We start from the raw sequence: 144,179 nt of genomic DNA, 5'->3' as shown, positions 1-144,179 counted from the left end.
TATTGCTGAAGGCATTCTAGGGTGATAAGATATTGAGGGTGGTCAGATACCAAGGGTACATATTTTTGCTAAGCTGACTTGGAAAGTTTCTTGCTCAAGCTGGATTCTATAAGGACAGAGGAAGAAGCCCAAGGTCAAACCTAGTCAAAAAGGACTCCAGGAGCCTCAGTAAAGTTTTGGTGAAAGGATAGAGCCTTTGTAAATGCTGTTGCCTCAGGAGAGTCTGTTTTTAACTTTTGGAAAATATCGGGGAGAATAAAGAAGCCAAGTGGTCGAGGAACTTTTTATTAACCATCTCAGTTGATTATTATAATATGTTTAGTTAGAGCACAGAACATGGTGGAGGTACTTCAGGGTGGTTTAGGTTGTTAAAGGAATAACAAATTAAGTCTGAGAAAGAGGGAGGACCCAGATGTTTTTATTTTCAGCACAGCTACTGACTGGCTTTGTGACCTTAGTGAAAGCCCTTCATCTCTCTAACCTCACCCTCCTCCTATTAAATGAGAGTTGAACTCATATAAACATAGAGTTCAAGGGTGATGAGGAGTGGGGTACGGGGGAATGAGAGTTGAAGTAAATTATCTCTACGGTCTCTTCCAACATTAACATTTTACACAACGTTTCTGATAGATCATTCCATTTAACCCATATTTGCAGAAGATAAAGCATAGGATGAGATGTAAAGGCAGAGTGTACCCCTAAGTCCCAACCCTGAGCTGTAGGGGATCCTGCTTTCCCCAGTCAGAAGAATTCATCACTAACTCTTTCCCTGTGACATAATTCTGCAGATTCTGCAGGACTCCAGATGGGGTTCCCACCGCCCATTCTGCTGAATATTACCCAGGAATAAAAACGTATAAAGTAGACTTTAAAAAACTTAAAAGACTAATACAAGTGTAACGATGACTATTCACTGCAAGAAAGAAAAAAAAATGAAATAGTATAGGAGATCCCACCATCATTCCTTTTAATGCTCTCAGCCAGCCTCAATTCCCATGAGACTCACTGTTTGAACACTTTCAGGCCCCAAATGTGAGTCTAGTGTTCAACCTGATCCCTAATGCATGAGCCAACAACTTCACTTGGTGCTGGCAGTGTGTTAGTATCTGGAAGAAAAACTGGCTGCTGTGGACCTAAGGAGAGACTCAACAGGGCTATCCAGCATGCTACTTTCAGGGGAATTTTCAATATTAATTTTCCTGATAGTTGAATTTCATTATCTGCACTGAAATTAGAACCTAAACTCTGGTTAAAATGAGGCTCTACTATTAGCCAGGCGTGGTGGCATATGTCTGTAGTCCCAGCTACTCAAGAGGCTGAGGCAGGAGAATTGCTTGAACCCGAGAGGCAGAGGTTGCAGTGAGCTGAGATCTTGCCACTGCACTCCAGCCTGGGCAATAGAGCGAGACTCCAGCTCAAAAAAAAAAAAGAGGCTGTACTATATGTCCTTTATTGCTCCTGCTGCCATCTTCAATAGCAGTTTGATTCCAGTTATTTTTTGCCACTGTAAAAGTTGTCAGAATCAAAATAGAGTGATTTGTGTTAAAAAACCTGAGAAATGGAGCCAGGGAAGCCATGACAGGAGGGCTCTCACATACAAATGCCAGATGACAAGAACTCTCATAAAATAACTCTGAAAAAAGCACAACCTTGCAAAAGGGCCATTGCAACCTTACACACAAAAAACTACTTCTATGAGGACATTTGCCCAGCAATTGTCTGTCCCACCTCATTGTTGTTATTGATCCTTGTAGCCAAGGATAATTATCTCAAGACAATTCTGTAATCCTCATTTTTCTTCTAAAAACTATCTGTTCTTCTAAATATGCTCAACTGCGTAGGCTGGCTCATGTGATATGCTCTAGAAAACAAATGATACAGCCACCAGCAGGGGAAGGGCCCCAGGTGTGCTGGCCCTTGGAAGCTGAACATAAGTTTCTGCCCATTATAAAGTCCATTGTTCCCTCTCCTTAAGGAAATCTCCCCTTCCTTGTTCCCATAGAGAACAATGTCTTCTCTCTCTCTCTCTTTTCCTCCTCAATCTACACAGCCTAAGCAGAAGGTTTTCATTCAGTTGCCTCATCTATTCATTCAACAAACATTTGTGGAGCACTTACTACGTGCTGAGTGCAGCCCCAGCTTCCAGGAATACAGCAGGGGTCCACAGAGACAAATGCAGTGATTTTAAAGCTCACATTCAGTCCCGTGCCTCAGTTGCCATGGCCTGGGCACCTTCCAGTGGAAATGATTCTGTTCCCTCACTACCTCAATGGTGGATAATGCTGTTGAAAGAGAATTTCTTTAAGAAAAAATATGACTCTCATATAGATAAAAAATAAACACGTTAATACTTTATTGAACTCATTGATAAGGAATCTGGTGAGGTGTTTCAACTAGTTTAAAGAAGTTCTAAAAAATCACAAATTATATGGAGTAAAGAAATGTTGAAATGAATGTGCCAATGGGGGAAACAGAGCAAGCTTGCTCCCTATATTAGTCTGTTTCCACACTGCTATAAAAATACTACCTGAGACTAGGCAACTTATAAAGAAAAGAGATTTAATTGACTCACTGTTCCACATGGCTGGGGAGGCCTCAGGAAATTTACATTCACATGGAAGGCAAAGGAGGAGCAAGTACCTTCATCACAAGGTGGCAGGAGAGAGAAAGACCAAGGAAGTGCCACACTTTAAAATCATCAGCTCTCTTGAGAACTCACTCACTATCACGAGAACAGCATGGGGGAAACCTCCCCCGTGATCCAATCACCTCCCATCAGGTCCCTCCCTTGACATGTGGGGATTACAAGTTGAGATGAGATTTGGGTGGGGACAGAGAGCCAAACCATATCACTCCACAATAAGACAAGGAATTCAACTGAACCTCTGCCATACAAAGCAGATTTTGCATGTCTTTAGATAAAAATTATTTCATATTGCTGCTATTTGTTCATAATTTATAAAACTGAAAAATAGCTTTCATGGAATCAGATAACCTGGAAGGCTGTCCTGCACAGTTCAGATAAGGCAAAGTTTTCCACTGAAGTACGAAATTTTCCCTACAATGCCAACTTCAAGATTCCCATGTACCTATCTCTCCAAAGCTGCGGGAAGCTATTAGAGGATTTCACAAACTCAGCAGTACAGACATTTTGAGCAAAATAGTCCTTTTTTTAATTAAAAAGATTTTTTTTTTTTGAGACAAGGTCTCACTGTGTTGCCCAGACTGGCCTCAAACTCCTGAGTGGAAGGGATCCTCCTGCCTCAGCTGGTATTTTACAGTAAACAAATGAAAGCTGATTTACGATGTTATTCTAGTTAAAGTCTATCCCAGACTACATCAATTCCTTGGAAATATCTGTATTTCTTTGAAGATGATAGATTTAGGTAACGAACAAGCAAAAACTGTTTGCAGTGAATGAATGTACAAATTCCAAGCCAGGGTTCTAGGAATAGTCCTCTCTTTCACTATATTCCATTAATCACGTTCTACCTACACGATCTACCTCCTTTATAACCCTCAGACCCAGCCCTTGTATTTATGTCCAACTCCAGCTGCTCAGTGCAGGCATTTATCAATTCGTTTTTCTTTTTTCTTTTCTTTTCCTTTTTCTTTTTTTTTGAGGTGAAGTCTCACTCTGTTGCCCAGGCTGGAGTGCAGTGGCACAATCTCGGCTCACTGCAACCTCTGCCTCCTGGGTTCAAGCGATTCTCCTGCCCCAGCTTCCCAAGTAGCTGGGATTACAGACACGCACCACCCCCACGCCTGGCTAATTTTTGTATTTTTAGTAGAGACAGGGTTTCACCATGTTGGCCAGGCTGGTCTTGAACTCATGACCTCAAGGGATCCACCCACCTCGGCCTCCCAAAGTGCTGGGATTACAGGCGTGAGCCACTACACCCAGCCATCAATTCTAGATTGTTACAACAGCTTCATAATTTTTCTCCTTTCCTCCAATTTCAATGCCCTTCTTCAGCCATCAGAGTGATTTTTTTTAAAAAATCTGATCATGTTTTCCTTGTTTAAATCTTACAATGCATCTCACTGTTTTAAGGTTAAAGTCCAAGCTTCTTAACAAGGCATGCAGGGGCTTTTCCATGAGCTGACCTCTTTTTCACTTAGCATCATCCTCCTCCACCAGCTCCCTTTTACCACCTCAACTCCAATTATAGCCAGCCACTCAAAGTTTTTGTAGTGTACCATGTTTTATTATGTCTTCATGCCTTTGCAAGAACCAGTGCCTCCACACAGAATGTCCTCACTATAACCCCTCATGCTCCCAGTCTTCATCTTCATCTGGCTAAGCCATCTTCTAAGACAGACAAATATTTGTGTATGTATGTATGCAATTGCTGCGCCAGGGTACGAGGTGGAAAAAGAAATAATTGCTATGCCTAGTTTTGCCCACTAGAGGGCAAGCTCCTTGCGTGCAGAGCCTGCATCTATTATTTTTAGGTCTGTATCCTCAGGGCTTTACACTGGCACCAGTATGAGGTTACTGGATGGATGAATGCATGGATGGATAGATGATGAATAGATAAAATCATCATGTCAAAAATCCCAGTACAGCGTGGTGGCTCACGCCTGTAATCCCAGCACTTTGGGAGGCTAAGGCAGGCGGATCGCTTGAGACCGTAAGCTCAAGACCAGCCTGGCCAACATGGTGAAACCCCGTCTCCACTAAAAATTTTTAATATTAATACAAAAATTACCCAGCTGTGGTGGTACATACCTGTAATCCCAGCTGCTCAAGAGGCTGGGGCATGAGAATCGCTTGAACACAGGAGGCAAAGGTTGCAATGAGCTGAGATCATGCCAGTGCACTCCAGCCTGGGCAACACAGTGAGACTCCATGTCAAAAAATAATAATAAATAAATAAAATAAAATCCAAGTACAACCCAGAAATTGTATAATTGCTTACAGCTTATTAAGATACGATTTAATTGTTGTATAGTATAATGGTATAAAAGTGCATGGTATAATAGATAATGGAAAATAAAGAATTGAGTTAGAAGAACCAATTTTTAGTCGTCTCTTGGTCACAAACTGGTAGAGGTTGCCTACATTTCTTGGCTCATGGCTCTTTCTCTGCATCACTCCAGCATCTTGGTTCCATGGTCACATCTTCTACTCACTCTGATCTCCTGGTTCCCTCTCACAAGGGTCCTTATGATGACACCCAGCCCACATGGATAATCCAGGATCACTTCCCCATCTCAAGAACCTTAAAGTTAATCACACCAGCAAAGGCCCCTTTGCCATATAAGGTAACATTCTCGGGTTCCAGATATTAGGATGTAGACATTATCCAGCTTGCCATTGATAAGTATAGGCAAAACTAAACAAAACAAAAGGTTGGGTGAGGTAGCTCATGCCTATAATTCCAGTGCTTTGGGAAGCTGAGGTGGGCGGATCACTTGAGGTCAGGAGGTCAAGATTAAGGCTGCAGTGAGCAGTGACTGCGCCACTGCACTCCAGCCTGGGCGACAGGGCGAAACTCTGTCGCAAAAGTAAATAAATAAATACAAATTTAAAAAAACCACTTAAACTTCACACTTTATACAAAAATTAACTCAAAATGGATCACAGATTTATTTATTTATGAGACAGGGCCTTGCTCTGTTGCCCAGGCTGGGGTGCAGTGGTGTAATCTTGGCTCATGGCAACCTCGACCTCCTGGGCTCAGGGGATCCTACCACCTCAGCCTTCCAGGTAGCTGGGACTACAGGCGCATAGTACAGGCACTAATTTTTGTATTTTTTGTCGAGAGGGGGTTTTGCCATGTTGCCCAGGGTGGTCTCTAACTCTTGAATTTAAGCGATCCACCCACCTCGGCTTCCTGAAGTGCTGAGATTACGGATGTAAGCCACAGCTCCCAGCCCCAGTTCTGTATCTTGATCACAGTGATGGTTATGTGGATTTACCCGTGTGATAAAATAGCATAGAATTATACATATATCCTGTGCCAATATCAATGTCAGGTTTTGGTATTACACTCTAGTTATATAAGATGTAACCATTTTTGCAACTTCCTGTGAATGTATAATTATCTCAACATAACAGGTTTAAAACATACAGGTATATTGCATGTAAACTATATTGCAATAAAATTATTTCTTATAAAGTGATCTGTTAAATATGTGACAAAATGCAGTATAACAGCCTGAGATCATACTTTGGGGCCAGAAAGAACTGAGGTCGAATCAACTGTGCCCTTTATTTTCTTGTTTAATCTCGGAGAAACACCTTAAGCTCTCTGAATATCCATGTTGGCATCTGTAAAATTTATATAATATTATCCATGTTACAAGGTTGTGGGAGAAATCTATGTAGACGTCTAGTTCACATGAATATTTTGCAGATTTTAGTTCTCTTTTCCCTTTCCCTCACCCCATTGTGAGATTTCTCATGTACAATAATTCACGAACAATTTTAAAATATTATTTGTGAAGTTTATTTATTTTAGTGGTTAAAAATACAGTCAAAACCTAAGGCGCCTCCAGCTCTTATAATTCTATGCCCAATTAATTCACCCAGCACAGGACTTGTGCTTTACCAGGGAGCAATGTTATGAGTTACCATCAGGTGGCAGACCATCCTCCCTATTGACCGATCAATTTGGTCAACAGAGGTAATGGTAACCACCTATACTTAGATTATGAAGTCTTTCTGTTTCCTGCTGTGAGGAATTTCTGGAACAGCCCAGTTTCTTCAGATTTTCTGGCCCTGAAGCTTTAAAAGTGATCTGATAATATACTCAGCTAAACTCGGCTCAACAGTTTATCAAATCTTTATCAAGCTCAGACAACAGGTGCTGTACAAAGGATTTGGAGTCAAAACCATACTAAATGTTCAGTATGTGTGGCACATTTGCTTTTAGGGTGTGCGTGTGTGTGTGTGTGTGTGTGTGTGTGTGTGTGTGTGTGTGTCTTGCAAGGTATTCTTCTAACAAATCCTCCTATGTAATGTCATCCAAGGTATTGCAAAAAGTATTTGTTTTTCTTTGGTATCCAACTTCTATGACTTAGAGAAAGCTAAAGAGAATTAAATTGAATGGTCAAAGGTGATTCAATTGGATTTTTCACTGTTGAACTTCCTCAAGAGATCTCAGATCATAGGGTAACCAACTTGTCCTAGTTTTCCTGAGACTTTCCCAGTTTTTTATTTGAAAACCCCATATCCTATAAAACCCTGGGAATCTGGGGCAGTTGGTCACTCTACCGAAAGATAGCCTCTCTTTTTCTCCCAGTCCAAGGAGTATCAGAATGAGAAATGGGAGTGGATTTCAGAATGATCTTGTCCTGTCCTTTCACTAAGCCCGTCTTGTCATGGGGCCTGCCAATCAGGACACCATGTCTAACCATCAGGCAGACCTAACGCTGTCCTTTGAACCTTGGGACAGCATCCAGAGCAAATATGAGTCAGTAAAGCCTGGAAAACTCTGGTGATAAGGTGGAGAATACATTGGGGTGGGGGGGCTTTAGTCTGGGTGATCAGAAGGCTACTCTGAGGAAGTGACATTTGAGCTGAGCCCTGATAGAAGGGAAGGAGACAGATATCCAAAGTTCTGTAGGGGAAGGCATTGCAAACAGAAGAAGTAGCAAGTGCCAAGGCCATGGAATGGGAAGAAATGTAAGATGTGGTGGAACCAAAAAAATGCTCAGTGTGGCTAGAGCAGAGCGAGAAGGAGAAGAAGGGTAGAAGGTGAATTTGTCAGGGCAGGCAGCAACTGGTCCATGGAAGGTCTCGTGGGTCTTGGTAAGGAGTTTGGATTTTGTTCTTAGTAAAGAGAAGCCACTGGAGATCTTAAGAGGGGGAAGGACGTGATCAAGCTTATGTTGTAAAAAGATCCCATAGGGCTAAGGTGGGGACAGGTAAACCATTCAAGAGGCACCCACTGTTGGAATCAAACTCATGGTATCAGACTGGTGAGAACCCCTGTGCCATCATCTGAGAGGACATGCTGCTGTAGGGGAGAGAAGGTAACAGCTTTTCCTCACCCATCACAAGGTTCATGACTGATCCTCCCATGACAAAAGACAGATTAACAAGAGAAAAGCATGCAAGTGTATTTCATGTAAGTTTTGTATGAGAGCCTTCAGAAATGAAGATGCAAAGAAATGAAGACAACTGTATTTTTATGAACAGCCATGCAGAAGTATGATTAGAGGACCAAAGTGTATAAGCTGATAGTCACAAACTGAGGGAAAACTTAGCGAGCTTGGTTTGTTCAGATTCTTCTTGGCTCTCCTGTGTAACATTCCTTTTCTCCGAGTGTAGGATGGGCACCTCTCACATGGGGATGTTAGGACCTGCTTCAGGAGAAGCTCAGCTTAGTTTCCTGATCTGCTTCAGAGGATAAGAGGTGAGGGGAAAGTAAGAGTGGCCTTCCTGCTTTTGCTGTTTTCTCAAATGCCAAGGTGCCACATTTTGTAGTAGCGTGTCCTGAACCTCATAAGTGTCAACAAGGAAAGAGGGCTGCCACTAAGAACAGCTACCCAACCAGAATCTCACCCCAGTTTCCCACACCCTGCTTTAGAGCCAAGAAGCAGCTCAGTCACCCAGCATTAGGCCTCACCAAGAGCAAGGATGACTCCCCAGAGACAGCCACGAACCTCCTTGGACACTACTGTCTATATGTCTTTACCCTGAAAGCATGCAGAAAAGGGAGAGATGAGAGAGTGAGGAGATGTGGTCAAAAAATGAGAGAAACTGTAAAAGCATGAGCACTCTTTAGTGCTCTTCATCCTGAAATGGCCTGCAATACACACTCACTGCCTCATCCCACTAGTTTTCCTCTTCCATCCATCTGACACTGGAGCTGAGTAGAAGACTATTGGAAGTGTCTTGCAGGATCTCAGAATTCATCTACTATCATTCTTGAAATGAATAGGAATGTGAATGTGAGATCAGCCAGCCTCCCCTAGCAGCAGCATGGGCACAACCTGACATGCCAGGCTATTGGGGTGTCAAGTTTTAAAGAAGAGTAAAAATGGTGACACTGCCTGCCCCAGGTAGGGGGCATTAGTGAGAATTCTGGTGGCAAAGGCAAAATCTCTGAGAGAGAGAGGTAGATAGATAGATAAATAGAGAGAGATCTTCAGCAGGTCCTCAGTAGATCATACCACCTGCTCTTCTGGGTACCCCATTTTACCCTTGGATTGGACATAGGCATTGGTTCAGGAATGAAACTTGTGGATGAGAGGAAAGAGGAGATGAACTGGTCAGCTCATATTAATAAAAACACTCAACTATACACATTGTTGGTCTTCAATACTCCACCCCTCCAAGGCCAAGAAGTTTGTGAACCACACAGCTCTGCTTTCTGCTATGAAAAATGCTGAGTTAAGCTAGGTTAAGAGCTGCCACCAAATAAATGATTAGAATGAGTTACGGCGATTGAGAAAAAGTGATTCACCTGCGCCAAGAGGCTCTCCTGGGTGATGTCTGGTAGGAGTGCTGGGAGTGTGGGAATTCAGGGACAGTGAGGCCGAGGAGGGAATGAGCCCTCAGCATGGGGTCCAGCGAGTGTTAAGGTACATAGCCTGAACCTTAACAATGGATTTGCTGCAGAGGCTGGGCCAAGGTTCCAAGGTAAGCAAGACTCATGGCCAACTGCATCTGTGGCTAGTATGTTTGATCTGGCAGGGACCAGGGTGGGAACAGACACAGGCATCCCATGAGCATGACTCATACCTCTGCTATTGACAGCACCTGAGAATGAGGGCCCCTGAGAGGAGCAGCAGCTGGGGAGGACAGGAGAGCTGCCACCCAACCGCCTTTGGAGAACCTAGATCTGGACTGGACTAATCACAAGGTATTGTTGGACAGTCATTCTTTCCTCCATCCTCACTGGGGTAAGGTTATCTTACCTGTGATACTTAGGTCTATGAAGATAAAACTTCTGGCCAGGCACCATGGCTCATGCCTGTAATACCAGCACTTTGGGAGGCCGAGGTGGGCGGATCACTTGAGGCCAGGAGTTTGAGACCAGTCTGGCCAAAGTAGTGAACCCTGTCTCTACTAAAAATACAAAAATTAGCAGGGCATGGTGGCACACACCTGTAATCCCAGCTACTTGAGTAGCTGAGGCATGAGAATCATTTGAACCTGGGAAGTGGAGGTTATAAAGTTTGTATAAAAGATAGTGGATAAATTATTGAAACTTCCTTTTGATTTACAGGCCACTGTCACTTCCAACATGGTCCCAATTGATAACATGATATTTCTACCATTAAATTTTATCACCAATATATTTATATGTCTCCCTTCCCACTCTCTTGTGAGCTTTTTGAGGGCAAAAGGATGGTGTCAAACATCTCTGGAACCTAGCACTCTGCTTGGAACATAATAAATACCAAATGATTGTTGTATAAGTCAATGACTGGATCCTAGCCCAGGACTTTCTGTTTTTTTAACTTTATGCTGCTACCATGGACTGCTTGCAAGTGAGAATTTATTTTCTTCTCTCATAATCCTGAGTCAGAGACTCGATGGAGCCTTCTTAATAAAAACAAAACCCAGGTCCTCCAAAGTGGACACTAGACCAAGGATCTCCATGTGAGGTGGGGGCATGTGGGCCATGAGGTTGCACCTTTGCTCAGACCCTTTGGTCTGGTTCCTCTGCTTGCCCAGCTGTGAACAAGCTGTCCTTCCTACACCTTATAGCACAGCTGAAACGTGCAAACCTAACTTCAAGAAGGACTGGACAATCATACCCAATACTTTGTTATGAGGACGCTTTATTCATTTACGTAAAAAAAAAAAACTTACCAATATCTATTTGTTAGTAATTGGTTTGTTGTTGTTGTCGTTGTTTCACTCTGTCACCCAGGCTGGAGTGCACTGGCGTGATCTCGGCTCACTGCAACCTCCACCTCCTGGGTTCAAGCGATTCTCCTGCCTCAGCCTCCTGAGTAGCTGGGATTACAGGTATGCACCACCATGCTCAGCTAATTTTTGTATTTTTGGTAGACATGGGGTTTCACCATATTGGTCAGGCTGGTCTCAGACTCCTGACGTCAAGTTATCCACCCACCTTGGCCTTCCAAAGTGCTGGGATTACAGGTGTGAGCCACTGCACCCGGCCTAGTAATTGTTCTTCTAGTATTTGTTGACTAATAAAACTCATAATGAAAAGTTAATAAATTCCCCAATGATTTAAAACATATTTGCATTTTATTAATCATGCTATTTCTATATTCATTAGATAGATTGTCATATGTATGTGTGAGATATATTGTTTATTTGGCCCAAAAGCTTGGTGATCCTGTGGGCTTTCCAAAGCCTTGTTCCTCTCCAAACCTCATATCCTGATAACTCTGTGGTCCCTTGAATCCCAACCTGAGGGACCACAGAGTTATAAAAAAGAAGGTAGCTTGCCTAAAAGATAAGGTTTGACTCCAAACTCAGGAGACACCATTTACATGAGATTCCAGGAAAATAAAACCACTCAGGAAGCTTCCCTTCTTCACTTCTCAACTCTTCCTTCCTCAGTATCAGACCTGGGTCTCCCCACCCTTCCAGAAAGGTGTTCTTTCAGGATCCCCCAAAGACATATTTAATAACTTCAGTAGTTCTTAGGGGTTGGATGCCAGCCCCAAGGTCTTAGTAAAAGACTTATTTTGTCTAATATAAAGCAAAACTAAGAAAAATAAAAGATGAGGACTTTCTCATATAGAGAGAGTTCCACACTCTTTAAAAAACTCTAGCCACAGTGGCTCACACCTGTAATCCCAGCACTTTGGGAGGCCAAGCCAGGCAGATCATCTGAGGTCAGGAGTTCGAGAACAGCCTGATCAACATAGAGAAATCCCATCTCTACTAAAAATACAAAATTAGCTGAACATGGTGGTGCATGCCTGTAATCCTAGCTACTCAGGAGGCTGAGGCAGGAGAATCACTTGAACCCGGCAGGTGGTTTGCTGTGAGCTGAGATCATGCCATTGCACTCCAACCTGGGCAACAAGAGCGAAACTCCATCTCAAAACAAACAAACAAACAACCCCTAGCTATTATCATGCATGTCCATAAGAATTCCTCTACTTTTCTCCTTGTAAGCTGCTTCTATTTTGACCTCAGTTTTACCTTTATTCCAGATGTTACTTTTGACTTATTCAATGTTACTGGTTTGCTATCTCTTATTATGACACCTGGTGTGTTGGTCAAGAAGCTTCAGAAAACAGAATCCACTCTAACTAGCTGTATTAGTCCTGTATTAACTAGCTGTATAAATGAATATTTGAGACTGGGTAATTTATAAAGAAAAGAAGTTTATTTGGCTCACGGTGCTGCAGGCCATACGAGCATGGTGCCAGCATCTACTCAGCTTCTGCTGAGGCCTCAGGAAGCTTACAATCATGGTGGAAAACAAAAGGGGAGCCAGCACATCACGTGGCAAAAGGGAGCAAGAGAGTAGGGAGGTGCCAGGCTCTTTTAAACAACCAGCTCTCATGTGAACTAATAGAATGAGAACTCACTTATCACCGAAGGGATGAGGGATCCATCCACATGACCCAAACAACTCCCACTAGGCCCACCTCCAACACTGGGAGATTACATTTCAACATGAGATTTGGAGGAAACACACATCCAAACCATATCACTAGCTTATGCAGAAAGTATTTAATTCAGGGTATTTAAAAGCTTACAGCATTGTTGGAAGGTTTAAAACATAGAGTCTAGATGGAGTATTCAGAAACAACTCCCAAATTTGAATTAATCAAATAGGTGGCCACGGGCTCTGCTCCATTGGGAAGCTGTCACACAGCCCTCTTCCAATTCCAGCCAGTGCTAGCACTTCTAATTTTGCCGCCTTTCCCACTTAACTCAGTTCTGAATTCAAATGTCACATACGTGCTTAGGATTAGTGGAATGAGAATGAGATTCAGAGCCCTACATGCAAGGGGAAATGTTTTTAGGCTTCTTGCCTCTACAATACAGGCAAGCACACAGGAAGAGGCCAAAACAGAAGTGGGGGAGCCAAAGCACAGAATCTCCTGCATGTAGACACCCTTCATCTTGATTTTACCCCCGATGGGAGGTCTTGGAATCCTACCCAGATTTTCTGGGACTTTGCTAATCCAGTGTGATCTGTGGACCGATAAGTTAAGCACCTCCTGGGAGCTTTTAGAAATGCAGACTCCCAGGCCCCATCCCTACTTCATTAGAATCTGCATTTTAGCAAGATCTTCAGGTGATTTTTATGATATTAAAGCTTGAGAAGTAACAGTTTAGTTCTCAAACTTGACTTCACATTGGAATCACTGGGGAAAGTTTAAAAACTACCAATGCCTGTTTCCCATTTTCAGAGCATCTAATTGTATTGGTCTGGGGTAGTCTGAGCATCAGCTTTTTAAAATATGATATGCTCAAAGTTAAAGAACTACTAGCCTAAGAAAACAGAAACCCTTGCTTTGGGCTTTGCACACTCACCGCGGTGCTGAGTGTTCACCATGCTTGCACTTCACTGTCTCATGGAGTTGGAATGCCAGGACCCTGTCAGCCTGCTAAAGGTCTCAAGCAATCACAGAGTTATGTTACTCTTCGCAGAATTTTCTATTTAGTTTAAGAGACTATGGAAATCAGAAAGGTGCTGAAAACTGAAATTTCCAAATTACCATGAAAAATAAATTCCAAGACGAAGGAGTTGCAAACAGGACTACACCCTTTTCTTAAAGCCTCCTCCTTGGATATTTAACACAACACCTAGCACATTACATATGTCCATTTAAATGCCACAAAAGACTGGGCACAGTGGCTCACGCCTATAATCCCAGCACTGTGGGAGGTCGAGACAGGAGGATCACTTGAGGCCAAGAGTTTGAGACCAGCCTGGCCGATATGGTGAAACCTCGTATTTCACTAAAAATACAAAAATTAGTTGGGTGTGGTGGCAGGCACCTGTAGTCCCACCTACTTGGGAAGCTGAGGTAGGAGAATCATTTGAACCCTGGAGGTGGAGGTTGCAGTGAGCTGGGATCGTGCCACTGCACTCCAGCCTGGGTGACAGAGCAAGATTCCATCTCAAAAAAATAAAATAGAATAAATGGCACAGAAGTGATTTTGGATACTGACAATGTACTATGTTTCTTAATTGGTACAAATGCTTCCACACTGGTCAGATTCATAAGAGTATTTACTGTACAATTACAAGTTGGATTAGAACAAACTTTCATTGTGATGAGACTATTGGGCTCCATGTCATGGGGCACAGTAAATGTGTGGTCCATTGCATTCTACAGCAGTTCAACTCTTGATTTAGTTCCAAGACAGACCCATATTATAACAAAAATTTTTAACAAAATGACATCCAAGAAACATTCATTGAATTGAACATGTGGTGTTATGTGTTTTACAGGATCTTCATCTATACAATGTCTTTTCTAGTGTAGATGCTCAGAAATATTTGCTGGCTTTGGATATGACTGGTTTTTCGTTCAAAGCTGGTAAGATTGCATCTACAAAGACTGAAAGGTGCAGCTACATAGGTGATGAATATTATCCATTTCCCAAAGTGTACATACATGTCCCCTCTGCCTCTCTGGCATTTACATCACCGTGGCCTCCCACAGTTCATAATGACGTCATTTTTGATCAGACAATAGAATTAAGTGGCTCACTGCTCTAATCTTCTTTATACAGTGTTTAATAGGCATAATTAGAAAGGTTAACATTTCACAATGGGCTAAGATGCCTGAGCTAGTTTATCCTGTAAAGTGAACAAGTAGTATCAAAATTAGTTTGGGTGTCGGTCACCAAGCACCGTTTAGTGACAGGGGCCTGGAAAGGTTAGGATTTCAGAATGGGAAGAGGAGAAAGAAATAAAATTTGGAGACTATTTGGTAAATCAAATTATGAGATACCAAATGACAGTCTTTATGAACCTGAGGTTGAGAGCCTAAAGGTAGGTCTAACCAAATCACTATGGCTGAAAATATTCTCTGCCCCTATATGGACCCAGAGTTTGATACAAGTTTCCCCTCGCCTTTTGTCCCACCTGCCTTTCCCAGCATACATTGACACCCCCAAGTCTTCCATGAGTCCTTTCATTCACTCTTTAGAGTCTGGAGTGATTAGACGGTGTGGTTGCCTCTGTACTATTGACTGGCAGCCAGTAACTTATTCTCCAGTTCCATGTTGGCTTCCTATTGAGATTTTAAGAATTGAAACTTGTATTGTGTCAAGCATGAAGAAACACTTTGGAAAAAAGGACTTTACACACAAAACTACAAAATGTCATGACAACTAAGGTTGGTTTAATGGGTTCAAGAGAAGGGATCTGTCTACTTTACATATCACCTTGGCTGTGCCTGAGTTAAGTGTTTAGTTAGGGCCTTAACTCCATGGAAGTCAGATGACAGAGAAGGGCAAGCAGCCTGAGAAGAAAGTCACTCCAAGTGACCCAGAGCCTGGCAGATTCGGTCCAACTCTATAGTACATCTGAGGAGGTATGAGGGTTAATTTTATATGTCCACTCAGCTAGGCCACTGTACCCAGCTTTTTGTCAAGCACCAGTCTATGTGTTACTGTGAAGGTACATATATTTTAGATGAGATTAACATTAGAGGTTGAGTAAATGAGATTACCCTCCATTACGGGGTGGGCCTCATCCAATCCGTTGAAGGCCTTAAGGGAAAACACTGAGGCCCCCCTAGGAAGATGGAATTCTGCCTCCACACTGCCTTTGAACTTGACACTGCAACATCAACCCTTCCTTAAATTTCCAGCCTGCCCTCCAGATTTCAGTCTTACCAGCCCCAACAATTATGTGTGACAATCCCTTAAAACCTATCCCTATCTCTGACACACACACCCTCCCCCACCTGCATACACACATACATGCACATTCTGTTCCGTTTCTCTGGAGAACCCTAATTCCAGAGGAGATCCTCCTCCAGGTCCATATCTCCTCCATCACTCACATATGGCATGCTAATGTGTTGCTGTGCTTCAAAAGTTTCATTTCAGAGAGAAGATTCTCTCTTCTACTCTCCCATCCTCAAAGAGTCTTAGTTGGGATTTATGTCTATCCTCCTTGCTGAGCTGGTTATAGCTCCACAGCTCATTCAAGTTCATGATGTGTGTGGCCTTTTGACTTAAACAATTCTGGCCAGGTGTGGTGGCTCATGCCTGTAATCCCAGCCCTTTGGGAGGCCGAGCGGTGGATCACCTGAGGTCAGGAGTTCAAGACCAGCCTGACCAATATGATGAAACCCCATCTCTACTAAAAATACAAAAATTAGCCAGGCATGGTGGCATGCGCCTGTAATCCCAGCTACTCAGGAGGCTGAGACAGGAGAATCACTTGAACCCAGGATGTGGAAGTCGCAGTGAGCCAAGATCATGCCATTGCACTCCAGCTTGGGCAATAAGAGCAAAACTCCACCTCAAAAAAAAAAAAAAAAAAATTCTGAGGAATGTGAGAGGCCAGAACTGTGTATAGAAACTGCCCTTCTTTCTGCCCTCTTTTTGGAACAAAGAATTTTTCCTATCAAATGGCAGTTCTCCCTACCCCCAACCCCAAAGAGAGAGGTAGCAAGGGAAGAAGGTGGAGGAGGCTCCACTTCACAGCCTCTCTCTGACCTCACTTTTCCAGCTTCTGCCAGTTCTCCCGGAATAAACTGGTAAATAAAGTCATCTGATCCTCTGAACCCCACCCATGAGCAGCAGGCCACAGCCGCAGCTGCCTTAGGCATTTCAGAAAAACACATCAGAGTCACTACTGGCCTCTCTCAAGGGTCAGGTGACTGTCACGCTACTGAAAACACAATTTCCAAGCCAATCAAGAAGAGCTTATTATAAGCACATGTTTCCTGCTTTCGGGATTCAGGAGCTGCAAGGAAGCTGCTTTCAAAGTGAAAGAAGGATTTCAGGAAGCTGCAGACGGCTGGGAAAGGATAGAATAGAAACATCTTACCTCAAGTACAGCAGCAAGAGAGGAAGCCCTTGTTCCTGTAGATAGATGCGAGGGGCAAACTTAGCAAGCCGACCACCATCCACTGCAGCTGGGCCCTTTATTGATCATCTCACTCAGAATGTGGTTGGTAGAGGAAGGCATTAAAGCGTGGGATAGTACTGGCCTTTACTGAACTCCTTTTTTTCCTGGAAATCCTTTAGCTCAGCACTAGGAGAAGAGTGGAGGCCCCATATTCTCAATTGCAGAACAAGTCCAGGAAAAACTCTTCATTCCAGTCATTCATTTATCATTTGTCATTTATATTGTCAAATATTTAAGGAGTACCTACCATATGCCAGATGGTGCATAACGACTGAGGACACAGCAGCAACTCAGAGAGCCTGGAACTCCCAAATCATCAAGTCTCTTACTTTCCTGAATGGAATGTGGGCCATACCCTGGCAGGGTGCAGCCCTGACTTACTGGGCTTTAGAATTGGCAATATTAACCAGTCACCATGCTGCCAACAAAGAATGGATATGCAGGTCTTAGGAATGCAAATAGTTGGAAATGTAGAGCCATGTGACCTTTGTGTCAGAAAGGACGGTCAAGATTATCTCTCAACTCCTCCATTTTCTGATTCCCAGTCCCATATTCCTTCTATTATACTCATGAACATAACGTGTCTGGCTCATGAGCAATAACATATCCACTTTGAATGATTTTTCTAGCTCTATATCAGCACTGATTTAAACTATTTTTACCAACTGCATTACTTTTTGAGTTCACTAAATGGAAATTCTGTAACTGTAGACTAGTGAAGAGGGGTTAAACATTCCTATAAACATTCAAAGCTAAGGATTAAACACATGTTCTCGATAACATTAGTGCTCTGGCCTTATTAAAATAAATGTAGATGTCATAGGAAGAGAAGAGATAGGGAGGAAACGGATAAAGAAGTTGAGCTTTCTAAAAAAGCCAAGATCTTGCCACAGTGACTCAGGATGATTGCAAATAAAGCAAGATTGGAATTTTAAAATGCTGTCTCCTTGCCTTCGTATAACCACTCTGCCAAAGATTTTCGATCTTTCTGAAAACTGATGACTAATAATAACAGCCATCCATTCTCCAGATCTCGGCAACCAAGCTTTGGAATGCAAAAACAAGAAATTATGCAAAGTGCCCAAAGTGGCATCAAAATAACAATGAAAGGCACATTATATTTTCTATTTTTACATTTTGGCTCTTAAGAGAATAAAGGACCTTAGGAAAATATAAGTATATTATATTTCATATAATATATATAAAATAAATAAAAATATAATAAAATATAAAATATTATATTTTCCTGTATATATTATAAAAATGTACAGGAGGCACCCAGAAAAGTCATCTTGAAGTTGCTATCTAGCTAGAATTTATTTTATTGTGTATTTAAAGATATCCAAGAAGAATATTCTGTGGCTTTCTGGATAAATTACTCCAATATTTAGTAACTTCCTTAATGCTCACTTAATGTTTCTCTAATATATCTGGTTTTATGATCAGAAGTGGTACTATGCTATATTTTCACAATTCAGCACCACAATGCAGTAATTATCAATAGGCAACATGAGCCTCTCAAATAGTGAGTTGGTGATGCAGGTGAATTGGGAAGGACAAAAAAACAAAACAAAGCAAAAAACACAGTCCTCTGTAACTAGGCCAAGGGATGGAATCTTCTTTGGCAGGAGCAGGTAGCAGAGCTCTTGCTTTGAGGTATTGTGAGTTACTGCACATCCTCCTGTCCAGAAACCTTTCATGTTGTTCTGTTTTATTAGTTTCAAGAATATTTTTTAATGTCTGAGGAGTTTTATCTCTGTTGAACAGAAAAGGCCGGCCCGTCAAATGTCCTCTATTTCTCTAACATAGCCTTTGCTTCTCAGGCTTCACCAAGCAAAAAAGTCAAGGGCCCAGGTTACCCTCCAAGGCCCACCTAGTCTTTCTGGAACTCCGGCTGCATAGCTGCCCATGCTAAGGCCCCGCCCCAGAGTTCTTCCTCTTCTCAGTAGTAGACATCTGTTGTTTCTGTCTGCCTAGCATCCACCTCCCTGTTTAGCTGATAACGGAACCCCAATTTCCCTTAGGAACACTCCCCTCCCCACCCACTCTGTGTAGTCATGAGGGGACTATTGACCAAGGGCCCTGCCCTCCCCTAGCTAGAAATAGACTCACAATCCAAGCTAGGTCAACAGTCCATCTCTCCAGGAAAGAAAATTGAGGTGATTCACTCTTGAGAGATTTATCTTCCTGTATTCCAAAGCTGTTGTGGTTCCTGTACTTTTGGAGGCTTGGTTGTTTAGCTTTTTCTTTAATTTTGTGAGCTATCCCATATCCTTCCATCAACAATATATCTTTAAAAATTTTCTTTAAAATGGTTAGAGTTGGTTTCTGTGGCTTGCCACAGAAGAGTCTGGACTGACATATTCCTCAAAGCCTTAGGGACAATTATCCTAAGATAGAACAAAGTACGACCAGCCACAGAATCAGAACACCATGGAAAGACAGCCTTGTTGTCCCCTGGCTGGGCAATTCACCTCCTCCAGTTTCTCAAAGGCCTGGAGCCCCTGGCAGGATAGTGCTGCTGACTCACATTCACATTCAGTCCACTCCAGACCAATGCTTCTGGAGAGCTCTGACTCCCTCGGGTCTCTTGTGACAACAACAATCTCTCTCTACGCCACAGCTTGTCCCAGCTCATTTTGCCTCAAGTAGGATGCCATCTAGGAATCACCATATTTTCTACCTGGTCAGGAATGGCTGACACTGTAGGCCTTTTAGATTAATGTTTATTTTAGCAATTTGGGCCAAGCCTCCAGGAGCTCAGCTGAAAATCAGTTCCAACTGGAGTCGCACATGAAATGAGAGTAAGGTTCTAAAGACAGAACTAAGCAAACCCACATAGGACTGAAGGACTGAAACCACCCTATGCAATGGAATGCTCTATGACAGTGAAAAAAATGAGGAGGCTTTCTGTGAGCTGGAACTGAAAGATTTCCAAGATACATTATCTTTTTAAAATTTTTTATTGTGGAAAATTCCAAACATGTACAAAAGAACACAAAATAGCACAATGAAGCCCCATAGACACACCTCCCAGCTTCAACCGCCATTAACTCATGGCCAATCTTTTTCCATCTATACCCTTACCCACATCCAACCCTTCTCTTCAGATTATTTTGAAGCAAATCTCTAACATCATATATATGTAATATATATGATGCGTTTTGATATATATAATGCAAATATATATATATATATATATTTTTTTTTTTTTTTTTGAGAGAGAGAAGGTCTCATTCTGTTGCCCAGGCTGGAGGGCAGTGGTGCAGTTATGACTCACTGCAGCCTTGGCCGCCTGGACTCGACTGATCCTCCCAACTCAGCCTCCCGAGTAGCTGGGACCACAGGCGCAAGCCACCATGCTTGGCTAATTTTTGTATTTTTTGTAGAGACAGGGTTTTGCCATGTTGCCAAGGCTGTTCTCAAATTCCTGATCTCAAGCAATATGCCCAATTTGGCCTCCCAAAGTACTGGGATTACAGGCATGAGCCACAACACCTGCCCCTCAGCCATATTATTTTACCCACAACAATTTCAATATACATATCTCTTAAACACAATCATAATACTATTATCACAATTGAAAATTAATTACAATTCCTTGGTATCATTAATATTGAGTTCAAATTTCCATGATTTCATTTGTTTGACTCAAATTCCAACTAAGGTGCTGTGTCCAGGGTCCCCAACATCACCCCTAGGTTCAGGTGGTCATTAAAAGCACTCACAGGACCTATACTCATGACTATGATTTATTATAAGGAAAGGGTACAAAACAAAATCAGCAAAGAGAAAAGGTGCATGGGGCAAAGCCCAGAGTAAACCAGACTTAAGCTTCCAATAGTCCTCTCCCAGAGGAGTCACAGTGGATTCACTTAATTCCTTTAGCATCAAATCATGACAAGCATGTGAAGTGTTGTCTACCAGGGAAGCTCATTAGTGATTCAGTGTCCAGAAGGAAAGCAGGTATTCACCATAAACCATATTTGCACAACGGTTTAGGCACAATGAGCCCCTCTTTTCAAGTAGGGGTTGGTAGGAAACTTCATGAACTCCAAGTTTCCATATGCCAGCCAACGGCTAATCTTACAAGGGGACCTTTCTAAGAATAGCAGTCTCAGGCCTGCTGTGTCAAATTTTTTCTTCACAGGTACATACACTGCAACAGGTTAGTATCTCTTAAATCTCTTTTAATCTATGGGATTCTTCTCCATTGCTTTTTTCCTCCTTGTAATTATTTGTTTCTCATAGTCTGGATTTTGTTTACGCATTTTTGTAGAGTCATTTAAAATATTCCTCTGTTCTCTATCTTTCCCGTGAACTGGTAGTTGTATCTACAGATGTAATCCAACGTGGGTTCTCTGTTTTTCCTTTTTGGGGGGTAGTAAGATGACTTCATAAGTGGTGTTGTGTACTTCAAGAGGTCTACTGCATCAGGCTGCCTCTCTGTTGTGATGCCAGTGGCTCAGCCCTTTGTCCATTAATTCATGAGGGTCCAGAGCAGTGATATTCTGTCATTCCTTCTTCATTAGCTGGAGTATTTCTATAAAGAGAAACTCACCGCATCATACTTGATGACTCAGTACTATAGTTTGTATAGAAATGCTTGATTCACCCTCTTATTTTCCGGTTTTGAAACTAATGATGTCCTCTAGACCCCTCCAAAGATGACATATTTTTGAATATCATTACGAAATTAAGGACTTAAACATATTTGATGGGTGCCAGACACAGTGGCTCACGCCTGTAATCCCAGCACTTTGGGAGGCCCATGCCAGCAGATCTCTTGAGCTCAGGAGTTCAAGACCAACCTGGGCAACATGGTGAAACCTCATCTCTACAAAAAGTACAAAAATTAGCCAAGCATGGTGGCATGTGCCTATAGTCCTATCTACTCAGGAGGCTGAGGCACGAGTATCGCTTGAACTGAACCCAGGAAGTGGAGGCTGCAGTGAACCAAGATCACCCCATTGCACTCCAGCCTGGGCAACAGAGTGAGACTGTCTCAAAACAAACAAACAAAAAATTAAAAACTAAACATAATTGATGGTTTTCAATCTGTCAATGTCCATGTTATGCTATTGCTGCCCATGATGAGCCTCTACAGTTTGAAACCTGAAACCGTTACATATGATTCTACTGGTCTTTGAGAGCTTTCTTCCTTTCATAGGAGACAAGTTATTCCCCAATCATCTTGTGTATTTCCTGTCCAAATCTGGAATGAGCAGTTTCTCCAAGAATTCTGGTTCCTTTAAGTGAAAACTGATATTTAATGTTTACAATCTGGGTGCTAAGATGCCTAGATATTCTTACATTTAAAAAAAAAGGTGCAAAATAGAACATGGTATGTTAATATTTGTGCAAAAAGGCGGAAAAAATAAAAAATATTTTCATTAGCTGGACTTGTATAAAGAAGTTCTGGGGGCTGGGCGTGGTGGCTCATGCCTGTAATCCAAGCACTTTGGGAGGCCAAGGCAGGCGGATGACTTAAGGTCACGAGTTCAAGACCAGCTGGGCCAACATGGTGACATCCTGTCTTTACTAAAAATACAAAAATTAGCTGGTTGTGGGGGCGCACACTTGTAATCCCAGCTACTCGAGGAGCTGAGACAGGAGAATCGCTGGAACCTGGGAGGCGGAGGTTGCAGTGAGCCAATATCATGCCACTGCATTCCAGCCTGGACAACAGAGTGAGATGCTATCTCCCCACCACCCCCCAAAAAAGAAGTTCTGGGAGATGTCACAAGACCCTAATAAAAGTAGTATCTGTATGGAGGTAGGAGGAAGGAGTAATAAATGGATTTAAAAATCACCTTTGAAAAATCCCTCAAATACCACAAAAACAGTATAGAGATATATAAGCTCTTAATAAGTCAAACATGGTCAGTGTTGAAACAGATTGCTTTTTCCTCGGATGAACACCAGATGAAGTTATAGGCTTAAGTTTGGGGGTCATTTTGAGTGACAAATATGTATCTTTAAACACTAGAATCACACTCAGCACAGTATGAAGTCACACTAGGAACAGTGAGTTAGAAACCAAGACCAGCTGCAGAGATTCCCAACTCTAGCTGCATATCGGAATTACCTGGGAAGCTTTTACAATCCTGGTGCTCAGGCCATAACTCTAACTAACTGATTATATCAGAATTTCTGGCAGTGGGTTCTAGGCATCTGCATTTTTTTTTTAAAGCCCACCTTGTCATCCCAGTGCGGTCAAGGCTGAATCCCACCACACTAAAGGTAAAATTGATGTTAATTCTTCCTTCTCAAGCTCATCAGGGGCAATCCTGAGTGAAATGTTGAGTAGAATAACCTGTACATTAATAAAGATATCGAAACCTGCATTATTTACATACTTATTTCTTTTTTAAAAAAATCTATTTTATTTACTTACTTTTTTTTTTTTTTTTTTTGAGATGGAGTCTTGCTCTGTCACCCAGACTGGAGTGCAGTGGCACGATCTCAGCTCACTGCAACCTCTGCCTCCCGGGTTCAAATGATTCTCCTGCCTCACCCTCCCGAGTAGCTGGGATCACAGGTGTGTGCCACCACTCCCAGCTAATTTTTTTGTTTTGTTTTGTTTTGTTTTGTTTTGTTTTGTTTTGTTTGAGATGGAGTCTCACTCTGTCGCCCAGGCTGGAGTGTAGTGGGGCAATCTCGGCTCACTGCAAGCTCCGCCTCCCGGGTTCATGCCATTCTCCTGCCTCAGCCTCCTGATTAGCTGGGACTACAGGCGCCCATCACTATGCCTGGCTATCCGGCTTTTTTTTTTTTTTTTTTTTTGTATTTTTAGTAGAGATGGGGTTTCACCATGTTAGCCAGGATGGTCTTGATCTCCTAACCTTGTGATCCGCCCGCCTCGGCCTCCCAAAGTGCAGGGATTACAGGCATGAGCCACTATGTCTGGCCTATTTACTTACTTTTTGAGACAGAGTCTCACTCTGTCATTCAGGCTGGAGTGCAGTAGTGCAATCTCAGCTCATTGCCACCTCCACTTCCTGGGCTCAAGTGCTCCTCCCACCTCAGCCTCCTGAGCAGCTGGAACTACAGGTGCACACCACTATGCCCAGCTAATTTTTTGTATTATTCGTAGAGATGGAGTTTTGCCATTTTGCCCAGGCTGGTCTTGAACTCCTGGACTCAAGTGATCCACCCGCCTAAGCCTCCCAAGGTGCTGGGACTACAGGCATGAGCCACTTGCCCATTAAACGGTTATTTCTCTTAGATCTCATTTCTCCACCCTTCCCACTTTTGCTTTTCCCCTCCTCCACCCTTCCTCTCTGCCAAATATATCTAGTTGAATTGTTTTAAGTTCAGCACTTGTGTGATGCTCTGTCCTCCGTCTATCCATCTGTCTTCTGAAGTATTCATGCCTTCATAGCCTTCCTGCCTCCTAGTCTTGAGGTCTAGTTCCAGTCCTGATCCCTGCCAACCCTCTTTACATTTCATTTCAGAGAAATATACCTCTCACCTAAGCAGACCTGCCTTGATCTACAGCATTCCTGAGATGACTGTGCCAATCAAGTCCTTTTGGAGCCCTGGTTTTCTCATATTCGTGGTATTGGGTATCCAGGGCTTATTAAGGCATGTAAGTTAACTGAAGAGAAGAAGCTTTCTTTGTGTTCTCTGAGAATAGGTCTTACGGGCTTAGTTGTTGACCAAGTTGGGTGTCAAAGTCAGAAAACTTAAAGGAGATGAGAAGATCAAAGCTCCTGCCCAAGGCCCCCTTTGGGCCCTTAGGGACCCAATTTTGAAGGACATAGCACCTGCCCTAAGGAAATCACAGCCTAAGAAGAAGGCAGGTATTTAAGCAGGTGAATAAAATACCTTATGGTAAGTGCTCTGCTAGTGGTGAGCATGCCTTTGACAGAAACTAAGAGAAGAGAACAAAGCTACCATGGAAAGGTGGGGAGAGAGTCAAGGAAGACTTCTCATAGGAGGTGCCAGAAATACTGTGTTTTTTTTAAATTTATTTATTTGATATGGAGTCTCGCTCTGTCACCCAGGCTGGAGTGCAATAGCGTGATCTTGGCTCACTGCAACATCTGCCTCCTGGGTACAAGCGATTCTTGTGCCTCAGCCTCCCAAGTAGCTGGGGCTACAGGCATGTGCCACCACGCCTGGCTAATTTTTGTATTTTTAGTACAGATGGGGTTTCACCATGTTAGTTAGGCTGGTCTCGAACCCCTAACCTCAAATGATCCTCCCACCTTGGCCTCCCAAAGTGCTGGGATTACAAGCATGAGCTATCTTGCCCAGCCCATTTTTAACTTCAGAATACACAGGTAATGTATATTCATTGTAGAAAATCAGAGTGAATTAAAAAGAGACACTGAAGATGAACATAAACACATTTTTTAAATGTTCTAAAGGCTAGGCATGGTGGCTCACATCTGTAATCCCAGCACTTTGGGAAGTGGAGGCAGGAGGATGGCTTGAGCCCAGGGATCTGAGACCAACCTGGGCAACACAGTAAGACCCCATCTCTATTTTTTTAAATGTTCTGACTTGTGCCAAGTTGGAGGGAGTTATGAGACTAAACATGTAATCGCTCCCTTGTACACGATCCTCTTCTGGAACATCACGCTTGGTAATGAGTGCCTAAAGATGCCGCCAGAGCAGTGTGCTATATTAATAATTCCTCAAACTTGGAAGAGACCAAGATGTACTTTAGTAGGTGAATAGATAAACTATGGTATATCTGAATAATGGAATATTACCCAGCATTAAGAGGAAATGAGCCAGGCACAGTGGATCACACCTGTAATCCTAGCACTTTAGGAGGCCAAAGCAGGCACATCGTTTGAGCCCAGGGTTTGAGACCACCCTGAGCAACAAGGCAAAACCCCATCTCTAATAAAAATACAAAAAATTAACAAGGAATGATGGCACATGTCTGAAGTCCCAGCTACTCAGGAGGCTGAGGTGGGAGAATCACCTGAGCCCAGGAAGTTGAGGCTTCATTGGGCAATGATTGCACCACTGTGCTCTAGCCTGGGCAACAGGAGTGAGATCCTGTCACGGAAAAAAAAAAAAAAGAAAGGAAATTAGCTATCAAGCCATGAAGAGACATGGAGCAAACTTTAATGTATACTATTAAGTGAAAGAACCCAGTCTGAAAAGGCCACATAGTATCTAATTCCAACTGTAGGGCATGCTGGGAAAGACAAAGCCATGGAGACACTAAAAAGATCAGTGGATCCCAGGGATTAGGGGAAAGGGAGGGATGAATAGGAGAGTGAAACTATTCTGTATGATAGATACTATAATGGTGGATACATGTCATTATACATTTGTCCAGACCCATAAAATGTATACCAAGGGTGAACTCATGTAAACTATGGGCTTTGGATAATAATGATGTGTCAATGTGGGTTCAACAATTGTAACAAATATACCACTCTGGTGTGGGATGTTGATAGTGGAGGTGCTGGAGAAAAGAAGTATGTGGAAAATCTTTGCACTTTCAACTCTGTTTTACTATAAACCTAAAACTGCTCTAAAAATAAAGTCTATTTAAAAAATTTTAAAGAGTCATTTAGAACATCAACTTTGGGCCAGGTGCAGTGGCTCACACGTGTATTCCCAGCACTTTGGGAGGCCGAGGTGGGAAAATCAGCTTGAGTCCAGGAGTTGAAGACCAGCCTGGGCAACATAGCAAGACCTCGTCTCTACTAAAGATAAAAAAAAATTAGCTAAGCATGGTGGTGCACACCTGTAGTCCCAGCTACTCAAGAGGCCGAGGCGGGAGGATGGCTTGAGCCCAGGAATTCAACGCTACAGAAAACTATGATTGGGCCACTGCACTGCAGCCTAGGAGACAGAGTGAGACTCTGTTACCTAAAAAGAAAAAAAAAAAAACACACAAAACTTTGACAGATATTATTATGATTGTATCAGTTTTTTTTCTTTTCCTTTCTTTTTTTTCTTTTTCTTTTTTTTTTTTTTTTGGAGACAGGGTCTCCCTCTGTCGCCCAGGCTGGAGTGCAGTGGTGTGGTCTCAGCTCACTGCAACCTCCACCTCCCGGATTCAAGCCATTCTCCTGCCTCACCCTCCCGAGTAGCTGGGATTACAGGCGTGTGCCACCATGCTCGGGTAAATTTTGTATTTTTGGTAAAGATGGAGTTTCACTATGTTGGCCAGGCTGGTCTTGAACTCCTGACCTCAGGTGATCCATCCACCTCAGGCTCCCAAAGTGCTGGGATTACAGGCATGAGCCACCATGTCTGGCTTGCATCAGCTTTCTTTTTACTATTGTTTACATGTACATCTTTTTGCAAAAACACCTTACAATTAAGATATGTCTTGTCTTTTATCCAGTCTGACAAGTTTTGACTTTTAAGAGGAGTACTTACTCCATATATGTTTAATGTAATTACTGATATATTAGGGTTTTAAATCTACATATGGCTGGGTGCATTGGCTCACATCTGTGATCCCAAAACTTTGGGAGGCCATGGCAGGTGGATTGCTTGAGCCCAGGAGTTCGAGAACAGCCTGGGCAACATGGTGAAACCACGTCTCTAGTAAAAATACAAAAATTAGCTGGGCATGTTGATGCATGCCTGTAGTTACAGCTACTTGGGGTGGGGGAGTGCTGAGGCAGGAGGATCACCTGAGCATTGGGAGGTTGAGGCTACAGTGAACTATGATCATGCCACTGCACTCCAGCCTGGGTGACACAGTGAGACCCTATCTCAAACAACAACAGCAGCAAAACTACAGCTAACTATTCTTTTTGTCTTATCCCACCTGCTCTTTTGTCCTTTTTTTCTCCTTTCTTGCCTGCTTTGATAAAATTACATTTTTTTTATTATTCCATTGTTCCACTATACTAACTTGGTAGTTATACAATCTTTATAATTTTTTTCTTTAATTTTATTTATTAAAAATATAGAGACAGGGGTCTCACTATGTGGTTCAGGCTGGTCTTCAACTTGGGGACTCAAGTGATCCTCCCACCTCCACCTCCCAAAGTGCTGGGATTACAGGAGTGAGCCACCGTATCCAGTCAATATTTATAATTCTTTAAGTGATTACCCTAGAATTACAACATGCATTCCTATTCCTGACTGTTTACAGTATAATATAAATTAGTACTTTACTTTGCCAGACAACACAAAGATCTTCGCTACTTTAACTACTGCCACCTTTTGTGTTGTAATTATACATATAATTCTTTTTTCTTTTTTTTTTTTTGAGACACAGTCTCACTCTGTCCCCCCCAGGCTGAAGTGCAATGGCGAGATCTCAGCTCACTGCAACCTCCACTTCCCAAGTTGAAGCTATCCTCTCATCTCAGTCTCCCAAAGTAGCTAGGACTACAACCACACGCCAGCATGCCCAACTAATTTTCGTATTTTTAGTAGAGATGGGGTTTTGCCATGTTGGCCAAACTGATCTCGATCTCCAGTGATTGAGTGAACCACTCACTTTGGTGTCCCAAAGCGCTGGGATTACAGGCATGTAGTTATATATTTTAAGATTACATATGTTCAATATTATGCATATTTAGAATTCCCAAAGACATTAGTACTCTACAAAACAATAAGTTTTCCTTATATTTACTTCTAATTTTTTTTTAATTTAACATTTATTTTAGGTTCAGGGGTATATGTGCAGGTTTGTTCTATAGCTAAACCTGTGTTTAGGAATCACCACACTGTCTTCCACATGGTTGAACTAATTTACACTCCCACCAACAGTATATAAGCGTTCCTTTTCTCCCAAACCTCACCAGCATCTGTTATTTTTTGATTTTTTTAGTAGTAGCCAAGCTGACTGGTGTGAGATAGTATCTCATTGTGGCTTTGATTTGCATTTCTCTAATGATCAGTGATGTTGAGCTTTTTTTCATATGCTTGTTGGCCACATGTATGTCCTTTCTAAAAAAGTGTCTGTTCATGTCCTTTGCCCACTTTTTAATGGGGTTGTTTGTATTTTTCTTATAAATTTGCTTAAGTTCCTTGTAGATTCTGATGAACAACTTTAGCAAAGTCTCAGAATACAAAATCAATGTACGAAAATCACTAACATTTTGACCTTTGTCAGATGCATAGTTTGCAAAAGTTTTCTCCCATTCTATAGGTTGTCTGTTTACTCTGTTGATAGTTTCCTTTGCTGTGCAGAAGCTCTTTAGTTTAATTAGATCCAATTTGTCGATTTCTGCTTTTGTTGCAATTGCTGTTGGTGTCTTCCTCATGAAATCTTTGCCTGTTCCTATGTACGGAATGGGTTTTCTATTTATTTCTGGATTCTCTATTCTGTTCCATTTGTCTCTGTGTCTGTTTTTGTACCAGTACCATGCTGTTTTGGTTATTGTAGTATATAGCTCGAAGTCACGTATTGCGATGCCTCCAGCTTTGTTCCTTTTGCTTAGGATTGCTTTGGTTATTTGGGCTATTTTTGGGTTCAATATGAATTTTTAAATAGTTTTTTTCTAGTTCTGCGAAAAATGTCACTGGTAGTTTGATAGGAACAGCATTGAATCTATATATTGTTTTGGGCAGTATGGCCATTTTAACAATATTGGTTCTTCCTATCCATGAGCATGGAATGTTTTTCCAATTGTTTGTGTCATCTCTGATTTCTTTGAGCAAGGTTTTGTAGCTCTCCTTGTAGAGATCTTTCACCTTCCCGGTTAGCTGTATTCTTGTGTATTTCATTTTTTTGGTGGGAATTGTGAATGGGATTGCATTCCTGATTTGACTCTTGGCTCGACTGTTGTTGGTGTACAGAAATGTTAGTGATTTTTGTACATTGATTTTGTATTCTGAGACTTTGCTAAAGTTGTTCATCAGCTTAAGAATGTTTTGGGCCGGGCGCAGTGGCTCATGCTTGTAATCCCAGCGCTTTCGGAGGCCAAGGCAGGTGGATCACGAGGTCAGGAGATCGAGACCATCCTGGCTAACATGGTAAAACACCATCTCTACTAAAAATACAAAAAATTATCTGGGTGTGTTGGTGGGCGCCTGTAGCCCCAGCTACTCGGGAGGCTGGGGCAGGAGAATGGCGTGAACCTGGGAGGCGGAGCTTGCAGTGAGCCGAGATTGTGCCACTGCACTCCAGCCTGGGCAACAGAGTGAGACTCCATCTATAAAAAAAAAAAAAAGGTTTTGAGTTTAGACTATATGGTTTTCTAGATGTAGAGTCATGTCATCTGCAAACAGGGATAGTTTGACTTCCTCTTTTCCTATTTGGATGCCCTTTATTTCTTTCTCTTGCCTGATTGTCCTGGCCAGAACTTCCAATACTATGTTGAATAGGAGTGGTGGGAGAGGGCATCCTTGTCTTGTGCCAGTTTTCAAGGGGAATGCTTCCAGCTTTTGCCCATTCAGTATCATGTTGTCTGTGGGTTTGTCATAGATGGCTCTTATTATTTTGAGGTACGTTCCCTCAATACCTAGTTTATTGAGATTTTTTAATATGAAGGATGATTGAATTTTATCAAAAGGCTTTACAGCATCTATTGAGATAATCATGTGGTTTTTGTCTTTAGTTCTGTTTATGTGATAAATCACATTTACTTATTTGCATATGTTGAACTAACCTTGCATCCCAGGAATAAAGCCTACTTGATCATGGTGAATAAGCTTTTTGATGTGCTGCTGGATTCAGTTTGCCAGTATTTTGTTGAGAATTTTTGCATTGATGTTCACCAAGCATATTGACCTGAAGTTTTCTTTTTTTGTTGTGTCTCTGCCAGGTTTTGGTATGAGGATGATCTAAGCCTCATAGAATGAGTTAGGGAGGAGTTCCTCCTCCTCAATTTCTTGGAATAGTTTAAGCAGGGATGGTACCAGCTCCTTTTGTACATCTGGTAGAATTCAGCTGTGAATCTATCTTGTCCTTGGCTTTTCTGTTGTTGTTGTTGTTGTTAGGCTGTTTATTTCTGACTCAGTTTCAGAGCTTGTTATTGGTCTGTTTGGGGATTCAATTTCTTCCTGGTTCAGTCTTGGGAGGGTGTATGTTCATAGGAATTTATCCTTTCTTCTTGTTTTTCTATTTTATGTGCATACAGGTGTTCATAATACTCTCTGATGGTTGTTTGTATTTCTGTGGGGTCAGTGGTAATATCCCCCATGTCGTTTCTGATTCTGTTTATTTGAATCTTCTGTCTTTTCTTCTGCATTAGTCTTGCTAGTGGTCTATCTATGTTATAAATCTTTTCAAAAAACCAGCTCCTGGATTCACTGATCTTTTGAATTTTTTTTTTTTTTTGGTCTCAATTTCCTTTAGTTCAGCTACGGTTTTATTTCCTGTCTTCTGCTAGCTTTGGAATTTGTTTGCTCTTGATTCTCTAGTTCTTTTAGTTGTGATGTGAGGTTGTTGACTTGAGAGCTTTCTAACTTTTTGATGTGGACATTTAATGCTATAAATTTTCCTTTTAACCCTGACTTAGCTGTGTCCCAGAGATTCTGGTATGTTGTATTTTAGTTCTCATTAGTTTCAAAGAACTTCTGAGTTTTGCCTTAATTCCATTACTTGCCCAAATGTCATTCAGGAGCAGGGTATTCAATTTCCATGTAATTGTATAGTTTTGAGTAAATTTCTTAATCTTGATTTCTAATTTGATTGCACTATGGTCTGAGAGATTGTTATGATTTCAATTATTTTGCATTTGCTGAGGAGTGTTTTACTCCTGATTGTGTGATCAATTTTAGAAGATGTGCCATGTGCAAAGAGAAAGATGTATATTCTCTTATTTCTCAGTGAAGAGTCCTGTAGATATTTATCAGGTTCATTTGATCCCATGCGTAGTTCATGTCCTGAATATCTTTGTTAATTTTCTGCCTTGATCTAATATTGTCAGTGGGGTGTTAAAGTGTCTTTGAAGATCTCTAAGAACTTGCTTTATGAGTCTGGGTGCTCCTGTGTTGGGTGCATATATATTTAAGATAGTTAGATCTTCTTGTTGAATTGAACCCTTTACCATTATATAATGCCCTTCTTTGTCTTTTTCAGTCTTTGTTGGTTTAAAATCTGTTTTGTCTGAAACTAGGATTGCAACCTCTGCTTTTTTCTGTTTTCCATTTGCTTGGTAAATTTTTCTCCATCCCTTTATTTTAAGCCTATGTGTGTTATTGCATGTGAGACGGGTCTCTTGAAGACAGCATCTCAAAGGGTCTTGTTTCTTACTTTTTTTTTTTTTTTTTGAGACAGAGTCTCTCTCTGTCACCCAGGCTAGAGTGCAGTGACATGATCTTGGCTCACTGCCAGCTCCAACTCCTGGGTTCATGCCATTCTCCTGCCTTAGCCTCCCAAGTAGCTGGGACTACAGACACCCGCCACCATGCCCGTCTAATTTTTTGTATTTTTAGTAGAGACGGGGTTTCACCATGTTAGCCAGGATTGTCTCGATCTCCTGACCTCATGATCTGCCTGCCTCAGCCTCCCAAAGTTTTGTGGGGTTTTTTTTGATACAGAGTCTCACTCTGTGGCCCAAGCTGGAGTGCAGTGGCACAATCTCAGCTCACTGCAACCTCTACCTCCTGGGTTCAAGCCATTCTCCTGCCTCAGCCTCCTGAGTAGCTGGGACTATAGGTGCATGCCACTACACCTAGCCAACTTTTGTATTTTTAGTAGAGACAGGTTTCACCATGTTGGCCAGGCTGGTCTCAAACTCCTGACCTCAAGTGATCTGCCTGCCTCAGCCTCCCAAATTGCTGGGATTACAGGTGTCAGCCACCGTGCCCCGCCAGGTTTGGTTCTTTATCCACCTTGCCACTCTGTGTCTTTTTTTATTATTCTGAGACAGAGTCTTGCTTTGCCACCCAGGCTGGAGTACAGTGGCGTGATCGTGGTTCACTGTGACCTCCACGTCCTGGCTTCAAGCAATTCTCATGCCTCAGCCTCCCAAGTAGCTGGGATTACAGGTGTGCACCAGCACACCCAGCTAATTTTTGTAATTTTAGTAGACACGGGGTTTCACCATGTTGGCCCCGCTGGTCTCACACTCCTGGCCTTAAGCGATCTGCCTGCCTTGGCCTCCCAAAGTTCTGGGATTATAGGGTGAGCCACTGCACCTGACCTCTGTGTCTTTTAATTGGGGCATTTAGCACATTTACATTGAAAGTTAGTATGGATATGTGTGAACTTGATCCTGTCATCATGATGTAAGTGGGTTATTTTGCAGACTTCTTTATGTGGTTGCTTTATAGTGTCACTGGTCTGTGTACTTCAGTGTGTTTTTGTAGTGGTCAGTAATGGTCTTTCCTTTCCACATGTAGTGCTTTCTTCAGGCAAGTCTCGTAGTAACAAATTCTGTCAGCATTTGCTTGTCTGAAAAGGATTTTATTTCTCCTTCACTTATGAAGCGTAGTTGGGCCAGATATGAAATTCTGAGTTGGAATTTCTTTTCTTCAAGAATGTAATATTGGCCTCCAATCTCTTCTGGCTTGTAGGGTTTTTGCTGAGAGGATCACTGTTAGTCTGATAGGATTCCCTTTGTAGGTGACCTGACCTTTCTCTCTAGCTGCCTTTAAAATTTTTTCTTTCATTTTGACCTTAGAGAATCTGATGATCAAGTGTCTTGGGGATGATCTTCTTATGAAGTGTCTTACTGGGGTTCTCTGGATTTTTTAAATTGGAATGCTGGCCTCTCTAGCAAGGTTGGGGAAGTTCTCATGGATGACATTCTGAAATATGTTTTCCAAGTTGGTTCCATTCTCCCCATCTCTTTCAGGTACACCAATGAGTCACAGATTTAGTCTATTTACATAATCCCATATTTTTTTGGAGGTTTTGTTCATTTCTTTTTATTCTTTTTTCTCCATTCTTATCTGACTGTCATATTTCAGAAAGCCAGTCATCAAACTCTGAGATGCTTTCCTCCACTTGGTCTGTTCTTGCTATGAATACTTGTGATTGCCTTATTAAATTCTCGTAGTGTGTTTTTAATTTGTATTAGGTCGATTATGTTCTTTTCTATACTGGCTCTTTTCTCTGTCAGCTCCTGCATTGTTTTATGATGATTTTTAGCTTCCTTGTATCGGGTTTCAACATACTCCTGTAGCTCAATGACCTTCATTCCTATCCATATTCTGACATTTCAGCCATCTCAGCCTGGTTCAGAACCCTTGCTGAAGAGACAATGTAATTGTTTGGAGGAAAGAAAGCACTCTGGCTTTTTGAGTTGTCAGGGTTTTTGCACTGGTTCTTCCTCTTCTTTGTGGGCTTACCTATCTTCAATCTTTGAGTCTGCTGACCTTTAAATTTTTTTTCTTCTATCCTACTTGATGACCTTGAGGGTTTGATTGTTGTATAAGGTAGATTCAGCTGACTAGCTTCGTTTTTGTTTTTGTTTTTGTTTTGACAGAGTCTTGCTGTGTCAGCCAGGCTGGAGTGCAGTGGTGTGATCGTGGCTCACTGCAACCTCTAGCTCCTGGGTTCGAGCAGTTCTCCTGCCTCAGCATCCCAAGTAGCTGGGATTACAAGCGCGCCCCGCCAGCACGCCCAGCTAACTGGTTTTTTTTTTTTGTTTTTTTTTTTTTTGTATTTTTTAGTAGAGACAGGTTTCACCATGTGGGCCAGGCTGGTTTCGAATTCCTCTCCTCAAGTGATCCGCCCGCCTCGGCCTCCCAAAGTGTTGGGATTACAGGCGTGAGCCACCGCACTCGGCCTGGCTTCATTTTCAGAAGATTTTAGAGGGTCAACGCTCAGCTCCCAGCTCCTGGACTGTGTGCTCTAACTCTGGGGGACTTGTATTGGGCCCTGGCTTTGTTCTCTGACTCCTTGGGGTTAAGAATTCACTGTGCTAAGGGGCCATGGTGGGCCCCGGATCACTGGTCACTACACTGCAATAGGTGGTGTCAGCCAAAGTGTTTCGTAGTGGGGTGACAGTGAGATTTGACCTCATAGTGGCAGCTGTGTCAGAGTGCTAGCAGGTGCCAGGTTGCCTGCCCCTCTGCGGGTGTTCACCACAGTCGCAGATGCAATGCAGCTGGGGCAGGAGGGCAGGGTAGGGGGATGGTAGTGCTGGTGACTCTGTGGGCAGTCACACTGGAGGTGGTGTTCGCTGGGGGTGGGACGCTGGTGGGCACAGGTCTGGGTGCCTTCTCTATGCTCCACAATTAGGAGTGGTTGCTCAGGGCTGGGGAGGACCCGCTGTTCTCTATGCAATGCTAGTGTAAGGGTGGTGCACTGACAGAGGTGGGGCTGGCTGGCTTTGTGCCCACCAAGGCTCCCTCTGCAATGATGGTTGGTGACGGCAGGGGCGGGGGGTGAGAGACTGCACTCCCCCATGCTGGTGGGGCAAGGGAAGCAAAATCTGCCCGTGCAGTCATGCACTAGCAAAGCTATGTTGGGAGACTTGGTGGGCCCACCGGAAGCTACAGCATTGGGAGGGAGCGTGTGGGCTGGTGTGTGGCCATATGGTTGTATGCTTTCCACTGGTCAAGCATGGTCCACAAGTGCAGAAGGTATGATACCCCCCAGGGCACCCTAGACTGCCCTGCAAGCAGGTGTGAACAGGCTGGGGCCCCGGGAGAGGCCAGCATACCAAGGAGTGCTCAGGTCGGACTGGCTCCATCTGATTGGCAAGACCACCTTGCAGAGTTCAGTTTCTACAGCTCCCTTAGAACTAACGTCTCCTATGGGAGCAAGGAGAGCCTAGGGGGATGGCCGTCCCTAGCTGTGCTCCACTACAGACGCTCCCACATCAAACCCTCTGGGCTCCACATCAGCTGGTGTGCTGCCTCTGCCGCTTCTCTAAGCAGCTCTCCCTGCCAACTCAAGTGTCAGTGGTGGTCAAGGTGTCTTCTCTTGCCAGGGTTCCAGAGGCTCATGGCAAGAACAGGTTCCTCCTTGCCAGTTCAACTCACTCATTTCCCCAGAGCCACTGGGCGCCAGGAACAAGTCCCGGTGTGCAATAGCCCTATCCAGGGTTCCCAGCTTCCTCCCACTTCAGCCCAGCTTCTGTGTCTTCCCTCCGTCCACTCTCAGTGCCTTCCCTCTGAAGATCTGTTAGGAGCATGCCAGTTGTCTCAATCCCTTGGTGGGAGCTGTTCTACCTGGCTGTGTCTAGTGGACCATCTTCCCTCCCCCACTTTACTCCTAAATTGACTCTTTCCCACAATAATCTTCAGTTCTCCTCCCCTTTATTTTCAAATTTCCATCTTGGGCCATTTTCCCTCCATTTAAAAAGCTCCCTTTAGTATTTTACTGTTAAGTCGATTGGAAACAAGTTCCTTTGGTTTATTTTTTAATGTCTTTTTCTTGCTTTCATTTTTGAAAGACATTTTCACTGAGTATAGTATTATAAGTTGTCAGTTTATTTTTTTCTGCACTTTACAATGTCACTCCTTTGTCTAGTAGAAAGACATCTGTCAATCCTTCTATTGCTCCTTTGAAGGCAATGTGTATTTTTTCCCCGGAGCTTCTTTTAAGAATGTCTCTTTGATCTTTGTTTGTCAGCAGTTTCGCTAGATGGATCAACATATGGTTTTGTTTTGTATTTAAATTGCCTGGTGTTCAAAGAAATTTTTGAATCTGTGGTTTTTTTAAACCAATTTTTGTAAATTGTTAGTATTTCTTTAAATACTTCTTCTGCCATCTCTCTTTCTTGAAGACTCCAATTACACACATGTAAACCTTTTCACAATGTTCCCTGTATCTTTTAGGTTTTTTCCCTACATTTTCCATTATATTTTTTCTTTGTGATTCAGTTGGAATATTTTTTTCCTGAGACGTTTTCCAGTTCACTAATTCTCTCAGCAGTTGTTAAACCCATGTACTAAATTCTTAATTTTAATTAATTAATTTTTTCTTTTAATTAAATAATAGCTTTTGGGAACTAAATCCACATACCATGAAATCTTTTACAGTGTATAATTCAGTAGTTTTTTAGTATAGTCCTAGAGTCATACAACCATCACCACTATCTAATTTCAGAACATTTTCATCATCCCAAAAAGAAACTCCAGGCACATTAGCAGTCATCCCCTATTCTCTCCTCTCCCAGACCCTGGCAACCAGTAAACACTACTTTCTGTCTGTATGGATTTGCCTATTCTGGACATTTCATATAAATGGAGTCATACAATAGGTAGCCTTTTATGACTGGCTTCTTTCTCTTGGCATTTGTTACCAAGGCTCAATCATGTTGCAGCATGTGTTGGTACTTCATTCCTTTTCATGGCAGAACAGTATTCCCATGTATAGATATATCATATTTTGCTATCCGTTTATAAGTTGATGGACATTTTGGTTGTTTCTACTTTTTGGCTATTATGAATAATGTTGCTATGAACATTGCTGTACAAGTTTTTGTGTAGATATATGTTTTCAATTCTCGTGGGTATGTACCAAGGAGTGGAATTTCTGGGTCATATAGTAACTATGTTTAACATTTTGATAAACTGCCAAACTGTTTTTCAATGTTTCAGCACAATTTTGCACCCCCAGCAAGGTACAAGGGTTTAAATTTTCCACATCCTGTCCAAACTTTGTTACTGCCTTTTTTATTTTAGGCATATTGGTGGGCGTGAAGTGGTGTTTCATTGTGGTTTTGGTTTGCATTTCCCCAATGACTAATGATGTTGAGCATTTTTATGTGCTTATGAATCATTTGTATGTCAATTAATTTATCTTTAAGTTCTAAAAGTTTCTAATAGATTCTAATAGATTCCAGGTCTTTGATGAAATTCTCCATTTTATCATCTTTTTTAAGGATGATTATCCTTTTTTAAGGATGATTACAAAATAACCACAATTATTTTATAGCCTGTGTCTGATAACACCAATATCTCAATCTTCTGTAAGTCTAATCTGTTTCTGTTTTTTACTTTTATTTTCTGTCACTTAGTTCTATTTATTGACATGACCTAGAGATTTTTACTCAGATGCTAGACATTGTATATGAAAACTTATAGAAGCTCTGTGTGATGTTTTCCTTCTTCAAAGACAATTTAAATTTTCTTCTGGCAGACAAGAGTGGGGGCAGATCACCCTAATCCAATTAGGTAACGTGGTACTTTGAGGCTGGGTTTTAGGTTTTTTGAGGCTAGTTTATTTCTGCTTTGCCCTTACTCCTATCTGCAGTCTGTCAGAAGTCTCAGCTGAAAGTGTGGAGGTATTTTTCAGAGCTTCAACTCTTTGCTAGGACTGACCTCCAATTTTTGACTCCTCAGCACAATGAGACTTTCACTTTTTAGCTTCTTACCTGTCTCTCACTACGTAGTTTTTGTTTGTTTTTTGTTTTTTAATCTCTCTTATTTGAATGACTTAGGAACCAGCAACTGCCTTAATGTGGGGGGGAAAAAAACGATCAGTCTCACTTTTCAGCCATTCTCTTTTCTATGGGATCTTAAACCTTTTAATGCTGATTTTCTTGCTAACCCTGAACTCCACATTTTGTCTCTGTGGCCTTATAAGATTCCTAAAAGCTCTCTAAGCTGCACCTTCCTGCATGGCCCTAGACCCTGCACTTTTTGCCTATAATTCATTAAATGTCTCAAGAGAGAAAATGGTAGGGAGTATTACCCTGATCTAATTGCTTTTTGTTTCTTTCTCATTCTTAGCCCCTCAGGTCTTGGATGCTGTGGTTGCTTTCTGATACCTTCAAATATTTTTTTTTAATCTAACTTAACAGTCAATCTCAGTGAGATATGTGGTCTAAAACCAGCGACCATGTCAGTACTGGTAGCTGATGCCCAACAGATGATAATTTAATGAAACTACAGCACTACTCTGAAAACGAATACAATAGTGACAGCTAAGACAGGTTGTTTTCAATCTGGCCCATTGACAAAACTACATTCTATGTGAGGACTAAATTCTCCCATGACTTTTCTTTATTTGAACCACTGTGTAACACTTGCTTTTAGAGGATACCAGTCATTTGGCATTTATTTGGTAGCAATGAATCATTTACATACAAATATGCATCTTACTTTTTCTCAGTTGCCTGTAACAATTAAGATAGCATTACTTGGTGCTGGTTTGATAGACACAAATGCAAGTGTTGGCCCTGAAATGCCAAAAGGGTTTAGCCAGACTATCCTATAATTACATTATATTAAAAAAAAATCCAAATAAAAACATAAGAAATTTGAAACTTATTCTACATTTGTTGACCATTAGGAATATGCTGATGTCCACCATGTGAAATAATTTTATCTATTGTTAGTGATACAAAGTGATACTCCACATTTGTGCTTACTATTGCCACCTGGTTGTTTAGATTGTTCTGATTATAAAATTGTGTAAACATTCTCTACAGAGAAAAGAGGCAGAACATTATAGAAAATGGAAATGAAGTGACTAAAGACAGCCCTTGGTGTAAGTGCCCACTGAGAACACTGGAAGAAACTGACTTCAGGGTCCACCTGGTACAAATGGCCACTGAGAGTCCCTGGTGTAAGTAACTAAGGCAGTGCCTGGTCCAAGATGCCACCTAAAACACTGTGAGACTTATAGAGGAGAAGCAGATTGTTTCAGAGCACACAGCAAGTTACTTGGCAGTTCCAGGGTCAGTGCCATGCTCTACATTGCCTCTATTTCTTCCTGAATTCGAAGAATTACAAACAACTGGAAAAATAAAATTACTCCCTCTCTTCCCCCTAGACAGAAAATGAAAGTAATGAAGACTTTGGGTAAGAATTTTACAGCGGCATTCTCAAAGCTTTGCAAGGGGCTTTGTGCATATAAGAGAATTTGCTATTTAGAGGTCCAGAGATCTGGCTCCTGGAGTTTGGTTATGAAGAAGGAAGAGGCAAGTTTGAAGAAAAGGCACTGATATTTCTCAGTACAATGTGAAGTCCTGAAATCATTATGAAATAGAATTCTTTGCAATTTATAAAGCAGTTAGGAACTCTTATTTGCACTTAAGAGTTCACATGTACACATGCTCAGGTATGTAAGTGTGCACAGGCACATGTGTTAGCATTTGTTTCTGCATTTATGCATACATGCTTGCAAATCCCCCTTTTGGAGCACTCACCAAAAGGAACAGAATGGATCATCCATATTGGCCCAGGACTGGACCAGATTATATAAATTCAAGGGTTTATAATTATCAATTACTGTCCTTGTGAAGCACCAAGGCATTTCTCTAGACTTAGTTATTCAGACAGGAAAGAAATACTCATGACGGGTATGGCTGACTGAATGTATGGTCACAATGCTTCTCTCCCCTGTGGCAGCATACACATCCACACCCTAGCTGTGACCTCATGGTATGTGGAGTGTGCTTTCCAATCCTTGCACTTTGAACTTTGCCATGTGACATACTTTGGCTACAGTTCGTAGACATAGGAAGGCAGAGACTTGAAATACGTATGTGTGGCAGGCCTTGCCCTCTTGTATTTCTATTATTGCCATGAGAAGAACATGCCCCAGGTAGACCATTCTTCCAAGGAGGATGAGAGGCCAGTGGAGTAGACCTGGGTCCAGCTTAGTTTGGAGCCAAGTCCCAAATGACATGCAGACTTATGAAGATGAATACATTACTATTGTTAAACAAATAGTATTACAAACTATTGTTAAAGTTTTAGGGTAGCTTATTATAAAGAATTATTGTGACAATAGCTGACAAATACAATGGGGGAGGCAGTGAGTCCTGGGCTGAGACCAATTTCTGTGGGTAAGAAGGTGAAAAGAAGTGAAAGTAAATGTATCCAAGACAGAAGAATAGAGGACAGAAAGCCGGGTTAGGAACAGAAGTATGCATGCCATGGGACCCCCGAGGGCAGCATTACCCACAGTCAAGTTGAAAACATCTGAGATGAGTTTGCTATGGCCAGGAAGAATTTTCTAGTACATCATAAAGGAGAAATTAAAGGCCTCTGAATTGGCGGGAGATTGCTGGGAGTGATAATGGACTCTCAAGTAGCACTTCAATGTAAAGAATCGCTGATATAAACTATGCACATGTAAATAAATTATAGGCATATAGAAAAATTATGAATTTCACAAAATCCACAATTTATCAAACATATTAAGTCCAAAGTGCCATGTTCCTCCAATTTTAGTATACGTAAGAGTCTCCTAGGGTGTTTGTTAAAACTGCAGATTCCTGGACCCCATTCCCTGAACTTTTGATTAAGTCAGTTCAGGGCCACACTTTAAGAAACATTGATAAGCTGCTTCCTTGCTACAGTTACAACCCCTTGTCTTTCATGTAGGAATTTGGGTATTTCAGGCCCATTTTACACAGGATCCAGCTATAATCGTCCTTTTAAATGTTGAAATAGCCACCAGAAGACCAGGCTTGTTGCTATGTGCTCTGCATTTTTTAAGCAGAACCTCCTGAATTCCTCTTTCCATCCTTGTTATTCAAACAACTTCTAGTGCTTAAAGTGCACCCCAAAACTCCTTATTGATATGTCATATGTCACATCAAAGCAAGCTACATTTAATTTTTTGTGTTTGTCTTGTCACTTCACTGGTTAAAATCTTTGAAATTTCAGTTTTTAAACAAATAAAATCTGTTTTCACATCCTTCTGCATTTTTTGGGGCAAAGTGGAGGAGAAAAAGTCTGTATTGCTTTTTGTTTAAGTCAGGTCTATTAATATATGATTTACATACAGTAAAATACACCCTTCTTAGGTATGCAGTTCTATGAGTTTGACAAACTTATATACTGACATCATCACCACCACCAATAAGATTTAGGATCCCACCACCAATAAGATTTAGGATCTTTCCATCACCCTAAGAAAGGTTCTTTGTGTCCTTCGTTAGTCAGTCTCATCTCCTTTGTCACTATGGTTTTATCTTTTGCAGATGTCATATACATGGAATCATAAAGTATATAATCTTCTGTATCTGGCTTCTTTTACTTGGTTCAACACTTTTGAAATGCACCCTTGTTATTCACATCATCAGTAGGTTGTCCCTTTTTACTGCTGAGTAGTATTCCAGCATATGAATGCACCATAATTTGTTTACCCATTAACTAGTGGATAGACATTATGACATTTCCAGTTTGGGGAAATTATGTAAAAAAGCTTCTATAAACATTTGCCTACAGGCCTTTTTACAAATATACATTTTTATCTCTTAGGTAAAAACTTAGGAGTGGGATTGTTGAGTCATATGGTGTATTAGTCCATTTTCACACTCCTGCAAAGGTACTACCTGAGGGCAGGGCACAGTGCCTCACATCTGTAATCCCAGCACTTTGGGAGGCCAAGGCGGGTGCATCACTTGAGGTCAGGAGTTCAAGACTAGCCTGGCCAACATGGCGAAACCCCATCTCTACTACAAATACAAAAATTAGCTGGGTATGGTGGCACACATCTATAATCCCAGCTACTTGGGAGGCTGAGGCAAGAGAATCACTTGAACCTGGGAGGTGGAGGTTGCAGTTAGCCGAGATCATGCCACTGCACTCCAGCCTGGGAGATAAAGTGAGACTCTGTCTCAAAAAAATAAAAATAAAAAAATACTACCTGAGATAGGTAATTGATAAAGGAAAGAGATTTAATTGACTCACAGTCCCACATTGCTGGGGAGGCCTTGGGAGACTTACAATCATGATGGAAGTGAAATGAGAAGCAAACACCTTCTTCACAAGGTGGCAGGAGAGAGAAAGCACAAGGAAGTGCCACACATTAAAATCATCAGCTCTTGTGAGAACTCACTATCACAAGAACAGCATGGCGGGGATCACCTCCATGATTTAATCACCTCCCAACAGGTCCTTCCCTCAATATGTGGGGATTACAATTTGAGATGAGATTTGGGTGGGGACACAGAGCCAAACCATGTCATATGGTAAGTGTACGTTTAACTGTAATAGAAATTGCCAAGCTGTTTCCAAGATAGTTGTACCATTTTACCTTCAGATCAGCAATGTATGAGGAATTGTTCATATATTCTTGCCAGCACTTGATATTGTATTTTTAAAAATAGCTATTCTAATATATATGGAGTAGTATCTCATTATGTGCAATCAGTTATATCTGTTCCTGAACCTAGCATGAACAACTGTGAAGCAATTGTGGAGCAATTGTTCATGCTAGGTTCAGGAACAGATATAACTGATTACTCTTAACAGTACTTGTGGTAGAGTCTCCTAGGGTGTTTGTTAAAACTGCAGATTCAGGCCGGGCGCGGTGGCTCACACCTGTAATCCCAGCACTCTGGGAGGCTGAGGTGGGTGGATCACCTAAGGTTGGGAGTTCGAGACCAGCCTGACTAACATGGAGAAACCCTGTCTCTACTAAAAATACAAAATTAGCTGGGTATGGTGGTGCCTTCCTGTAATCCCAGCTACTCAGGAGGCTGAGGCAGGGGAATAGCTTGAACCCAGGAGGTGGAAGTTGCAGTGAGCCAAGATTGCACCATTGCACTCCAGCCTGGGAAACAAGAGCAGAACTCCATCTCAAAAAAAAAAAAAGGAAAATCTGCAGATTCCTGGACCCCATCCCTTGAACTTCTGATGAAGTCAGTCCAGGGGCACACTTTAAGAAACATTGAATTGATAAGTTAATTCCTTGCTACAGTTATGTTTTAGTTCCATGCCCTTTGTCACATGACTTTGCAGTGTCTTTCACTAGAGGCAGGGCATGTTGTCCTGCCTCTTTGATGTTAGGCGTAGTCATATGCCTTCTTTACTCCATCCTGCTCCAATGAGTGCTCCAGTTCTGATACTAGTTTTAAGAGGCCATGTAAGTTTCCACTCATCTTAATTGTGTTTCTTCCATTGCCATAAGAAAATCGTGCTCTAGCTAGATCAGGCAACTCCAGGTGAAGGGTGTCAGAGTATACATTTTTGCTGTTTTAAGCCACTGAATTTTGGGATGGTTGCTTACACAGCATTGTTATGCCAATAGCTAACTGGTACAACACAACAAATTTCACTGTGTGGCAAACTCTTCAAGAGTGCCTACCCATAAACATTGCTGTCTTTATAAACACTTTTAATAGACATTTTACAAAAGATGATATATAACGTCCAACAAGCACATTAAAAGATGTTCAAAATCATTAGTTGTCAGGGATATGCAAACCAAAGCTACAATGAAATGCCATCACATACCTACTAGAATAGCTAGAATTAAAAAGACAATTACCAAATGTTGGTGAGGATATAGAACAACTTGAACTCTCGTGCACCACTGGTGGGGATATAAAATGGTACATCACTTTGTGAAAATGCTTGGCAGATTCTTATAAAGTTAAACATCTATCTACTATATGAGCTAGTTATTCCACATCTAGGTATTTACCCAAGAGAAATAAAAACCTGCATCTACAAAAAGACCTCTACTTACATAAATGTTCTCATAGTAGCTTTATGTGTTATGGCCAAAAATTGAAAATATACCAAATGTACTCCAACAAGTGAATGGATAAAGAAACGTGGAACATATAAAGCAGAATACTACTCAGCAGTAAAAAGGAACTAAGTATTGCTACATTCAGCAACGTGAATAAATTTAAAAACATTATATGAAGTGAAAAAAGTGAGACACAAAAGTACATACTGTATGACTGCATTTATTAAAGATGCTAGAATATGCAGACTAATCCATTGTGATGGAAAACAGATCAGTGGTTACCTAGTGGCCTCGGGTAGGAGGGATTGACCACAAAGGGACACAAGGAATCTCTTGGTGTGATGGGAATGTTCTGTATCTTGACTGTAGTATATACATCTGTCAAAACTCATCCAAATGCATATTTCCAATAGGTTCAGTTTATTGTACATGTATTATACTTCAAGAAAACTGATTACACATTCTTCCTTTCATCCTCACTAGCAGAATCCTCATTTTTTTTAGCAGCAGCATGGTCTGGCCTGGGAAATGTCAGTGAAAATTCCTTGGTGGTGCTTCCTGGAGAGCTCTTTGATAGGGGCAAATTCAGGTGGTTACATGCCTTTTGTCATTCCTCTTTGTCCTACCTATAATAAAGAAATGATACTGGAGTTGCCATCCCAAAACAGTGAGACGACAGGCAAAAGGAACAAAGTCACCCATGAAGCATGGAGAAATAGAAGGAGCATAAGTTTAAATAAAACATCACTGTAGAGCTGTGGTGTCAGTAAGAAAAATAAACCCACTTCTTGCTTCACCCACTATATGGCAAGCTTTTTGTTATTCACAATCAAATATCATTTCAACAGATGCAGTCTCTCTCTGTTAAGGGATTGAACTTACTGTTTCTAAATCTCAGACCTATTTTGCTGATTTTCTGAGCCACACTCCGTTGTAGAATCTTGGTTGTTTTGGGCAACCCTGGCTCAGGGTACCTGAGCACCAGCTTCTTTTCCTGGCCCAGCCTCACTGGCCAGCTCTCATGCCTGGTCCCCACTTTCTTACATTTCCCTGAGGCACCTAGGTTCCAGAGTTCCCACAAAGTCACTGTGAAGCTCCATGCTGTCCTAAAGCAGGTAGACTCTCTTTTCTCTCCTTAATTTATTTTCCCAGTCAGCACACTTCGACTCAGGCTTTTTTTTCCAAAATGGAAAATTTGTGTTTTGTTCCCAAGTATAAAGCTTGACTCTCCTTACTGGCATTTTCCACCACTGTGCTCTTCTGCCTGTTCCTTTTCCATCATAGCACTTATCTTAGTTTTAATAATATATGTGTGATTGTTAATGTCTGTCTCCCTAACTAGATAGGGAGTTAACTTTCAGAAGGGCGGGAACCACATCTATTTTGTTCGTATCTTTATTCTCATTATTTGCAGGTGGTCATGTGGAATCCCTGAATGTTAAATGAATAAATGAATAAATAAAACTTCCACAGTATTTACAGGTGGCAAGTAGACTCCTAATTCATTAGCTCAGATTAATAGCCTTGTTCATGCCATGATCATTTTTTGAAAAAATTACAAAACCATGAAGACCAGGCCCACTAAAATATATACACTAATTTCAAACAGGTAGTTAACAATCATTTTTCATCTTATGTTAATTTTCTGACACCTTCCTCATACCAACTAGTATAATCCCTTTTAGGTGGGAGACTTTATCTCCTATTTTGTTGAGTAGATAATGGTCAATTCGTTTGAGTTCGCTCATCTTTTTTCTCTACTTTTCAAAATAACTTACTCTCTAGGAGTAACTCCTACGCTCTACTTTCAACATGGAAGGCAGAGCTGCCCCTTTTCCTCCAGATACTCTGGAATCTTGCTCTTGTAATCAACCCCTCTGTCTACAGCAACTGCAGTCTCTTCCTTTCCAGTTGTCTCTTTCCTTCTGTCCTCAGGTATTGATTGATTCATTCATTCATTCATTCAACATTTATTAAATGCTTGCTAAACACTTTGCACTGTTTCATGTCCTTGAATACATCAATGAGCAAATCTTCACAGAATTTACATGCAAGTGGAGGGAAACAGAGCAGACAATAAACAAAACAAATATGTAAATTACAGTATTTACATATTTGTAATGTATGTATCGGCTAAGCAGAAATAAAGCAGGAGAGAAGTAAAGGAAGGAAGGTGGTGGAGGTTTTAATTTTAAATAAGGTAGTGAGGAGGGACTTCACTGGGATTAGCAAAGCCTCAAAGTGAGGGAACACATCTTGTGAGTACCTGGGTATTATGTGCTAAATTGTGTACCTCCAAAATTTATATGTTGAAGTCCCAACCTTTAGTGCTTCAGAATATAACTATACTGTATTTGGAGATAAGATCTTTAAAGCAGTGATTAAGTTAAAATGAGGCTGTTAAAGGTAGCCCCATACTCCAATCTGACTGGTGTTAGAAGAATAGGAAGAGACACCAGAGGGAAGAGGAAGTAAGAGGGCTACCATAGGCAAGCCAAGGAGAGAGGAGAGAGGCCTCAGAATCCGACTTGATCTTGGACTTCTAGCCTCCAGAACTTCGAGAAAATAAACTAGTTTTGTTCAGGCCACCTGGTCTGTGGTATTTGTTAGGGCAACTCTAGCAAACTCATATACCTGGGAAGTTTCCTAGGCAGGCAAAACAACAAAAGAAAACCCCCAAGGCAGGACTTGATTGGCCAATGGAGTGAGCAAAGACATTATGAAATGAGATCAGAAAAGCCGTAGGAACCAGATGTTGTAGCACCCTGTAGTCTATTGTAAGGACTTGGCTTTTATCCTGAGTGAACTGGGGGACCCTTTGAGGGTTATGACCAGCACTATGGAGAAGCAAGAAGACCGGTGAAAGGTGTTCTAAACAGGAAAAACTTGAGTTGCTTGATCAAATACAGCTGATAAAACAAAGATTATCCTTTGAATACAGCACTGGTGGCCTCAGCGAGAGCAGTTTTAGTGGTGTGAATGCCTGACTGTAATGTACTTGGGAATGGGAGAAGAGGAATTGAAGATAAGGAATTTTGAATCTACTTAAGTTTTGCCATACAGAGGAGCAAAGACATGTGGTAGGAGCTGGAAGGGGAAGAGGGGTTTCTTGTTTGTTTTGGGCTGGGGAGAGATTAGAGCATGTTTTTAGCAGATGAAGGCTAATCTAGGTATACCTATATTGCCAACACCTTAACAAATCTTCACCGGTTTTGGACCAGGTGCGGTGGCTAATGCCCGTAAATCGCAGCACTTTGGGAGGCTGAGGCGGGAGGATGGCTTGAGGCCAGGAGTTTGAGACCAACCTGGGCAACAAAGAAGCCCCATCTTTACAAAACAAAATTAAAAATTGGCCTGGAATGGTGGCACGCATCTGTAGTCCCAGCTACTCCGGAAGCTGAGGCAGGAAGATCGCTTGAACGCAGGAATTCAAGGTTACAGTGAACTATGGTCAAGCCACTGCACTCCAGCCTGGGCAAAAGAGCAAGACCCTCTCTCTAAAAAAAAATTTTTTTAAATGTTCACTGGTTTTGATGCGGGTAATAGCCTCCCGGCCAGTCTCCTCATCGTTGATGCTGTCACTGCTGAAGATGCATTTTCTTGTCACTTCATTCATCTGCTCAAAAATCTTCAGGAAGTCTTGACTTGCAGTATTAAAAGTTCAAATGCCTTGGCTGAACATTCCGGTCTTCTCCACTGTGCCCTTTTGCAATTTCATCACTGTCTTTGGTGAGGTACAAAGCGTGCCAGGTCAGAGTCAGAAGTCATGATTCTGTGACCAACCAGCTACGTGATCTTAGGCAAACTATGTCAGTGCACCGGGCCGGGGCTCCTTCCCGTTCCTAAGGAGGCAGGAGGCGTGTCGGGCAGACTGGATTGTCGCAGGTCACTGCCATCTCTAACAAGCGGACTTCTGAACACCGTGGTGGCCACAAGTAGGACCATCTCCTGCATCCTCCTTACCCTTCTACTTCTAGGGACCACACGACTTCTGTGGCCACTTCTTCCTGCTTCGCTTTTGCCTTCCTAAGTAGACTAGGCTTTAGAAGAGCTACAATGCCAGCTCCTTTATGGTGGACCTCCTCCAGGTCACAAGGGACTTGCCTCCCACTCTTCACTTGGGACCGTCCTCTTCACAGTCAGAATCCGCCACGTAGTAAGTGCCGCTTCCAACCAATCAAGAGGCACTTAGCGCAGACCTTTGAGGGACATCCACTTCCACCAATGATCTTCAAGTCTTCTCCAGCGCCTCGCTTTGTGGGGCGAGGCCAACCACCGCGATGGCCAATCTGTTGTAGGAAAGGTATTCCGGGAACTGATGAGCGCACCAATCAGGTAAAAAGACTTCGGGGAGGGGCATTTCTCATTGGTAATTGCATCCGGAAGAGGGACGGGCCTCGAACGACGAAATTACGATTTGATTGGTAGGTGCGATGTTGACAACCAGGGAAAGTCCACCTTCCCCAACAAGGCCAGCCTGGGAACATGGAGTGGCAGCGGCCGCAGCCAATGAGAGACCAGACGCGCGGAAAGTTTGCTCAATGGGCGACGTCCGAGATAGGCTGTCACTCAGGTGGCAGCGGCTGAGGCCGGGCTGAGACGTGGCCAGGGGAACACGGCTGGCTGTCCAGGCCGTCGGGGCGGCGGTAGGGTCCCTAGCACGTCCTTGTCCTGTTAGGAGCTCCGAGCGGCGGGAGAGGCAGGCGTCAGTGGCTGCGCCTCCATGCCTGCGCGCGGGGCGGGCCGCTGATGGAGCGCGCCATCAGCCCGGGGCTGCTGGTACGGGCGCTGCTGCTGCTGCTGCTGCTGCTGCTGCTGAGGCTCTCGACAAGGACGGTGGCCGCGGGGCGCGCCCGTGGCCTCCCAGCGCCGACGGCGGAGGCGGCGTTCGGCCTCGGGGCGGCCGCTGCTCCCACCTCAGCGACGCGAGTACCGGCGGCGGGCGCCGTGGCTGCGGCCGAAGTGACTGTGGAGGACGCTGAGGCGCTGCCGGCAGCCGCGGGCGAGCAGGAGCCGCGGGGTCCGGAACCAGACGATGAGGCAGAGTTGCGACCGCGCGGCAGGTGAGGGGCTGCCGACCCGGGGGGAGGCAAATTGTTTACGCGCGCGAGCCGCGAAGGATGCGGTGTCTGGGGGCGGAGATCCGGGACCCGGGCGGGCGTCTTCCCTCGGCTGCGGAGGGCAGCTGGCGACCTGGGGACGAGCGCGGGGCCATGACGCCCTCCCATCCCCCGGCCAGCGACCTGCCTGGGCTCGGTTCCCGAGCGCCTGGTCTTGGCCGACGGGTCAGAGCAGCATCCTCGCAGGTGCGGGAGAATGCAATTCCAGGGTTGCATTTCCCCTCTTTCATTGTTTTCGGGCATTGATTCTCTTCCAAGGAACCTTTCCTTCTTTTTCCTTACGCACATCACCTCCTGTCTGTGCTGGCGTGACAGCTGTTTTGAGAAAGGACTTTAGCAAAAGACGTCTGTATTTTCCTTCAAACACAACTCTGTAGTGCCCCCGGACAAGGATTGAGATCAGTGTCTAATTGAGATCTGCGGAACACCTGCATCCGAATCGCCTGGGGATGCTGGTGAAATCTACAGTTTTCTAGGCCCCACCCCAGTTTTACTGAATCAGACATTCACTGGATAAGAGCCTGGCATCTGCGTGTTTAACAAGCACTCCGGATAATTCTTGCACGCTAAAGTTTAAGAGCTATAGTCAGATTCTTGAATATCGGTTCTTGAACCTAAGAGCCATGGTTAGGTTCTTGAATAAGGAGTTTACTGTATAAACATTTAATATAGGGTTTTCTTTGAGTTTCTTAGCATTCAAAAAATGTTACTTCAAGGTGATTGTTTTAAAGCACTTTTCAAAGTCTAGACACAATGTAAGGCAAGTTAACAGTACATTTTGGGGACAGCCAATCTTATCACACCCGTGGAGAAAGTGATGTCCCATTTTATAAATGGAGTGTTAAAGGGAGCATTAAGTAAATTAAACCAGGGAAGGCTGGGCTCTGGATTGGAACATATTTTAGATTTATAGTCATTACTAGATCGTAACAAGTTAGATTTAATTTTAAATTAATATTAGAGCTTTGATCTATATATCTGGAGACTACTATAAATAGGATAAGTACTAAAATTCTCTAGGCACCATTTGAATATATAAACACTTGTAAAAATATACATATAACAAAGTTTTCTTAGGTTTGCTAATGAGTCAATTTTCCTGGAAGAGTGTTTTTGTTTATCGTAAAGAAATTTCTGAAGCTCCTGCTCAAAATGAATTACATGAAGTAGAGTTGAGACGTTTTGTTTTTCTTAGAATTCAAATCCACTTCAACAGGTAATTACTGGTTAACAAGAGCCCAAGGATGCCGTGGGTGACAGAGGTTAGGCAGGTAGTTCCTGCCTTCCAGGAGAGTGTGCAGTCTAACAGTACAGATGAAATGAGAAGACCTATAACAACGTTACAGACCAAAAACAGTGCCAGTGTCACTGATGTCCGAAGGTTTTTGTGGTGTTCTACTAGGTGAGGTATGGGAGTGAGGGTAGGTAACAAGATAAGAGAAGGTTGTGGCAGAATGGGTTGGTTCCTGAAAAATGGGTAAAATTGTAATGGACAGTCACTGGACTTGAGGAAACAGCAAGAGGCACAGAGGCTGGAGATTATGTTTGGAAAACATTTTGTCTCTGTATATGTATATTTGTGTGTGTGTGTACCTAAGAGATATAGACATGCACATATGTATGCTAGGCAGGGAGAAGTAGATGAGGATAGAAAAAATAGGTTAGAGCCGACTGTGTATATGTATATAGCCTGATGCTAATAGCATCATCCTCACTTGGGAGTATGTTAAAACTCCGGAGTCGGGCACCACCCCACACTCCCTGAATGAGAGTATCTGCATTTTAACAAGATCACTGTGTGATTCACATGCACGTTAAAGTTTGAGAAATGTTGGGTAGAGTATCCTGAGTGCCAGGCTTGATCAAAATTACACCTAAGGAATGTTTCTCTAGCAATGGTGTGTACTGAAAACTTGAGTTAAGAATACCAAAAGGAGAGTGTTACAGCAGTTCAGATGAGAGGTTTAGTGTAAAGTGGTATAGGACAGAGGGGACAGAGTTGAGATATTTGATGCAAAATCTAGGTTCCTGGCAGGTGAATTCATTCTTCCTTTCTTGGTACCCTTGTCCAGAGATTGAGACTGCGTGGCCAGAAGCTGAGAAAAGAGGTTTAGGGGAGCAGGGAAGAAAAGGTAAGGGGTTTGGTGTTGGACATGTGACTCGGAGGTGCAGGCAGGACATCCAGAGGGAGACATTAGGTAGGTGGGTGGAAATGAGTGACTAGAGCCAGTGAGAGGGCAGCGTAAATATGAAGAGTTGAAGCTGTGGGAAAGGGAAAGCTCATGAGAAAACCTCAGGAAATGCCTTTTATTTTAGGGAGGAAGATGAGCCAGCAAAGGAGACAGAAATACAGCTGGCTAGGTTGAAGGTATAGGAGGAGGACTGGGAAGAAAGAGATTTGGTGATGAGCACACTTAAAGAATTTAAATGAAGCAGCAGAGACAATCTCAAATTGCAAGAGGTTAAAGATTCAAGCCTTTCTGCCCCACTCCCTCCTTTCCTCACTGATGAGGTAATTTTTAGGAGAAGGAACCTCCGAACTTATTTATATACTGAAAAGAGGGAGCCTGTGTAGACAGAATGAAAATGAAAGGGGCTGGGCGCATTGGCTCAGCCTGTTATCCCAGCACTTTGGGAGGCCAAGGCAGGTGGATCACCTGAGGTCAGGAGTTTGAGACCGGCTTGGCCAACGTGGTGAAACCCCATCTCTACTAAAAATACAAAAAATTAGCCAGGCATGGTGGCGGGTGCCTGTAATCCCAGCTACTTGGGAGGCTGAGGCAGGAGAATCGCTTGAATCTGGGAAGCGGAGGTGCAGTGAGCTGAGATCATGACACTGCACTCCAGCCTGGGCAACAAGAGCAAAACTCCATCTCAAAAAAAAAAAAAAAAGGAAAAAGAAAAAGGAAAATGAACAGATGAGGAGGTGAAGGTAGTTAGAGAAGATCCACTTAGCAAACAGGGGGATCATTTCTTTCGCATAAATTGCAGTGAAAACAGGAATTTTGGCTTGAAGAGCATACATGATCACCAAACAGAATTGGCTAGGAAGAGGTAGGGCCCAGTTTTGGGGTCTGCCTTGTAGTGTGGACTTAAGATAGTGTGGAATGTTTGAGAAATCTTGAATAAGTTGATAGTCAACAGGAGATAAATACACAGTTTATAAAAGTTTTTTTCTAAATGCTCTTAAGAAAAGATAAGGCCGGGCGCGGTGGCTCACGCTTGTAATCCCAGCACTTTGGGAGGCCGAGGCGGACGGATCACGAGGTCAGGAGATCGAGACCACGGTGAAACCCCGTCTCTACTAAAAATACAAAAAAAATTAGCCGGGCGTGGTGGCGGGCGCCTGTAGTCCCAGCTACTCGGAGAGGCTGAGGCAGGAGAATGGCGTGAACCCGGGAGGCGGAGCTTGCAGTGAGCCGAGATTGCGCCACTGCACTCCAGCCTGGGTGACAGAGCGAGACTATGTCTCAAAAAAAAAAAAAAAAGGATAAAAACCCAGAGAATATTCAGTAGTTCAGTAATAATAGACCAGTAATTCTGTTTGTTTCAAGGAGTATTAGGGGAACAGATTTGAATTAACCAAGCATTTATTATGAACAGCTGTGAAGAACTGCAGTACTGGCAAAACTTTTAAAAAGAGGGAGGTGCGGAATTATCTTTATTTTTGCATGTTGTCTTTTGATACTCAAGAAGCAATCCGATATTCACCAGTTCATTGATTTTTTTTCTCTTGATGGAATTTTCAAGTTTCATTATAAGTGCTTACTCTGCATATCAAGCATGTGAATGAGTGAATAAGCTATTTACCTTCTTTAAAAGTTAGCTAAAATAAACTTGTTTTTCTGGTACCAATCTCGTTGTCCATGTTCTTTTGTGAAACATTGCATTAGTTGATATTTAAGTGGGATGGTCACTGCAGAAAGTTGGGAAGAAAGTCTCATCACCTCACTGTTAGATTTTATGTATGTTTACATAATTTTGTGAGTTACCAGTCTTCTGACTTCAACACAAATAGCAAATTGCAAAGTGTTACTTAGAGTTCTTGGGATGGGTTGGGAAGTCATTCTGACAGTCTCAGAAGTTCTAAAGAACTAGTTTTATCTTAACTGTCACTAATTTGGAAAGTACATGTTCCTTTTTCCTCTGGCTCTAATTCCTCTCTAACAAAAGTATTTCTAAATTTGACATTAGTCTCTGGTGCTTCTTCAATTTGTGCATCTGTAAACTGATTTTTTTTTTTATTAAATGAGATAACATGAAAATATTTGCAAATATAAGATGGTATAATTTTTCTTTTTTTTCTCTGTCCTTTTACAAAGTGATCTGATGTGAAACAAAGGTACAGAAATCTGGTCTTCCTCAGACTTTCAGATTTATAATCTTTTTTTATTTGTTTTTTTAACTACTAGGACCCTTGAATAGTAGCATATTAGAATACCATGTTGAAAGGAAGCTCAGTCATATAGTCCTATTCCTATTCACTCACCCAACTCCAGACTTTTAAAGTTAACTAACAGTCACCTTTAAAGAAGAATTTACACAGAACTTTCAAAGCAAGTAATAAGCCAAGATAAATATACTATAGGCAAGTAATGAACTATCCTTTGTGTCTACAGTTGTCTTTAGCTTAATTGATGCCAAGACTGTGCTTAGACTATGTGGACAGGGATGGGAGATTGCTTTTTATCTGATCTCAGTTCCCTGCGCTCATAGGCATCTTCCAGATTGCAGAGAGGACCTGTCTTTATTAGTTGCTGTGAGCTGTAGCTTCAGCGTGTCTCTTTACTCCCTAAACATTGCCTGATAACTCCATTTGCTTTTCTCCTTTTTTGTAAGAGGGGAACTTCTTACACATTTTTATTACAAATTGTTTTAAAATACAAAGGAGAAAACTTGTAAGTTGCAGAGCTAAATGTGAGGGGAGGAGATAAATTTGTGTGTGTGTTTAATTCCATTCTATTTGTAAATGACCATTTTGATTAAAAATGTTTCATTGGGCCAGGCGTGGTGGCTCACGCCTGTAATCACAGCACTTTGGGAGGCCGAGGCAGGCAGATCACCTGAGGTCAGGAGTTCGAGACCAGCCTGGCCAACATGGTGAAACCCTGTCTCTACTAAAAATACAAAAATTAGCCAGGCATGGTGGCACATGCCTGTAGTCCCAGCTACTCAGGAGGCTGAGGCAGCAGAGTCAATTGAACCCGGGATGCAGAGTTTGCTGTGAGCCGAGATCATGCCACCACACTCCAGCCTGGGTGACAGAGTGAGACTCTGCCTCAAAAAAAAAAAAAAATTATAGAATAAAGTAGAAAAGGTACTTTCAAAAATGTTTTAATGTAACAGGAAAAGGATATCTTATGCTTATGTTAAAGCTGTACCACTGAAAACTTAGATTGTATGTCTTTAAGGTCTAGCTGATATGCCAAAGTTATAAAGTATAGTTGGTAATTTTTGATATATTTGTTATGATTTGGGGCATGGCTAGTCTTGTCATATGTTTAAGTAAAGGAGGTTTGACTTGAAGATTTACTTAGTAGGTGAGGACCAGGAAGTATAGTCCAATCAGCACTAGTTTGTTTCTAAACAAGAACATATGCCTCCTTTAGTGAGAGCACAAGTTTGGGCAAAGGATTCTCGGCTACACCAAAAAAACAGGTTCAACCAAATCACATTTATAGTTTGTGAAGTACCGCCCTCCCCCCAACCCCCAGAAAGGATATTTGAAATTTTAAAATAAGCAGTTGTTAATGTAGAAACTATTTAATCCATACAATATTCTCCTATCACCTGCTTGTCTTCTTTCACATCGGAAACTTCCACAGGAAATAAAGTTCCTTTAAAATGATTTTATGAAGAAATTTAGCATACACTTATCAGAATTTGATAAACTTAACTGTAAATAGGCAGGTGTTCTGGGTAACTTAAGTCAGCACAGTTTTTCTTTTTTTATTGTGTATTCATTGTGGCATAAAGTCATTTCTCCTGGATTGAGGACATAATCAGAGCAATTACAGGATGAACGATATCTATGAGATTTCTGAGAGGAATAAAAAGCTGCACATTGTAGTAATATAGTAGTTGCCACTTATGCAAACTTACAGTTAACAGAATAACGAGTTAAAAACCTGAATTTCTGCTCCTGTTCAAAATTTTGTATTTGGTACATAACCTTAGAGAAATCACATCTTTTCCCATCTTCTCAGCCTTTTTGGTGGTGATTGTTTTATGTAGATAATATGTTTGTCCTACCAAGGTTTATTCATTCAGCAAACATTTATTTAGTTTTACTGGGGCCCAGGTACTGTTAGGCCCTGAGAGTAGATAAATGTCTTTTCCGTAGGAAGCTCCAAGCCTGACAGATCATTGTGTTAAAGAATTAACTATCCTCGAATAGATAATAAGTGACATAAAAGTAGTGTAAGAGTGAAAAGAATGGAAGTGGCAAGTTATTGAGTCCCGGAATGAGAAAAATATCAAGGACAGTGTAGGCAACAGAATAGTGTGAGCAAGGGCACAGAGCAGGGAGTTTGTACAGTGAGCACAGAGCAGTGGTTCCTAAGCCAGGGCTCCAGGACACTTACAGATCTGCAAAGATAAAAACAGGGGTCCATGAGACTGCCAGTATTTTAAAATAACCTAATGGAAATTAAATATTTAATAGAAGGTACATTAAAAAGTCAAGTTCCTTTGCCTTGAACTAGAATTACATAAAACCTTATATAGTAATTACAGTTATTTCAAGAAATGTTGAATATCTTGATTGGTTCTTAAGTATTTCCTCTAAAGATGGGAGAATTTATTATACAGTGTTCATTTGGCAGGTGGAATAATTTAAGATATGGGGAAAAATATAGACAAGAGAACTTTTGAAAAGTTCACCCCATGGAAAGGGGGGAGCGTGGAGCTGGGAAGGAGAGGGGAGAGGGGGTTGGGCTGGTAGAAGAGGCAGAAAAATGAGATTAGGAAAGTACACTGAAACCAAATTGTGAAAGGCTTTATGTGCCACACCAAGCAGTGTGACCTTTTTTCTTCAGTGGGCACAGGGAACCTTGGAAGTTTATCAGATCTCTATTACAGAAACAAAACTGTGGGAAGAAGAGAGGGGAAAGAAACCTGAGGCAGGAAAATGTGTTAGCATTTTAAGGTGTTCTGATGAGAAATGAGAATCTTTTAGGGCAAGAGCTGTGGTAATGAAGAAGGAAAAGATTTTTTTTTTTTTTTGAGACAGAGTCTCGCTCTGTCGTGCAGGCTGGAGTGCAGTGGTGCAATCTCAGCTTACTGCAACCTCCGCCTCCCAGGTTTCAAGCAATTCTCCTGTCTCAGCCTCCCAAGTAGCTGGGATTACAGGTTCATGCCACCACACCCGGCTTACTTTTGTATTTTTAGTAGAGATAGGGTTTCACCATGTTGGCCGGGCTGGTCTTGAACTCCTGATCTCAGGTGATCCACCCGCCTTGGCCTCCCAAAGTGCTGGGATTACAGGCGTGAGTCACTGCGCCCGGCCGGAAAAGATTTAAGAGAAGCTTCAGAAATAGAATTAAGAGTACATGGCTGTTGTTTAAATGTAGAGGGTGAGGGAGCACAAAGAGTTGATGTCTGATTTAAATGTTAGGTAATAGGATGGATGGCTACGCTTTTAAGTGGCAGGAATAGATTGTGGGAAAGAAGTTTCCTGAGCCTATTATGGTGATAACAAGTAGATCCTGCTGAAGATGCAGAACTAGGATAGGGTAGAAATGGTGAACTATAAATCCTGTACAGGTTTGGGGGCTGTCATACTACAGATGGAGGTGAAGCTGTAGACATTGACCATCTAGGTAGAACATGTAGTACAAACAGGAAAATGCCTGCTCTATAGATAGAAAACTATAAGGATGATAGGTGAGGCCGGGCACAGTGGCTCATGCCTATAATCCCAGCACTTTGGGAGGCTGAAGCGGGCAGATCACCTGAGGTCAGGAGCTCGAGACCAGCCTGGCCAACGTGGTGAACCCCCACCTCTACTAAAAATACAAAAATTAGCTGGGCATGGTGGAGGGCGCCTGTAATCCCAGCTACTTGGGAGGCTGAGGCAGGAGAATCGCTTGAACCTGGGAGGCGGAGGTTGCCATTGAGCAGAGATCGAACCATTGGGCGACAGAGCAAGACTCCGTCCCCCCCCAAAAAAAAAAGATGAGGACCCAGGAGGGACTGGTCCTGTAGAAACCAGGAAAGAAGAATGTCCAGAATGAGGAGCTGGCCACAACGGTGGCTTTTGTGAGGACAGGCCTGATGAGGGGAGTGAATCTGGCAGTTAGGAAACCATTGAAAATCTTTCTTGAGAGTGGCTTCCAAGGATTGGATCACGGGTGAGAGATCAGGGCTTGCTGAGGAATCATCCAAATAAATGCCTTTGTAAGCTACAGCAAAATGTAAGTGAGAGATAGAAGTCTCCAAAGTGTTTACTGACAGAGATGTTCAATATGCCTTCTTCCTTCACGTCATAAATTTAATTTTTCTCTGTGGAAATGGCTAAGGTAAAACAGTGTTTGCATAACTGGTCTTATGAGACTCACCTGGGGTGCTTGTTAGGCTACATTCTCCCAGTCTCCCTCTTAGGATGAGACGTGGGAACCTTTAATGATTTTTAACAAGCACTCCAGATTATTTTTATGATCAGGTACACTTGGGTTGCACTGAGATAGGTGAAATAACCATATTTTGCCTATGAAAAAATAACTCGAATGAAGCCATGAGGAGAATCAGAGCAGAGCCATGGGGATGTACACCCAGGTCTGACTTAGGCTTTGATTCTTTCCACTGGAAAAGCTGTCTCTGCAGTTCCTTCAATTCTTGAATAAGAGTTTTTCATCTTGATCTTGGAACCCTCAAAATAGGGCAAGTGGGTCTTGGGGAGATAAATAACCTTATATTCTTCCTATTTTGGGAGGTGTTCATTTTTCACTTTTTATCTTTGTTTATGTTTCCTCTTCTTTCTGGAGACAGCATTTCACTCTAACACTTAGGCTGGACTGCAGTGGTGCAATCACAGTTCACTGCAGTCTCGACCTCCTGGGCACAAGCTATCCTCCCACCTCAGTCTCTGAGTAGCTGGGACTACAGGCGTCCGCCACCATACCCGGCTAATTTTTAAAGTATTTTTGTACATTTGGAGTCTCAGTGTGTTGCACAGGCTGGTCTAAAACTCCTGGCCCTCCAAGCAGTTCTCCTGTGTCAGTCTCCCTGAGTGTTGGGTTTACAAAGGAAAGCCACTGCACCTGGCTGTGTTTGTTCTAAATGCCGTATCTTTTTTTAAGTTCAACTTTTATTTCAGATACAGGAAGTACATGTGCTGATTTGTTACATAGTATATTACACCCAGGTAGTGAGCATAGTACCCAATGGTAGTTTTTCTTTTTCTTTTTCTTTTTCTTTCTTTTCTTTTTTTTTTTTTTTGAGATGGAGTCTCGCTGTGTTGCCAGGCTGGAGTGCAGTGGCATGATCTTGGCTCACTGCAACCTCTACCTCCTGGGTTCAAGCGATTCCCCTGCCTTAGCCTCCTGAGTAGGTGGGACTACAGGCATGTACCACCATGCCTGGCTAATTTTTTTTTGTATTTTAGTAGAGATGGGGGTTTCACCATGTTGGCCAGGATGGTCTCGATCTCCTGACCTCGTGATCTGCCCGCCTTGGCCTTCTAAAGTGCTAGGATTACAGGCATGAGCCACCGCACCTGGCCCCAATGGTAGTTTTTCAACTCACCCCCTGCCAGTAGTCTGCAATGTCTATTGCTCCCATGTTTATGTCCATGTATGCTCGATATTTAGCTTCCACTTATAAGTGAGAACATGCAGTATTTGATTTTCTGTTCCTGTGTTAATTCGCTTAGGATTGTGGCTTCCAGCTCCCTCCATGTTGCTGTAAAGGACATGATTTCATCTTTTTATGGCTGCATAGTATTCTATAGTATATATGTACCACATTTTCTTTATCCAGTTTACTGCTGATGGGCACTAGACTGATTCCATGTCTTTGCTCTTGTGAATAGTGCACTAAATGCTGTATCTCATTGCTATCCTCTGGTCATCTCTGCATTCAGCCTGAGGACTATGTTTTTCAGCAGTATCTGTCTACTTGATGTTTTTCTTGATCTACATTATGCCAATGAGCACCTCTCTTTTAGACTGTGATTAGGTATAGTAGCAAATCTTTATTGCTCTGTTGGTGCTTCTTAATTCCAACCACAGCATAAGGGGTGCCTCCATTCCAGAGACATGCTTGTGGGGAGGAGCCCACAATGAATACTACAGCTGGCTTGTAATGCAAAAGAGTCTTGGTCAACTTGCGGCTTTACTTTGAATTTATATACATTGTGCATCAAGTGATACAGAAGAGATAAAGTTGCATCTTGTATTCCTGACCAGGAATATAACTATACATGCTTACAATGTGCATGGTCTTTAAAGCTGATAAATACACCTAATGAATTCCTAGAACAACTGTACAAGTCATCCTTTAAACAACTATTTAGGCCGGGCATGGTGGCTCACACCTGTAATCCCAGCACTTTGGGAGGCTGTGGTGGGTGGATCACCTCAGGTCAGGAGTTCGAGACCAGCCTGGCCAACATGGTGAAACCCCATCTCTACTAAAAATATAAAAATTAGCCGGGCATGGTGGCGGGCACCTATAATCCCAGCTACTTGGGAGGCTGAGGCTGGAGACTTGCTTACACCCAGGAGGCGGAGGTTGCAGTGAGCCGAGATTGCGCCATTGCACTCCAGCCTGGGCGACAAGAGCTCAACTCTGTCTCAAAAAATAAATAAATAAATAAAAACAAATAAATAATTTATGGAAAGGCTGCTCTGTAGCTGGAGGTGTATGTTCCAGGCAGAAGGAACAGTAGATGCAAAGGCCCTAGGCAAAAATTTTGCATGATGTATTTGAAGAGTTGGGCGGGGGGGGGGTCTGTCTATGGATATGCGAACTCTGAAAAGCCTGTTACACAATCTAAATCAGGTAGGTGGTTAGATATGTATGTCTGCAGTTCAGGGGAGAGGCCTGAAACCAGATATAAATTTGGGAGTTGCCAGGATATAGATGGTATTTACAGCTATGAGACTGGATGAGATCACCAAAAAAATTACATGTAGGTAGAGACTATTTTAAGAGATAGGAAAGATAAGAAGGAACCAGAAAATGAAACTGAGAGAGAATAGCATAGAACTGAGTCCAAAAAAAAAAGAGCATGGTGTCCTGGAAGCCATATAGAGTGTGTTTCATGGAGGGCAAAAATGGCTGGTCAGGTGCTGCTGGGTGGTCAAGTGAAGCAAGACCTGACCATGGAATTTATCAGTGTGAAGGTCATTCTTGACTCTGACAAGAACCATTTTAGTGAGGTGATAGGGGTGAGAACTTGATTAGAAATGGTTCAACATAGAAGGAGAGGAAGAGATTTGGAGACAGTATATAACAACTCTTTCAAGGAGTTTTGTTGCAGAGGGGCAAGAAATAGATTGGATGCTCGAGGAGGAGAAGGATTCATTTTGTTTGATCTGGTTTGGTTTTTAAGTTGGGGAAAATAGTAGCAGGTTTGAATGCTGCTCTAACAAAATACTGAAAACTGGATGGTTTATAGACAACAGACATTTATTTCTCATAGTTCTAGAGGCTGGGAAGTTTCGGTATCTGGAACTGAAACTGGGAACTTTCAATGTCTTCAGATACTGGAAGATTCAGTATCTGGTGAAGACTGATTCTTCACAGAAGCACTCCCACATGGTGGAAGGGGTGAGGGCATCTCTGGGGCTGCTTTTATAAAGGCATTAATATCATAAGTGAGGACCCCACCTTCATGAACTAATCACCTCCCAAAGCCCCACCTCCTGGTATGATCACCTTGGGGATTAGGTTTCAACTTATGAATTTTTTGGGGGGACACAAAAGTTCAGTTTATAGCAAATGCTGATGGGAATATTCTAGTAGAGAGGGAATGACTGATGGCGTGGGAGTGACAGGAGACATTTGCAGGAGCAAGACCTCACGAATGTGTACGGGGGAGCTCTATTGCTTAAGTGGAGGTGTTGGCGGTAGGTGGGAGTGTGGACAGTTCACTTACACTAACAGGAGGGAAGGTGGAACTCACGGTCCAGGTACTGTTGAATAGATAGAGGTGGCAGGGAAACAAGCTGATTTCTCCTGTTTTTCCCTATGAAATAGGAAGCACAGTCACCAAGATGTGTGAGCTTGAAAGAGCTGGCATCAGAAGTTTGAGGAGTGGGGAGACATGAATGGTTAACATGGTTCAGCGGCATAATGGATAGACTAGGGAAGGGTGTTATGATTGTTGAGCATTGTTAGTAGCCTTTTTGAGGTTGGTGGTCATTAATTAAAGTGAGGATGGTCAACATGGTATGTTTATCTTCAGATACATTCAACTGCACAGATGTAGGAGTGAGAAAGGGGAGAAGATTGACTTTAACCAGTTCTTCCAGAGTGTGACATGTGAGAAGCAGGGTAGGGAGTTGAGGTGTGTGCAAAGTAGTGCTTAAGATGAAGGACTGTGGGATTTTAACTGGTTAAGAAAGAAGTGAGGGCATGGTGGTAGTGAAGGTCGTAGTATCAGTGGCTTGTAGGTTCTCATAGGGTCAGAAGTTTCTTGGAGTCAGGGAAGTAGAGGAAGTGAGCTGAAAAGAGAGGGGGTGGTGATTAGGGGGTTGCAGTGATTTGTAATAACAAGGTCTAGAGTCTGACCACAGGAGCAGCTGAAGCAAGGTAGACAGATATTGAAAACCCAAAGAATTGAGGCAGAAGTATGTTAAATATGTTAGGTAATGACAGTAAACCAGCAGCTGAAATCCTCCAGGATGGGGCTAGTTACCTAAGGGTCAATTAGATGTCTGCTAGGAGGGGTAAGGGACAAAACAGTCTGATCCTGAGGATTTTCAGAGAGGAGAGGAAAAAAGTGGTCTGGAAATGGCAATGAGATATATGGAGTCCACTTGCCCCATTCCGAGCAAGGGTTATGGGAGAAAAAAATTCTCTGTGCTTCTGTAGGGAAGCGATGTCCTCAGGGAAAGCCCGGTTTCTATGAGAGCAAGAAGATAAGTGAACGATCAGGGAAGACAGTGTTTCAGGGGAAAGGCTTTCAGGAGGTATGTTGGTAGAAGAGGACATACCAGGGGACATTGTGTTCCTTATGGGAATTAGAGTGTGGAATGAAGGGTGACCTATGGGTCAGGGGCTTTTCATAAGTTACATAAACAGATAAAGGGCATATTGAAATTGTCTTGGTCCAAAGACAGTGGTGGCAAGAGTGGTAGAAGGCCCCCTCTTCCTTTCTACGAATAGAGGCCTGGACATGGGCTGGTTTTCTTTTGAGTATGTGGGATAAGTGCCCAATATCTTAGATATCTGTTTAATTTTAAAAATATTTTAAATATTTACAGGTCATTAGTAATTATCAGCACTTTAGATGGGAGAATTGCTGCCTTGGATCCTGAAAATCATGGTAAAAAGCAGTGGGATTTGGATGTGGGATCTGGTTCCTTGGTGTCATCCAGCCTTAGCAAGCCAGAGGTAAGAATTTTCTGTTAACTGTTGACTGGAAAACTTAATTCTAATGAGTAGTTGCTAATATTAAGAAGTTTGGGGCCCTATTGCCCAGGTTTGAGGTTTGTCTGCCTCTTACAGGTTGTGTCCCTTTAGGGCAATTACTTAACTTTTCTATTCCTCAGTTCCCCTCTTGTGAAATGAGATGGATAATAACATCTTCTTAGGATTACTTGGGGCATTAAGTGAGTTAATCCTGTAAGTGAGCAGCTGAGGATACTATCTGCCATATCAGCAAAGCACATTATCTGAGCTATAAATGATTGTTTATTATCATCACAAGGTCTCTAGGAATAATAAGATAAATGTAAATAAAAACTTTATTGAATTTTACTAGTTAGAAATCTGTGCTGCAAAATCCCATAAATTATTGTTCCCTAATTATAAGCAGAATTCATCTGAAATTTTTTTGTAATGTAATTGCAGGCAAATTTGATTATTTGCAGAAAAAGTGTACTTAATAATTTGGAGCTCTAGAGTAGTAGAGGGGAAAGAGCATAGATTCAAAGAGACCTCGCTTCCAAAATTACTCTGGCACATGACTTCAAGTCCCTCAGAGCTTTAATTGTTCTCATCAATAAAGTGGGGACACAGCCTGCCCTCATGGGGTACAGATGGGGGAGATTAAATAAGAGAAGCTGATTTTCCTTACCTTTAGCTTCAATTCTGATGGATTAAGTCTCTCTCCTTTTCTGGAGCTTTAGTCTGTTGTTTAAATTATTTAAAAATAAGTCCACCTTTTGAGTGGTGACTACTAACATTGAAGCAGTCACCTCTGTTTTCCAGAATGCCTGTGGCCTTCTTTTATATTGAGTTGTTCCTGTAGGACACTCCCTAGGGTAATCTTTTTTCTCTTTTGTCATCAGTCTTTTCCTTTAAAAAGCTCCCTAGCTGATATTAAGTATGGAAAAGACAAAATCGTACATGAGGGGTTTGAGAATGACCTGAATATTGGTGACCAAACTTTCCAGTGGGAAACTGTTACCAGTGACCCATCTATAACAACAGACTTTCCTGTGCTTTCCAGTAAACCCAGCCCGAATCTTTTCTGGTGCACCCGAACTGATACTTAAGGAAACAGCACTGCCAAATTTCCACATTTGCTGTGTGCTAAACCCTGAGTAGACTTTATAAGTGGCTACTATTTCTCAGTATACTGAAAATATATTTTGAGAATAGAGAACTTCTATTGTATTATGAATTATTAATGCAAATAGCAATTTGATTGTAAATTACATTAGGTTTATAATTGAGTATGGTATTCAAGTGAACTACTACTTAAGATAAACTTGTTTATTTTTCTTCTGCTGGGATTATGCTTGGGTACGCATGTATGCATGTTTTACTTTATTTTTAAACTAGACATAAGAGATGATCAGCAAAATGAGAAGATTGTAAGTTGCTTACATCTGAGGTAATATCACAGTGTGTCGTAGTGGTTCAAAGCATGTGTCTGTTTGCAAACTGAAATATACGTAGGTACAAAAAGATAAGTTGCATGGTATGGCAAAGTAGAATGCAAATAGTTGTAATAACCTGAGTGCTAGTAAGTGTGTTTGAATTATAAGCAGCTAGTTGTATTTGAAGGTTTTCTTACAGATAGCAGTTATATTAGCTGTTTTTAAAACTACAGTTCAACATTCTTACTGTCTTTAGTTCGCACCATTTTCTGTGGTTTATTAGGTCTCCCTTGTTTTCAGTGTCCTCTCTCACACCCATCCACCCCCAATCCTAGATCTTTTGGATAAAATGCTTTGAAATGTTGAATCATAGGCCGGGCGTGGTGACTCATGCCTGTAATCCCAGCACTTTGGGAGGCCGAGGCAGGCGGATCACAAGGTCAGGAGTTTGAGACCAGCCTGGCCAACACAGTAAAACCCTGTCTAAATACAAAAAATTAGCAAGGTGTGGTGGCAGGCCCCTGTAATCCTAGCTACTCGGGAGGCTGAGGCAGGAGAATCACTTGAACCTGGGAGGTGGAGGTTGCAGCGAGCCAAGATTGTGCCACTGCGCACCAGCCCAGGCAACAGTGCAAGACTCCCATCTCAAACAACAATAACAACAACAAAAGAAATGTTGAATCGAAAGCCTATTCAGAAAGCTCACTGGTCGCTTTTCATGCAGGAAAAAAATCCTGATACCTCTTTGCATTATCTAGATTTTAATTTTCTACTTCATAGAAAAAAAAAAAAGAAAATCTGAAGGCATTGAAACAGCTGTGATAACATGATAGATTAACTAGATTTTACATCTGCCCCAAATTCTTGGGACCATTTCTTGAGAGTGGATGTTTAATATGTAGAGATACTGATGATATAATGTTGTTCCCAGCATCGTAACATATACTCGATGCTCCTTACACAGTGTAGTCCTCATAGTAACCCTTCTGAGGTCGATATGTTGGTCCCATTTTGTAAAGAGGAAATTGCAGCTCAAATAAATTTGCTTGAGGTTGCTGACCGGCTATATATATGATGAGGTTAGAACTGAGCCCAAGATTGCCTGACTGTACTCCATTCTGCCTGCTCTGAAGCCCTTTTACCACCTTGTATATACCTCCCTTTCTTTAAAAACTCAGGCTGTTTATAGACTACAGTGGTTCTCAGACTGTTTGGTCTCAGGACCTGTTTATACTCTAAAAAATTATTGAGGGCTCTAAAGAGCTTTTTTTCAGGCTGGAGTGCAATGGTGTGATCATATCTCTGCAGCCTTGAATCCTGGGCTCAAGCAATCCTCCTGCCTCAGCCTCCTGAGTAGCTGGGACTACAGACATGCACCACCATGCCCAGCTAATTTTTTTTTTGTGGAGACAGAGTCTCGATATTGCCTAGGCTGGTCTCGAACCCCTGGGCTCAAGTGATCTTCCCACCTTGGCCTCTCAAAGTGCTGGGATTACAGGCATAAGCCACCACAACCAGCCAAAACAAATGTTTAAAAAACATGTATTTTATTAAAGAAATAACAATAAACGCACTTCACAATAACACAACATTTTTATGAATAATAACTATATTCTTTAATACAAAAAATTTAATGAGAAAAGTGGCATTTTACATTTTTGCAAGTCGCTTAAACTTCTGGTTTAATAGAAGACAGTTGTATCCACGTCTGCCTTAAATATATTGCATTGTTGTTTTGATTTAACTACATAAAGAAGAAAATCCAGCCACATACAAATGTAGTTGGAAAAGGGAGGAATATTCTAGTAGCCTTTTCAAATAATTGAGGCCATTCTTTTTTAATACTCTGCCAAAACAAGTGGAAGTTTTTTAAAGGTTAGCTGCAGTGTGGAATCAGAAACCATATCAATGAACTGAACACTAACATCCATTGGTCTATCTTGCCTTTTACTCATGCATGATTTTATAACTTAGAAAATATTGACTGAGTTACATAGATCTTTTAAATGTTGGCATATTTCCTTATAGAATATTTAAAAAAAAACAAATTTGTTGCTGTTACCACTGATCTCATCAGAAAAGTCTGTAAGTACTGGGAAGCTGTGAAGCGCAAATTGGCAGCTGCAAGCTTTTTTGTTTTGGTTTGGTTTTTGTCTTTTAGAGACAGGGTCTCGCTCTGTTGCCCAGGCTGGAGTGCAGTGGCGTGATCATAGCTCACAGTAGCCTCCAACTCCTGGGCTCAACCAGTCCTTCCACCTCAGCCTCCTAAGTAGCTAAGACTATAGGCGCTTGCCACCAAGCTCAGCTACTTTTTTTTTTTTTTTTTTTTTTTGTAGAGAGAGAGTTTTCTTATTTTGCCCAGGCTGATCTCGAACTGCTAGGCTCAAGCTATCTTCCTGCCTCAGCCTCCCAAAGTGCTGGAATTACAGGCATGAGCCACTATGCCTGGCCCGAGTTTTCCAGTATTCTAGAATTTGCTTAAAAACGTAAATTTTATCACAAATACTGTCAGATGTGTTCTTTGAAGTAAAAAGTTCACTTTGTTCATTTTTTTTAGAAAATGTCTACCAAATACCCAGTTGACTTTTGAGTAAAATTGGAGCTCAATGAACAAAGCTGCTAGTTCAGCTCACAACTCAGTTCCAGAAGTGCTTTTCCTCAAGACATGCTTTAGCATGTGGAGAAAGGCTTGTTACATACTTCCTAATTAGTCATGCAGAATAATAAAAAGATGTGTTACTCAGGGTCAAGATTTAATGAAATCAGTCATTTTTATTGCTTCATCAAGAACATTTGTAAGTGCAACTGTCTCTGTTTTTTTTCCTTTAGTTCAGGTGCATGACAGTGAAGAATACCATTGTATTCTTAGTTTGGTTCCTGAATTGTGCCAAGGCACCGGCAGTTTTATAGCAACCCAGTGAAAAGGCAAATCACACCTTGTTTGAAAACTGTGTGCTATTTGGCACCCCTGAAAGAGTCCACAAACCATACTTTGAAAATTACTTAACTGGTATATGATAGAAATATATTTGTGAAATTATGAACATATTAGCAAGGAGAGAAGACTGTATTGTGAGTGTGAGTCATCTGTTATTCAGCAAGGTGTGTGCTGCTCAGCATCTAGAAGTTATGTTCAAAAGTTGAACATTTGTCCAGTTCAGATTTAGAAAAAAAAAAAGTTGGACAAAACACCACAAAAGGATCATCAAGACCGGGCGCAGTGGCTCACACCTGTAATCCCAGCACTTTGGGAAGCCAAGGCAGGTGGATAGCTTGAGGTCAAGAGTTCTAGACCAGCCTGGGCAACATGGCGAAACCCCATCTCTACAAAAAATACAAAAAAAAAAAAAAAATACAAAAAAAAAAAAAATACAAAAATTAGCCGGGTGTGGTGACATGCACCTGTAGTTCCAGCTACTCGGGAGGCTGAGGTGGGAGGATCACTTGGGCCTGGGAGACAGAGGTTGCGGTGAGTCAGATCACACCACTGCACTCCAGCCTGGGTGACAGAGTGAGACCCTGTCACAAAAAAAAAAAAAAAAAAAGAAATCAAAAACTGCCATTTGAAATGCTATGAACTGGATGTATAGAGTAATACTACCTTCAGAATGCATCTGGTGCAGTGTTTTCTTAAGGTCCTTAACCTTCATAATAGTTAACTTTGTGAGAAGTAGTTAACTTCCTCTCTCAGAAACCCAGTGTGTTTGGTTGTAAAGGCTGGTGTAGGGAAGAGGGCCAGTTGTAGCAGGCAGAAAGAGCTGGCATGGATATATAACAGGTGTCACCTCCCAGGTAACAATAAATAGGTTCATGGCTTCCTGTGGGGACTCCTGCATTAGAATGTCAAGCTTTCATCAAGAATGGTATGAAAGTTGGGCACAGTGGCACATGCCTCCTGAGTAGTCCCAGCTACTCAGGAGGCTGGGCCCAGCTGAGCCCAGGAGTTTGAGGCCAGCCTGGGCCACATAGCACAACCCTGTCTTATGACGAGGAAACAGATTAAACTCAGAAGACCAGAGAAGATGTATTCTCTGCAAGTATCAGAGTTAATTATTAATCTGAGAAGCTGAAAGATAAAGGATTTGATAGACTGTATAATAATTTTTAAGTTATTGATAAAGGAATTGATTATGGATCACATGTACTTTTGCTGGACTAATAAAGCCATACAGGAACTTTTTAGACTGTGTGGTATTGTGGAGGAGGGACTAGGATTCAGGAGCTTCAGTTTTAGTCTTAATTCTTCCATTAACTTACTGTGTGAACTGGCTAAATTATTTAATCAGTAGAGCTTTAATTTCCTTCTCTGTAAAGTTATAGAATTGTACTACATTTCTAAAGATAATCTAACTTCATGCATCAGGTACAGTCACATACATGAAACACCCAAATAAATTATCTGGAGAAATTTTTGAACTTTCCCTTTTACTACATTTAAGGATTCTTCTGAAAATAAAGAACAAATTCACTAGGAATTACCATTAGGTACATACTTGCCTCCTGGCTTGCTCTGATGTTCTTAACTTTTTCTGATCCAAAAGGCTTATAAAATAGTGTATTTTGTTGCTTTAGTGGGGTTTTTATTATGTCAATGGAAAAAATAAGCTCCTGGAAGATAAGGGAAATTGACAGTTCCACTAAGAACCGATGTTTTAAATTATATTTAGAATGAATTGTATGAATTGTGTACCTTGGGACACAAATCTCATTTGCCACTATCTCCTGAAAAGAGTGTGGATACATAACCAAGCTAAAACCGTTAAGGTGCATGTTTGTGTGTCTTAGAATAAATAATGCACCTAAAGTTCACTCTATTAGCTTTAACAGATGTGCTTAGGTTCTAAGTGTAATGTTTTTGTCAGTTAATAGTAGCTAAGAGTTTTGTTTTTAATTTTCAGAAGGACCACCTGATGCGAAATCTGATTTGCTTTCCTCTAGTAATTTATATTCAGATTCAACCTTGAAAAAAGCACTAGGGAAATTTGTCTGTGATTCCTCACTGATTGTCTTAAAATTTTGTTTTGTAACACATGAGCATCATTTTTTCTTTAGGATCTCTGGGCTACATTTGGATCACTTCACCAAATCTAAGTAGATTGAACTATCTACTTCTTTATGTCTTGGAACTCAAATATGAAGACCTTCCTTATTGTTATTCAGAATGCATATTGTAATTGTATATATATAACTAATTTGTACTTAGATGAATACCTTTATCTTTATTTAGAGACACTGTATTTGTTTTCTGTTTTGGTTTTCTGTTAAATATGCCCCTTTTTTCCTCTTAAGAAGAACAAACAACTCTATCGTCTAAACTTAGATAAGGTTTGGGGTTTTGCTTTATTTTAGGCATGTTTCTCCCCAAGGGACACCGCCTTTCTGTTTCAGACAGGTGCAGAAACAGACAGCTCTGATGCTGGTGCTCTTCAGCCCCCTCCCCCTCCCCATATCAGACTGCATGCATTCCACTAATATAAGGGCTTTGAAAAGTGGGACTGCCTTTGAAAAGGGTACAGCTTTACTGGTTAGTGATTTGTTTAGAAAGAGTCTATTAGTAGACCCTTTTAAGTATTTATTAAAAGAGGATCTGTAATCTCTTTTAAAGCTTCTCTTACTTTTACTGAAAGCTGTCCAAGTTGTTTTGCAGTTTTTCATTTGCACACAAACTAGCACATTTTGAGACTGTGTCATCTAAGATGGCATTTTATTTTGAAGCATAGCTGTCAATCATGTAGCAAACCAATATTTAAATAATTGCCTGGGTTAATTGCCTTTCTTTTAATTATAGAAATGAAACAGTGCTTTAATTTAATTTTGTTATATTAATCCCTTAGCATGACCGAAAGCAGTGCTGTGAACTAAGCTAATTTATCCCAGCATTGCATGTCACCAAAGGAGAAAGTGATTTGGTGCTGTTTTATTTTTAATTTTTTTTTAGGAAATTGACTCTTCATGTATATTGTTTATGTCATGAATATATATTAATCTAGGTGAAGGCAGAGATAGTTATTAAAATCAGTGTTCTTTTATCATGACTGTGAGAAGTATGCTTAAAAAGCTAGTCTGGTAGTTTTCCTTGAGGCATTTTGTTTTGTAGGTTGATTAAATTAGTGAAAAAAAGAATTAAACAATTGTTATCAACTTGATATTTCTCTGCTCTTCAGTACTAATTTACATTTTTTAAGATAAATACCAAATCATTGCAGAGGTTTTTCTCAACATTTAAGCATATAGCATATCACTTGGGATGCATTCTGACTAATACCCGGACCTGCTGAACAATCTCATTACCCCTCCCGTTAGGGCATCATCATCTAATGGTGATGCCCCTTCCCTTGTCTTTCAGGTATGATTCCTGGAGACCCTTTATTTTTATCAAACAGTCTCCCTTTTACTTTCCCCAATGTTTCCAGGGAAGTAAAAATATATATTTCCATAATACAACAATGTTGAAGCATCTTTTTTTTTTTTTAAAGTCACAAATAGTCAATTCTGACATCTAGTAGTGTAGTCAGTTGCTCATTTTGGTTAATTAAGATTTACTGTGTATGTTCCATTCAAGTGTATCATTTTTGAAGAATTAAAATATACAAACATATACTTGTTAATTTTTATTTAGCATCGATTGTCTTTATTGATTAATAAAGCACCTTCAATCCATTAGAGTTTTTATGTTACAATCAAAGAATTTTAGGCCTGATAGAGCTTTCTGATAAATCAAAAACTGCAGCAGTTTGATATATTTAATTCTACATTGAATTAATCTTTATTTGGTTTTGAGGCCTTGTTTTTAAACAGATGTGAATCCATGTTTGGGAAAGAAATAACTGACCTTGCATAATTAAGCTTTCTGTCTGCTCCCCCCTTTAATTTACTTCTGGAGCAGGTATTCTCTAGAATTCAAAAAGGTTTTGTTATTTTTGAAATTTTGTATTCATGAATAATAGTTCTCTCCTGAAGTTTCCAACAGAGAATAAAATAAAGCTCACAATGAATTATAGGTAGTCACATGAGCTAGACTGAGTTTATATTTTTGCTTTTAACTTTTTTCTTTCATAAATATACATGTATATATACACATAAACACATACAAATTACCTCAGAAGTTCAAAGTAAGCAGCCGTGGATCATAAACTGTTGTTTGAGTAGCACTTTATAGTTTGTAAAGTGATATCTATTCTTAGTCATTTACATAGCCCTGTGAAGTAAATATTCTTATTAACCCTAATTTTTTGGGTGATAAAATTGAGGATCAAAAAGGTTCAGAGATTTGTCTGATACAGTAAAGGTGAGACTCAACCCGAGATCTTTGTACTTAGGTCTTTCCCTCTTTCCAACATTTAATGCTTTTTAAAATACCTTAATGCTTACCAATTTATTTGTATTTTCTCTACTAATAATTCTTCATGTGCTTTATGGAGATTAACTACTCAAAGACATCTTGCGTAGAGCATACTTAGCATGTAGCTCAGCACATTTTGAGCACCTAAATTGCTTCTAGGACAACCCTAGTGGGATAGTCGCAGGCACCAAAACTTAACACATCCAAAACTGAATTCAGCATTGCGGGATTGCAGGAGGGAGGCGTGCAGAATTGTGCACTGCCCAGGACAGATGTGATTCCTGCCTTTCTAGAACTTTCTAGAACTTATAAGGTACTGTGTGGAGCCAGCTAGGGAGGCAAATATGAAATAATTATAGTACAAATAATGCAGTTGAGTGTGGTAACTGGCACAAGGCAGGATAGAGCACAAAGACTCTAACAAGCATAAGTGCTTACCTAGCCTGATGGTCAAAGAAGGCCTCTCTTGTATGATCAGGAGTTACTGAGGCAAGAGATGGATAGAGAGCAGGGGGAGGTTTGTGCTGGGAGAGGAAATAGCCTATCTCAAGGCCTTAAGGCGAGAGTTACCATGGCATGTTCAGGGAACTGAGAGAAGTTGAGGATGGCAACAGGAATGAGGGTTGGGAGACAGTAGCCGAAATGAGCCCATTGAGGTAGGCCAGGACCAGGTTATGCAGGGTCTAGTAAGCTATATTAGACATTTCAGATTTTATCCTGAGCCATGAGAAACCATTGAAGGTTTAAGTGGAAGAGATCACTCTGACTATAGAAAATGGACTGGAACAACAGCAGAAATTGGGAGACCGTTTCTAGTCTCCCACACTAGTTAAGAGACTGCATGGTAGTCATCCAGATGGGGATGATAGACTGGATGGAGACAGTGGAAATGAGTGAAGTAAAGTGATGGATTCAAAAGACGTTTAATGAGGAAGATAAACTTACAAGACCAAAGGAGGATTTAGTAGTAAATTAAGAACAGGTATAGAAAGGAAGAACATGCATTGTTTAGATATGAGTTCGGAGAGACCATGAGAGCTCTCCAAGCAGAGATGCTAAAGAAGGCATTTGACTTTATGGGTCTTGTGCTGACAGAGGAAAAGTCTGGGCTAAAGTTAAAATTAGAATTGCTTGTGTCATGGGAACTGAGAAGATCAATCACCTTGAAAGAAAGCAGGGTGAGAAGACCTATGACCAAAGCTTTAAAATCCAACATTTTAAAATTGAGAGAGACTGACAAGTCAGAGAAAATTGAGAGAAAAAGTGTTTCAATGATAGATTTGTTTTAGTATTTTAGGGATTATCCTGCTTTCCTTCAGATTTTTGCATCTGCTACTTGGTGTGAAGACTTTATGAATATGTATAAATATAAATACTTCCACAATTAGAGATAACTGACTTATAATGCAAATGCCTCTTCAAACAACTCCTTGATCCGTTAGTCTTATTGAAAGTTTTGGAGCAAAACAGAACATCAGAAAACCCTTTCCACTGTCAACTGGGGAACTTGGAAAGCAGTGGGAAAAAGCAGGAAGCCTGTGGATGCCCAAAGTGATAAAAGCATTAGTCAGTGGTTGGAGACCAAAAAGGCATCCCTTTTAAGTTAGTTGTGGAGAGCGATTTTGAGAATCAAGTGAAATAAGGAAACGTGAGACATTTTGTAAAACAGCGAAGTGTTTGTTTTTATCTGAGGTCACATAGTAAATGAGTAGTAGAGTCAGCGACCCAGGGGATGGGGCTGGATGAGATGCAGTCAGTTTGTCTAGTTGGTATGGATACATCTTGATTTTGTATCTTGGATGTGTGCTGTTGCCCCATCACCTTGGTTAGCAAAACAACTAGTATGGCTAGGAAAGTAATTGTTCTAGGCAAAGGAGACTTCCAGATAATAAAAAAGTCAACAATTTAGCATTTTTAATGGCATATTTTTCTTTTTCTTTTCTTTTTTTTTTTTAAGTTCCAGGATATAGCAGAATGTGCAGGTTTGTTACATAGGTATACATGTGTCATGGTGGTTTGCTGTACCTATCAACCCATCATCTAGGTTTTAAACCCGACATGCATTAGGTGTTTGTTCTAATGTTCTTCTTCCTCTTGTTCCCCACCCCCGACAGGCCCCAGTATGTGTTGTTCCCCTCCCTGTGTCCATGTGATCTCATTGTTCAACTCCCACTTACAAGTGAGAACATTAATGGTGTATTCATGTATTTCACATCTTCCCAATCTTAATGAGTTGTATCTTTTTATTTATTCCTTGGGATCATCTTTGTAAGCATGTTATTGTATTATCCTAGAAATGCTCCCTGGGGTTCTTAGGTGGGGCAGGGATGTGTGCCCCTTTAATAAATATTCTAGGATAATTGGTGTTTTACACTCTCTTTCTTCATGGCCTATGTTCATTCTTCCTTATCGCTACACTCCATGAGTCTGCATCTTGCCACACTCTTTTTCTTACCCCCTCTTCTCCTTTTTAAACCTTGTTGCTTTTTAGCTTATACACAGAACTTGGCTTTTGTTAACTATCAGGGCCAGTGTGTTCCTTTTCCCTCTTTCCTCGTTAGGGAACACACTGGTTTCACCAAGTCTCCTGAACCCTTTTCAATTTTCAATTTTATAGTGGGTGAGTTACTTCTGGATACAATTTTTGGGATTTGAGAGTGTTTAATGCCTGAGTCACTAATCAAGAAAATGCTAGTGTGTGCAAGTCTGGCTTCCAAAACCGAATGAGGAAAAGTTCTTTATAGAAAAATCCTAACTAGGCCGGGAGTAGTGGCTCACGCCTGTAATCCCAGCACTTTGAGAGGCTGAGGCAGGCAGATCATGAGGTCAGGAGATTGAGACCACCCTGGCTAACATGGTGAAACCCCGTCTCTACTAAAAATACAAAAAATTAGCCGGGCATGGTGGTGGGCGCCTGTAGTCCCACCTACTCGGGAGGCTGAGGCAGGAGAATCACTTGAACCCGGGAGGCGGAGGTTGCGGTGAGTGGAGATCGTGCCACTACACTCCAGCTTGGGCGACAGAGCAAGACTCCATCTCAAAAAAAGAAAAGCAAAAAAAAAAAAAAAAAATCTTAACTAATAAATGCAGAAAGAATGATAAAATTAGAAATTGCTATTCTAGTTCTTTTATTGAAATAGTAGGCCATCAAGCAATTTTAAAATGGTAAAAAGTTGATGGGACACTTTAAATGGAGGGATCAAGCTGACTCCCCCAAACTCAAGTGATTGATAGTAACATCATTAAAAGTGGGGCATGCAAACACTACATGCCTCTTAATATGGTATAGCATAGGGGCCAGCAAACTTTTCCTGTAAAGGGCCAGATGGTACTTATCTTAGGCCTTGAGGACCATGTGGCCTTTAGTTGCAGCTAGAAAACAGTCATAGACAGATACATAAATGAATGAATGTGTGGCTGTGTTCCAATAAAACTTTACTTACAAAACAGGCATTAGGCTGGATTTGGCTCATGGGCTGTAGTTTGTAGACCCCTAATGTAATAGGAAGTGCATAGCACCAGATACGAAGGCTTCTTGTCAAAACAATTGAACCTGCATCAGATCAAAGCTCCAAGTCTAATCATACTTTTTAGGAAATATAGGAAATAAGGGAACAATTTAAATGACATGTAGAATCCTGACTGTGGGACATTCTATAGGACAGATAATCTGGTTTCTCAAGTAAATCAGTGCATAACAAAGGGGTTGAAAGAAGCTCCTTTGTGGAGGGAAAAGAATCAGATGTAATATGTAGACTTGGAATTCCTCATCATAAAGTAGATCTTTGAGATAATAGGGGAAATTTTAAAATTTGATGGTTTTACTCCAGTAAACAAGTATATAGTAGGTGAGTGGAGATAGATGAAACAGTTGGCAAAATGTTGATAATTGTTGAAACTGGATGATAGATACATGGGGATTTATTAATCTCTTTACATTCTATATGCTTGAAATTTTTTATAACAAGTGAAAATAAAGTTGAATGTACCCCAAAAAGTGTGTGAGTCAGTCGGGGAGAGGGGTTGGCTGCATAGAAAAATAGGGAAGAATCAAATGGGAAACATTTTTTCTTATAGTTAGAGGAATTTTTGTTTTTTATTGTTGGTAGTGCTCATTTTAGTAGTAGTACTTCCTTTATTTTCTCATGAAATTCCTTCCTCCACTTTAAAATTAAAGTTCTTATTTTCACATTTTAATTTCAGATAGAAGTCCCTGATTGCAAGTGCCACTGGTATTCATTGTAGCACTTAGATTTTGTTAAGAAACAGAAACGGAATTACTTTACTAAACTGCTTTATGATTACACAGATAGACTCTGGGAGTTTGCTAGCACCTTTTATTTTAAATTATGAACAGGGAAAAAAAATAAAGAAAATAAATACAAAAATTTAGACTTTTTAAAATGACTTAAGGGAGAAGCAAGTCACACAATGAATTTGAGATGCAGAGCAGCGAATCAGAACAAATAGCTGCTTACATGAACAAATCAGTGGGATGTAAAAATGCATCACCGTAACCTACATTTTTTTCTACCAAGAGATTTGCAGCTGACTATCGGGTGACTCATTCCTATGCTTAGGGGGTGAGGTAATGCTATTGTGAAGGGTGATGTCATCTCTGTACCTGAACTGCATGCATATATTGCTTCTGTGGCTCTCAAGGAAAAGCTCCATCTGCTTTCACATATGCAGCCTGAAAGACTTGACAAGATTGGCACAAAGGTCAGCAGCCATGTGTATGACTCATAAGCAACCAATTAGTGAAGAGCAGCTATTTAAAAGTGAACTTTTAAAATCATAATCCAGAAATATGACATGATGATTCATTATTGAATCATAATGCCTTGTTGTTGTTTTGTGTTTTGCACTTATTGAGTTAATGCTGTTGAGCATTTAACCTTTAAAATAAGGTAGTTTTCTCAGTATGGTCAATCATATCAAATCTTGGTTCTTTAAACTATATTTTTAATTGAAGATAAGGTTGGTTGGTCAGTCTGTTGGTTGATTGGTTAGTTTTACTTCTGGAGGTGCAGAGACCATCCTTAGTGCAAAAATGGATTTTATTTCATATTAGTTTGGCACTTGATTTTTGCACTTAGGAGACATTGTATTCCCTAAGGACCTGCTACTGCTTTAGAGGAAAAGAGGTTTTTAATGGAAGAGGAAATAAGTCAAAATAAATGCTATCTGTTTACTGCAGACACACTTACTCCTCTTCCTCTTTTAGTCATGCACACCTGCTTTCTCTGTTTGTACTTTAACCTAATACTACTGTTGAGATGACCAATTAAAATATCTATTTTTAACTTTATTATTTGAATCTAGTGTTCTGGTAAATAAAATATAGAATATTTAACATAATATGGAGGTAGATAATGGTAATTACTTGATTTTCTATCTGATATGTAACTCAAAATAGAAGATCATATTGGCTAAATACTACTTATTGTTATTGTAGGGTATGTGCGTACTCTGACCTAAATTTGTTCTAATGGCAACTTCAAGTTGGACATTCTACAAAAGATAAAGGTTTTAATTTTTGAGAATAAAATTTGTTATCTATTATCAGGAAATAGAAGGAAACAAAGAATAAAATAGTTATGCCAAGACTCTAAGGTAATATTAGGTGAGGTATATACGAATGTCACTTGAGAACTTACTGAAAATCAAATGTTTTTTCAGTAAGGAGCAATAGGAATCTTTAAATGTCTAGAATTATGGTAAACCTTCATTTAATAGTATGGTCTTGAGTTTGATTATAGAGCTCCTGCAAGACTCTTGAGTACCTTTCTTTTGTTTGTAAACTCTTGTTTGGAAATAATTTCAAACTACAGACTGTTGTACAATAAACGTGGTACCAAAAAAGAAAAAGAAAAAAACTTACATGCTCAGATTTTACCTACCCCAACCTGGTTGCCTGCTTTATATGCTTGCCTGTGTCCTCTTGCCCACTCTCACTCTTCTTCCCCATTCCCTCGTACACACTTGTTTTTCTTGAAATATTTGAGGATAAGTTAAATATGCATCATGGCCCTTTACTCTTAAATACATCAGTGTATATTTCCTAATAGAGATATTCTGTTATGTAATTACAAAAGTTATAAGCATTATCAATTTATATTAATACAGTGCCTTACCATCCATATTCAAGTTTTGTCAATTGACGTAATAATATCCTTTATAGCATCCTCTACCCCTAGTACAGCATCTAGTCTAGGGTCAGATATTGCATTTATTTGTCACATTAGCCTCTTTTAATCTAGTTTTTTTTTCCACAGCCTTTCTTTATCTGACACTGACATTTTTGAAGAATATGGTTTCTCTGTTATTTTATTTTTAAAATGGAATTTTCCTTACTTTGTGCTTGCCTGATGTTTCTTTGTGCTGAGATTCAGGTTGTGCATTCTTGGCTGGAATACTACATAGGTGATGCAGTCTCTCTCAGGGCATCTAACTCTCATTGATGATTTTTACTTTTGGTTATCCAATCAAGGTATTATCTCCACTATATAATATATAACTTTTGCTTTTAATTTCTTGGAACTAATAAGTACTCTGTAAGGAGACACCCTAGACCATGTAGATATTCTGTTCTTCATTAAAGTTTCCACCTCAGTTTAGCACCATTGCTGACACTGGTATGACCCAGTCTTTACCGTGATGGTGGCAAAATGCTAATTTTTCCAACTCCAGCCCTCCCTTTTCCCTCATATATTATTTATTTTATCTATTTGCTATTGGTATGAACATGTGAATTCCTATTTTTAAAAATTCAGTACTTAATTATTTTGGTGCTTAATTGTCCCAGATTTGGCCAGTGCCCTCACCCTTTTCAAGCACATCCTTGTTTTTTGAAAGAGTAAGATGGTAAAGGCTCATCTTCCATCTACACTGCCCCAGCCCTGGAATCTGCCATTTCTCTGAGGAGTCCTGGTTCCTTTTGGTGGAGAATGGAATTAGATAACAAAATTTGGGCACTGGGTATGAGTGCACTACTTTTACAGCCACTGTATAAACATAAATATAAAATTAGCTGACCTGGTAAGTATTTCCTGGAGGTACAGTGAACAATTTTTGAGAATATCACAGTGTCTCGGATTATAGTTACAACAAAAGGAAAGTTAAGGAATGGGAAGATTTTTGTCAGCAAAATTACATTGCCAAAATTTTCTTAGATTTCAAAGCAAAAACATACGTGATGCTAGGTTGAAGGCCAGATAGGATTTCTGTGGACAAAGTTGGTACAGAAGGATGTTCCAGAAAGAAGAAAGGACATTGACAATGACATAACTGAACAATATCAGTAACATTAAATGTTGTGTTTAAATAACCATGCCTGATTTCCACCCATTTGGGGAGAAGTAAAAGACAGGGATGAAAGGTTTATTTAAGGTCAGATTTAGAGGACTTTGAATGTCCTATAAAGGATTTTGGATCTTTAGGATTTGGGGTCTTTATTAAGAAGATAATAACTGTTGAAGATTTTTGAATAGTGTTATAACAAGCTTAACTCTGACTCAAAGAGATTAATCTGGAAGATACATAGAAGATTAAGGAAATTTCCAGTTAAGAACTGTAAAGAGGCTATTATGGTAGTTCAGGCAGAAGATAATAAGGATTTGAACTGGAAAATGAAAGAAAGAAGTGAATTAGAATAGTGGTTTTTAATCTGTCTTCCAAAACCCCAGGTTTGGGGCAAAGTAGATGTGTGAGTTGAACACCAAATGAGAACTCTCAGTTACTGTATGCGAGTTTTCAAGTAAGTATCCCTTTAAAGAAAGCAGTCTGCTGCTTAAAAAACAAAGAACTATGTAGAAAAATTTGGTAACTCTTACTTCTCTCGTATTCCTGTTCCCTAAAGTTTTGAGCCTGGATAATCAGGAAAATAGTTGTGTCATTAATTGATGCAGATCAAATTATGCATTTTTTAAATGCCAAAGATCAATGTCACAAAGACATGTACTAAAACTCTTACTGAAGAGATAAGATATTCTTGGCCAGAAATCTTGGAATTATCCTGGACTCCTTTCTTTTGCTCATGCCATAAAGAGAATCCACCATGAAATCCTGTTGGCTTCACCTTTCAATTATATCCCAAACCTGACTACCTTAAACAGCTGACTGCTTATCAACTAATCTCTTACCTTCCACCTGCTCTCTCTGCCTCCACTCTTGCCTCTCAGCCTGTTCACTTTCCTTGTAGTTTTTCAAACGTGATGGGTGCACTTCCATCTAAGAGCCTTTGCAAAGCCTGGCCTGGCCTGGTTAACTCTCTCATGCTTAAGACTTTGCCCAAATGTTACTTTCTCAGTGAGGTCTACCCTGAGCTCTTTATTGATAATCCCCTCTCCACCCCATGCGTATTTACCATTCTCCCTTTATCTTGTTCCATTTTTTTTTTTTTTACGGCATTCATCACCTAACATACCATATAATTTACTTATTTATTAAGTTGTTTGTCTTGTGACACCAGAGTTTAAGCTTCACAAAGGCAGTGATTTGTTTGTTTTGCTCACTGATCTATCCCAACCATCAAAATGTGCCAGGCCATAGGTAGGCCCTTAATAAGCATTGTTAAAAGAAGGAAGGGCAACTGAGAACACAAAACCAGTAAGCTTACTTACCAGGCTTCTAGCTCATTGCAGATTTGAGAAAGCAAATAAAAGAAGGGATGGGACACTACTTGAATCAATATCTCTAAACCTGTGTTCCTTGGAGCTGAGTCTATGACAGTAATTGGCCTTGATAAAAAATAGCCCTAGAACATACTGCATACATTATCTATTTACACATTAAATATTCATATTACGCATACTACACATAATCATATTACACATTAACATACTAATGGCTATAAGAGCTCCTATAGTAACCTCTTCTTGAACTCACTTGATCATAAAACTCTCTTTTGATAACTCACCTACCATTATGGGACCCTTTTGGCCCATGGTAAACTGAGTTTGAGAAAAACCTTACTAGAGTACTGTGTGTAGGACCTGGGAGTGATTGGTAGTTCTTTTAAATTACTTTTGGTTGATGGACTGCGCTGCTTCATGTGCTACTCAGAAGGAGGCTGGAGTACATCAGGATCAAGACTCCAGCTCTTAATTACTATTATTCTTTTAAAGGTATGATGCTTCTATTTTTCTGGGATAAATAAGAAAAAATAATAATTAATGTTATGGCCCTTTAAAAAAGTTAGCTTCTGTTTTAGGTATTTGGGAATAAGATGATCATTCCTTCCCTGGATGGAGACCTCTTCCAGTGGGACCGAGACCGTGAGAGCATGGAAACGGTTCCTTTCACAGTTGAATCACTTCTTGAGTCTTCTTATAAATTTGGAGATGATGTTGTTTTGGTTGGAGGAAAATCTCTTACTACATATGGACTCAGTGCATATAGTGGAAAGGTAAGTGAAAATGCTGAATTTACTTTGGGGAAATCAGAATAAATTAGGGTAGAAAAAGTAATTTATTAAACTACACTTATTACTAGTTGAGGTTTATTGTAATTTTCCGCTGAGGTTGTCATTTGTTTTAATAAGAGAACTGTGAGGTAGGAAGGGGAAACTAATAACAGAATAAATGGCAGAGCCAGGAATAGCAGGAGGAAGAGAATTCATAAATATGGTCTACTGTGTCTCAGGTGTTTTTTTTTTTTTTTTTGGAGACAGAGTCTCACTCTGTTGCCCAGGCTGATCTCAGCTCATGGCAATCCCCATCCCCCACCTCATTCCACACCCCCTCAGGTTCAAGTGGGTTCAAGAGATTCTCGTGCTTCAGCCTCCTGTGTAGCTAAGATTACAGGCACATGCCACCATGCTTGGCTAATTTTTGTATTCTTGTAGAGACAGGGTTTTACCATGTTGGCCAGGCTGGTCTCCAGCTTCTGGCCTTAAGGGATCTGCCCACCTCAGCCTCCCAAAGTGCTGGGATTATAAGCAGGAGCCACCGTGCCCAGCCTCAGGTGCTTTTTTTTAATACATTATTTTGCAATCTTCACAGTCTTCCTAAGTGTAACTTTCTTTTTTTTTTTTTTTTTTTTACATTTTGAGAGATGAAGAACCTTCAAAAGATTAATAGTAGTCCTAATGATAAGAATAATTGATACTACTCATTTATAGGATTTGATCCTATAATAACATGATCCAAGAGGAAAGTTTATACTCATTTTACAGATGAAGAAACTGAGACTTTAAAAGGTTCAGAAACTTCCAGGGTCACATTTAACTTAGATCTATCTGACAACAAAGTCATGCTGTTAATGTAGACGTTCTTCAACATTAGCTCTTAGGATATAATCATAATATAATCTGCTTCTAAGATTGGGTCTTATAAATCCATTATCAAGAGTAACTAATTAAAAACATCCTTTCAACCAGGCAAGCTGGCTCACACTTGTAATCCTACCACTTTGGGAGGCCAGGGTGGGTGGATCACTTGAGGCCAGGAGTTCGAGACCAGCCTGGCCAACATGGTGAAACCCCATCTCTACTAAAAATAAAAAAATTAGCAAGGGATGGTGGCGCATGCATGCCTGTAGCCCGTAGTCCCAGCTACTCAGGAGGCTGAGGTACGAGAATCACTTGAACCTGGGAAGTGGTGGTTGCAGTGAGCTGAGATCACACCACTGTACTCCAGCCTGTGCAACAGAGTGAGACATCATTAAAAATAATAATAATAACAAAAATAAATAAATAATAGACTCCATTAAAAAAAATAACAAAAACAAATAAATAATTAGCCAGGCACGGTGGCAGGCGCCTGTGGTCCCAACTACAGGCAGGTCCCACTGAGGCAGGAGAATGGCGTGAACCCGGGAGGCGGAGCTTGCAGTGAGCCATGATCGTGCCACTGCACTCCAGCCTGGGCGACAGAGCGAGACTCTAGTCTCAAAGAAAATAAATAAAATAAAATATAAATAAATAAAAGCATCCTTTCTAAAAAGGTAAAAAATAAAAATCTTTGTAACCCTTTAACACCTTGACGAGTAAACGGTTTATATACAGACTTGGACTAAAATAAGGAAGAATAGAAACGTGGTCTTTTTACTCTTGAATTTTTGAACTTTAACAATTCCTTATCTAAGTGTTAGGCCCATAGCACTTTCTTGCTCTTGCAGATGCTTTTCTGCCTTCTCCACCCACCTGCATCTGCATTGTATTGAGGAGGCCATGCCATCCTATCTGGCCGTTTTTTGAGCAAAGCACTTCAATCTCTGTTTACTTCGGTAGTCTCATCTGTAAACAACAGGATTGAACCCGATCATCTGGTTTTCTGATTTGATGTGCTGCTACATAATTCTGGTATTGTAGAAGGTATGCTTCTTTTCGTGAGGATTTTAGTTTGGATCATATTAAGTCTTCCTTTTTTCTTTTAGTGAAAATTTGAGGGAGTTACTTTTGAATACAAAAAGCTCTCAGAAAAGTTTCAAATTTTTAAAAACCAAATACTTTTGTTATACAGAAACTCTAAGGTTGTTTTTTTTTAACTCACCTGAAATTTTATTAATGATATTGTAGAAAAGCTATCACAAGTGGCTATCCATTTCTTCTTGTATATTCCATGGAGATCTCCAAAGTAAGGCTAAAATTATGTAAATCCTTAAAATCATTCCCTGAAATAAATATTCATTGGTACTGTCATTGTTCTAAATAACTCATTTTAGGAGTCAGTAGTCTAACTGATGCTTCTTATTACTTGAGTACTTCATACACGTTTCCTTAGTTTCCTTTCGCTTTTTAAAAATTACAGATTCCTTTAATATCTCTGATCTCTTATGAGTTGTCTCCTTTTACTAATTTTGTATCTAATTTTGTCTTTTCAGGTGAGGTATATCTGTTCAGCTCTGGGTTGTCGCCAATGGGATAGTGATGAAATGGAACAAGAGGAAGACATCCTGCTTCTACAGCGTACCCAAAAAACTGTTAGAGCTGTCGGACCTCGCAGTGGCAATGAGAAGTGTGTATTCAGATAGTGTTGCTGTTGGTATTATTTAGAAATACACCTAATACCAAAATTTATCAAATTTCTGTTTGTGGAGATTTTGACTATTTTGTTGCCTTAAAAGCATATATATATATATATTTTTTTTTTTTTCTTTTTTTTTTTTTTGATACGGAGTCTTGCTCTGTCGCCCAGGCTTGAGTACAGTGGCGCAATATTGGCTCACCGCAACCTCCGCCTCCTGGGTTCAAGCGATTCTCCTGCCTCTGCCTCCCGAGTACCTGGGATTACAGGCACATGCCACCACACCCAACTAATTTTTGTATTTTTAGTAGAGACGGGGTTTCACCATGTTGGCCAGGCTGGTGTCGAACTCCTAACGTCAGGTGATCCAATGCAGGTCCTAAAATAAAAATGGTTTCATGGTTATTAACAAATTCTGAACCGAATTTCTCACCATATGCTTCAGGATATGATAACCACAGGGGTTCTCATATGATGAGTGTGTATTAGTTTAGTCTCAGGTTAATGTTTTTTTTTTTTTTTTTTTTTTTGAGACCGAGTTTCACTCTTGTTGCCCAGGCTGGAGTGCAATGGCATGATCTTAGCTCACCACAACAGCTGCCTCCCGGGTTCAAGCGATTCTCCTGCCTCAGCCTCCTGAGTAGCTGGGATGACAGGCATGTGCCACCATGCCCGGCTAATTTTGTATTTTTAGTAGAGTTGGGGTTTCTCCACGTTGGTCAGGCTGGTCTCGAATTCCCAACCTCAGGTGATCCACCCACCTCAGAATCCCAAAGTGCTGGGATTACAGGCATGAGCCATGGCGCCCGGCCTAGTGATATTTTTTATAGCAATCTCATCATTCAAAGTTCTTTGAATACAGAAAGATGTTAAGACAAAATTGATGTGTTTCTTTGAGCTTGAACCTATTTGACTCTCTAATTATGTCTAGTAGGTAGTTTCATAGTTTGATTATCTCAATTTTAAAATAATAATCATTTTACTCAATTTTCTTGAAGTATTAAAACATTTATTTAGCCTAATACCCTTCTGTTTCCTTCTTTAAATAATGAACCCCTTATGTAATTTTTATATTTAAATATGTGATTAAAAAATGTGATACCTAGATTAGATATGCTGATTCTACATCAAATGCTTGATTTTTTTAAACCTAATATTTAAGTTTTAAATTGCCTGTGTAGTAAAAATAACTTTAGATTCCATCTTTATCTTTTGAAAATGAACCAGACTTTCGGGTTTTGTCTGATCCAATGCAGTGTAATTCAGTTTCCTTTCCTGAAAACTGTTTTCTCAAACTCAGTTAAGAATGCATTTATTCTTTCTACTTTGGACTATGAATAGGGCTTTGCATTTACAGACAACTTGACCTTCTTTATCCTGACTGGATTTTGTTTTTTAAGTGTTTGAGTGCTTACTGGGAGCTCAGCCACCATAGCAGCAGATGTCCAACTTAACAGAATTTTGAGTTACCAGAATAGGAAGGATCTGGGTTTCTAAGATCCATGATTCTTTAAAATATAATTATTTCCATAAATGTCAGAATTCTTAACTATGCCATTTTATATCTAAGTGAAAAGACACTATACTCTCAGTAGTTGAGTGATTTTTCTATTTACTAATTATAGAGGAAACATTATTACTGCCACTTTATGGGTAAGACTGCTGAAACTTACTTAGGAAAGGGTAAATGACTTGCCACATCTTGTTCAGTGGAGATCCAAGATTGGGGCTGAGGTATCCTGGATCACATTGCCTTTTTGAGGCCATGTTTTAGTATGAATTTAAGACTGGTGCATTCATCTTGACTTTTACACTGGTTTGTTAGGGCATGTTAATTTTGCTGCACTTAAATGAAATGTATCCTGCCTTTAATTAAGAGGTAAGTCAGACTGTGTGCTACCTCATTTTAAGGTGACATTGATGTGTTTGGGGAAAATCACTCTGATGTAGAAGTACAAACACTTGTAAATTTTTGAGAGAAAATCTGTCCCTTAGCTGTTGTAAGGGACACATCAGTCAGTCCACAACCCTCAAAACCATTGTGCCTGAAGGGTCAGGACAAAGTTCTTGTGGGCCCTCTTGTGGCATAAATCAGTAGAGCACTCTTTTCCAGAAGGTTATGCTGAGTTGTTCTTTTTCTCATCACATAATTTAAATATTTGCTTCTTCAATCTAGAAGAGTTGTATATTATTTTGTCCCTTTCTTTAAATGTAAATTTCTAAAACACACCTTTGTAAATTTAAGGTGGAATTTCAGTGTTGGCCACTTTGAACTTCGGTATATTCCAGACATGGAAACGAGAGCCGGATTTATTGAAAGCACCTTTAAGCCCAATGAGAACACAGAAGAGTCTAAAATTATTTCAGATGTGGAAGAACAGGAAGCTGCCATAATGGACATAGTGATAAAGGTTTCGGTTGCTGACTGGAAAGTTATGGCATTCAGTAAGAAGGGAGGACATCTGGAATGGGAGTACCAGGTACCTAACACCACTGAGGATTTATAAATACGGTTCTTCCTCTCCCAGTCTGACCAAACTTATTGATTGGGTGGAACAAAATTACTACTACTTGGGGCTCTCAGCTTGTTCTCTGTGCTTTTAGAAACTTGTCATTTTAAATGGTATTTTATGGGTTGGAACTATGTAACTACTGCTTGGATTATTTAAGACCTTTTTTCCATTTTTGTTTAGTTTTGTACTCCAATTGCATCTGCCTGGTTACTTAAGGATGGGAAAGTCATTCCCATCAGTCTTTTTGATGATACAAGTTATACATCTAATGATGATGTTTTAGAAGATGAAGAAGACATTGTAGAAGCTGCCAGAGGAGCCACAGAAAACAGTGTTTACTTGGGTAAGTAAATGTATCTTATCTAACGATAGTACATATTGACATCTAGATTGTCTTCTTACACTGTTCCTTCCTACTCCAGGAGTGCCTGTAGTAGTTTTAAATCCTAATACCATCTCTGATTTAGGTTGCCCTTGAGATTTATACTTGATTTCCATTCCTGCTACTTTTCCATTTGTCCAATTGTGAAATTTTTTTGTTGTTGTTGTTGGAGATGGAGTTTCACTCTTGTCGCCCAGGCTAGAGTGCGATGGCATGATCTCTGCTCACTGCAACCTCCGCCTCCTGGGTTCAAGCAATTCTCCTGCCTCAGCCTCCTGAGTAGCTGGGATTACAGGCACCTGCCACCATGCCCAGCTAATTTTTGTATTTTTAGTAGAGATGGAATTTCACCACGTTGGCCAGAATATAGTGCACCTGACCTCAGGTGATCCGCCCACCTCGGCCTCCCAAAGTGCTGGGATTACAGGCGTGAGCCACCGTGCCCAGCCCAATTCTGAAATTTTTAATTACTGTCATATATTCTTTTTCTCTGAGATCTATATTAGAAAGGCTTAGAAATATTCTCATTATGTAGCATGATTTCAAATTACTCATTAGCCAAGAATGGTGGCATGCACCTGTAATCCTAGCTACTCCAGAGGCTGAGATTGGAGGATCGCTTGACCCCAGGAGTTAGAGGCTACCCCAAATTATAATCATGTCACTGCACTCCTGCCTGGGAGACAGGCAGTTTATATATATATATAAACAGGACAACACTCTGTTTATATATATAATTATTTATATGTAATTACATATATGTATTACATATATAATTATATGTAGTTACATATAAAATATATAGTTAGGTATATATCCTCAAAGTCTATAATTTTCTGTATTTGTATTTGCATCCATATTAGTTTGTGCCCCTCCCCTCTTCAAGGTTAGATTTATTTCTTTTTTATCAGTGCATCTGTACAACTGATCTAAAAAATAAAATTCTGGTGTGCTTCTGGGCAATTGAAAGCCTTTAATATTATAAATTTTGAAAACTCTTGAATCTAATTATTTGAACTAGTCTGGATCATCAAATGCTCATAAAATTCTATAAGCTCTGACAATGTGCCATCCACCTGTCGGTTTGAATGAAAAGCAAGAATTTGAAGGAATAACATGTCATGTGTGTTATGATAGTATTTAACTGAATTGTTAGCAATATTTCTAGAATTATAGGTGTTTAGGTATACTTTCTTGAGAAAGTTACTTAGTCTAAGCTATTTGTTTTGTGAGAGTACAGTGACTTCCTATCTTTGAATTTTTCTACTGGAACAGTTTTCCTGTATTACTGAAAATGTGCTATTATTCAGTGAGAAATATATGGACCTGTTGTGTAACTTTCCCTCCCTGTTTTTGTTGAATAACCATTGAGTTTATCTTTGAGTGCTTCAAGCATGTTTCTTCTTTGACAAGAGTTTTGTGGAATATGTAGAAATAACTGGAATTAATGTAATTTTATTTAATTAAAAAACCATTTTTAAAAAATCAATGCATAATTGACGATGTTCTGGTTGATTCAGGAATGTATAGAGGCCAGCTGTATCTGCAGTCATCAGTCAGAATTTCAGAAAAGTTTCCTTCAAGTCCCAAGGCTTTGGAATCTGTCAATAATGAAAACGCAATTATTCCTTTGCCAACAATCAAATGGAAACCCTTAATTCGTAAGTGAATTGTAAACTTTTCTAAATACTGTTAGTGTTCAGAGACCTAATCCTGACTGTCTTTGCCCTAGTTTTGAATACTGCAGAGATAAGAACTGTTACATACTTTATATTTTATTGATGAACCATGATGGTATTTCAGATGTTAATAATGAATTTTTGTTTTCATTTAGAGCATTATTTCTTGGAAGCAGCAGTTGCTTCTATAAAAATGTTAATCAAATATTTCTCTATACAACTTAGAAAAACTCTTAATCATTCGCTGACCATGCCAAAGTAACATTTAGCTCTTAACATATTTACATTAAGACTATTTAGGCAAAAGTTATCTGGTTAGCACATCATATTCTTTGAGACATGAATGAATAGAAATCAAATACTGTGCACCTACTTTCATTATCTTTCTATACCTTGTACGTGTTTTTTACTACATATGTCATGTCATATTTTAATTGTTTGTTTAAACGACTCAGATTCTCTATAAAACTGTGTGCTTTTCAAAGGCAAGAGCCCTGGGCCATTTGTTTAACTTACATGTTTGAACTGAATTATGGTTGAATATCAGTTTATTCAATTAATAAGCACGTGCATTTTTATTCAAGTCATAACAGTTAAGACTTAAGAAATATTATTATTAAGAAAATAATAATTTTCTTTTAGATTCTCCTTCTAGAACTCCTGTCTTGGTAGGATCTGATGAATTTGACAAATGTCTCAGTAATGATAAGTTTTCTCATGAAGAATATAGTAATGGTGCACTTTCAATCTTGCAGTATCCATATGGTAAGTGAAAATACTGAGTTTTATTTATTTTATTTTGTAATTTGAAATTAATTAATAGAATTCAAATGAAGAAAAGTCGATTATAGACAATAAAACATCTTGGGAGACAATTTCATGAATGATTACTAAGCATACAAGCTCCAAAGTTAGGTTGCCAGGGTTCAGATCCCATTTTTGCCACATGCTAGGTTGGGCACATCTAACTCCCCTGCATCTCAATTTCTTTATCTGTAAAATTAGAATAATAATCCTAATATCTATGTATTGAGGTGTTGTGAGGTCTAAATGAGATAATGCATGCAAAGTCTCAGTTAACATCATACATGGCATTGGGGCTGGGCACGGTGGCTCACGCCTGTAATCCCAGCACTTTGGGAGGCCAAGGCGGGCGGATCACGAGGTCAGGAGGTCGAGACCATCCTGGCTAACATGGTGAAACCCCGTCTGTACTAAAAGTACAAAAAATTAGCCGGGCGAGGTGGCAGGCGCCTGTAGTCCCAGCTGCTCGGGAGGCTGAGGCAGGAGAATGGTGTGAACCGGCGGGGCGGAGCCTGCAGTGAGCTGAGATCCAGCCGAGATTGCGCCACTGCACTCCAGCCTGGGCGACAGCAAGACTCCATCTCCAAAAAAAAAAAAAAAAAAAAAAAAAATCATACATGGCAATGGCACATAGTGTCAGTAAACATTGGTTCTCGTTATTAGCTCTTATTTAGCAGCCTATATTATGTAGGCTGTATAGTTGCCTGTATAATGAAGAAAATGTGTTTTTCATAAAACTACATGAAAATGATGCACAATAAGGTTATTTTATTTCTTACTCAGACAAGAGAAATTAGTGCAAAATTCAAGAATAGGTGAAATTTGAGGCCGGGCGCAGTGGCTCACGCCTGTAATCCCAGCACTTTGGGAGGCTGAGGCTGGTGGATCACGAGGTTAGGAGATCAAGACCATCCTGGCCCACACGATGAAACCCTGTCTCTACTAAAAATACAAAAAATTAGCCGGGCATGGTGGTGGGCACCTGTAGTCCCAGCTACTCGGGAGGCTAAGGCAAGAGAATGGTGTGAACCTGGGAGACAGAGCTTGCAGTGAGCCGAGATCGCGCCACTGCACTCCAGCCTGGGTGACAGAGCGAGACTCCGTCTCAAAAAAAAAAAAAAAAAAAAAAAAAAGAATAGGTGAAATTTGGCATGAAATACATTTTCTATTTAGTAAGCAGCAGTGTTTTGAAGTTAGGATATATTCAGATATGAAAGCCTTTTAAACAGTTGTGTAATTAAGAAGTCCTCAAATCTGTATCAGGGAAACACATAGACTCTTCATCAGTTACCTTAGATGTTAGCACTGGAAAGTTATTATATAAGTTAAATTGATTACAAAAAAAGTGGCTCTGAACTAGAAACAGCGGCCTTTATCTTTTTTTTTTTTTTTTTTGAGACGGAGTATCGCTCTGTCACCCAGGCTGGAGTGTAGTGGCACAATCTTGGCTCACTACAACCTCCGCCTCCTGGGTTCAAGTGATTCTTCTGCCTCAGCCTCCTGAGTAGCTGGGACTACAGGCGCACGCCACCATGCCCAGCTAATTTTTGTATTTTTAGTAGAGATGGAGTTTCACCATATTGGCCAGGCTGGTCTCGAACTCCTGACCTCGTGATCTACCCTCCTCGGCCTCCCAAAGTACCTGGATTACAGGTGTGAGCCACCACGCCCAGCCCCTTTATCTTGATATTGATCAAAAGACAAGGTAGGCTGGGTGTGGTGGCTCATGCCTGTAATCCCAGCACTTTGGGAGGCCAAGGCGGGCGGATCACTTGAGGTCAGGAGTTCAAGACCAGCCTGGCCAACATGGTGAAACCCCCATCTCTACTAAAAATATAAAAATTAGCCAGGCATTGTGGTACACGTCTGTAGTCCCAGCTACTCAGCAGGCTGAGGCAGGAGGATCACCTGAGTCCAGGAGACAGAGGTTGCAGTGAGGCAAGATCACTGCACTCCTGGGCAACAGAACAAGACCCTGTCTCAAAAAAAAAAAAAAAAAAAAAGACAAAAGAGAATTGTGTAATCTGACCACATAGTACAAAATAGAAGACAAAAAAAGACAGGCTATTTTTCTGGGGCAAACTCATTTTGATAGCCTAAACTGAACCACACAGCATAGATGTTTTCCTTTCATTTCGTGAAGAATGATTGGTGGTAAAATTTGGTATTTTATTGATAACCAAGCAAAAGGAAGGCTAAAAATACCCTGAAGGAAGACTGAGTATTAATTCTTGTATTTAAAGAATTGAATTATTAATGAGGTTATGAATGGAGTAGCCCTTAAGATTTTTTTCTAGTCTTATTACTTAATATAAAGAAAATTTAACATGCTTATAGGGTAAAGGAAAATGTCTATATTTATGGGAGAAAAATGAGACAAATTAAGATGTTTAAAATTTGTTAAAGAAGAGAGACAAAACTTAAAAGGAATTAGTGTGGTAAGTCATAGGAAAATAGATAAATTTTAATAAAGATGGGCCTGTTTTCGATTACCTTTAAAAAAAACATTTTAATGTTTCTATTTGAAGATAATGGTTATTATCTACCATACTACAAGAGGGAGAGGAACAAACGAAGCACACAGATTACAGTCAGATTCCTCGACAACCCAAATTACAACAAGAATATCCGCAAAAAGGATCCTGTTCTTCTCTTACACTGGTGGAAAGAAATAGTTGCAACGATTTTGTTTTGTATCATAGCAACAACGTTTATTGTGCGCAGGCTTTTCCATCCTCATCCTCACAGGGTAAGAATCATGGTTGCTTACTGTCTGGTTTCCGCTTCCCCACCTCTCGTTTGCTTCTCAACCCATTGCAGTCTGGCTTCCATCCCTACTGCTCCACCGAAGCTACTCTTGCCAAAGTTCTCAGTGATCTTCCTTATGTTAAATGTAATGGACATTTTTCAGTCCATATCTAACTGAACCTCTTTGTATTTGACACTGTTGAACATCTCCCTTTGAACTTTCTTGCCTGACTTCCTTGACACCATGCTCTCCTGGTCTCCTTGGGTGTGATGTGGATGCTTCAGGACCTGATCTTTCTTATCCTCTCAGTATTGTTGGTATTCCTCAGGCCTCCTTCTTTTCACTGTTCATCCCACAAACTCTCCTTGGATGGTCTTCCCTACTTTCCCAGCTCCAATCTTCTTATATACTAATGGTTCCCAAATCTGCTTCTCTAGAACAGCTATCTAGTAAGTGCTACACAGGCACTTCAAATGAGCCATATCTCAGACTGTCCTCATTTCCACTCCCATTCCCCTCCCCAGCCTGTTCTAGCATTTTTCTCTCTCAAAGAAATGTACTGCCATATGCAGTCACCAAAGCCATGAATCATTTTTTTCTCCTTTATCAGTCACCAAGTTCTGTCAAGTCCTTCCTCCTAGATATCTTCACATTTTTCTTCCTCTCTGTGTGTCAGTTTTCATTTCCCCAGCACAAATACCATCATCACACCTCTCCTGAATCACTGAAATAGCCTCTAACTGGCCTCTGTGCCCCTAGTCCTCAGGCTATCTCCAGTCCATTCTCCACACCCTAACTCTAGCTGCATTTCTGGGCTTAAAAACCTCTAATACCTGACCCTCCTCCCCATCGTTGTTAGGCTCAAGTCCAACCTTCTTAGAACATGCAAGGTTCTGAATGATTCATACCCTGCCTGCACATGACCCATCCTTCACTGGTACCCTAATCCCTTCCTCCCCTCCGCCATGCTCAGCCACTAGGCTGAGCTGCTTTCAGTCCTTCCTGTAGACCATGCTCTCGCTTAGCCTGGTGGCACTCATCCCGCTAACCTTGCCTTGGAACCTTGTTCCCTACATCCTCTCCCTTCCCTCTCAATTAACTCCTGGGTAATATATTTTAGTTTGAAATTAGCTGACACGTCCCCTGGGAAGTCTTCTTTAACCTCCTATTTCTGAGTTAGATTTCCTGCCTATGTCTATACTCTGTACTTCTCTTACTAGAATATTTACTAAAATATTTAATAGGTAATTCCTAATTTCTCTCTCTACCTCTAGACTGTACATTCTTTTTTTTTTTTTTTTAGAGACAGGGTCTCACTCGTCTCACTCTGTCACCCAAGCTGGAATGCAGTGGCGCAATCTCAGCTCACTGCAACCTCCACCACCTGGGTTCAAGCAATTCTTGTTCTTCAGCCTCCCGAGTAGCTGGGACTATTGGCGTATACCACCACACCCAGCTGATTTTTGTATTTTTTATAGAGATAGGGTTTCATTATGTTGGTCAGGCTGGTCTGGAACTCCTGGCCTCAAGTGATCTGCCCACCTCAGCTTTCCAAAGTGTTGGGATTACAGGCATGAGCCACCACACCTGGCCTAGACTGTACATTCTTAAGGACAAAGACCAGTCCACACTGTTTACCACCATCTCCTCAGCCCCTTACACAGTGCTTGGCACATAATTGGAGCTCAGTAAAGATTTGTTGAAAGAATCAGTGACTAAACAGGTGACCCACAGTGCCCCGATTTGACCATAATAATTATTAACATCCTCTAAAACATCTTTTAGGAGATGTTGGTAAAGAGATATTGCCTAATTTAATTTCCTGTTATTAAAAGCATTTTAATGCAATCTATGAAATTGGTTAGGAAGGAAATCACTCTAGTCTTTTTGTTGTTGTTATTGTTATTGGGTTTTTTGTTTGTTTGCTTTTTTTTCCTACCTCATTTTGTCAAAAGAAATTACTGTAGTCTTGCCCAGGAGTTTGCGTTTATGCTTACATGTGTGCATTGTCTTTCTATCTAGTTATGTATCATGCTGTACAAATGACACACCCACATTATAAAGAAACAAAATCCCCTCAAAGACTGGAGGGATAGCAATGAGAAGATAAACTTTTTTTCTTTTATAATAAAGCAAAATGCTACATTTTGTTTTCATAATGCTTTTATTTTTCTTGATGCTACTTATGTATTTTTCAGTGTTGTTTATTTTATAACCTAAAATTGTTAGCTAACTTCAGTTCAGCTTTGTACTGGTAGTGATTTTGTTTTTCACCTTATCAGCAAAGGAAGGAGTCTGAAACTCAGTGTCAAACTGAAAATAAATATGATTCTGTAAGTGGTGAAGCCAATGACAGTAGCTGGAATGACATAAAAAACTCTGGATATATATCACGGTAAGAGTCTTATAAAATACAACCATTTGAATCAAAGAAGAAATGACCTAAGATCTTGTTTAACTTTTTTTTTAATGTGTGGATATCTAGAAAAATAAAACATAGACTTAACCCTCAATAAATAAATAAATTCAAGCAACTTAAATTTAAGTTCAAGTAACTTAAATTTAATTTATACCACCTAAAGTGTTATATACTCTAAGAAAGATAAAAATAGAATGTTATAGGAATTTAGAATTTCAGCTACCAAATTAAGTTCTTATTTAAGTAACTTAGTTATTTAGGGTCTACTATGTACAAGGATTAGCATTTATAGTACCAGATAATAATTATGTTTATAAGACTGTGATATGAGTCTCCACATGTTTCTGCATCCTCATTTATTTTCATTATTGTTCTATCTGTAATAGGAAGTAGAAATATAGGGAAAAAAAACACTAATAGAACAGATAGTTTTTAAAAGCAGAAGGGGGAGATGGATTAGCTAAAAGTAGGCAGTTTAAATAAAAATGAAGCTATTACCAATCTCTCAAGTATAAAATGTCACCTTTGATGCATTGTGATAACTGGAAATGGTGTTATGGTTTATTTTTCATATTACATGGATTATACCTACTTTTCTCTTTATCTTGATAGCATACTTCTTACCACTTTAGTGATATGGGGACAAGGAAAAGACGTGGAACTATACTGCTTAATATCTAGGGTAATGATTTTATGGCAGAAAAGATTGAAAATAATAGATAAATATGTCTATTGGGGCCCTCCAAGGAAACAGAAATGACAAGATGTGCATATATACCTTATACATAGGCATATATCTTTATATATCTACTTCTATATAGATATAGATGCACAAGCATATTCACAACAAATTAAGGAAATACTGTGACAATTACAGTTCTCATTTTTGACACCTGTCATGTGGTCACAGCTGGTAGTTATAAGTGTCTTCTTCCTCTATCCATCCCATACTCCCTTTCCCATCGGAGAACACCTCAGCCGGTTGTAATTCTTTATCTGGTAGGGTGACCCAAATCCACAGTCCTGAAGGGTCTGGGAGATTGGTAGTTCTGCCTGGATTGGATTGTTGTAGTTTTCCATTGACCTTAATCACAAGGCATGATTATACAAAGAGATCCCTAAGGGATCTCATGTATTTCAGACCTACTCTTTCTTACACCTCCACTGTGAAACAGCAATCCAATTTCCCCTTAGTAGTCAGGATTAGTCATCCAGCCAGCACAGTAGCTGTCTTCTTTGTTGATTGGAAGGCATGAGGAGTTCAAAGTTGCTGTTGTATCTCCTGGTGAAAGTGTTCCTCTCTCTTAGACAAAGACCTCTAGGCCTGCCGAACATAAGGTCACAGGAACAGGAAGCAAAAATGTTGCCAGTGGATCACTAGGCGGTAATGGTGGGTGATGCCACTCCCATTTCCATCCCTTGATCCCTGGACCTGTAAATACTGGCTATGGGAGAAACCATGCTATAATATATTAGACACTGATTCAGAGCATATCCAGCTTTCTGGAGAACCCTGGCCCAGCCCTGCAAGTTACCTACCTGGCAGTGTAATGGAGTCTTAAAAGGCCATTCTACCTTTCTATCAAACCAGCTGCTTCAGGATGGTGGGGAACAGGTAAAAACAGTCAATTTCATAAACAAAGCAAAATTTACTAGGTGATTAACAAATGCTAAAGGCTACTTTAATACCCTTGCTAATAAAAATACTAATATATCAGTGACTGTCAACACCAGCAGGCAGTGAGGGAAAGAATAAAGGATCCAACAACTCCCACGAGGTAGTCTACTACTGAAGTCATTCATTGTTCATTAATCATTTATTCTGAACAGCTGTGTGCAGGACAATATTTCAGGCTTTGGGAGAAGTAAAAAGACTGCTCCTATCCTGGAGAAGCTTAAAGTCTATGGGAAAGATACTACTGGGTAAAACAAGCATATAAGAAGAAAGCCATGAACCAAATCACTAAATCTGTTTGTGATGATCTAGGAGGACATCATAAATGAAGTCATATTTGAACTGAATTTTAAATTGTGAGAGTTCAGCAAGTAGAGATGAGGTTTGGGGAGTAGAATAAATGCGGTATCATGAATAAAGATGCATTTGTCAGGCTTTTGTCGAGAAAATTAGAATAATATACTCAAAATTGAATTAGACGTAAGTCAGTTTTTCTTTAACTTTATTCAATATGAAGAACGGAGCTCTTGGGTCTTTTTTTTTTTTTTTTTTTAATATGGGAGTTCTATAATAATACCTAATGTTTTTTAGTGGTGACAGTGTCCTAGGCACTGTTAAGAACATGAACTCTGCATTCAGTCATGAGTTCAAATCTCAGCTCTGTCATTTATCAGCTGACAACTTAGGCAAGATGATACTTATATTTCTAGGGTCTGTAATCACATATAAGATGTTACTCTTTTTAGAAGATAATCCATTTTTATATAGGTGTTTTCCTTAATATGGGAAGATAATTCACTGGCCCTCCAGGAGTAGGATATGAACTTTGTGGGCTTTTGCATTTGGGGAGACTGATTTGTACTGAGGTACCTTGACTGGCTATTTTTAGGAATACAGATTATTACTCTTCATTTTCTATGAAAGGAATTGGCCCATGGAACGTTGAAATCTATTGCTTCTCCTTAACTCCATGCCTTAACCAGCTGAGGCAACTACTAATTAATAAGTATGTAAGTCATAAAGTGAGTCATAAAGTAAATAATGAGTATGTAAGTCATAAACTTACCCTTATAAGGGATATCAGACATCATCTAATTTATTCATTAATTCATGCATTTATTCAACAGACATTTGTTAGACTTTCAGTTAGTCAGGTAGTGCCCACCCACTGGAAATACAAAGAGAAACAAGAATGATTTTCTGCATTCATGGCCCCCATAATACAGTGGCAGTGGGAGAAGGGAGCTGCTTACAAATAATTGCAAAAAATTAAGATTAAGTTTAAATACTTCAAAGTATTATGTGCAGAGTGTTATGGGAATGTCGAGACGGGTCTAAGAAAGCCTTACAGAGGTGGTGAGATGAGCAGAATGAAAGAAGAATAGGGTTCATTAAGTGCAAAGAGGAAGGCCATCCCAGTGGAGCAGACAGCAGAAGCAAAATCTTGAATTGTGAGAGAGCATGGTGCAAATTGGCTGGATTATACAGTGCAGGTCAGTGAAGTCAGCACTAAAGGGAGAAACAGGCTGCTTAGTGGAGGCCCCTGTGAGTGACAGATGGTGAGTTGGCTTCTGTCTGACTTGGTACCTCCAGTTGTAAGTACACTGACTTGTGGGGCAACCCAACCCGTGTCAGCTTTGGTTCCTAGGAAGGTTTATGGCTAAAATAGTACCTGGGTATAATAGGATTGATTAAAATTTTCCCATAAAATTTACAGGTAATTAGCCAAGATAAAAACACATTTTCTGTAATTGAGTACAAAATGTCACAGAATATAAAAGATATGAGAATTAGGAATATGATATTTTGGTAGGTGATAGGAAGTATTGGACAGCACACATCACTAGTGCAATAGCTGTAAGAACAAGTGATTAACAAGTGATTCCCAATTAAACACATCTTTTTTTAAATTTTTTTCTAGGAAACATAAGAATGTGTTTGCTTCATTTATATAAACAGAAGGACTAAAAATGCTGTTAATCAAATTCAAAATATACTATTTATTAAGATGAGTTCTATGAGTTTATGTTTTTATGTGTCATAAGATTGAACTGATTTTCACCTTACCACAAAATTTAAAACTATTGCAAACCTTTATAAATTTTGCCTCTTTTTAAAGATATCTAACTGATTTTGAGCCAATTCAATGCCTGGGACGTGGTGGCTTTGGAGTTGTTTTTGAAGCTAAAAACAAAGTAGATGACTGCAATTATGCTATCAAGAGGATCCGTCTCCCCAATAGGTAATGGGTGGTACCTTCAGTAAACTTGAAATCAGCACAGTGTGATCTAATCTCATGGGTAAAATATCCTTCTTACTGTACTCTGTAAACACCATAGAAAACACAGTTTCAGACCTTTCAAATCTTAGGTTCTAAGTGCTGCCAATTAACCAGCTGTCTAAAAGTTCTTATCTCTATAGGTTGCTTTCTGTCTACTTTTAAAATATGCCCTTGTTTTTTATTATTAACTCAGGACTTTCGTTTAGTGGCTTATAATAACTGTAGACTTCAATAAATTGCAGCATTTTAAAATATTCTATATTTTTGTGTAAATAAGGAAAAGTACTAGAACAAAAACATTTGAATTATATTTTGTCTCTACCCAGTAATAACTATTAACACTTTAGAGTATTTCCTTTTGATTTTGTTTTCTGGTCGTATATTTTCCTAACTGGTAGCCAGTTGCCAGTACTGTACAGTTTTGTCTGTTGCTTTCTTCATCATGTCCTCTATATTTTTCATGTCATTAAGAATATGTTGTTAGAATCCTAAAATATATTAAAAGTATTTTATGGCTTGGTAATAGTCCATTTAATACACGTGCCATATTTTGTTTAACCATTTGTTATTGTTAAACAATTTGGTTTCTAATTTGTTACAGTTAGAAATAACTTTACCATAAAAAAAAACTTTGCAGTATTCATCTTTTTATGTACCTTTTGACAATATCTATTTCCTTAAGATAGATTCCTAGAAGTGTGATTTCTGGCTCAGAACAGTGTAATGCTTAAGATGATAGGGTTCCAGCAATACCTTTTATTCTAACTATGTAGAAGGCTCAAATTGCTGGGGTTTTTTTGAGACAGGGTCTCGCTCTGTCACCCAGGCTGGAGTGCAATGGCACAATCTCGGCTGTCTGCAACCTCCGCCTCCCTGGTTCAAGTGATTCTCATGCCTCAGCCTCCTGAGTAGCTGGGATTACAGACACGCACCACCACACCCAGCTAATTTTGTATTTTCAGTAAAGATGGGGTTTCACTATGTTGGCCAGGCTGGTCTCAAACTCCTTGACCTCAGGTGATCCACCTGCCTTGGCCTCCCAAAGTGCTGGGATTATAGGCATGCACCACCACACCCGGCTAATTTTTGTATTTTTAGTAGAGACAGTGTTTCACCATGTTGGCCAGGCTGGTCTCAAACTCCTGACCTCAAATGATCCACCCGTCTTGCGCCCTCCCAAAGTGCAAGGCGTGAGCCACTGTGCCTGGCCTCTTGTTGATTCTTGATTAAATGCACACTAATTGTTGTGCTGTCGTCATATCTGGTAGTCACAGTTTTTTCAAATTCCTGTCTGGTAGGTACAGGAATTGGATGGTTTGGGTACTAGAGAACTAATTTTTTTCTTTTGGTAAATAACTCTACATTTACTTTTGGTAAATAACTTTTGAGTAGTTTAAATATTCATATGTGCCAGGCACTACATAAGTGATAAAAACTAAGCAAGGTTTCTGCCCTCAAGAAGCCTGTACCTTTTTGGTGCTTCTGTATGTACACTCAAGTAAATACAACGCAAGAAAGATTTTGACCTTTGCCTTATCTTAGTAAATATTAATAGCCTCTCATGAAGAAGAGCGGATGTGGCCAAAAGGCAGTCAAGGAAGTCAGGCTTCACAGAAATGGCGGCATTTGCTCTGGGTGCTCAAGAGTAGCCTTTCCCTCCGTAGGAGGCAGGTGGGGAGGGATGGCCAAGTGCATGAAATGGCCCGAGCAAAGGCTCTCACAAACACTTGGAGGTGGTATGGAGAATGGTGAGAGTTCTGGAATAGATGGAACAAAGGTTAAGAACAAGGGAGGATGGAAGAGAGGAAGAAAAAGATAGGTTGGCCAGGTAGAGTGGCTCATGCTTGTAATCCCAGCACTTTGGGAGTCCTAGGCGGGTGGATCAGTTGAGGCCAGGAGTTCGAGACCAGCCTGACCAACATGACAAAATCTCATCTCTACTAAAAGGCAGGTGGAGGTTACAGTGAGCTGAGATCACATCACTGTACTCCAGCGTGGGTGACAGAGTGAGACTCTGTCTCAGGAAAAAAAAAAAGATAGCTTGTAGCACCTTAAATGCCAAGCAAAGAAGGTGGGACTTTAAAATTTTATTTGTATGTGCAGTAGATGTGCTTGTAGCATTTATTTCCAGAAGAGAAAAACAAACAAACAAAACTGAAATACTTGTATTTTTTAAAATATAGGACTTGTGTGGCCTTTTAGAAGTATACCGTAGGCTGGCCGGGCACAGTGGCTCACACTTGTAATCCCAGCACTTTGGGAGGCCAAGGCAGGTGGATCACCTGAGGTTAGGAGTTCGAGACCAGCCTGACCAACATGGCGAAACCCTGTCTCTACCAAAAACACAAAATTAGTTGGGTGTGGTGGTGTGCATCTGTAATCCCAGCTACTCGGGAGGCTGAGGCATGAGAATCACTTGAACCAGGGAGGCGGAGGTTGCAGAGAGCTGAGATTGTGCCGCTGCACTCCAGCCTGGGTGACAGAGCGAGACCCTGTCTCAAAAAAAAAAAAAAAAAGAAGTATAACCTAGGCTAACTCATCTGTTTCTAATTTTAGTTTCAGGAAAAGATCCTATTTTATTATTTTTCTGTTTTCACCATTAGATATGAATACTTCTTCAGATATGAACAGCCTACAGTGTTGTCTTACTTTCTCTCTTTTTCAAGCTAATTTTATTTCTTAATTTTCCTTTTTTATTGATATATAATACATCTACATATTTTAGGGGTATAAGTCATATAATTTGTAAAGATCAAATCAGTGTAATTGGAATATCCATCACCTTAAATATTTTCTCTCTTTCAGGGAATTGGCTCGGGAAAAGGTAATGCGAGAAGTTAAAGCCTTAGCCAAGCTTGAACACCCAGGCATTGTTAGATATTTCAATGCCTGGCTCGAAGCACCACCAGAGAAGTGGCAAGAAAAGATGGATGAAATTTGGCTGAAAGACGAAAGGTAACTAACTTTGTTACACATACACTTAAGCTAGTTTTTTGCTTGTGTGATTACAATATCAGTTTTATAACTTTAGGGTTTTTTTTTTTTAAAGGAACAGCAGAGTTCTGTTGCTTCATGTTTTGAAAAGTTCTCTAGCCACTTGTGAAATTTTGATTTAGATTTTGAGAACATACAGGAGTGGCTCATGCCTGTAATCCCAGCACTTTGGGAGGCCAAGGTGGGAAGATGGCTTGAGCCCAGGAGTTCAAGACCAACCTGAGCAACATAGTGAGACCCTGTCTCTTAGAAAAAATAAGAGAGAACATACATTTTAAAAAATTATTAGTTGATAGGACTGTATACATCGTGACTGATTGAGGGATTTATAGTGACTTTTCTCAGTATAAGGTATCTGCTTCTGTCTCCATTTTTAAAAAATGTTTGTTATTTAGTTCTTCTATTAGTAGTTAACTATTTACAACTCCTTTTTAAGTAGCTTTGAACTATTTGCAGTTAAAAATACATAAACTTAGCCTGAATATATTGCCCATATTAACTATGATGTGCTATAGGAAGGAAGGCCCTTTAAAAACTATTAAAGAAGAAGAAAAAGGAAGCATGTGTAGATAGACTGCCACCAGACAACTGGAGTGAAACTCCTACCTATAGGTATCTAAGCAACATTAGATCCACGTGAGGTACCTTGTTAAAGTGGTGCTTATTATAGACTCAACCAATAACTAAGCCATAGAAGGTCCAAGTGAAATTGCCCCGTATCTCAAGGCCTTGTGAGGTGCTGCCCTAATTTAGATTAGGGCTTCAGAACCACAGCCACCAAGGAATCCTGTCCTCACTTTGTATAAAAGGCTTTGGCTGCTCTGGCAGCCCCAGACAGTCCCAGGTAACTGTTTCATGTATAAAATTAGGCTTTAAAATTAAGTTTTTTAGAAGGAATGAATGGATTGTGATGTTCTCTATCTCACATTGCATGTTTTTATTTAGTTTGTATGTTGTTTTGTTGTTTGTCATTTGGTAAGTGGCCTTATTATAGTTGAAGCTTGTTAAACAGAGGGTGCAGTTCAGGTACTTTAATCAATATATATTCACTCTTACCCCTTTGTATTTCTCCCACTTTTAGCACAGACTGGCCACTCAGCTCTCCTAGCCCAATGGATGCACCATCAGTTAAAATACGTAGAATGGATCCTTTCTTTACAAAAGAACATATTGAAATCATAGCTCCTTCACCACAAAGAAGCAGGTCTTTTTCAGTAGGGATTTCTTGTGACCAGACAAGTTCATCTGAGAGCCAGTTCTCACCACTGGAATTCTCAGGAATGGACCATGAGGACATCAGTGAGTCAGTGGATGCAGCATACAACCTCCAGGACAGTTGCCTTACAGACTGTGATGTGGAAGATGGTACTATGGATGGCAATGATGAGGGGCACTCCTTTGAACTTTGTCCTTCTGAAGCTTCTCCTTATGTAAGGTCAAGGGAGAGAACCTCCTCTTCAATAGTATTTGAAGATTCTGGCTGTGATAATGCTTCCAGTAAAGAAGAGCCGAAAACTAATCAATTGCATATTGGCAACCATTGTGCTAATAAACTAACTGCTTTCAAGCCCACCAGTAGCAAATCTTCTTCTGAAGCTACATTGTCAGTTTCTCCTCCAAGACCAACCACTTTAAGTTTAGATCTCACTAAAAACACCACAGAAAAACTCCAGCCCAGTTCACCAAAGGTGTATCTTTACATTCAAATGCAGCTGTGCAGAAAAGAAAACCTCAAAGACTGGATGAATGGACGATGTACCATAGAGGAGAGAGAGAGAAGCATGTGTCTGCACATCTTCCTGCAGATCGCAGAGGCAGTGGAGTTTCTTCACAGTAAAGGACTGATGCACAGGGACCTCAAGGTCTGTATTTGTGGAGCATCACCCTTGGGTTTCAATCTGACGTTTTGTGATTCAGAGCAGTACTTGCAGTACTCTGAAGGATCCTTAAGAGTTAGGGAGAGTAAAAGCATCTGAGAGCAGAGGTCTGAGAAAGTAGCCCTGAAGTGGCCTGCTGCAAGAATAAGAAGTCTTATGTCTGAAAACTTTAGGCAAACCATGCATTCATTGCCTTTGGTAATGTGTTTGTGTTCATTTTACTGTAAAAGGTATTCTCAGTAGTCCAGGTGAGGGAAAAAAAGAAAAAGAATCTTTAGGCAAAATCCACCATGAGCAGATATGGCCTGTTTTTTTTTTTTTTTTTTTTTTTTTTTGGTTTTGTTTTTTTTCTATGGTTTTGAGTAACCCTGACACCAATACCTCCAGGGCTCTGAAGCAGCATGGTGAAAGGGATCTGAATGGAAGGAGAGACATGGGTTCCTTCATTAGCCAGCTTGAATCGGGGCAAATCTCCACACTTGCTTCTTTTTCTGAACTGTTTAGACTTTGGGGGAAGGCATAAGAAGCTGAATGGGGAAAGGTAGCAAATAGTTAACCAGATGATTGTTTATAGCTCTAAAACCTTGGATTCTATTTTCAGTATATTCAGTAGTGAATTTTGTAGTAATATAATATGCAAAATTACTTAAGAGTCTTACTAAAACATGACATTTCTTTAGTAGTGTTTCTAAAATAAGTACATGGAACTTTTATTTAACTAATTTCCCACATTCCATATACTCTTAGCCATCACCAGTAGATGTGGAGTGAATGTATAAATACTTTTCTGATGAAAGTAGCTTAAAGTCTTGATAGAAGTGGATCCATTTTAAGTCTTTTCGGTTTTATGTAACCATAGACTTGTTTCAGGCACAAAAGTAGCTATTTGGACACAAGTTATTTTCTTCTAAAATCAGCAGTAGGTTTTCAAATTCTTGGGTATATTTTAAGAGTTTTAGGGTAACGAGAATAGGAATTAGAAATAATTCTTATTTTTTAACATAATTGTTATTTAGTCATATAAATCATTATGCTTCAGTGATTTTGACATGGGCCCAAACTGATTGCCAAGAATTGTTCTGCACTGAATGAAAAGTTCAGAGATGAATTATTTGGTTGGATTGGAGAAGACAGTTTACAGGAGACCACACACCCCTAATTTGAGAGAATACTAGCATTTAGGTTTGAATATAGTAAACACTTACCACTAGGTGGGAAACAACTAGCTGAAATACACATTCTTCTTGTACTTAACACTTGCTGTATGCACAAATGCCAACTTGAAAGACAATGAATCATGTTTTCACTAGTAATGAATATTCTTCTGCTAATTTTATAATGTAAATGAGATATTGGTAAATATCCATTTAATGCTACAATATTGTCTAAAGATTTTTCTGTAATTGTCTATGCACCAGAAAAATTGCAAGAAGAAAGTTAATATTCCTGTTAGTTTTTCTAGAAATCAGAAAGGTTTATTCCTTTCTAAATAGAAGACAATTCCTTTTAAAGATTTCTAGTGTGCCCCCCAACCAAAAAAAAAAAAATGCCAAGATTTTTGTTCCTGGGTGAAAAAGCTGTACATTTTGCTACGTTCTGACCTAAATCTTTGAGCTCAATGTTAAACCTTCTAGGCCCTCTCCCCCTGTTATATTTTGGTCACATTTTTGTCTTCAGGACTTTGGCTCCTGCCTCTTCAGACTAACTTCTAGTCTTCTATTTTCTCCACTCTGAGCTTTTCTTAGTTCCTCTTGATATACACTGTTCTGACAGAAACCTGGTCCTTCTTCATTATTCTCATCACACCTGGATTATTTTTTTCTGTGGTTTCTATGGGGTATGAACCATATCTGTTTCTTTTACCTGTTATAGTCTCAGTACAATGCCTGAATGTTCTAGATAGTCATACCATTTATTTTGAATTTTATTTTCTTTGCACTCAAAAGCGTTTATACTGGCTTAACTAGAAAAGGAAATCTGTTGGCCCATGTGGCTAAACTGTTGAGAATTCAGGTAAAGTTTTAGCTGAGATCAAGTGATTCAAGTGATTTAGCCAGAACCTGGTTTCTCTCCTCCCCATTTCTTGTTTCTATTTAAGTCTTTTGGAGTTGGTGGGGTAGAGGGTGGAGAGAAAAGTATTGCTTTTTCCCACTATTTATCAGAAGTTTTTATTCTACTTAAACCAAGGACACCTACCCATCCCCCAACAAGCCCGATCCCTAGCCAGGCAATGGGATTCTGTGGATTGGCTTAAGCAACTTGTAGAGCATGGATGCCTTCCACACTAACCATGGGGTTTTGCTGCACAGTCAGCAAGAATGAAGTTCCCAAAGTAAAGTCAAGATACTTCTGGTGGAAGCATAGGGAGATAGATACTGGAGAGCCAAAAAGCTTGTCTATTATAGGGTTCAGTAAATAACAACTGCCATCAGATGTTGGGAGTTGGGAAGAAAGATGACATTTAATGCAGGATAGTCTATTATTGCTTCTGGTACAAAGTTATTTATTGGAGAGCTACAGATTATTACCATAGATCTTATACACAATAACTTCATGCTTCCAAGTCAAAATCGTTTAATGGTATTTTGGAGTTTGGGAATGCAATGTTATTTTCTGGCAGTATTTGAAACATGATGAAATTCAATTTCATGAGCTAAATGGCTTCCTTTTTCCTCATTTCAAGGGCTATGAATGGTGGTCATATTACCCACAGAGTAGAGTAGACTCTGAGGGAAAGATGATGTATTTCATGTAGGGCACCTTGGGTTTCAGGAGCCCATGAGACCTCTGGTTAGATGTATTCAATAAACAGTGTCATATGAGTTCAGAACTCAGGGCAGAGATCTGGGAGTAGATGTAGTCTTGAGAACATAGAGGTTTTACAAGAGGCAGCATAGAGTAGTAGTGAAGAGCTCTTATCCCTTCTGATAATCTATATGGCCCTCTCAGATGCAAACCAAAAGATCAGTCTGTTTCATTCATTCACCAAATAGTAATTAGCTACCATAGAGCAAGAACTGGACTGAAATCTGGGCATGTGGCAGTGGATCACAAGGTTCTTTCCTCATAGAGCCAGACTGCTCAGGTTTGAATCCCTGCTCCACCACTTGCTAGCTGTGTAACCTTGGGCAATTTGTTTAACTTCTGGGCCTTACTTTCTATGTCTGTAAAATGGGGTTAGTACTCATCTAATGGGGTTGTAGTACACGAGTTAGTAGTAGTAGTAAACTGCTTTGAACAGTGCCTAGTAAATAGAACATTGCAGGTTCTATTTACAAGCTAGTTATTATTAGTTATAATTATTAAGGCTTTAAGTCATAAGTGTAGACTTGCCTGGGAAGAATATACGGAATAATAAGATTGAGGATTAAGTACCATGATCCCTAGGGAATGTGCATATCAAAGGGTTTAAGTAGATGTTCAATAAATACTAGCACTCTTTGCTACCCTTCCCTTTTCTTGACTAGCAGTACTTCTCTGGCACAGAAAAATTGTCACTATTTTCCTATTAGCCCATTTTAAAAAGAAATATGCTTGAAAATATCTAGTTTGTTGTATATTTTCTTTGTAGTCATTTAAATAATTCTCTTTACTTTTTCTCCTCCATGCACACCCACTGTACTTTTGTCTGTTGTATTCTTTCCAGCCATCCAACATATTCTTTACAATGGATGATGTGGTCAAGGTTGGAGACTTTGGGTTAGTGACTGCAATGGACCAGGATGAGGAAGAGCAGACGGTTCTGACCCCAATGCCAGCATACGCCAGACACACAGGACAAGTAGGGACCAAACTGTATATGAGCCCAGAGCAGGTGAGTTTTTCAGACTTTTACTTATTAGCACAGCAGCAGATGTACCTGATGAATCTCTTTCCATATTTTCACTAAAATACCCAGTAATCTAAAACCCAGAAAGTCTGGAAATTATGAAAACTGGCAGTAGTGTTCCAGTAGTGGAATAGTGACACAGCTAAGATGTAGTTTCTATAACCTGAATTAGGACTGGATTAAGAAAAATACAATGCATAAAATGCACTCACCCCCTGAACAAGCACCTGACAGCAACCAGGAATTTGGAAAGAGACTTTGAATGCCACCCTCCCAAACTTAACTCCAGTTTGCCTTGTGTAGACTATGTTGGAACTGTTTTCAGAGCCAGCTAGACCCAGAGGTACTATACTGAGCTGCCCTTTGTGGTCATTCATAGGCAACTTCCAGCATGTACCATAGTAGGAAATAGATGCACACAGGCCGCCAGGTGTTGCCTTGTGGGCTGCTTGGCCTTCACAGGAAAAGCACTGTAATCAGGGCAAGGACTGGAAGAGCAGGGGGAACAGGGCATCCTGGAAGCATCAGGCGAGCATGCTCAGCCACCACCAGGCAAATGATCTTCACAGGCTTCTCTATGCTTAGAGCAGAGGGTCTCAGATGTCTTGGGCTCAGTACCTATTTACACTTGTAGAAATAACTGAGAACCCAAAAGGTTTTATTAACAAAATTTTATCTATCAATATTTGTAATATTAGAAGTTAAAAGAGAAATTTATAAAACTTTATTAAATCAATTAAATAACAGAACTAAACCTATCACATCTTGAGTTATTTTTATGAAAAATAAGTATTTTCTAAAACAAAAAAAATTAGAGGCACCAATTCCCCTGCAAAAAAAAAAAAAAAATTAGAGTGACATTTGTTTACATTTTTGCCAGTCTCTTTAAAGCTGACTTATAAAACTGCTACATTCTTCTATCTGCTTTTGTGTTCAGTCTGTTGCAGTATGTTATTTTTGCTGAAGTACATGAAGAAATCTGGCCTCACACAGATATGTAGTTGGAAAAAAGAGCAATATTTCATTGCAAGTAATTGTAGATATTTTTCTTTGATAGTATATCAAAACTTAGTAAGTGATAGTTTCTTAAAAGTCATTTACACTGTGAAATCTAAAACCATTCATGAATATTTTGTACTCTGGTACTTTTAACATCCCTTGGTCCATTTTGTACTTTGAATGGATCTTTTTACCCATGCTTGACTTTATATTGTTCATTAGTCATTTGGAAACTATCGGTTCCCTAAGTTTGGCAACTATTCCAAAAGTCATCACAGTTCATTATGTAATATAAAAAGTCACTTTGGTTAATACAACCACCAATCTCACCAGAAAAGGCTTTACGTACATATTAGGAGGCTATCAAATTCCCACTGGTAGATTCAAATCTTCCAAAATTTTAATTTTCACTTAAAAGCTCAACTTTTATCGTTGGCAACAAATACTGTTAGTTTTCCTTGAAATGCCATTCTCATATTGTTCATCTTTTTTTTCTCTTTTAAAAAAACAATGTATCTTTTTTTTTTTTGAGATGGGGTCTTGCTGTGTTACCCAGACTGGTTTTGAACTTCTGGCCGCAAGCAATCCTTGAACCTCAGCCTCCCAAAGTGCTGGGATCACAGGCAAAAGCCACCATGCCCGGTCTCATTGTTCATCTTTAAGAAACTGTCCCTCGGCCAGTCGCAGTGGCTCATACCTATAATCCCAGCACTTTGGGAGGCCGAGGCAGGCAGATTACCTGAGGCCAGGAGTTCGAGACCAGCATGGCCAACATGGTGAAACCCCGTCTCTAGTAAAAATACAGAAATTAGCTGGGGATGGTAACGCACACCTATAGTCCCAGCTACTCAGGAGGCTGAGGGATGAGAATTGCTTGAACTCGGGAGGCAGAGGTTGCAGTAAGCTGAGATTGCACCACTGCAATTCAGCCTGGGTGACAGAGCAAGACTCCATCTCAAAAAAAAAAAAAAAGAAAAAAGAAAAAGAAACTATCTGTCAGGTATCCAAGTCTCAATAACTGTAGGTTGTCTACCAATTATTCTTTCAAATCAAATGGTGTTCTATGAAAAGAGCAGCTAGCGCATATTTTAACTCAAATAATGGCACAAGTGCTAATGATACTCACAAGCTAATCTATGCTTACATCAGCAGGTCTCAACTTCTTAAAATTAGTTTGTTTTTTAAATTGACTCATAATTGTACATATTTATGGGGTACATACTGTCATTTTAATATATACACTATTTAGTGATTGGATCAGGGTAATTAGCATATCCAAGGTATCAAACTTGGAGACAACTGTTGTACTTTGGTATGGAGCATAAAGGTTTTTATGAATATTTTCCATTTTGTCAGATCATTAAAAAGGTGTATATTTAAAGGTTGAGATTTAATAAATTAATAATTTTTACTGCTAGGACATTTTAAGTGAAATGTTTTTTGGTTTTGCCTGTGAGCACATGGTGCTGAAGAATGTAATTGCTACTGGTATAGCTTGGCACTGCTCACTTGATTCATGCTTAGGTTCTGTCAGTGCAAATGTCAACACAGGGAAAAATTATATCTTAGTATTATTATGAAAATAGTCTTGACCTTGCAGACCTCTTGAAAGGGTGTTAGGGTCCCCAGGAATCCATGGACCATACTTCAAGAACCACTGGATTTGATTATCTTTGTAAGATTATATCAGAGACCAGTAACAGGAACTGCCTTTGAGGAGGTCAACTTTGTTTTACTGTCATAGAGCATCCTTTTGAAGTGTTTGCATTGTTTACATTAGTCAAGTGTTTCTTTTTTACAATGTGAATTTTTATTTTGTGTTTCATCTTTGAAGGAGGTTGCAGTGAGCCAAGATCCTGCTACTGCACTCCAGCTTGGGCAACAGAGTGAGACTCTGTCTCAAAAAAAAGAAAAAAGAAATCAAGCATTTTTACATATTAAGAGTCAAAAAAGTATCTTAAATGAAAAAAACAAAATGCAGAAATGTGTAGACCTTTTGTGTAAAGGAGGAAAAGATAGATATACATTTGCTTATGTTTACGTAAAAAAACTCTGGATTGATTTGTAAGAAACAAATGGCTATGGGGGCAGTGGCAGAGGGGAAGTGACTGGTGGGGCTAGGCCAGTGAGGGACAGAGTGAGAGGGAACTTTTACTGTTCTTTTTGAGCCATGGGAATGTGTTACCTATTAAAAGTTAATTTGAGATGAGAAACATATAAAAATTGTCAATAGACATCAAACCCAATGAACGATATGTGCCAATGGTTCTTGTGAATATTGATACCAAAATGAGAATAAAATCCAAAATGTATTCCTAGTAAAAGACAGATAATTTTAAGTATGCTTATCATTATAAGCTGAGTTTGTGATTCCTATATTAAATTAACAAAGATCAGGGAATGGACGACGGTAAGAACATGGAAAATAAAGATGGGAGTAGGGATTTGTACTTGGTGTAGCTAAATTTGGCAAATAGAATAATAAAACAATATTTCTACCTCTGTATCACTACAGACAACAAATACAAACTGCAGCAAAGGGAAAGGATGTGGAAATACAAGTGATGCTAAAGCCAAATATTAGTTATGACAACAAATAGATGTGTTTAAATATCCCCACGAAAGGGAAACTGCAGATTGGATTATAATGTAAAAAAAAAAAGGTTAGAAAGGGAAGCTAGGTAAAAAATCTACTAGGCTTTATATATAGTTGCTATTTGAACATTGATGAATAAATTATAATTATATATACTTTCATTTTGAACTTCTAGGCCACAAAGAAATATCACAGATATTGTAAATGCCTTTTTATGATTATAGTACATTAAAAGAAGGGTATAGTGGTTTATAAATTGATTTTTATAATTTTGTCTGTTTTTATTTTTGCTTTTGCTTCTGTTTTGCTGGCTGGAAATTTTATTATTTTATTTTTTTGAGACAGGGTCTTACTTTCTCACCCATGCTGGAGTATAGTCTTGTGATCTTGGCTCACTGTAGCATCTGCCTCCTGGGCTCAAGTGATCCTCCCACCTCAGCCTTCCAAGTAGCTGGGATTACAGGTCCACACCACCATGCTGAGATAATTTTTTTGTTTTTTGTGGAGACGAGGTCTCACTATGTTGCCTAGGCTGGTCTTGAACTCTTGGGATCAAGCAATCCTCCCGCCTTGGCCTCCAAAAGTGCTGGGATTACAGGCGTGACAGCCACTGTGCCTGGCCAACTGGAAATTTTAAAACCCTCCTAAATAACTATCAGGTCAATAGATGATGGGTTGATAAGTGCAGCAAACCACCATGGCACACGTTTACCTATGTAACAAACCTGCACAGCCTACACATGTAAACTGGAACTTAAAAAACACAAAGATTTTTAAAAAATAACTATCAGGTCAATAATGAAGTAAAAATACTCATACAAAGTATTAAGAAAATGATGAAAGAAGTTGGGCACCGTGGCTTGAGCCTATAATCTCAGCTACTCAGGAGGGTGAGGTGAGAGCATCACCATGGTTGTTTCTAATAGTTTAAAATAAAGATAATCCTCTCTAGCATAGATATCTACTTAAGGGGGGAAAATCACAAATAAATTTAGAAATTAGAAGAGATACAGAAGAGATTTTTATTTATAAGAGACTTTCATATATAGTCAATTGGTTGCAACCAAAAGTATCCAAACTGGCTTACGTAGAAAAATAAATAAAATAAATCTATTGGCCCTGGTAATTGAATCATCCTGCTCAAATTATCTGGCCAAGGCCTGGTGAAAGGAAAAATTAAAACTATGAAATATCAAGATACTATAAATACATATTTCTATCTGTAGGAAAAAAGACTAGAAGAGCCATAAAATATCAACAGTCATTGCTTCTGAGTAGTGGGAGTTTGAATGCATTTTAATCTATTTTGGACTTTTCTGTATGTTCCAATTTTTCTACACAGTCATATAACAGAATTGATATTAAAAACAGTTTTGGTTGGGCATGATGGCTCATGCCTGTAATCCCAGCACTTTGGGACAGGTGGATTGCTTGAGCTTCAGAGTTCAAGACCAGCCTGGGTAACATGGTGAAACCCCATCTCTACAAAAAATACAAAAATTAGCTGGGCATGGTGGTGTATGCCTGTGGTCCCAGCTACTTGAGAGACTGAAGTAGAAAGGATCGCTTGAGGCTGGGAGGTGGAGGTTGCAGTGAGCCAAGGTCATGCCACTGTGCTCCAGCCTGGGTGACAGAGTGAAACCCCTTTAAAAAAAAAAGGGGGTTTTTTTGGCCAGGCATGGTGGCTGACACCTGTAATCCCAGCACTTTGGGAAGCCAAAGCGGGCAGACCATCTGAGGTCAGGAGTTCGAGACCAGCCTGGCCGACGTGGTGAAACTCCATCTCTACTGAAAATATAAAAATTAGCTGGGCATGATGGCAGGCACCTGTAATCCCAGCTACGCGGGAGGCTGAGGCAGGAGAATTGCTTGAACCCAGGAGGGGGAGGTTGCAGTGAGCCGAGATCTTGCCATTGCACTCCAGCCTGGGCAACAAGAGCGAAACTCCGTCTAAAAAAAAAAAAAAAAAAAGTTTTTGTGTTTTTAAAAATTTATTATTATTTAAGGGGCTGAAAATAATACTTTTACACTTTAAATATTGTGAAAACAAAAGGAATTCTATCTGGATGCTTATTAATGAAGGCTCATGACTTGGGAAGCCCCTTCCACCCAGCCCTATTTAAAAGAGATGCTTCTCCCTTCACTCCCTGCCAGGGTCCATCCCATTACACTAGTTTCTTTTTACAGCATTTTTTAACTCTTTGAGATTCTTTTTTCTTTCCCTGTAAAATATAAACTATCGGTATAGGGACTTAGCTTGTCTCTCTTTCTACTCTTAACACCTGAAACAACACCTAGAATGTGGCATAGTTTCATTAAGTGTTTGGCAGATGAGTGAAGGTGAGTGCTAGTGAAAAGATGAACACCAGGTAGTCCTGGCCACCACATACACACTTCTGTGCTGACTGTAGTGTGGCTTGTGGCTGCTGTGTGTGTGTGTCTTGGAAATGGGTTGCCATTTGAGAAAGGAAGAGGTTGATGACAACTGAAGCTATATTTGGTATTGTTGAAAATACTAGAAAAGTAGGATAGCTGTAGAAATTTTATGGCAATGTATAGTGGTTAAAATTTGGTAGTTAAAAATGGACAGTCTTAATTATCTTCTTAATCCTCTTTAAATGTAGAAACTGTCACTTTATAAAGTGCTCCTTAAAAAGTCGCTCAAAATAGTTTGGCTGTATGAATTGTACAATCTTACCCAAGCCTTAGAAGCAATACTAAAACATTGTTTTAAAATTATTTATTATTAGAACTCTCTTAATTTTCTCATCCTTGAAATAAATGAGCAGGACCCATGGTTACTTTATTCTTGGTTGTAATTACGAAGAAACACAGGTTAAGTTATAGATTTGCACAGCGATTAAACAATTCAAACTCAAAGGGTATATTCTACCTCCTAATTCCTTATTTTTTAGATATTTTGTAAATATAACTTTTCATGCATTCATGAGGGTACATTTCTTTTTTTAAATATATTTAATGATGTTAGAAACAATAAATAAATTTAGTAACACATTATATATCAATCTGTCCTCTAGGGAATACAGAAAGTATAGGGACATATAACAAAAAAGTAAAAATCACTTACCGAAAATATCTCTAAGACATTAACAGCAGTTATTTCATTTTCTGTCTCTCTCTGTGTGTATATCTATATATATGTATTTACACCTTACTTTAGAAAATAAAATTGGAATTCTACTCTAACATTTTGGATACAATATTACAATATAAGCATTTCCCATATTATTGAATATTCTTAGAAAATATTTCCAGCTGCATAGTATTCAACATTCATTTGGGACATTTTAATTACTTGTAAATTTTGCTATTAGGCATATCACTTGGGTAACTATCCCCGTACCCAAATGTCTGTACACATTTCCATCTGCCCTAGGGTGGGTAAAATTAGATGGGATCATTATGCAGGAGTAAACATTCATTTCCAGGTTGCTTCTTATAAATTTGTGTTTATTTATATTCTCCAAATAGTGTGTGAGGGTGTCCTTTTCAGTTCCCCTATAAGATTTGTTTTTGCACATTTTTTTTTTTTAACACTGCCAAAACCCCAGGGATAAGAAGTGAGACAGGGTTCAGATTGCTACAGTCTTTTGGAAGGAAAGAGGATGATGCCACTGATGTGGTCACTGAAGCTTTCCATCTGCTCTTCTACAAGCACAGAGGCAGGTAGGCTGTGCAGAAGGCCAGGGAGACAGATGCCAAGTACAGTTTAGAGGGGAAGTTGTGAAGGGATCATAAACCTTGGCAACTGCCCTGTGACCACCTCTACTCCCCAGTTAAGAAATACTGGTATGGAGCATTTCCAAAGTTCCCTTCTTTGGCTGTTTCTCAAATGTCAAGTTATATCCCTAAGGAAATTTTCACAAATAAAGGGTTTCTTCTGAGTCACCAAAAGGTCAATTTTAATTTAAATAATGCTTTCTTTAATCGAGTAGTTCTGTTGTGATTCATTTGTTCATTTTAACAACTAAGTATTTATTGAGGGCCTTCTCTATACTTAGCCCCAGTCCTGGACGATAGCAACACAAAAGAAGCATTTCCCTTCCTCCAGGACTTGATAATCTAGTTGTGAAGAAAAAGAAATATACACATGAAAAATACAACCAAGAATGCAAAGTATCCATAATTAAGTGCCCTAATGAAGGCTAACTACAGTTGATTAGTGGTTTGGAGTAACGAAGATTTTCTCATAAAAATGGGTTAGGACTAAGATGATTAGAAATGAGAGATTTGCTTTAGATAGCGTTCCCTTTGAAAAACTTCACCTCAGGGGTAGTCAAGCAGATTTTGCTGGCTCCCACAAACTTTTTTAGCATGGCAAGTCTCCAGGTTTCTGAGGGGCCTGTTTTACTGATGCATATCTCAGAGCTATACCTGGGCTTTCCTTCTGTAATGCTGAGTAGTTTAATTACTCTTGGTGTAGTAGTGAAGAAAAAAGACTTGGGAGATTAACTCTTTGCTAACATTTTTACACATGTACTTGCATTTAAACCAAGAAGTGACTAAGTAAACTTTGGGATTCAATAATGCTGTAATATCAACTGTACTGTCTCTATGTTAATTTTTAAATTTTCTTTATATGGGATTTCAGATTCATGGAAACAGCTATTCTCATAAAGTGGACATCTTTTCTTTAGGCCTGATTCTATTTGAATTGCTGTACCCATTCAGCACTCAGATGGAAAGAGTCAGGGTAAGTACCCTCCCTACTCAAAAAAAAAAGGTTCAAACAGAAAATAATCTAACATTTTTTCAAAGACTTAGTTGTTCTTAATACCAGCAGACTGGTTAACTAAAAGTGAAAGAGGTGATGTGAGTAATACAGGGAGGGAGTTCTAGACTATTTGCTTCCATTTAAAGTTCAGTCTTCAAAAACTTGTTTGGTTGGATTGTTTGTTCTTAGTTTTTGCTTAAATTCATCATAATTTAACAATGTTTTGCACTAAGTAAGTTTGTAATAAGTAAAAATCTAGGGGAACCACAAGGTAATGGGGGCCACACACTCATATATTTAAAAGCTGGCAGATTATGCACAATTAGGTTTTTTTCTTCTCAGAATAAACCATGACGACAGCCTTTAAAGCAGATAGTACTGAAAGTCTTTTTTTTTTTTTTTTTCAAGACAAGGTCTTGCTCTGTCACTCAGGCTGGAGTGCAGTGGTGTGATCACAGCTCACTGCAGCCTCAACCTCTTGGGCTCAAGCCATCTTCCCATCTCAGTCTCCCCAGTAGCTGGGACCACAGGCACATGCCACCATGCCTGGCTAATTTTATTTTATTCATTTTGTAGAAATGGACTCTGCCTATGTTGCCCAGGCTGGTCTCAAACTCCTGGGCTCAAGTGATCCTCCTGCCTTGGCCTCCCAAAGTGCTGGGATTATAGGGATGACTGAAAGTCATTTTAAAGTAGCCCTCTGGGCCGGGCGCGGTGGCTCACGCCTGTAATCCCAGCACTTTGGGAGGCCGAGGCAGGCGGATCACAAGGTCAGGAGATCAAGACCATCCTGGCTAACACGGTGAAACCCCATCTCTACTAAAAATACAAAAAATTAGCCAAGTGTGGTGGCGGATGCCTGTAGTCCTAGCTACTCGGGAGGCTGAGGCAGGAGAATGGCATGAACCAGGGAGGCGGAGCTTGCAGTGAGCCAGGATTGCGCCACTGCACTCCAGCAGCCTGGGCGACAGAGCGAGACTCCGTCTCAAAAAAAAAAAAAAAAAAAAAAAAAAGTAGCCCTCTGGGCCTGGCATGGTGGTTCACACCTCTAATCCCAACACTTTGGGAGGCTCAAGCAGGAAGATCACTTGAGGCCAGGAGTTCAAGACCAGCCTGGGCAACATAGTAAGACCCCCATCTCTACAAAAAATTTAAAAATTAGCAAGGCATGGTAGCACATGCCTTGGGAGGCTAAGGCAGGAAGATCACTTGAGCCCAGGAGTTCAAGGTGGTTACATTACAGTAAGCTATCATTGTGCCACTGCACTCCAGCCTGGGCGACACAGCAAGACCTTGTCTCTGAAGGTGAATAAAGTGGGCCTCTGTCACATTCTTCCCTATCTTTCATAAGTAGCTACCCTCACCTCTTCTAGTTGTTGTCCCTGGTACTTACCTCCATATTTTCAAAGTTTAGGCTCTTGTCACTATTTCTTATTTTATCAGTTTTAGATCTTACTTATTGATCTCTGGCCATGGTAGAAGAGGATGTAGTTCTCACATAGAGCGAAATGACTCATACCCTCTCACTGAAAGAACCTACCAAATGTTATGTATAACAAATGAAAAAAAGAAAAAGAAAAAAACAGTCAAAATAAATTTCAGAACACCAGAAATAAAGGCCCTAAAAGCTTCCAGAAAGGAAAATAAAACAGGTCTAACCTAAGTAAAGGATCAAGAATCAGATAGCATCAAAATTATATAGTTATAAATGCCTCAGAGAACACTATCAGGAAAGTGAAAACTATCCACCTACTACAAGGTGGACGCAGTAGCACGTGCCTGTAGTCCCAGCTATGTGGGAAGCTTGAGGCAAGAGGAGTTCCTTGAGACCAGGAGTTCACGGCTACAGTAAGCTATGATTATTCCTGCAAATAGCCTGGGCAACATGAGACCCTATCTCTAAATTAATTAATTAAATAAAATAGAAAGTGAAAAGGCAGCTCACAGAATGGGAGAAAATATTTGTAAATCCTATATCTGAAAAGTGTCTAGAATTCAGAATATATAAAGAACTATTACAACTCAACAAAAAGACAACTCATTTTAAAAAGGGGCAAAGCAATAGACCTTTCTCCAAAGAGGATAAACAAATGGCCAATAAGCATGTGAAAAGATGCTCAACATCGTTAGGCACTAGGGAAGTGCAAACCAAAACCACAATGAGATACCACTCAGCACAATCTCGGGTATCTGTAATAAAAAAAAATAGAAAGAAAAGAAAAGAAAATAGCAAGTGTTGGCTAGGATTTGGAGAAATTAGAACCCTCATACCTTGCTGGTGGAATGTAAAATGGTGCAGTTGCTTTGGAAAACAGTCTGGGAGTTCCTTAAACAGTTAAACATAGGATTACCATAGGATCCAGTAATTCTGCTCCTAGGTATATACTCAACGGAAATGAAAACATAGACAAAAACTTGTATACAACTGTTTGTATGAGGATTATTTCTAATATCCAAAAGTAGAAACCACCCAAATGCTCATCAACTGATGAATGGGAAAACAAAGTGTGGTATTTTATACGATGGAAAGTATTCAACCATTACAAGGAAGGAAATACTCATATGTGCCACAACGTAGATGAATCTTGAAAACATGCTGAGTGAAAAAAGCCAGACACAAAAGTCTACTTTTGTATGATTCAGTTTTTATGAAATATCCAGAATAGGCAACTCCATAGAAACAAAGATTTCCAGTATTTTCTTTGTGCTTTAATACGGCCCTTTCTCTCTCTCTCTCCCTCCCCACCTTCCTCCACACATACATATATACACATATATGTAAATGTATACACACACACACACACACACACACACACACATACACACATATATAGTCATCTTGGTATCCACAGGGGATTGGTTCCAGAACTCCCTGTGGATACCAAATCTGCGGATGCTCAAGTCCCTTATATAAAATGGTGTAATATTTGTATAGAACCTACATATATTCTCCTGTGTATTTTAAATCTTCTGTAAATTACAGTACCTAACATAATGTAAATTCCATGTAAATAAGTATTATAGTGTATTGTTGAGGGAATAATGACAAGAAAAAAAATCTGTATCTGTCCAGTACAGATGCAACCACCTATTTTTAAATTTTTAAAATATTTTCATTCTGTGGTTGGTTGAATCCTTGGATGTGGAATCTGTGGATGTGGAAGACCAACTGTATATATGTATATATTTCTCCTATATTTTGAGGATATTTGATGGAGTGTACATCTGTGCTCAGGAAACATATGTAGTTATTAAATCAGGAAAAGCTATTGATAAATTTTCCATTTGATAAATGTACAACCTCTTAGTCATTTTGTTAGAGTATCAAAAAATATTTTCACTTCGTATGTCAAAATAAACTTAATAAGTAATACTTTTTTTCTTTTTAGACCTTAACTGATGTAAGAAATCTCAAATTTCCACCATTATTTACTCAGAAATATCCTTGTGAGGTATGTGTAATTCTCATCTTTTATATTCTTTAGAATCATCTTTAGAATGTAAGCGGTCATTAGCAGTTGACTCAGTTTCCCTATTTTACAGATGAGGAAGCCAAAGGTCTAGAGAGGAAAGAGACCTGCTCCTAAGAGCTCAGAATTTGTTAAAACCAAACACTGGAGCTGGGGCCTGGCTCCTTCAGCCTAATGTCCAGTGTTCCACACTGTAGCACCTGTGAAATTTATATATTGATAAATCTTGAATTTCCTTAAGTAATTAAGTTGAAGTGAGTTAGTATGTGTTCATTTTCAAATCGGAAAAAGTCAAAATTTATCTTTCAGTATTATAATGAAGGGTTGCATTAAAAAATGGACTTTATAACAATATATTAATACCTACATATACTTAAATTTGTTTTACTAAAAATTGTCATCATGTATTTTGTAAACTTGATGAATCTATGCCCAGGGTGGCTCATAAGAGTGCATGTTATGTTCAGAGATATGTTTAAAAACCAACAAAAGGTGTTGGTTGCTGATCTCTGCCATAATTTTTTTCTCATTAAAATTTTTATTGAGATAATTGTAGATTTACATGCAATTGTAAGATGATTTTTGAAAATCATATTATATCTGTGTTTCAAGGGTGTGATTAAATAATCCTTTATAATGTGTTAGAAAATCAAATTACCCAAAAATCGTCCATGTTTTTTTGGAATGAGGGTTGGCAAACTAGTGCCCACAGGTCAAATCCAGCCTGCCACCTATTTTTATAATAAAGTTTTATTGGAACACTGCCATGCCCCTTAATTTACAATTGTCTCTGGCTGCTTTTGTGCATCGATGGCAGAGCTGAGTAGTTGTATCAGAGACTTGAAAACTCGAATATGGCTCAAAAACTTAAAATATATACAGAAAAATTTTGCCAGCACTGATTTTAAAAACTGTACAGTGATCAAACCTGGCCGTTTTATCACAAAACAATTTTTATATTTCAGTATGTGATGGTTCAAGACATGCTCTCTCCATCCCCCATGGAACGACCTGAAGCTACAAACATCATTGAAAATGCTGTATTTGAGGACTTGGACTTTCCAGGAAAAACAGTGCTCAGACAGAGGTCTCGCTCCTTGAGTTCATCGGGAACAAAACATTCAAGACAGTCCAACAACTCCCATAGCCCTTTGCCAAGCAATTAGCCTTAAGTTGTGCTAGCAACCCTAATAGGTGACACAGATAATAGCCTACTTCTTAGAACATGCCTGTCCAAAATTGCAGACTTGAAAAGTTTGTTCTTTGCTCAATTTTCTTGTGGACTACTTTTTTTATATCAAATTTAAGCTGGATTTGGGGGCATAACCTAATGAGCCAACTCTTGAGTTTTGCTATACGTAAGGAAAGGGCTATCTTTGTTCTTTGTTAGTCTCTTGAAACTGGCTGCTGGCCAAGCTTTATAGCCCTCACCATTTGCCTAAGGAGGTAGCAGCAATCCCTAAAATATATATAGTGAGAACTAATATGGATATATTTTTATAATACAGAAGAAGGAAAGTCCCCCATGTGGTAACTGTATTGTTCTAGAAATATGCTTTCTAGAGATATGATGATTTTGAAACTGATTTCTAGAAAAAGCTGACTCCATTTTTGTCCCTGGTGGGTAAATTAGGAATCTGCACTATTTTGGAGGACAAGTAGCACAAACTGCATAACGGTTTATGTCCGTAGTTTTATAGTCCTATTTGTAGCATTCAGTAGCTTTATTCCTTAGATGGTTCTAGGGTGGGTTTACAGCTTTTTGTACTTTTACCTCCAATAAAGGGAAAATGAAGCTTTTTGTGTAAATTGGTTGAAAGGTCTAGTTTTGGGAGGAAAAAAGCCGTAGTAAGAAATGGATCATATATATTACAACTAACTTCTTCAATTATGGACTTTTTAAGCCTAATGAAATCTTAAGTGTCTTATATGTAATCCTGTAGGTTGGTACTTCCCCCAAACTGATTATAGGTAACAGTTTAATCATCTAACTTGCTAACATGTTTTTATTTTTCACTGTAAATATGTTTATGTTTTATTTATAAAAATTCTGAAATCAATCCATTTGGGTTGGTGGTGTACAGAACACACTTAAGTGTGTTAACTATTGTGACTTCTTTCAAGTCTAAATGATTTAATAAAACTTTTTTTAAATTAAGTATGGTTGACTCTTATTTTGAGGAGTTAGTCCCAAAATGGTAGATTTTCTAATTTATAAAATGGAATCATAGATCTAGAGTCATAAACCTATCCTCAAGAAAACTTCTTCCTAACCCATTTCAGACAGGTATCTTTTTCATCATCATTTCCCAAAGACTTGGCAGGCCCTTTCAAAATTCACAAGATCCATAATTGACAGACATTTGCTCAGTGCCGACCCTGTGCCAAGGACTGGAAATATAGAGAGGACTTTCCATTAAAGGGAGAACTCTCAGAGAAAAGGGCTGTGGTGATGCTAGTTGTATTGATACCGAGGTGTATCTGACATGTATCACATGGAGGCATGTGGCACGCTGGGCTGATAGGGCATGAACCAGCTAGACACAACCTAGAAAGGTCAAAATGCATAGCATCTCCATCTTACAAACAAATAATGTCTGCCACACAAGGTTATGAGCAACTTGTAAGCTGGAAAAACACTTCCCGGATCTTTGTGGATGACTGTATATCCAGACTCACTCGCAGCAGTGCTGCTCAAACCACTTCCTTCCCCAGCTTCTGCTTGGTTCCTGGCCAGCTCACCCCCGTCGTCTTCATCTCTTGGTCAGCCTGCTTTAGTTGCTATTCCTTTTCTCCCTTCCTCTTTACCCCAGCCAGGAGTGAAGGTTTGTTGACTTCTGGCAGCACACCCCACTCAGTCCCCCAAAGATTCTTTGACCCCCAGGACTTCCCTAGGAGCTAGCCATGGCAGACACTACTATTACCATTCTACTTACGGTCAAATCCAGGTCCAGAAAGGTGCTGTGATTTGTCCAAGGCCACAAAGACAGCAAGAGCAGGACCGGGATCAAAACCTAGGTGTTTAGATTCCTAATCAGTGTTTTGTCTACCCGCTTGCACCAAGCTGTCTAGGGATTGGTAAATTCTTACATGATGTAGTCAGGTTTTCTTTCATTTTAACCTGGGTTTGCCTTTGCTGACCACCAGCAGGAAAGCAGGCATGGGGTTGGGGAAGTTAAGAGCCTGGGCCAGCAACACTTAAGTCCATAGCAGTAGTCAGAATGGAGACCCCTGTGCTCTCATCCACAGCCCTTTCTACTGAGTCCAAACTCCACTGCCCCCTTTAAGTTCTGTTGTTTTGCTGGCATCTTTCCATCCCCCACCCTTGCCTCTGCTTTTAGCACATTGTATTTGATAATACTTATTCTCAGGCTGCAGAGGAGCCAGCAACTCTGATGAAGATCAGCTCCCCCTTGTTCGTTTCTAAGATCTTAGAAAGTAAGGGGACAACTTCTTGTAGTCCAGCAACATCCAGCATAAAGCCTGGTACTTGATTGCGTATTTGTAGAATTGAATTTGAGGAACCTACATATAACCCCTGCTACAATAAAAATTTGGCAAAAGTGAAGGAGGAAAGATGGCTTAAAAATCCGGATGCTAGCTGGGCGCAGTGGCTCACACCTGTAATCCCAGCACTTTGGGAAGTCAAGGCAGGTGAATTGCTTGAGCTCAGGAGTTAGATACCAGCTTGGGCAACATGGCAAGACCCCAACTCTACAAAAGATACAAAAGTTAGCCAGCTGTTGTGGTGCATGCCTGGAGTCCCAGCTGCTCCGGAGGCTGAGGTGAGAGAATTGCTTGAGCCCAACAGGCAGAGGTTGTAGTGAGCTATGGTTGTACCACTGCACTCCAGTCTGGGCGACAGAGTGAGACCCTGTCTCAAAAAAGAATCCTGATGCTAAAAACAGATGAAAGCGTCAAATCTCAGAAGTTTTTTGTTTGTTTGCTTGCTTGTTTGTTTTTGAGACAGAGTCTTCCTCTGTCGCCCAGGCTGGAGTGCAGCGGCACCATCTCGGTTCACTGCAACCTCCACCACCTGGGTTCAAGCGATTCTCCTACCAGGAAAGAGCACAGGGCTCTCCTGATTCACCCTTCAGGGAGGCAGTAGGACTAGCCTGAGGGCTGGTCTGGGGATAGGAAGCCCATGAGAAGTTTTGAAAACTAGCTACCTAGTTTGCTGTTTGCCTCCCAGGAGCAGACACAAAAGCAGACTTTTATGATGTTAGGATGGTGTGGGGGTTTTTCTTACTGACGTCTTTGTCTGGATGCATTTACAACAAAAGCCATTTTATTTCTGTGCCATTTTTCTCTGAGGAGTGGAGATAGAACAAGCTCCCAGTCTAACTACTAGCCAGAGTGGAGAAGTCAAGGGCTAAGCGGGGACTCTGGATGTTCTTTGGCTCACTGCTGGGAACATCTATGATCCCCCATAACTAGATTGTCCAGGCACTGCCTCGCAAGACTTCCCCCTGGAGAGCCTTTCCCTGCAACTACAGTAGCTGTCACCAGGTGACAGTCATGCCTAGCTTAAAGGTCTGAGAAATACATTGTTAGGTGATTTTGTCCTGTGAACATCACAAAGTGCACTTACACAAACCTAGATGGCACAGCATGATGTCTACCGAATACTGTAGGCCACGGTAACACAATGGTAAGTATTTGTGTGTCTAAACACAGAAAAGGGACAGTAAAAATACAGTATTATAAATTTTTTTTTTTTTTTTTTTTTGAGATGGAGCCTCACTCTGTCACCCAGGCTGGAGTGTAGTGGCACGACCTCAGCTCACTGTAACCTCCGCCTCCTAGGTTCAAGCGATTCTCGTGCCTCAGCCCCTGGAGCAGCTGGGATTACAGGTGCCTGCCACCAGGCCTGACTAATTTTTGTATTTTTAGTAGAGACAGGGTTTCATCATGTTAGTCAGCCTGGTCTCAAACTCCTGACCTCAGGTGATCCACCCGCCTCGGCCTCCCAAAGTGCTCACCATGCCCAGCCCCAGTATTATTATCTTATGGGATCACTGTTGTATATGTGTTCCCTCACTGACTAAAACATTGTTATGTGGCACATGACTGTAGGAGACAGTGGAGGGCTGAGATAAAGAACATTCTTCAACATGTAAAGGTATTCCTCCCTCCCCTCAAACGTTCAACACATCACGAGAACAAGCATGTCAACATAATCTAAATATGCCAGATATTGCAAAATTCGACCATATAAAGTCCCACATGCCATGAACTGCTTTTAAATTTCTCATGTTAACAATGACTTAAAACAACAAATAGGCCTAGTGCAGCGGCTCACGTCTATAATCCCAGCACTTTGGGAGGCCGAGGTGGGAGGATCTCTTAAGCCCAGGAGTTTGAGAACGGCCTGGGCAACATGGCGAAATCCCATCTCTACAAAAAAAGTAGAAAAGTTAGCAGGGCATGGTGGCGCATGCTTAGAGTCCCAGCTGCCTAGGAGGCTGAAGTGGGAGGATCACCTGAGCCTGGGAGGTTGAGGCTACAGTGAGCCATGATTATACCACTGCACTCCAGCCTGGACTACAGAGTGAGACTCTGTCTCAAAATAAACAAACAAAAAACAAATACAGGAACAGTATGTGCCTGGCTACTTCCAACAACTCTACTTCTAACAACTCTTAGTATCCCTAATCCCTTACTCCGTGCCTCCTCTTTGGAGCAGCTGAGTAGCTTTCTTTACTGATTCTTCTTCATGTTCTGGGGGACTAAGAAAAGTTTGGGGATGGGAGAGGGAACAGAGAGAACAGCCCACGCAAAGGCATGGAGGGAGAGCAGGAGTCAAAAAGAGAGCTCTCAAAGGTGGGGTGGGGAGAAGTAGACCAACTTAAGAATTATTTTTGAGTCAGAAAGGCCAGGATACTGGAATTCACTAAATACAGGTGAAGGAGAAGATGGATCCTGAGTTTCTGGTGTGGACGCTTTTATAGAATCCAGAGGAGAGTGCAGTTTGGGGACAGAAGAAATGACAGATATCCCTTTTTGAAAATGATGGATGAATATTCCAGGACTTCGTTGGTAAACAGTTAAGGTATTATTAGAAAATCGGAAGCTGTAGAAAATTACTGAACTGAGCTCAGAAGGACATGATGAGAGATTTTAAGATCCCTACAGGCTGGACACAGAGGCTCACTCCTATAATCCCAACACACTGGGAGGTCGAGGGAGGAGGACTGCTTAAGCCCAGGAGTTCAAACTAGACTGGGCACCATAGTGAGATCCCTATCTCTAATTTTTTTTTTTTAATCACAAGATCACTATGTTGGCTGAGGAAGAGGGTTGATGGGAGGGAGAAAGAGTTGGAGATGAAATCAGACAGGGGCCGTTAGCCTTTATCCAGCAAGAGGTCAGAGGGCCTGAGCCAGGGCAGTGGAAGCTGAAAGCCATCCCTTCTTTGTCCAGCAGCTGACCACGTGCTAGCTCCCAACAACCAGAGGAGGGTCTTCTATCAGTGCTCTGTAGTGTTGTGTTTTAAAGGACTTCAAGGGGTGCTATAGTGAGTGGCTCTTTGGGAAGAACCTGCTGCTTTCTCAAATGATGTTAGCTTTTAGAGTACCTAGAGAACATTGTCATAAATGACGGCAGCCACTTTGGGACCAGCTCCTCTCTTGTTAGCAGCAAGAATGTGAGTAGGAAGAGGAGAGGAAACAGTGCCCAATTTGTTGGCATAGAGCTCTACTGCCTCCCAGGAAGAGCCTGGGAGAATTTTCACCACCCAGAAAGGTCACAAACTTGCCCCAAAGGAGTGAGAGGGTTTGATATTGATACTGAGAAGTAATGAAGGAGAAAGGGTGCTCTTTCTCCAAAAGGATCTTTTCATGACATACTCAAGAAAACAGCAGTCCAGCCTCACCAACATGGTGAAACCTCGTCTCTACTAAAAGAAAAAACACAAAAATTAGCCAGGCATGCTAGTGTGCTCTTATAGTCCCAGCTACTGGGGAGGCTGAAGCCAGAGAACCACTTGAACCCTGGAGGTGGTAGCAGGAATTGTCGATACAAAGACCTGGCCCAGGAGGAAGAGGAGCTCAGGCAAGCCGAGATCGCGCCACTGCACTCTAGCCTGGGCCACAGAGCGAGCCACCATCTCAAAGCAAAACAAACAAACAAAAAAAGCCCAGCTGAGTAAGTGAAGATATATTCATACTATAGATAACTCAATGAGTCAGTGGCACAAGTGGAATTACTAAATGGTTTATTAAGCAGATAAATGACAAATTCAAGTTGCAGAGAAGTGTGAATAGTACAATTGCAACCAAGTAAAAGAGTTTCTAAGTCTGTTTGAATGGAATTTTTCATGGGCATAGAGGAAGTTTCGGAAGGATTCTCACCAAATGCTACACTAGTTACCTTACAAGGGTAGAGCTGGGGAGGGTGGAAAAGATTATTAACTTCAATATGCATCTCAGCATTGTTTTGAGTTCTTTCCAATGCAGATAAATAATACTTTAATCCAATGTGATTAATAAATTAGATTTTAAAATTAAGGAAAAGGAAACCAATAAACAACATTTACAATATCTTTTTTTTTTTTTTTTTTTGAGACAGTGTTTCACTCTTGTCACCCAGGCTAGGCTGGAGTGCAGTGGCGTCATCTCGGCTCACTGCAACTTCAGCCTCCCAGGTTCAGGGATTCTCCTGCCTCAGCCTCCCAAGTAGCTGGGATTACAAGCATGCGCCACAACGCCTGGCTAATTTTTTGTATTTTTAGTAGAGATAGGATTTCACCATGTGGGCCAGGATGGTTTCAAACTCCTGGCCTCAAGTGATCCACCCACCTCAGCCTCCCAAAGTGCCGGGATTACAGGTGTGAGCCACCGCCCCTGGCCAGCGTTTATAATATCTTAATTGATCTCATATTTGTATTCTGCTTTATAGTTTATTTTACATAGCCTCATTTAATTCTAATAGGATCTCTGCAAAGCAGATATTTTCATCACTGTTTTATGTGAAAAAAAATGCAATAATTAAAATAACTACAACAGCCTAACAGGAAGCCTGTAATAATACAGTTATCATTGCATTGCCCTCGTTAGCATAACAATCCCCACTTTTTTGAAGAATCCCCAATTCAGAGAGCATTTTAGAGGAGTAACGGGTGATAGGACAGCGCTGGGCTTCGGAATTAGGGCTGGCTGCATTACTTCTTCCTTGTTTACAATTTTCCTTCAGCTCTCCAATCTGTTTCCTCATTGCAAACAACACATTTTGAAGATTAAACAATAAATATAATATGTAGTGTAGAACCTGGTAAATAGAATTCAACAAACGGAATTTTAAATTCTAAAATGGGCACAGTCCTGTGGTAGGGTTATTCTGAGGACTAAGTGACAACTATGAGTTAAAGGGTCATACAAATATGTGTGACTTATTTTTCTTATGATTATATGATGGAAGAGAAAGGCACAGAAAAAAACCCTTTAGTAAAACACGCAGCATATAAAAACTTTATAATGTTTATGCATAAATGTGGACATTGAATATGCCTATGACAAGGACTAGAGTCTGGCATTTGATTGGGTGAGGACAACGTGTTTTGCAAATATAAAAGTATGGTTATTATTCAAGTAGTGAAGAAACGCCTTTGTTGTATAGGGATTTCGGGTTGCCCAGGGGGTGGAGGAGGGCTGGGAATGCCTCCTTTCTCCCAGGCCTTTGACCCTAGCTGCCGGTCTACAGGAATCAGCGGGGAGCCGGGGCGCAGCGTGGCCGGAGGGTTTGGAGATGAAAGATAGGAGGATGCAGTCTGGATTCTTGGGGCTGGGGCAGGGAATCTGGCTCCGGCGCAGCTGGGAGCGGCTGCAGGAATTGTCGGTACAAACACCTGGCCCAGGAGGAAGACGAGCTCAGGGTGGCCAAGTGGGGACGACAGAAGCCGAGGCAAAGCGGGGGCTCCGCGGGCCCGCGGCGCTCTGCGTTCCCTGGCAAGGGCCTTGGGATGGAGGGTGGGGGACTGAGTGTCACCGAGTCAGTCCAGTGCGGTGACTGATCCTCTTGCGACAGATGCGGGAGGGTGGGCTGGGCATGAGAACCACCGGCGATGGAGGCGTGGCGTGCAGGAGATGCTGGCCAAGGAGGAGGAGGGACAGGAGGAGCCCGTCGCTCTCCTAGGTTAATTACCACTCACTCCGCCCTCGGGACAGATTCGTCCGGGGCGCAGACCTGCTAGGCAGCCAGAGGGTGGCTCCTGGGTAAGTTTCAAAAACCAACGTTTCTGGAAGGCCTGCTGCGTACCATGTCCTATACTAGGCAGTTTATATTCGTGGTATCTTATAGAATACCTTCAATAACCTTGGGAGATACTATGGCCCCCATTTTACAGAGGAGGAAACTGAGGCTTACTGAACCAAAGGATTTCCATGCAATGGGTATAATCAGGCAAATCATAGGTGAATTGTAAGTAGTTTTAAAAAAAATTAAAAGAACTCTAGCTACTCATCAGAAATACAAGCTGGGCACGGTGGCTCACGCCTGTAATCCCAGCACTTTAGGAGGCCGAGGCGGGCGGATCACGAGGTCAAGAGATCCAGACCATCCTGACCAACATGGTGAAACCCCGTCTCTACTAAAAATACAAAAATTAGCTGGGTGTGGTGGTGCACGCCTGTAGCCCCAGCTACTCGGGAGGCTGAGGCAGGAGAATCGCTTGAACCCGGGAGGCAGAGGTTGCAGTGAGCCGAGATCGTGCACCACTGCACTCCAGCCTGGGCAACAGAGCAAGACTCCGCCTGAAAAAAAAAAAGGAAAGAAAGAAATACAAACGAAACCAACAGTGGATCCCATTTTTCTGCTATCACGTGGAAAACATTTAAAAGATTTATGTGTGTAAGCAAAAGTGTGATGAAAGAATTATCTCATAGGCTGTTGTTAGAAATGTATCTTTATGATTTTTTTGTATCTGTCTAAATTTGAAAGATAATTTCTCTTGAAAATTCCACTTTGGGAATCTATTCTTTAAAAATAATCACACGAGTAAATGTTAATCTTAGTGGGAAAGGCAAGTAAAAGAGTTAAGGGTTTTTTAAATGTGATTGACCCACTATTATAGGGTTGCTGGAAAATACTAGCCTGGAGGTCCAATCAGCTCTATCCAATTCCAATAATCATGACCCTCAGGCAGCTTCGCCATAATCACTGCACTCTGGCATCACCACGACACACAGGCTCCTTTTCCAAGTGTAAGGGCTGTTTACCTGCAGTAGATTCTCCAAGAGTGCTTGCATAATTCACATTTCTTGCAAGGCCTCTTTCAAGTTGTTTTTCTTCCTTTCTTTTATTTATTTTATTTATTTATTTATTTATTTATTTTTGAGATGCTCAGGCTGGAGTGTGGTGTCACAATCTCAGCTCACTGAAAACTCCACCTCCTGGGTTCAAGTGATTCTCCTGATGCAGCCTCCCGAGTAGCCGGACTACAGGCGTGCACCACCACACCTAGCTAATTTTTTGTATTTTTAATAGAGACAGGGTTTCACCACATTGGCCAGGCTGGTCTCGAACTCCTGGCTTCAAGTGATCCTCCTGACTCAGCCTCCCGAGTAGCTGGACTACAGGCGTGCACCACCACACCTGGCTAATTTTTTGTATTTTTAATAGAGACAGGGTTTCACCACATTGGCCAGGCTGGTTTCGAACTCCTGGCCTCAAGTGATCCTCCTACCTCAGCTTCCCAAAGTGCTGGGATTACAGGCATGAGCCACTGAGCCTGGCCTCTTTCTTTTTTTTCAGAGAGGAAGTCATATTATGTTGCCCAGGCTGGAGTGCAGTGACTATTCACAAGTGTGATCAAGTACACTGCAACCTCCAACTCCTGGCCTCAAGAGATCTTCCTATCTCAGCTTCCCCAGTAACTGGGACTACAGGTATGCACCACCCATCCACTACTTCCAAGATTTAAAGAATCAAAAGTTTTAAGAACCTACATTTTCAACACTCACAGGTGATTCTAAGGCACTGCTTCTCAATCTTGACAGCACAATAGAATAATAATGTGACCTTAAAAAAAAAGAATAGCCAATACCCAGGCAGCACTCCAGCCCTGTAAATCACAACCTGTGGGTGTGGAGCCCAGACCTCCAGATTTTTTTAAGCCTCCTGATGATTCCAAAGTGCAATCAAAGCTGAGAACCACATGCCTCCCCTTTCATGGTGGCTACAGGACCAGGAGCATCTGCAGAAATGCAGTATCTCAGGTTCTACTCCAGACCTGCTGGACCAGAATTCATGTTTTAACAGGAACCCAAAGTAATGCACACAAACAATATTTGCAATAGACTGTGGTGAACTTTTAGATTTATTTCAACCCTTCTCCTGTACTGGCCCTACCCTGACTGCTTCTGGGACAGGCTGGCACTAACAAGATAAAATACACCTGGGCCATTGTTCATTCTACTAACATCTTCCAAGCAACTCCTAAGAGGAAGGGACTATTCTAGAAGGGACCTACAACCATTCCCCCAGATCCCTAAGCTGTGGATGGACAAATGCAGGCTGAGTAGGAACTAGCTTCAAAGCAATATAAATGTTGACAATGAGAACTCTAGGTTTGTTGGAAACTTAGAGTAAATCAACAATGGGAGACATCTAGCAAAACTTCAGACACAAGCAGGTTGCATTCATTGGTCCCTACCACCTCTCACGGGACCTCAGAACTGGTCTGCCCACCTCCAGTCTTGAACCAACTCATGCTGTCATGACAGAATATTTTACAACATAAATCTGGCCATGCTAGTTCTTCCCTGCTTAACATCCTCTGAAAGTCCCTGGACATCCTCAGGTTCAAAGTCAAACTCATGAGCTTGGCATACAAGACCCTCCACCAACTTACCCAGTTGCGCCTTAATTCTTGAGAACCCACATGTGCCCATTCTGCTTTTCAGGAGTAACAGATGAACTCCTGGCCTTTTCTCAAGCTGCCATGCTCCCTAGCTTGTCTGTCTGTTACCCCCTTACTTCCTCTACCCACCTGAACCCTCACCCCCTGGAAACCCTTCCTCTCAGGTCTCTCCTCCAGGATCACAATCTTGGTGAATATCCTCCTGATCGGCCCTCATCCCAGTGAAGGCATGAACAAGACATAATTAGGAAGAGGCCTGTCACCTGACTTTGGGGGATTTTTTTGTTTTTTGAGTCTTGGTCTCACTCTTTTGCCCAGGATGGAGTGCAGTGGCATGATAATGATTCACTGCAGCCTCAACCTCCTGGCCTCAAGTAATCCTCCCACCTCAGCCTCCCAAGCAGCTGGGACTACAGGCATGCATCATCACACCCAGCTAATTTGTTGTTATTGTTGCTGTTATTGTTTTGTAGAGATGAGATCTCACTCTGTTCCCCAGGCTGGAGTGCAGTGGCACAATCATGACTCACTGTAGCCGTGACCTCCTGGTCTCAAGCAATCCACCTCAGCCCTCTAGTAGCTGGGACTACAGGCATGCACCGCCATACCTGGATAATTTTTGTATTTTTTGTAGAGACAGGGTTTCCCCATGTTGTCCAGGCTGGTCTTGAACTCCTGGGCCCAAGCTATCCTCCCACCTTGGCCTCCCAAAGTGCTGAGATTACAGTCATGAGCCACTGTGCCTGGCCCTGACTTTTCATTTGAAGGCCTGTCCAGTGAGAGCAGTTTGACTCTGTTCTCAAGGCATAGCTTTTAAGAGCCAAGACCCACCTGAGCTTGGACACATCAGGATATGGTTTTAAGTGTTTAACAGAAACCCAAATTACCAGTGACATAAACCAAGGGTTCTCAACCGTGGCTGGGGAGATTTTTAAATATCCAGTGCCGGCCAGGAGCCACCAGTGGCTCACACCTGTAATCCCAGCACTTTGGGAGGCCAACGTGGGTGGATCACCTGAGGTCAGGAGTTCGAGACAAGTCTGGCCAACTGGGTGAAACCCCATCTCTACTAAAAATACAAAAAATTAGCCAGGCATGGTGGCAAGTGCCTGTAATCCCAGCTGTTTGGAAGCTGAGGCAGGAAAATTGCTTGAACCCAGGAGGCAGAGGTTGCAGTGAGCCGAGATTGTGCCACTGCACTCTAGCCTGGGCAACAGAGGGAGATTCTGTCTCAAAAAAGTATCCAATGCCAGGCTATACCTCAGGCCAATTAAATCAGAAATTTAGGAGAAGGAGAAAGAATCAGTATATATAGATATATATATATATATATATATATATTTTTTTTAAGCTCTGCAGGTGATTCTAATGTACAAGTAAGCTTGAGAAACATCGACTTAAACAATTAGAGGTTTATTTTATTCCACAGGACACTCTAGACCTGACGAGACTGCTGGGTACCACTCAAAAATCCAACCTCCTCCTCACTGCCATTTCACCATCCCTAGGGTAGGGCCCTTATCCACGAGGTCCAACTAGGTTCATAACTTGTCCAAGCACCAGGATGCAGGAGGGGAAGGGCATGGCCTGGGAAGAGGCATATACCATTTTTGCTTATGGCCCATTGGCTGGGATCTAGTCACATGGCCGTGTTTTATGCAAGGGAAGCTGGGAAATGTAGTCTTTATGCCAAGTGGCCATTGCTCAGCAAAAATCTTAGGTGTCTGTTAATACAGAAGAGTAGATGGCTATTGGGGAGAATCTAGCAGAGCTCAACCTAAGGAAGAATATCCTCAAGAACAGAAAGGTCATGTACTGGGATAGGATGTGGCAGTGTGTGCCCTGCCACCTGGAGAAGTCATCATGCCAGGGGAGAACCACAGCTCAAGGCAGTCAGATATTCACTCAGTCCACAACTCAATTCTTTCTCAGTCACCACAGCCAATATACTGGCCTTCCTGTTCCATGAGCACACCCAACACTCTTCATCAGATGGTCTTGTGCTTGCCACCAAAGAGCTTCTGCCCAGAGTTTCTCCTGTCATTTAGGTCTCAGAGAGGTCTCCATTTTTTTTTTTACTTTTTTTTTTTTCTGAGATAGAGTCTTGCTCTGTGGCCCAAGCTGGAGTGTAGTGGCACGATCTCAGCTCACTGCAACCTCTGCCTCCTGGGTTCAAGAGATTCTCCTGCCTCAGCCTCCCTAGCAGCTGAGATTACAGGTGCCCACCACCACACCTGGCTAATTTTTGTATTTTTAGTAGATATGTGGTTTCACCATGTTGGCCAGACTGGTCTCGAACTCGTGACCTCAAGTGATCCGTCCACCTCAGTCTCCCAAAGTGCTGGGATTACAGGCATGAGCTGCCGCACCTGGCTTGCATTTTTTTTTTTTTTAAAGTGTTTATAATCTCTCTCTCTCTCTCTTTTCAGAGATGGGGTCTTGCTTTATTTCTCAGGCAAGAATGCAGTAGTACAATCTTGGCTCACTGAAGCCTCAGCCTCCAGGGCTCAAGGGATCCTTCTGCCTCAGCCTCCCAAGTAGCTGGGACTACAGGCACATGCCACTAAATCTGGCCTTTTTATTTTTTGTAGAGATGGAGGTCTCACTATGTTGCCAAGGCTGGTCTTGGACTCCTGGGCTCAAGCAATCCTCCCGCCTTGGCCTCCCAAAGCACTGAGATCACAGAAGTGAGCCACTGCACACAGCAGTCCTTATAATCTTGAGATAGACTACTAGGGTTCGAATCCTGGCTCCACCATTCACTAGCCATCTGACCTTTCTGTGTCTCAATTTTCTCATCTATAAAATCGGGATAATAATAGTGCTTGTCTTTACTTATAAAGTTAAAGTTAAAATGGTAAATTTTATATGTGTATTTTATTGAGCATTTTCAAATTTTATGTGAGCATTGTTAAGAGCACTTGGTTATCTCTTTCAGGATTTCACCCCCAGGCTCTTTGCGGATCACCAATAATAACCTTGTTGCTATTAATACATCCAGTGCTAAGTCCTCAGTCCTGGCCCAGCAACAGCATCCGACGCTGCTGATCGGCAGGTTGCTCCCTCCTCCCTGTCACCTTTCTTCACGTGATCTCCAGAACACCAGAACCCTGTGGTTTTTGTCCCACCTCAAAGCTCCCTCCATCCGCCTGACCTTTCAACTTTGACCTGCCCTAGACCTCAGTCCTCGGACCACTTCCACTCCTTGGCAAGGGACCGAGTCTCCTGATTTTCAATGCCATCCATATGCTGTTAATTCCTGAGGATCTATATCCAGGCCCTCATCTCTCTCCTGGACTCTGCCCTGTGTAGCCAGCTGCCTCCTCAAATCCTAGAGGCATTTCAAACTTAATATTTCCAAAACCAAACTGATCTTCCCAAAACCCATTTGGACTATCGTTTTCTCCATCTCAGTGAAAAGCAGGTCACCTTTCCAGTTTGCACAAGCCAAAAAATGGAGTCATCATCAATGTCTCTTTCTCTCATGTGCTCCACAGCCAATCTGTCAAGAAATCTCAGGCTCTGCCTTCACACACAACCAAAATCCAACCATTTCTCCATCTTGTCCACCTCCACAGTGATTGCTGTGGTCCACGCCACCCCTACCTCTCACCTGGATTATCCTGCTTCTCCCTTCGTCCCCTCTGTCTTTTCTCAATCCAGTGGTCAAAGTGATTCTTCTAAAACAGAAACCAGGCTGGGCGTGGTGGCTCACACCTGTAATCTCGGCAATTTGGAAGGCCAAGGCAGGTGGATCACTTGAGGTCAGGAGTTGAAGACCAGCCTTGCCAATATGGTGAAACCCCATCTCTACTAAAATTACAAAAATTCGCTGGGTGTGGTGGCATGCACCTGTAATCTCAGCTACTCGGGAGGCTGAGACAGGAGAATTGCTTGAACCCAGGAGGCAGAGGTTGCAGCGAGCCGAGATCGCACCACTACACTCCAGCCTGGGGAAAAGAGCGAGACTCTGTCTCAAAAAAATAAAAAATAAATAATAAAACAGAAACCAGGTCTTTGTTCATTACTTTGCAGTGGCTCCCGTCTCACTCGAAGTAAGAGTCACAGCCTTTATAAGGGCTTACCTGCACCTAGACAGTCCTGAGAAACTTTGTAACTACCCTGACACTGCCTCCCAGGCGCCTCCCCAGGGTCTGCCCTTCCTGTTCCTTCAGTCCCAGTTCTCCCCGTGTGAAGGGCTCCCCTTCTCCAAGGTGTTGCTCAAATGCCACCTGCTCTGAGACACCTGGTGTCATAACTCTGACATCCTCCTTGCCTGCTTTGTCTTTCTCCACTCCACTTACGACCTTCCAACATGCCACGTTTCCCTCATTTTATTTATTGTCATTTTCCCCAATTAGAATGGAATCTCCTTGTCTTATTATTATTTTCATTTTTGCCATATTCCTGGTACTTAGAATTGTGCCTGGTACACAGGTGTTAAATATGTATGTGCTAAATGAGAGAAAAATGATTGAATTAAAAATCATTTTTCTCCAGGATTGTGGGTCTGTTTCTTCATAGTATAAAGAACTCAGATGTGTCATTTATGTTGCAAATATTTTCCTACTTTGTTCTTTGCCTTTTAATTTTTTTTTAATTTTTTTTGGCAGGGTCTCACTCTGTCACTCAGGCTGGAGTGCTGTGGCATGATCTCGGCTCACTGCAGCCTCCACCTCCCAGGTTCAAGTGATTCTCCCACCTCGGTCTCCCAAGTAGCTAGGACTGCAGGAGCACACCACCATGCCTGGCTAATTTTTGTACTTTTGGTAGAGATGGGGTTTCACCAGGTTGCCCAGGCTGGTATTGAACTCCTGGACTCAAGGGATCTGTCGGCTTCAGCTTCCCAAAGTGTTAGGATTACAAGCATGAGCACTGCACCTGGCCTGCCTTTTTATTTTATGGGGCTTTTTCCATGCAGGAAGTTTAATTATTAGGTAGGCAATGTATTAATTTCATTTTTTAATTTGTAGTTTCCAGATTTTATGTCATACTGTGAGAAACTTTCTCTTTATGTGTGTTTGTGTCTGTGTGTGTTTATATATATATATTTGTTGCGGTAAAATACACACACAAAATTGACCATTTTAACTATTTTTAAGTGTAGAGATCTATGACATTAAGTACATTCACACTGTAGTGCAATCATCATCACCATCCATCTCCAGAACTTTTCAACCTCCCATTGAAACTCTGTACCATTGAATAATAACTCTCCATTTCTTCCTTCCCCAACCCCTCACAACCACCATTCTTCCTCCTGTCTCTATGAGTCTGACTACTCTAGGCATCCTATACAAATGGAATATATATTCTTTAATGTTTGGAAATTAATGGACATGTTTTGGAATGTTGCAAAGCCAAAACATTCTTTTTAATTTTTTAAAAATAGAGACAGGGTCTTGCTTTGTTGCCCAGGCTGCTCTTGAACTCCTGGGCTCAAGAGATTGTCACACATCAGCCTCCCAAAGTGCTGAGATTACAGGCACGAGCCACCACTCCGGGCCCCAAAACATTCTTGAGATACACTATGGTTTGGATATGGTTTATCTGCACCAAATCTCATGTTGAAATTTGATCCCCAGTGTGGCAGTATGAAGAGGTGGGGCCTACTGGGAAGTGTTTGGGTCATAGGGGCAGGTCCCTCATGAATGGCTTGGTGCTATTCTTGAGGAAGTGAGTGAGTCCTTGCTCTCAAGGGACTGGGAATGAATTCGTTCCCAGAAGAGTAGGTTGTTATAAAGCCAGGACACTCTTCATGTTTTCTTTTCTTCGCTTGAGTCCACTTACCCTTTGACTTTCTCTGCCACATTATGACACAGCATAAAAGCCCTCTTCAGAAGCCAGAGCCATGTCTTTGAACCTCCCAGCCTGCAGAACCATGAACTAAATATACCTCGTTCTTATATAAATTACCCAGTCTCATGTGTTCTTTTATAGCAACACAAAATGGACTAGTAAAAGATATTTCTTTTTTTTTTTGAGATGCAGTTTTGCTCTTGCTGCCCATGCTAGAGTGCAATGGCTTGATCTTGGCTCACTGCAATCTCTGCCTCCTGGTTTCAAGCAATTCTCCTGCCTCAGCCTCCCAAGTACCTGAGATTACAGGTGTCCACCACCACGCCCAACTAATTTTTTGTATTTTTAGTAGAGACGGGGTTTCACCATGTTGGCCAGGCTGGTCTCGAACTCCTGACCTCAGGTGATCCACCTACCTCAGCCTCCCAAAGTGCTAAGATTACAGGTGTGAGCCACCACACCCCAGCCGTAAAAGATATTTCAATCCGTGCATGCTCTGATCCACCTTACCCTAGCTCCCTAGTTATAGTTTATCTCCAGCAAAGACTTGCCACTGTCTGTCCAAGACAGTGGACTGTGCATCCTCTTCTGCTATTTCTCAGTGTGTGATTCACATGGCACCAGTGACTCTGCCGCCAGTGAACCATATAAAACAACAGATTACTGGAGTTCACACCAGATCTAATGACTCTCCATCCAGACCTGGCAGAACTGAGGAATCAGCATTTGACCCAGGCACCCCACTGCCATCCCCTGCTAGGAACTCTCAGAGTCAAAGATCAACCGTGAGTGGCCACTTGATCTGGAAGAGGGCACACTGCCATGGAAGCCTGGGGCCTAAACCCTCACCCCTTGGTTGCTGGTGCTTTCTGTGAAATGAGTGTAAGAATTCCTGTGTCACAGAGAAGAAATGAAGTTGGAAGATAATACCCTCTGTGGCCATGTTTTGTAAGCTCTGAAATATATACATAACATAAAAAAGCTGTTAGCATTACCTTCAAGCCCCCAGTCTGTCTCTGCAGCCTCTGCCATGGGGTCCTTCCCAAGGCCAAGAAAAGACAAAAGCATCCATAGAGTTGACATCATGGTGGTGGCAGGCAGCACAGAATCTACAAGTAAGGGTGGGAAAATAGGTGTCAATCGATTCTCTTTTATATTAATAATTAAAAGAAACACTGTATTAAACCTTTAAAAATGTTAAGTGCATTCATGTACTTTCTTTTTTGTATCTTGTGAGATGGGTATAATTATACTCCTTCTACACATGAGAAAACGAAAGGTCAAAGTGAGATTTTTATGGGAGGAGAAAGCCAAACCCAGCTCAGCCAATCACAGCTCAGCCACCACCCGTGTGACATTTGGCCAAGTCACCGGAGGCCTTGGTTTTCTCCACTATAACATAGGCCTGATGGCTGTATTCACTCAATGGTGGAGATAGGTATTGAGTAAGATAAGGTATGTGCTCAGCCCAACATGGGGGCTGGCACATTGCATGACATTGTGAGTCTAGTTCCAGGATATCTGCTCCCGATTCTCTGCTCTCAGCCTAATATTGAGGAACTTCAGGGGACCCTAAAAAATACAAGAGGAATGAAGGCATATGGGGATGGCTGCTGGAATCCAGCCATGCTCTGCCCAGCAATAAACTAGGTGAAGAGTGAAGAGTTTTATTCTGAGACTATTAAAATGTCTGTTGACCAAAGCAGGCTCCCCCTGGATCTATTCACTAAACACAGCTATTGGACCAGGGCAGAGCTGGGACTAGGAAGACACAGGGGTTGATCGAGACACCACCTAAACCCAATTTGGAGTTCCTATTGTCCTGCTTTTCCCCAAAGGCAACTTCAGTTGGAGAGAGTTGAATTCAGTGGGCAAAGTTGTGAGCCATCCTCAGGAATGTCTGTCTGGGTCACTTTACCTGATATTGGCAGGTAGTGACAGCTTCCTTGCACCCTGCCTGGAGCCTGAAGCTGCTGGGAGCAGTTACAGAAGACAACTAGAGCCCTTCTGTCTCTTTCCTGTGCAGGCCCTTGGAAAACCATTTCTCTCTCTCACCCTCATTCCTTCCTTCAATATTTGTTGAGAACCTGCTATATGCCAGGTTTCAAGAGCAAGAAAGAAAGTAAAACACTCCAAAAGATTTTCAAAAAAGAAATTATTCTAAAGATAATGCATATTAAAATTAAATATGGCTGGGCGTGGTGGCTAACACCTGTAATCCAGCACTTTGGGAGGCCGAGGTGGGCAAATCACTTGAGGTCAGGAGTTTCAGACCAGCCTGGCCAACATGGCAGAATCCCATCTCTACTAAAAATAGAAAAATTAACCGGGCATGGTGGCACATGTCTCTGTTAGAAACAAGTGTGCTCGGTGCTGCAAAGAAGAACCAGCTCTCAGGCAAAAAGTTTTCTCAGCAAGGCAATTACTTCTACAGAAGGGTGCTGCCTGCGTCAGCCACGATCGCAAGAGCACCCCAACAAAGGAGAGAAGGGGTTTTTATCCCTAATGCAGTTCCTGTTTCTGTGTCCTTTCCCCATTGGCTGGAGTTGGACCTCACAATCTAAGCTGACCTGATTGGCTAAGACTTAAAATTCTCCACATAGGGTAAACGCGCAATTTGCTAAAAGAGGAGTGGGGAGGAGAGACTGTCTGTTACTAACTAGGCAGGAGGGAAGGCATGCCTAGGCATGCCTGGACATGTGTGGGCACAGCAAGGGGGTTGGTTACAGAACAGAAGGAAGTTTGAAACTCTCTCTAAATAAGGTAGCCAGACGAGGACTTTGAAGGCCAAAGTGGAGAAAGGGGAAAGCAGGGAGAAGGGCTAGCTTATAACCTTACAACTCATAAGCAGGGAGTGAAGTTTTGAAGAGGAACTTAGTTGTGCTAACACCTGTAATCCTAGCTACTCCGGAGGCTGAGGCACGAGAATCGCTTGGACCTGGGTGGTGGAGGTTGCAGTGAGCTGAGATCACGCCTGGCGATGGAACGAGACTCTGTCTCAAAAAAAATTTTTTTTAATAAAATAAAATATAGCTCACAATGATTGAGCAGTCACTGTTTGCCAGGGCAGGCATTGGGTGTTCACTCATGGACTCCTCACAGCCCCCCTCTGAAAGATGTAGGAACAAAGGGACTTAAGAACACACAGAGAGAACAAACTGTTAGGGACAGGGGGTTGTCAAGACAGGATTCTTCAGAGGAGGCTGTGAAGGCTGTCAGCTGGGGGAAACCGGGGGAAACCAGGAGAAAGAGTTGTTTACAAAAAGTAACAGCAAGTGGAAGGCAGGAGGTGGGAGAGGGGTGAGTATGCGTGTAGGGCAGGTTGAGATGGGGTTAGAGGGAGGGGTTGCTGCCTCCTAGGAAGGGCCTTACACTGTGGGACCCCCCATATGGTGGTTATACAGGGAGATGATGAATATGTAATCAGACCTGTGTTTTTTGATTCCTCTAGAGTTAAAATGGGGAGGACTGCAGGGGCCGTTCCCAGGTGCCATAGAGGGGGCCTGCTGCAGTGGGGTCTGAATGGAGGGCCAAATCTGAAGGAGATTTCTGAGGCAAAATCTTAGGACTTTAGTAGCTTTTTCTCAGAGCCGTTTCCTCAGCCTCCTGTGGGAAGGTGCGGCAAGCACCTCAAAAGCAGCGTGTTGGGGTCTCAACTCATCCTTCTCTCCTGTGCCTGATCCCTTCCTGGGCTCCCCTACCACTGTCCTCTCCTGCTCCAGCGGATCCAGGTCATGGCTCACCTTCTTGCTCTGTCCATCTAGGGGAGAGACAGTGATGGTCTCTCCAGAAACAGACATTTCCAAGGAGGTTTCTGAACATCTCAGATTAAGACCTAGTGAAGGATATCTCTGAATCCAGCTGATCTTCTTGGTCCAGGTAGTTGTTCACACTGATGGCTATTAATCAATGAAACTTGGACATTAGGGAGCAAGACAACCGTTTTTATTAAAGTTTTAGAATAGGCCGGGCACGGTGACTCACGCCTGTAATCTCATCACTTTGGGAGGCTGAGGTGGGTGGATCATCTGAGGTCAGGAGTTCAAGACCAGCCTGGCCAACATGGCGAAACCCCGTCTCTACTAAAAATACAAAAAATTAGCATGCACCTGTAATCCCAGCTACTTGGGAGGCTGAGGCAAGAGAATCGCTTGAGCTTGGAAGGCAGAGGTTACAGTGAGCCGAGATCGTGCCATTGCACTCCAGCCTGGGTGACAGAGGAAAACTCTGTTTCAAAAAATAAATAAAAATAAAAAAATAAAGTTTTAGAATAAAGTGACATGCAAGTTTTCAAAAATGACTAAAACTTTAGGGTTGGAATCAAATCTGGGATTTAAATTCTGGCTTTGTTACATGTGGACTTGAGCCAGGTACTTAACCTCCCTCAACCTCTGTTTCTTCATCTGAATATGAGGATGGAATAATATATGTGGTGTGTGCAGCAAATATGTATTGTTACTAATGTTTTCACCTCAGCTAAAGCATTTTGTAGAAATTCCATGTGTTAAAACCATCAGCTGATCCACATGATCTGTCACTGAAAAAAAATTATTTATTAACAAGCATTGAGATGCTTTCTTTTGTAGATACTTTCTTTCATAGACATCTTAGAAGGCATGTTATGGATAAAACAGATTCACTAAAGATTGTAACAAGATAGGGTGAAAGGAATGTACTGACCAGGAAGCATTTTACAACTGATGAAGAGATAAAGGGTCTTTGAAAAGTTATTCCACCTCACCAGGGATCAAAGAGACTGTACTCTTATCAAACTAATAGTCAGTCTTCTTCCTTTCTTTTCTTTCTCTTTCATTCTTTCTTTCTTGAGAATAACAGGGATGATAAGGACACTGTGAATTAACTACTCTCATAAATAGCTAGCAGTATTCTAAAGAGATACACCTTTCTTTTATTTTTTCTTTCCTTCTCTTTTCTGCCTCCCTTCTTCCCTTCTACCTTTTCCTCCCTTCCCTTCCCCTCCTCCTTCCTTCCTTCCTTCCCTCTTTTCCTCCTTCCTTCCATTTTAATGTTTTATTGTGGATAATTTCAAACATACCCCAAATCAGAGAGAGTAGGATCATGAACTTCCAAGCACCCATCACCCAACAACAATTTTTATTTTGTCACTGATATTGTTTGACCTATTTCCTACCCCCAACAACGCTGTTTGTTTTGCTAGAGCTTTTTCAAAACAAATTTCAGACATCAGCTCTTCAGTTAATATTTCAAAAGAAAATGATCTCTAATAGATAATAAATGCTTAAACATAACCAAAATTCCCTCATCACATCTAACAAAATTAGTAACCATTTAATATTAAAAATACATCTGATTAGAAAGTAGTAATTGGTAATATGTATCAAGAATGTGTTCGTGCATTTCGACCCAGTAACTTTGCTCCTCCTTTTCTTTTTTTTTTTTTTTTTCAGACAGAGTCTCTCTCTGTCGCCCAGGCTGGAATGCAATGGTGTGATCTCGGCTCACTGCAACCTCCACCTCCTGGGTTCAAACGATTTTCCTTGCCTCAGCCACCAAGTAGCTGGGATTACAGGCGCCCACCACCACGCCTGGCTAATTTTTGTATTTTTAGTAGAGACAGGGTTTCGCCATGTTGGCCAGGCTGCTCTTGAACTCCTGACCTCAGATGATCCACCTGCCTGTGCCTCCCAAAGTGCTGAGATTACAGGCATGAGCCACTACACCTGGCCTGCTACTCCTTTTCAACCTAATTACAAAAAAAAAAGGTTTATATTGTAAAAAAGTCCCTTTATTTGTAAGAGAAAATGCATAATGGAAAAAATCTTGAATAGCTAACAATAGTAAATTATGGTATGTTCATGCAATGATGTTTATAAAGTTTTAAGATTCACACAATTATGTGTATAAAGTTTTAAGGTTGAGTGGGAATGCTGATAGTTAATGCAACTAAAATCAAGCAGGATTTAAAATTACAGTATTCAATATGATCCAGCAATCCTACTACTGGGTACTTATTCAAAGGAAAGGAAATCAGTATATCAAAGAGGCATCTGCAGTCCCATATTTATTGCAGCACCATTCACAATAGCCAAAATATCAATCAATCTAAGTGTCCATCAACGGACGAATGGTTAAAAAAATGTGGTAAATATTCGAATGGAAAACTCTTCAGCCACGAAAAGGAATAAAATCCTGACATGGATGAACCTGCAGGACATTATGATAAACAAAAGAAGTCAGGCACAGAAAGATAAATATTACATGTTCTCACTCAAATATAAAGTCTTTTTATCCTATTTTTATTTATTTATTTATTTTTTTGAGACGGAGTCTTGCTCTGTCACCCAGACTGGAGTGAATGGATCAATCTCAGCTCACCACAACCTCCACCTCCTGGGTTCAAGCAATTCTCCTGCGTCAGCCTCCCCAGTAGCTGGGATTACAGGCATGCACCACCATGCCTGGCCAATTTTTTTGTATTTTTAGTAGAGACGGGGTTTCTCCATGTTGGTCAGGCTGGTCTTGAACTCCCAACCTCAGATGATCTACCCGCCTTGGCCTCCCAAAGTGCTGGGATTACAGGTGTGAGCCACCACGCCTGGCCATATATGAAGTATTTTAAAAAGTTATCTCACAGAAATAGAAAGTAGAATAGTGGTTATTAGAGGCTAGGAAGGGTAGGAGGGGAAGGAAAATAGGGAGAAGTTGGTTAAAGGATACAAAATTATAGCTAGATAAGAGAAATAAGCTTTACTATTCTACAGCACGATAGAGTGACTAGAGCCAACAACAATTTTTCATATACTTTCAAATAGCTAGAAGAGAGGATTTTGAATGTTCCCAAGATAAAGAAATGATAAATGTTTGAGGTGATGACTATATTGGTTACTCTGTATATTAGCCAGGGTTATCTAGAGGGACAGAACTGATAGGATATATATTGTATATAGGATATATACAATTGTATATAATATATATATTGTATATAGGATATCCATATATATATACTATTATATATATTATATATAGGATATCCATATATATACTATTATATATATACATATATATATATATGTGTGTGTATATATATATATATATAGGAGCTTATTAACTCACACAATCACAAGGTCCCACAACAGGCCACCTGAGGAGCAAGGAAGCCAGTCCAAGTCCCAAAACTGAAGAACTTGGAGTCTATGTTTGAGGGCAAGAAGCATCCAGCACAGGAGAAGGATGTAGGCTGGGAGGCTAGGCCAGTCTAGTCTTTCCACATTTTTCTACCTGCTTTATATTCTAGCCAAGCTGGCAGCTGATTAGATGGTGCCCACTCAGATTAAAGGTGGGTCTGCCTTTTCCAGCCCACTGATTCAAATGTTAGTCTCCTTTTGGCAACACCCTCACAGACACACCCAGGATCAATACTTTGCATCCTTCAATCCAATCAAGTTGACACTCAGTATTAATCATCGTACTCTGATTAGACCACTACACATTGCATATATCAAAACATCACCATATACCCTACAAATATGTACAATTATTATGTGGTAATTTTTTAAATAATAATTTTTTAAAAAGAAAGAAATCAACCAGGGAGATGACACAAGAGATAGAAAGTAGGCATGAAAAAATACTTTAATAAAATGTATTATTGCCTAAAAACAGAAAAACAAAAATAATTACAGAATTCAGTGTGAACTTTGAAAATATGTGTATAAAAGGTCTCACTATCTCAGGCACTGTTCAGTGTTCACTCATAAGATAGGAGCATTATTAATGCCTCTTACAGATGAGAGAATTGACGCTCAGAGAGATTTTCTAGAACATCTCTCAGCTAGTAAATAGTAAATTAAGGCATGGGTGAAGCCTCAGTTTTGTCTGACTCCAAA

The 144,179-nt window shown here is 40.7% G+C and overlaps 2 protein-coding genes and 1 long non-coding RNA gene across 3 annotated transcripts; 1 reads left to right on the top strand and 2 right to left on the bottom strand.

Annotated features, from left to right (window-relative positions):
- Nucleotides 1–44,429: 44,429 nt before the first annotated feature.
- LOC105738953 lies at nucleotides 44,430–48,424 on the bottom strand. Its single transcript, XR_001114800.2, has 2 exons — nucleotides 47,535–48,424; nucleotides 44,430–44,855 (listed from the first exon to the last, which is right to left on the bottom strand). It is a non-coding gene; the product is annotated as an uncharacterized LOC105738953 (long non-coding RNA).
- Nucleotides 48,425–48,676: 252 nt separating this feature from the next.
- Nucleotides 48,677–120,813, top strand: EIF2AK3 (eukaryotic translation initiation factor 2 alpha kinase 3). Its single transcript, XM_003268790.3, has 17 exons — nucleotides 48,677–49,292; nucleotides 62,780–62,909; nucleotides 80,899–81,093; nucleotides 83,511–83,644; nucleotides 85,899–86,133; nucleotides 86,347–86,509; nucleotides 88,069–88,209; nucleotides 88,870–88,992; nucleotides 91,560–91,780; nucleotides 94,063–94,175; nucleotides 97,994–98,116; nucleotides 100,961–101,110; nucleotides 102,231–103,011; nucleotides 106,673–106,840; nucleotides 115,063–115,164; nucleotides 118,575–118,637; nucleotides 119,621–120,813. The coding sequence occupies exons 1-17, from the start codon at nucleotides 48,979–48,981 to the stop codon at nucleotides 119,819–119,821; spliced, it is 3,357 nt and encodes a 1,118-aa protein (XP_003268838.2). The 5' UTR covers nucleotides 48,677–48,978; the 3' UTR covers nucleotides 119,822–120,813.
- Nucleotides 102,063–138,767, bottom strand: LOC100590087. Its single transcript, XM_003268791.3, has 3 exons — nucleotides 138,230–138,767; nucleotides 137,307–137,420; nucleotides 102,063–103,162 (listed from the first exon to the last, which is right to left on the bottom strand). Exons 1-3 carry the CDS (start codon nucleotides 138,351–138,353, stop codon nucleotides 102,978–102,980), a joined length of 423 nt encoding a protein of 140 aa, XP_003268839.2. The 5' UTR covers nucleotides 138,354–138,767; the 3' UTR covers nucleotides 102,063–102,977.
- Between the last annotated feature and the right edge of the window lie 5,412 nt (nucleotides 138,768–144,179).

Source organism: Nomascus leucogenys, chromosome 14, assembly GCF_006542625.1.
Source record: "Nomascus leucogenys isolate Asia chromosome 14, Asia_NLE_v1, whole genome shotgun sequence".
Classification (NCBI taxonomy): Eukaryota; Metazoa; Chordata; class Mammalia; order Primates; family Hylobatidae; genus Nomascus; species Nomascus leucogenys.
Note: the sequence above shows the minus strand (reverse complement) of the source record. Positions and strands in the feature narration are given on the sequence as shown.

Excerpts from the sequence above, each read along its gene's own strand:
- LOC100590087 (XM_003268791.3), bottom strand. The coding sequence starts at position 138,353 with ATGGTTTTCCAAGGGCCTGCACAGGAAAGAGACAGAAGGGCTCTAGTT. Across the intron at positions 137,421-138,229 it reads TCACTACCTGCCAATATCAG|ATTCTGTGCTGCCTGCCACC; the intron begins GTAAAGTGACCC and ends CCTTACTTGTAG. Across the intron at positions 103,163-137,306 it reads GACAGACTGGGGGCTTGAAG|CAGGCCACTTCAGGGCTACT; the intron begins GTAATGCTAACA and ends TTATTCTTGCAG.
- EIF2AK3 (XM_003268790.3), top strand. The coding sequence starts at position 48,979 with ATGGAGCGCGCCATCAGCCCGGGGCTGCTGGTACGGGCGCTGCTGCTG. Across the intron at positions 49,293-62,779 it reads GAGTTGCGACCGCGCGGCAG|GTCATTAGTAATTATCAGCA; the intron begins GTGAGGGGCTGC and ends AAATATTTACAG. Across the intron at positions 83,645-85,898 it reads CCTCGCAGTGGCAATGAGAA|GTGGAATTTCAGTGTTGGCC; the intron begins GTGTGTATTCAG and ends TGTAAATTTAAG.